The 107,927-nt window shown below is 37.1% G+C and overlaps 3 protein-coding genes across 3 annotated transcripts; 2 read left to right on the forward strand and 1 right to left on the reverse strand.

Moving 5' to 3' along the window:
- Positions 1–1,027: 1,027 nt before the first annotated feature.
- Positions 1,028–31,048, forward strand: LOC113090774 (glucocorticoid-induced transcript 1 protein-like). The gene is made up of 8 exons (XM_026256362.1): positions 1,028–1,809; positions 15,956–16,107; positions 23,844–23,933; positions 25,913–26,050; positions 26,151–26,300; positions 26,440–26,650; positions 26,803–26,923; positions 29,564–31,048. The coding sequence occupies exons 1-8, from the start codon at positions 1,410–1,412 to the stop codon at positions 29,847–29,849; spliced, it is 1,548 nt and encodes a 515-aa protein (XP_026112147.1). The 5' UTR covers positions 1,028–1,409; the 3' UTR covers positions 29,850–31,048.
- Positions 31,049–38,082: 7,034 nt separating this feature from the next.
- On the forward strand, positions 38,083–102,298 carry LOC113090796 (regulating synaptic membrane exocytosis protein 3-like). The gene is made up of 7 exons (XM_026256393.1): positions 38,083–38,445; positions 49,650–49,927; positions 93,788–93,929; positions 94,465–94,577; positions 95,371–95,472; positions 95,579–95,718; positions 98,630–102,298. The coding sequence occupies exons 2-7, from the start codon at positions 49,678–49,680 to the stop codon at positions 98,840–98,842; spliced, it is 960 nt and encodes a 319-aa protein (XP_026112178.1). The 5' UTR covers positions 38,083–38,445; positions 49,650–49,677; the 3' UTR covers positions 98,843–102,298.
- A 2,127-nt stretch (positions 102,299–104,425) lies between these two features.
- LOC113090817 (forkhead box protein H1-like) lies at positions 104,426–105,916 on the reverse strand. The gene is made up of 3 exons (XM_026256421.1): positions 105,553–105,916; positions 105,201–105,296; positions 104,426–105,122 (listed from the first exon to the last, which is right to left on the reverse strand). The coding sequence occupies exons 1-3, from the start codon at positions 105,751–105,753 to the stop codon at positions 104,898–104,900; spliced, it is 522 nt and encodes a 173-aa protein (XP_026112206.1). The 5' UTR covers positions 105,754–105,916; the 3' UTR covers positions 104,426–104,897.
- Positions 105,917–107,927: the final 2,011 nt, after the last annotated feature.

Below are 107,927 nucleotides of genomic sequence, written 5' to 3' on the forward strand. Positions count from 1 at the left end.
TCATAGTGCATGCTGCTATTTACACAATGCACTTAGGAGTTTAGCTGTGTCTCCTTTACACCCTTTGTACTTTACTTGATAGCAGATTAGTTTATTTACTTGATACCACTCAAATATCTTTTACTAGTCTTTGTTTTGATTCGTCTGTCTTTGCGACATGGTTATTTCCTCTAATCTTCCCCCTGATGTATCTTGTTCATTTACCTATACTTTTCAAAACACTGTACTGAAGTAGTCAACGTTTGCATTGTGCTGTGTTTGCTCAATAAACATGTCTGAGAAATAATTCAACGCCACTTCTTCAGGTAAAATTATGTCATCACCTCAACTCCATTGGATTCTTAATCGATTCATATCTGGAACAGAATTCATTATTGATTCTGATTCCACATGATGCTAAATTTGAGCAATATGATGATGTTTCATTAAAAACTTCTTTGCTAACATTGTTTTTCTTGCAGTTTTGTATGTTCACATGTTGTAATTATTATTTAGGCACATCTAAGGATCTATCATGGATTTCCTACAGAGTTAAATATAAAAAGCAAAAATGTAAAGGCTAACCAAATTATCAAAATCTAAATTTAAAACATTACATTTTTATCCTGACAGCTTGAGTTAGAATTGTAAGTTGACCCTTGTCTAAATATACATCAGTGTGGTTTCCGACAGCTGTATGATAAATGTTTTTAGGTTTTTGAAGCCAAGATATAAAAAACACTGATAGAGAAACACACCAATTTTTACATTATAATTTGAGATACATTTGTGACAACTAGCCCCAGGGCTCTCTCTTTTATGTTTTCTCGTTCTCTATTAATTGCTTACAGTTAATTCTGTTACACTGACCATCTGTTATCTATCTACTTATGTATGAACTTTCAGATTAGTCCATCCAATAAACCAGGCAGAATCCCAAACGTTCTAAACCGCAACAAATTCATTGGCTTTTTCCGAGTCCATCATTTTCGCCAGACCAATCATATTTTAGTTCGATGATTCGATGCACCAATCAGGGGCCGTGAGAGCGCCGGACGCTCCCGCCCACGCGTCGCTGGAGTGCCTGACTACCTGTCACTGGAGTAACACCAGAGAGGGGTGCTGAGACACACGACAGTCGGGATTACGTTTATTCAGCGTCAACTTTTTTTTAGGTTTCCAACTCGGATAAACTCCCGACACATTTTAAAAACTAGTTAGCGTCAGCGAATCATCTGCATGACTAAAAGAACAAAAAACTTTGCTACAGATTCAGCGCACTACACCAGCATTTTAACTAGCATTTTAACTGTTGACAGACTGTGCATCTCAAGAAGTTTAATTAATGACTTAGGTTTAGCTAATGAATGCCTGGGGAGGAATTAATTCGCGTATTTTGCAGTGAAACTACCACATAGTTAGGTCCAGCCATGTCAGCATCACCTGTGCACTCAGCTCGGATCAGGCGCAGCAATGACGGGTCCCCCATCAGCACCTCCTCCTCCTCCACAGCTGCAGCATCATCATCCTCCTCCGCCGGCAACACGAGCCGGTTGCAGCCCATTCGCGCCACCGTGCCCTACCAGCTCTTGCGTGGAAATCAGCAGCACAGCCCAACCCGCCCTCACTCCTCCTCCTCCATCTCAGTCGGAAGCAACACAGAACCGACAGCATCAGCCGAGCAGCGCAGCTCCAGTCCCGGCAGCCCGGCGCTCGACAGTCCGGCAGAAAGCGGCTCGCTGGACGCTCGTCTGATCCCGCGGCAGAGGCGCTCTCCACCTGAGCACAGGAGCTCACCGGAGCGGTGCCCTCATTCACCTGTCCTTAGAGGTAAACAACAGGCCCGAGCCCTTCTTCGTTTACTGTCATTCATTGAAACATCTCCAAATACGCTGCGGCTGGAGTCGCGTAATTGGGTCAGGCTGTTAACGACGCACTGTACATAACAACAACAACAACATACATTCTTCACTTAAAACCGTTGTTATAACATAAAAAAAAAACATATGCATGACAGTTTTATGTTAGATGATATATCTAGTAAAATACATGCTTTAGATCGGATTAGCTAAATCTGTTAGACGAATGCGCTCTTGTATCAAACGCGTTTAAAACGTTAATATGTAACGTTAATGTGTATAATAATGGTATCTGTGCGTCATGACCGTGACTGTGTCTTAAAACATAGCTAGGCATCTTAAATCGAGCGTTCTAACTGACACCGACGTCGTTTGGAACCCTGCGCTCCGTTCCATTCCGCGCGCGTCCTGAGCTCGCGCCCGCTGTGGGAAGCCGTCTGTGTAGTGAGCTCGCTTGGATTAGAGACACGGCCCCTGCTTCGGCTCCTGCTAAAGCTAGCGCTCGTGTAACGTGTAAACGCACGCATAACCGCTAATATTAGCATTATTTCCGTCTCTCCGGTCCTGTATGAGCTCGTTTAGGTGTCTTTTCTAGGGGTTTTAGTTAATTCGTTGTTGTTTACCGAGCAGGGATGGAAAGAATTACGTGGGTAATTAGAGGGTGTGTGTGTGTGTGAGTGTGAGTGAGTGAAGGCCACATAGGGGGCCTTAAATAAAACTTAAACCCTGAAGCTCTACTTCATAACACGTTATTATGAAACCTAAATTGAGCGCATAAAACATTTCTTAAGAATTTATATGGCCATAATTTCATTTATTTCGGATAAATGGAAGAGGATAATATATAAGAATCTGTTCAATTATTCCCATGACTGCATAATCATATTCATATTCAGGCCAAAAAAAAAAAAAAAAAAAATCATATTTACCTACTTTACGACTTGATGACTTACACCATTGTCATTAGAGAGAAATCGGTTTATGAGTGTTTAACAATAATAATAACTACAGTGGCGCCAGAAATGTGTTGCTCTAAATATCATATATGTAAAGTACAAATCAGCGATTTGGACGCATAATACACACATATTTGTTTAATAATTTTAAATGAAAAGCATTAGATTCCTTCAATACAAAATATTAAACCAAATAATTTCTACACATAATCACATTCAGACAGTGAGTCCAAATATTTTCTGAGGCTTGTGTGTATGGAAGGAAACTGTGGTTTAAGTATGCAGTCATTTGTGTCTTTATTTATGCTTGCAGTTATATTAATCTTGTGTTAGATTTATTAGACTGACATCTATTGTCATGAATCCCTGGACATTATTTTGATCTTTGGTTCTGAACAGATGTTTGTAGTAACGCAGAGAAGCAGGTGACTGGTGAATGTCCGTCTCTTGATTGCATCTTAAAGCTCTGTGAAGGTTTCTAAAGGTTAACAGGAAGTGCATCTCATCTAGAGACAGCATGTGTATGATGACGCCAGGGAACATCACATGACAGCTCAACATTAACTGGCACATGTTTCTGAGTGCAGTATGAGTAATATCATGTTTGCCTGTTTTAGGTTTTCCTGTTTATCTGTCTGTTAGTATTAGTGCGTTCTCATCACTACAGAAATATGTTTAAGAAATTCAGGAAACAGATCTAATGTTTTTTTTTTTTTTTAATGCTTGCCTTGCCTTAATTCTCCTTTGTTAACCTTAATATGCCAAAAAAAGACGTCTTTCTCTTTTGTGTTCCTTTGGTTAAGACATTTTTGTTTCTAATTTTAAAAGAGCAATTTTCCTTTTTAATTTGAGTTTCTCTCTGCATTTTACTGCAGTGTGCAAAACTATTTTATTTGCCTATGAAAGTATTTTTTAAGTAATAAAAATATTATAATATTTATTATGTAATTAATTTGCTTTTTTTTTATTAAACCAAGCAATTCATACTGCTCAAATATGTTGACATAAAATGGACATTATTATTCATTTCTAATATTCACCATCAGGAGTTTGGGTTAAAACGTGTAACATTATATATTTAGGGAAAGTTTATATCTATATTTCTTTGAAACTTCATACAATGTAGCTACAAATAAAGATTACTGGAGTATATGTTTAATAAGAAAATACTATTTCAGTCCTTCTATTTTATAGTCATTTGTGACATATCTATAGAAAATAGAAATCTCCAAAATCGACCAAATGTTATTTTTTTCAGTGTGTGTTTGATTGTTAATGCTAAAATACTTTATCGTATCCCAGCTAGCAGTGAAGTCAACGATTGGTTGATTTCTGTAAAAGCTTTAAACTCCGTTTGCATTATCAAAACATCTCCTGAAACCTTTTGAAAGTCTGGATAAAGTGTGACCCGTCCCTAATAAGGTCATAAAAACAGAATGTATAATAATTATACAAGAATTTCAAAATAATTTTAGTTCATATCGTTTAAATGAAGTATAGAGATGTCGAGCTAGAAATGGGCTTTTAATTTGCAGTAGCTTCTTGTAATTACAGATTCGGTGGCCTTCTGGAATGTTTTGCCGTGAGTTAAAGGAAGAGATCTTGTTAGAGTTGTAAGTCTTGTTTCAGTCTGTGAGCTCTCATCAGTCAGTGTTGTGTGAAGCTCTGTTCATTTGATGGACTGTGAGTGTAGTTCTGGATGAGTTCATTTCTTCAGTATTTTGTCTGTGGCTCTGTGTTGGAGTGCTGCTGAAGTGCAGCTGACCGGTGGCAGTGGTCTGACTCAGGCCTGTTATCACACACACACACACACCCGCCCAGGACCTGAGATCATCACGACAAACCGCACACACTCCTTCACTAACAAATGCTAAACTGTTCTGAAATAGATTATACAGTGCATACAAAAATATCTTCTCTATCTAGCGCGTTTCCATTTTGAGCTTTTGTTTTTATGGCAGAAAGCACGCAAATGGACTGTCTGGAAAGGCTAATAATCATGTGTTACGTATTATAAGTAGTCATACTATACTGTTTACATTTTTAATAAAGGAAAAGTGAACCCAAAAAATTACAATTAGATGAAAACTTGCTTTGTTTCTTCATGGGAACCCATTTGGAGGCATGTACTGTAGCATCACTTGCTCACCAGTGGATGCTCTGCAGTGAATGGGTGCCGTCAGAACGAGAGTCCAAACAGCTGATAAAAACATCAGAATAATCCATTCCACACTACACTCCGGTCTATCAGTTAATGTGTTGTGAGGTGAAATGCTGCATGATTGTAAGAAACCCATCTGTCATTAAGACACTTTATCTTTAAATGGTTGCTTTCGGCCAAAAAGTCCTCTATTCAAAATATTGTTTTCTCCACTGAGAAAGAAAAAAGTCTTGTTTGAGTCAAGAAAGAAGTCCGGCACAGTTTACAAGGAACGGTTTTAGAAAATGATGTGGGTGAATTTTGATGTGAGAGGATACCAGAGGTTAAACCTTTCCACTAGAGGAAGTGTTAGTATGATTTATGGACTCATATTTTGGCCAGAAGTTTCAAAGTGCCTTAATATGGATTTGTTTTCTTAGAAACACAGGAGCTTTTTTTCTTCACAAGCCATCCACTGATGGACTGGAGTGGTGAATTTCTTGTGGATTATTGTGATGTTTTAATCAGCTGTTTGGACTCTTATTCTGACGGCACCCATTCACTGCAGATTATCCACTGCTGAGCAAGTGATGGAATGCTCCATTTGTCCAAATCTGTTCTGATGAAGAAATAAACTCATCTACTTCTTGAATGGCCAGAGGGCAAGTAAAGTTTCAACAGATTTTTCAACAGAACATTTTTTTGTTGCTTAACTGGTCCTTTTAATCAAAAGAAACCCCACAGAAAAATGACAGGGATGTTTACAATTGTTTTGCTTTACAGTGAGTGTTATGGTGATGTGAAAGGTTATAATTGAACAGCGGGACTTGATTACAGTAGGTTAAAAATGTAACACCAGTGCATGGCTTTAAACGTTTCTTTGGGCTGTTTTTTTTTTTTTTTTTAAAGCTTAAAGCAGTCAAGTACTATACAATTATCTGTAAGATATAGTAATCAATATCTGATTGTTTACATTTTTAATCTGCAATATGTAGTTTCCACTACATGTTTTGGCATTTCCACATTACATTTGAGGCTGACTTGTTTCTTGCCCTGACTTCACTTCTTCTTTGCATTCTTTATTAAATAAAGCCTATTTCTGGAATATAAGTGTTTTTGCAGTGTCATCAGAAAAGACTTGCTCTCCTATGTTCAGCATGTTTACTTATAGTGCAGCTCTTTGTACCATATTGTAGAGATATGACTGATTTTATGGCATAATTTGTTTGTGATATTTGCTGTAAGCGTGTAGACCCTTAATCAAACACCCTACATTGTATTTTTATTATATGATGTTTTATTTTGAAGGCACTGCAAAGACAAATTATTTCAATTCAGGTATTTTTTATTTTTATTTTTTATATATATATATATATATATATATATATATATATATATATATATATATATATATATATATATATATATATATATATATACTTAACATCTGAACACGGAAATACATTTTCTGCAAGAGATGTTTGGAAATATAATACCAAAACACTTTTAAGTAAAATATATTCCAAAATAGAATATATACTATTTAAATGAACATTATTAAATGCCAAATATTTGTGAAAACAAAACATCATATTTTTTTTTGCTTACTTGGTATGATATTTTGTATTGATGGCAATTATATTATTAAGTGTACAATACATATTTGAGTTTTTTTTTTTTTTTTTTGGCTGCTATACATTATTCCAGGATACACAGTCAGTCAGCATATGACTTAAGCAGCTCAGATTCTTGTTCTTGTTTTTTTTTTTTTTATAAACCGTGACAGCTGTAAGCTTTGACTCCAGTTTTGCTAATGACTGTAATCTTGTTTTGCACACATTAGTTGTTCCAATGCTTTAATTGCCACCCAAACTATAAAAAAGCATTGCAAACTAAAAGCCTTGTTTATAAAAGGCCATAAACAATTTTCAGTGGGTAAATTAATACATATACAGTATGAATAACATAAACATTTACAGTACAATAAATAAAAAAGTGGTCTTGATATTGATTAGTATGATATACAATGCTCTATACAGCATTTTTTAAATACTTCTTAAATACAAATGATATTATCAGAATAACAAGTTGATTTAAGATGTCTTTTCTGTGTCCCCCTTTTACTTTAATGACCGCAGCAGTTGAGCTGTTTAAACTCCACAACAATGATGATCAGGTTTTCCACCATGATTCGTGGTGATCTAAAATACAGATGCATGAAGAATAACATCTGAAAGTCTGTACAAAGTTTAGACGTTCAGTTCCACAATCTGTGTGTTCGATTGGTGACACAGAAATCAGGCCGAATCCTGAACATGTCCTGCTGCGTTACATCATGGATCCCAGCTCTTTAATGTGATCTAAGACTTTTGGGGTCCAAAAGTGAAAGAAGATTGTCTGAATATTGTGGTGGGGGTGTTGTGGTTCAAACTGTGACCAGCGCGGGCGAGTTCGGCGGAGTGCGGCGAACCCTCGAGTGTTTGGAGGGGGAAAGTTCACATTTGCATTTCCCCCAGCCTCACGCTTCATTTTTGTTTCCTTGCGCGAAACGCTTCGCTCGGCCCAACAGCTCTCCAACTGTGCCGATGGACGTCGTACAATAGTGCCTGTGTTTTCTGCAATGCAAATCGACTCCCAACAGAGCCTGTATTTACCTCTGAAAGCCTTAAACTTCCACATATTCAGTGTTTATGATGTTTTTGGCTTGCACGTCCTTTTCTTTGGCTGTCAGACTAATGTGTTATATCCCACTGAATAAAGTTTGCTCACCCCGTTTAACCAACGGTAACCCAATCACGAGCCAATGCCAGTAGCAGCGATCATCAATTCCCATTAAATTATATTAATGCCATAAAAGAATTCCAGACATGTGAAGACATCATAACCTGCAGGCTGCAATTCTACAGCGAAGCAGTTTCTCTGGTTTATTTCCCCACCGTGCAGCAAGCAAAACCACCTGTCCCCCGTCTAATATGACCTAATTCACAGCTCCGAGCCAAACTGGCTGTATTGAGATGACGTTTGTCTAAATGTGATTGTGTGAATAACAACAGAAGGTCTTTCAGCGTTCGTCCACCCACACACGCTCTCTCTCGGTCTGCAAGCGCAGTATTTTACTGAATGTCACCACTCACACGTTTACTAACGGCTTTCACTCTGTCGCTCCGTTTATCACTCTCACAGCTTTCAGAAACAGCACGGCTGATGCATAAAACTGCAACACAACAATAAACGACACAAAAGTCTTTGTGTTCTGTGAAATTATGGCCATTTTAACCCTGTAAAACATACGAGATTATAGTCAGAAAAAAGTCAAATGAACAGTTTATTGAACCTTTAAAAATGTAATTTACAAAAAAAAAAAAAAAATCTTTTTTTGAGTATCATATTTGATACATCAGGTTTTTATTTCTCATATAATATGATATAGGAGAATATGGAGCTCATATGCAAGCAGGGAACGAAACTGAGCACAAATTATAAAATGGACTAAAAGTAAGATTACATTTTGATAGCTTGTAATGAATACATTTGATTTTGTACAAAAATATAGCAGAATACTTTATACATGGAAACGTATAAATATTAGTTGCCACTTAAATAACTGCCACTCAAAGCTCTGTTGTTTATATTATGAGAGGCAAAACATATAATGCAGTTCATTTCATATTTTAACACAATTTTTCTAAACAATATTTATGGATAATCAAGTAAACCTAAATTGCTTCAGTCCAGTAAGGGTTCATCTTGAAAAAAGTATTTACAATATAAAAGTATAAAATTCATATAGTTAGTTTATAAAAAAGGTTTCACAGCTAAAAGATTCATGTACAAGGACCTGCAGGGGAAAGTTTTTACAATTTTACTAAATAGCCATGTCATTTGCTTAAAACATATAAAACTATCAATCAGATGAGCATGCAGTAGATTGTGTTCAACAGGTTTTTCAGCCAAGTTTTGTTAAATTAGAAACCTTAGACATTTGTGTATTAAATATGAAGCAGTAGGCTTATAGGTTTAACGTTTTCTTTTATTAAAATATATAATATTTAATATAATATATTTAAATATATAATTTTTAATGGTATATATAATGTTTTTAAATGAACTTCAGTGCAGTTACTTAAAACTTTTCATCCTGATTCATTGATTAATCAAAGAAATGGTTTACAGATTCATTGATTAGAAAAATGGCTGTTAGTTGCAGCTCTAAAGCAGTCAAAAGGAAAGATGACGTGAAGATATTTCACTTTCCATCTCTCAGTCTGTCGGCCCTGTCCTGCTGTGGGGGTGTCAGTGTGCTCTCCTGAAACGCTTCTTGGCATAAACCTGCCCTGCCTCTTTCCATCTGCTCTCAGGAAACTGTAAAACAGGCCGAGAGGAAGCAGTCCAGTGAGCAAATGCATTCCACACTCACTGAGCAAAATTTGAGCCTCGGACACCTCGTGTTTAACAATCCCAACTTAACGTACGAATAAGCATAGCTAGCATGGGATAAGAATAAGCATTTGTTTCAGTGAAATAATACTGAGGGCCACACACCAATCTGACTGCTTTTGGTTTTGTAGTGTGCATTTCTAATGCATTGCACAGTTTGGTTCAGGGCTGTCAAACAATTTATCGCGATTAATCACGTCCAAAATAAAAGCTTGTTTACATAATATATGTATGTGTACTGTGTTTATGTATTATGTAATATATATATATATATATATATATATATATATATATATATATATATATATATATATATATATACATATATATATATATATATATATATAAACTTAACCTATTTTTCATAAATACAGGGCTCTAGACTAACTTTTTGCACTGGTTGCATAGTTACGTGCACCAAAATTTTCGAAGGCATCGCATTTAACACTGCAGTTTTACAAGTTCACTTTTTTTTTTTTTTTTTATTGACTTGAAGCCTAAAAGATGAACTTACAATCTGGGCAACACAAAGTTCTTTATTTGAAGTACAATTCTACAAGAAAGGTAACTTACTGAAAACTTAAAACATCTCAAGATAAATGAAATAAAAAACAAATCTAAATGAAGTGTTTTAAGGGCTTCAATGCGATTAATGGTTTGACAGCACTAGTTTGGTTTAACAATAATTACAGGTTGGAGCTATGAAATAGCAGTTAGCATACATGCTACAACATGCCACTTGTATGTACAAAGCTAATATGTAGTATGAATTAGCCTTTTTAGTTTATTGAGGGACATGCACTAATTTAAAATCTAAGGAGAAAGAAACTCATACAGGTGTGGGATGACATGAGGCTGAGCAGACTATATTTTGAAAATGATCTTGAACGTTCCTAGAAAACCATAGAAAAGTCTAATTGAAAACGAAAAAAAACAATGTTGGAAAAATGATCTTTCAGCAGATACACAAATTTCTATTCAATATGAAAATTCAGTATCTTTTAATGCAGTTTTTCTACAGTAAAGTACAGTACCAATTACTAAGAAGTCAAGTTTTTCTGCTATAAACTAAAGGCCAAAAATAACAAACCTTCATATATAGTGGGTATAGAAAACAACCAACCCCCCCCCCCCCCCCCACCACCACCTACGGTGCGACGAGAAATCGATTTGTGGATCAATGCTGCAATTTTGGAATCGCGATGCATTCGGGAAAATCAAATCGATTTATTGTCGCCCCACTACTTTGCTGCCTGATATGAAGTCAGACAGTGCAACTTATATCATCCAAGTGAGAAATATAACACCAATATGTTAGGTGTAGCTAAATAACTTCTTAAAAGCACACAAAGCCATTTGAACTGTGATCAGCTGTGCTCATTTTGATCAGCTCAGCATGAAAAGAGCTTTCCTGGAGGATTTCTGTTCTTGGTAGTGCAATTGAAGCAAACAATCTAATGGGCAGAGTGATATAGCTAAAAAAGATTTATCACGATATAATATTTCATATAATTTGGTATCGATAATTATTGAAAAATGTCTAAACTCTAAAGATCTTTTTTTTTTTACATTTAACTACTGTATTTTTTTATCCAACTTGAGACAAATTGTTTTAATCTTAATTTACAAAATGACATAAAATAATAAAAAATTAACCTGATAACTGTCACTCACGTTTTTGAAGATAGACTTGAATGTGCCTGATACAAACCTAAATTTTTATAATTCATGACTGAAAACATTTTGTAACATGATTTTGATGTGCCATTTACATGGTAATGCAATTTCTGATTTTAAAATGAGGTTTAAAGGATGAATTTTGAGATTTTATGTTTTCAAGTGATATATAGCTTCTGATGATTTCTAAAAAGTGATAGAGAAAAAGGCAACGAGGAAGTCTTTTTTTTAAACAAAGGTCAAAGCTCCTTTTGTAATGTAGATTTCTGAGGGTGCACTCTTGTCATAAATTGATCTATTACTTTTCCTACATAATTTTTCACAAAAAATATTGGTATAATATATATTTGGGAGTCAAATTCTCCTGACATGTTTTTGAGTCAAACCTCTTTTTCTCGAAATGCGAGTGCACACAGTCATAGTTGTGCGTCATAAGAACATACTGATTATGTGTTCAGTGTGAATGGCTTTTTTCGGCTTTAACCTTACCAATATCTTCTCAGCATTGAGCTTCTAGATTTCTCTAATATTTTGAGTGAAAATGCAGGAATGGCGCATCTTGCAGTTTCAACTGGATCGACCAACAAAAACAATAAAATGCAATAACAACATTTTTATATCATCAATGCATCTTGTGCGCCGCTGATAACGCTCCCTGACACACACCTAAAATTCAAATACTTAAGTTAATATTCCTTTAACCAATGGTAACCCAAAACGTCCTTTAATATACATTTAAATGAATTAATATTTGAATCCATATGAACTGCGGGTCTAAAATAATCTTATTTATGAGTTACTACTGAGAGAAGTTAATAGGCCTTAATTATAATTTTCTGAATAAATTCCTTCTTTATAGCAATGCACTTCGTAACAATTACTGGTTTTAAAGACACTAAACACATTCACAAGTCCCTTTATTTTGTAGTTCAATAGGACTTCAGAAGGAGTTAACCTACATTGTTTAGTCTTTAGTTAGGCACTTTCTAAAAAGCACACAGTGAGGTAAGGACAAAGCCTAAAAATGTTCTTCTAGAATGGACTGTAATCCATTATCTTTGCTCCGAATGACCCTGTTTATGACCATAGCAACAGGACACTCTCCATGTCCATGGTGTACATGCGGTTGTCTTTTGGTCATGATCTCATTCTGTGTATCCTGCTTAGTACCTTAGATCTAATTATTTACACCGCATATCTGAGACCTTGTGGTTTACATTTCACCCACTTGCTCTGACATTTACACTGCTTCGGGACGGGTGTGTGTTCACGGTGTGTGTGTGCAATTTGGATGGGTTAAATGCAGAGCACGAATTCTGAGTATGGGTCACCATATTTGGCTCAATGTTTCGTCACTTTCTTTCTTGTCAACTGTCATGGATTTTCTCATCTCCTTCGAGTTTCTTACTGATTCAGTTGGTTTCACTTGATGCTCATCTGATGTGGGCTTTATGCAAACACATGGCCCATGATACTATAATTGAGTGAGGTGTGAACAGCTTTTGGCAACCTGTAACTAAGTGAGATGTTGTCAGCCCTAAAACAGCCTATTGTGAGAACTGACTGTAGCTGTAAAATAAGCAGTCGCTTGGGTCACAGCGTAGCACATTTAATGTACAGAGATCTCTCTTAAATGTCAAAAGTCACTTTGTGTGTGTGGGGTGAGGTTGCACAGATGCCCATAAATGCCATGTAAAATGCTAATTAAATTGCTCTTTTAAGAGGACCAGACTGAAAGTTACTGGTTAAGTATGCAGATCTTGGATGTTGTTCTGGATTCATCCTGAATCTCCATCCTGCTCCAGATTGGTTTATGCTGGTTCATGTTAGTCAAGATGATCAGCCAAAGGCTGGCCATCTATTCATCCAAAAAATAATTTATAGGAGCAAATGAGTGTGGTTAAAATCCCAAATTGCTCTTTTGAGATGATTCACCAAGCTAGAAGTTGCTGCACTCAAAAAAAAAAAAAAAAAAAAGGCTGGGTTGTTAGCCCATATTTGGCCCAAAGTTGGGTTGAAACAACCCAACATTTTTTTTTAGAGTGGGTCAAACTGCTAGTGAAGCTGGTTGATAGGATGGCCAACTATCCAGCAGATGATGAGTGTGTTTACTAGTAGTTGGGTTGGACAGTAGCAAATGAAAATGATGAAATTAAAGCTGATTCACCAGACTAGAACTTGCTAACAGGCCAAGGAGACAAAGTTCACCATTTGGTATAGATTTATCCTAAATTTCCATGCTGGTCCAGCCTTGCTTGTGCTAGTCTAGCTGGTGGACCAGCGTAGCCATGCTGTTGACTCATCCAAACTGTACTATTTGATCTGGTCAATAGGGTAACTGACTAGTTTATCAGTTGCATAGAAGCAAAGCAATGTGATAAAATGGCAATTTGCTCTGTTGAGATGATTCACCTGGCTAGAAGTTGCTTGTATAACTGCTAGTGAAGCTGGTTGATAGGATGGACAACTATCTAACAGCCAGCTACTTGATTTGTGTGGTTAATTTGTGAGTTTACTAGTGGGGTTTGACGAAAGAGATAATACATCAGAACTTGCTAACAGGCCAAAGACACAAATTTTGTCAGGTGGTCTTGGATGTTCATGAGTCAAAATCTTGGTAGTGAATATGTTGCATGGGGTTGAGACAGGATGGTCAATTACTTATGCGACAATCAATTAATTATTTAGTGTAGTTTAGTAGACAGAACCACATAAACATGATAAAATCCAGATCTGTTCTTTTGATATCAGACTAGAGATTGCTGGTCAACAGATCAGGTACACGACATTGGTTTGGATACAAGCTTGTCCAGGCTGGAATATGCTGGTTAGTGTTGGTTTAGCTGATGGGCCAGCATGTAAAAACTATTGGTCATCAAGTTTTGATGGGATGGATGGAAATTGGTCTTTATGGACAACTAGTCATTCAACCAACTAGTAAGTTTACTTAAAAGTATTTTCAGCAGGGCTTAAAACTTTTTTTTAATTTATTTTCTTTTCCAAGTCCCTGCTTTTTGTAAAGATATGAGCGGCTTGCCTGCATCTGCCTTCAGTACACAGATACCTGAGTTTGTCTCATGAAAGCCATAAACGTGATTCATGTATATGAGATGTATTCATAGTGTCATAGAGAGGTGTAAATATTGTAATCTCTTCTGTAGGAAAGTGTCATGCTCTGACTGTCACTGATTAGATAAGTTTGCTTGCCCTTGACATAGTTCCTCCTCTTCCTCCATCTTTGTGGGCTGAGGGATGTGCATGAGTTATTTTTATTAGTTGTGTCAAGGATTGATGTTCTGCTTAAACACAAAGCGCAAACAAGTTAACCCGCATCTGTAGCATGTGTACATCAATGGTAGATGAGCTATGAGCAGAGTGGACTGATAAGGTATTGATTACATAGTGCCTTTCTAGACAACAATTTTAATCCATAATACTTGCGCTCTTGACATTTTAAGCCAATTCCAAAATGTAGGTAGTCTAATTATGCTGCTATGTAAAAGGATAGTTAAACTGAAAAGTAAAAACACCTAAACAACTTTAATTGTATTAATATTATATTACCTGCAAGTACAGTTTTGAAAAAGTATAAGGGCACATTCAATACAATTAAAGACACTTAATTGTATTAGCACTCCACGCGGGTGGCCGGCAGCGAGTTCATCCGTCCCCGGCAACTCACTCACCAGGCCATCGCCTCGAGCGTCCCCAGCACCAGACAGCTACGCCCTGCTCGATGGCACCGCGGGTTCACCACAGCGGCGAGCAGGTGTCGCTCATTTCCCAATCCCATGGCTCTAGGCCGCGCCCCACTCGTCACACCTGCCTTCTGAAACGCCTCGTTTTTTACAAAACTCAACGTTCTGAAAAGCGAGGTGTGCTCTGATTGACCAGCTATCCAGTGCTATGTGATTGGCCGAATACCTCAAGCGTGTGACGGAAATGTTACGTACCTTAACATACTGCGATGCGTGTCCCGGTCAGAACACCAGCGCCACAAGACAAAAACAATAAAATACATTACAAACGATCAATGTGTTGCATCCAGTGGGGGCATAATTACGGTTATAATGACTTATATTGTGTTTTTACATGTTGCGTTGCATCATGCCGCAATGTCTGGATTTGTAAACGTACTTACAGTCTGTAAGTCAGAAGCGTCGGAATTGTAGTCTTCTCTTCCAGGATCAGCAAACAGTCCTCCATAAAATGTGTTGCACACGAAATATTTGGGTTGAACTGATCTGGAACAATGTTGTACATACAACTTAACCACTTTTGGAAGGCCAAACTATGCATTTTCGTTTCACAACGAAACCGTGCCCTCTTTCTTTGTGTGAACATTTGGGTTGCTTCATGCAAATTTTCCCACATCATGACGTAGACGTGGGGGTGTGTTAGAATGAGCCATTTTAGGGGTTTGTGGTTGACTCTTAAACTTTTATAAAGAATATCTCTTTGGGTTTGAGAGTTTAGTCTTTGCAACTTTACAGATCTTCTTCATGCACCAACAGCTTATAACACTCTAAAGAGAAAGGAAAACTCGCATCACTTTAACACTATATTTATTTAAATTTTTTTGGAGTATTCCTTTTTGTATATTTTACTTTGTGACATTTTAAGGCAGTATCACTTATCATTTGTGCAGAAGGCAATCCCAAGATGCATTATGACAAGAACAGTGAATTAATTCATCCAAGACCATTTTGAGTTGGACATGATCTCAACAAACAGTTCAGAGTCGTTCTGAAAATCCACCAAGTAGTTGATTTTGAGTATGCGTAGTATTTATGTGTCCATCAGTAAACAGGTAGCATTTTATGGGGATATAACTTCAGGGCTGCCCCCACCCCAGTCCATATGCTCATCACCCATCTGTTTCTCTTTCTGTTTGATCCTTATGGCAGTTGAGAGGTCAAAGTCGCAACAGGTGCAGATCACAGGTGCTATCAGACGGTCTTCCTCTCTGGGTGCTATCACCGGGCCTTACCTGGTAGGGCAGTGGCCACGTGAATCCCACCGGCACAACCCCTCATGCATGAAAGACAAGTCCACACAGGTAAGCACTTTCACCCTCTATGCTCAAAATCTACCCTCTGGCTTCAAAGTCTGTGTGTTCAGGTGTGTTTGCAAACGTTAGCTTGACAGCATTTATAGATCCATCATTCTTCTGAGTTTTTGCGTGTTTGCTGTGTCACTGAGGAATTATTTTTGTGTGATTTCTGTAAGCTGATAGCAACTCAATGGGTGTAAGTGCTCACTGTGAAAATAAGAAATCCAAAAAAGTCCAAAGATCTACTGATCTACAGCCAGCTTATTTACGTAATGACCAACACAATCTACCTAGAGCAGTGCAAATTAGTAACTATTGCAGCCATGTCAAATGCAAAATAGGTTAAGACGTGCTTTTTGGCTTTAAATAATGGTGCAAATACCAGTAAACTAACGATGGCAAAACTCTGTAAATCATGGTGTATGATTTCTTGAAATACTCTTCTCTCATAAATTTAGCATTTGAAAGTGAAACTCCTACAAATGCATAATATGATTTTTTTTTTATGACAAATTAAGGTTTGTAGTGGTGCAAGCTGTACCTTAATATTTTAGTATTAATTAGTATTAATATTATATATAAAAACATTTTGAGAACATTTTGCTTTTGAAAGTTACCTAACAGCTACAGTGAAACTCCTATAAATCCTTGCAATAATGTCAGTCACAAACATAATTGTAGACATATTTTCAGCTCTAATTTTTCTGGTAAATCCGAAACAGTATTTATTTTTTATTTTTTTGTATTGGTGCAAGCTGTCCTTTAATATTTTAATGCAATACTGATAATTATAAATAAATTATCTTTCAATCTTTCATTGGTCTAAAGATGTGAGAACATTCAAAGAAGTGTAGATTTGTAAACTGTAGTTACTGTAGCTTTAGCATTTGTCATTAAAGAGATATTGGCACTAAATTAACCATTAACCACAGACTGGTAACCAACACTTTTAGAACTTACACATGGGGTCTGGTATTTGACCCACAGCTAAACTGCAGATATCACTCTGAAACCATAATACATCATCAGAGGCATTTGTGACTGTAATGGAGTTCAGTGTTCAGTGTTGAGTTGCCTTGGCCGACTTCTGAGGCAGCATCCTAACTGCCACAGAATCTCATAAGTTACTAGACAGGGAGGAACACAAAAAGCACATTAGAATTTTTGAATCAGTAGGATCACCACAATGAATATAAATTAAATCTGGATTAATCCTTATTAAAGATAAAGAAGTTATTCAGTCAAGAGCAGTGAGTGATTTTCTCTTTTGTGATTGTGTGATTGTTTTTTGTTTGATCAACATTAAGGATACAGAAAGCAGGTATATTAGGCTGCTGTCACTTTAAGACTTAATGGACAGATTTAATATAGCAATACACAATTAGTTACTTTTTATGGAAATTAATGCTTTACGTTACTTTTGCGGAAATGTCACTTGTCTACAGTAGAGGGCAATGCTCAAACCATTCGGAATTGCAGGAAGAATAGGACGCTGGAGACGAAAGTTCGAAACTCTTTAGCAATTTATAAAATAAAATAATAAATTTACATTTATCTCAAATAGTTTTTACTTATTAGAGAAAAGTTGAATTGGATCATTGAAGATCACCAGCAAATAATATAAAATGGAATTAAATGCACAAAAGATATTTGTGTTATTTAACATATTTAATTATTCTATTTATTATTCATTATTACAGGAGCTGTCAGTCAAAAAATGGGAAAACAAAGTAACTAGGGTTACTTATTTAAAAAAGTAACTTGTTTACTGGATGCAGCATTACATGACATGACATATCTTTGACAGTAAACTGCCTCGTCCTATTTATGAGGTACTGACACAGAGTTCAAATGTCCAGTGAAGACACTCGACAAACCTGTTGCGATGCGGTGTCGCGAAGGTGAAAGTATAAATCCTGCGGGTGCATTATTTCTTCGTCTGCACGCACTCTCTTTGAAATAGGAATCGTTGCCACATTTATTGTTAACATCTTTCATTTATCACCGTCTCGTTTGGATTTGGCCAGTTTGGAGAAACTAAGCCTCACCAAACCTGACCAGCCAGATGTCTGTGATCACGGGAACTTAAAGACACTTGTACAAACATGGATGGGTGACATGAATGGAGATGGCACTAGATCGGCGATGTAGCATTTGGTTTCACACCAAGGTCCATCGCCCGACACAAAATCAGTTTGCTGAATGCATAAACGCTCAAACCTGCCAATCTAAAGGAAATGCTGTGTATGGCGTTTGAGGTAATTTGTAAATTACTATAGATTTAAAGTCTATTACCGTTATTACACTTGTATACAAAACAAGTGTGCATAGAGTATGTGGCGTCACGTGCACCACTGCCAGCAGAAGCTGACCACTGTGGTGATGCGGTTGTCACGGCCACCGTCACAACCCTATGACTTGGATATTTTCTCGTAAATTAAAAAGTAATGTGTTACTTTACTAGTTACTTTAAAAAAGTAATCTGCTTACCGTATTTTTCGGACTATAAGTCGCACCTGAGTATAAGTCACATCAGTCCAAAAATACGTCATGATGAGGGAAAAAACTAATATAAGTCGCACTGGACTATAAGTCGCATTTATTCAGACCCAAGAACCAGGAGAAAACATTACCGTCTCCAGCCATGAGAGGGCGCTCTTATGTTTTCAGTGAGAGGTTACAGGAGCACTGAACAGCATAGAGCGCCCTCTCGCAGCTGTAGACGGTAATGTTTTCTATTAGTTCATTTCTCTTGGTTAATTTCTCTCAGTTCTTGTCTAATTAATTTTGATAAATAAGTCGCACCTGACTATAAGTCGCAGGACCAGCCAAACTATGAAAAAAAGTGTGACTTATAATCCGGAAAATACGGTACATAACATGCCTTACTTGTAATGCGTTTGCTTAACACACGTTTTCCTTCTTAACAGTTTATGTTCACTTAAGATAAAAATGACTGTGTTTATGAAGAATACTCACAGTTGTGGTTTAAAGTGCAAGAAAACGTAAAGGAGAACACAATTCGGTTTGAGGTGAGGTGGTTTTCAGACAAAAGAAAACATAGGATACGAGAGTCCCAAATTTAGTTCTCTTTCATGTGGCCTTGCACTTAAATGGTTTCAAATTGCTTGAATGTTCAAACTGACATGACATAAAAACACGTGCAAATGGTAACTTTGCAGCGTGGCTGATCAGGCCAGTGACCGATCCATCAACTGTCCCAAGCACCTTTCACGCCGGTCCCAAGCCACCAGCCAGTCCTTGTTGTTCACAGCTTTGAGGTCATTGTATCGCAGGTCAAGCATAATCAGTCAATTTAAGTTGTTAATTACAGAGTGAGAAGCATATTCGGTTAGTCAGTTACTATGGAAAGTCCCTACTGAGAACACTGCATACCACGCACACCTGGTCTACGGTCAGGTGCTGATTTACCATCAGATGTCAGCAGGTGTATCAGGTGGAGCACAATCACCACAATTCTACAGTTCCACCCACCATCTGCTGCTACACTGAAGGTGAGATTTGGCACCTGTGGGCGTGCAGTGTGTCTAAAGGTAATGATTTTGCCATGCCTCTTATTGTGTGCTACAGCATACAACGAGTGTCATATTAACCATTCAAAAAGATTAGATTCTGCAGGAATGTCGTTCCCCATGTTTGCCGGCCTCCACCGTAACCCCCAGGTTACCCCCACCGTAACCCGGTGGAAAATTATTAGCTAATGCTACCGTTTTTGAGGAGGTAGATTTTGAGGTTAGGGGACTGTCAAGGCAGAAGGTAGAGTGTTCCGCCGTTCTATCAATAAGCAGACCTGCCGACCTGTACGCAATTTGAGTAGCGGATACGCATTTTGACTTCAAAGTACGCTGGTGCGATTTGTCACTCTAAACTACGCAAAAACATGGTGACACCATTATGCATGCGCAGTCCTCAAATCAAGCAACAGCAAAAGAAGAAGAGTTCGATCAATCATAGTGCTAGGTTCTTCCCCCAAATAGCGAGTGGGGATGATTGACAGATGCGTAAAGCCTATCATTAAAAAGAGACTGAAAATTGACACCAATAAAGATTCCCGTTCGATCCCCCTTCCACTCCCGCCGTTTGACTGATGAACAGTGGGCTACAGTAATTGAAATATAATAATAATAATAATTAGTGATAATTTTTTACTCATGGCTGAAGTTACGTTTCTCCAGCTCTCCCCAGGTTGGCAAAAAAAGCATCTCAAAATGCATCAGATTGATGCTTTAAAATATGGAATATTAAATTTTTTCTTCAGCGGGAACATGCCCCCGGATCCCCCTAGAGGGGTAATATCCTTCTCACCTTTTTCACCCCTGACCCGTTTTCCTGGCCATTGCTGACACAGAGATACTTTAAAAATACAAATTTTTCTTCACTCTATTTCCTTGGTGTGTAATTTCATGCAACATTATTAAAAGTTCTTTATGCATGTTTTGTATAACATGTCAGTTAAATAGTGTTGGATTATTTTGTTCACTTTCCAGAACTTGGGTGTTACCAGGACAGGCCGTCTCAAGTCTCACCTTTTATTACTCAGCTGTATCAAAGAACTACAAACAACTCTCATTTTAGCTCGTGTTTAAAGTTTGATGCATGCACAAAAGCATTATAGATTAGTGCGATGGCTCTGTTGGGATTCTGATTTTTTTCCCACTCCATTATAGAGGAGTGTCTTGGATTAAACCCCTCGCCCTCTTTGTCACAGTGATTCATGCTGCTTTCCTCTGCAGTAACACAGTCAGATCAGGTGAACAGCGGTGACTTTGACCATGTCAACACTTTTTTAAAGGTATATTTCAACCAAAACAGAAAACTGCTACATTTAACTCCACTGTCATGTTTCTCCAACTCGAATGGCTTTCTTTCTATAGCAAACACACAAGAGATTTTTTACCAAAAGACCAAAAGATAGCTGCCCACTGCTCCGGGTGATTGTTCATGGTGTGTGTGTGTGTTCACAGTGTGTGTGTGTGTGCACTTTGGATGGGATAAATGCACAGCACTAATTCAGACACTAATTATGGGTCACCATACTTGGCCACATGTAACGTAACATCACTTTTCACTTTCATATATTGAGCAGGAACTGTCAAACTTCAAGAAGAACAAAAAACTCTTAGTATATCAGTGATACTAAACTAACACTGGTTTCAAAGACAGTACTCAAAGATGCATCATTTTAATTCAACTAAAATTTAAATAAAAACAACAGATCTATTTCAAAATATTTGAGAAAGCTATTTTAGTATATCAGTGATACTAGAATAACACTGGTTTCATATGAATTCATTTGAAAATACAGAAGTGTGAAATTCAAATGAAGAAATTGTGAAAAATGTGTATTAAATAAATTCAATGCACACATACTGAAGTAGTTTAAGTCTTTATTTCTTTTAATTGTGATGATTTTGGCTCACATTTAACAAAACCCCAACAATTCACAATCTCAAAAATTAGAATACTTCATAAAACCAATTAAAAAATACATATATTTTTAGTGAATTGTTGGCCTTCTGGAAAGTATGTTCATTTACTGTACATGTATTCAATATTTGGTAGAGGCCCCTTTTGCTTTAATTACTGCCTCAATTCGGCGTGGCATGGAGGTGATCAGTTTGTGGCACTGCTGAGGTGGTCTGGAAGCGCAGGTTTCTTTAACCGTGGCCTTCAGCTCATCTGCATTGTTTGGTCTCTTGTTTTTTCATTTTCCTCTTGACAATGCCCCATAGATTCTCTATGGGGTTCAGGTCTGGTGAGTTTGCTGGCCAGTCAAGCACACGAACACATTGGTCATTTAGCCAACTTTTGGCAGTGTGGGCAGGTGCCAAATCCTGCTGGAAAATGAAATCAGCATCTTCAAAAAGCTGGTCAGCAGAAGGAAGCATGAAGGGATTCCAAAAATGATTGGTAAATGGATGTAGTGACTTTGGTTTTCAAAATACACCATGAACCAACACCAGCAGATGACATTGCACCCCAAATCATCACAGACTGTGGAAACTTAACACTGGATTTGGGCTATGAGCTTCTCCACCCCAGCCTCGATCCATTCCTTGTGAAGTTCACTCAAATTCTTGAATCGATTTTGCTTGACAATCCTCATAAGGCTGCATTTCTCTCGGTTGGTTGTGCATCTTTTTCTCCCACACTTTTTTCTTCCAGTCAACTTTCTGTTAACATGCTTGGATACAGCACTCTGTGAACAGAACGTCTGGACAACTGTCAGATCAGCAGTCTTCCCCATGATTGTGTAGCCTAGTGAATTAAACTGAGAGACCATATTAAAGGCTCAGGAAACCTTTGCAGGTGTTTTGAGTTGATTAGCTGATCGGCATGTCGCCATATTCTGATTTGTTGAGATGGTGAATTGGTGGGTTTTTGTTAAATGTGAGCTAAAATCATCACAATTAAAAGAAACAAAGACTTTAAACTAATTCAGTCTGAGCATTCAACGACATTCTAATTTCAGTTTTGAACAACATAAGGGGAGTAAATAGTGTTAGGATTGTCATTGTCAGTCCTTTAAAAGAACTTAAACAAAGAAAAACATAGGATTTCAAAGACCCTGTGTTCCCGTTGGCCTTCTAGTGTCGATCTGTTTTCAAAGGCCAGACTTTGAAGTGTGATGAACGCAGGAGTCTCACAGGGCCACAGAGACGAGTTCTGCTTTAAAGATCATCATTTTCATCTTTCTGTATATTTCCTTTGTTTTTCAACATGTTTTCACATCTATCAGTCCTCACAGAGCCCTTAAAAAACCTGCAAATGTCCAGGGCCGCTCCTATACAGTACATGTGCTTTACATTATACAGTGTGTGTGCTGCATGTTGGACTGCCTAAACAAACCACATACCTGGGTGCAAACATCACATCCACATGTGTCTGCAGTCTTCACTATGGTAACTGAGTGTGTTGTTTTTGAAGGAATGTAGGTGACCGTTTATTGCAGGAACAATGCAGCCTTTGTGATCTTGGTGTGAAATAGCGGGTCAGGAGGAGGATGCATGGGAATGTGATTTATCAGTGTGTGTCAGTGTGTACTTAGCTACACTTACAGGACAAAAATCATCCCTAGAAGTTCATTAAATCTGACCAATCTTTCCTGTGGGACAGCCAAAGGTAAAAATATAGGAAGTATATAGGGTGTACAGTACTATTCAAAAGTTTGGGGTTAAAGATTTTTTTCTTTCTTTTAGATTTTTTCTATATAAATGCTTTTATTCAGTAAGGATACATTAAATAAATTGGATAGATTGATCAAAAGGGAGAGTAAAGACATTTCTAATGTTACAAAATATTTCTATTTTAAATAAATGCTGTTCTTTTTTGAACTTCAGAGAATCCTGAAAAAATCACTTTCCACAAAAAAAATTAAGCAGCACAACTGTTATTATCAACATCAATATTAATAATCAGAAATGTTTCCTGAGTAGCAAACATCATATTATACTGATTTCTGAAGGATCACGTGACACTGAAGACTGGAGTAATGATGCTGAAAATACAGCTTTGCATCACAGGAATAAATGACAAACAAAAAGTCTCTAAACATTTAAACAGTAGTATACAGTATAATATATATTAAAATTTATTTTTAAGATATCAATAGTTTTTTTTCTATTATTATTATTATTATTATTATAAAAATATGAAGTTAGTCCGTATTATTTAGAATTAGCATCATATGAAAGTCGTATAAATGTGTTTTTGTGTTTCAGACTGCTGGATGTTGGAGTGCCGAGAGTGAAGAGAAAGGGAGCACACACCAGCGCTCGGCGTCCTGGGGCAGCTCTGACCATCTTAAAGAGGTACACTTACACCCACGGCAGAAAACACACGCCCTTTTAACAGTGAAACACTATACAGAGTGTGTCTTGCGCACGCAGCTGTGTAGTTCTTCCCCTTGGGCTTGGAGAACAAGAAAGTGCAATCACACTAACAGCTATTAACAGAGCTCTCGCTGTCCTGAAAGTGATGATCTCATCGATGCAGCGGCTCATACGGGGGGAGGCGGTGAAAATGAAACCCGTTACCCAGCTCTGCGCGAGGCTAACAGTCACTGTGACCCATGCACCGCCGCTAAATATAACTTCCTGTGTGGCTTCAGACTTCCTGCGCTGTGTGGTGTGTTATTGCTAGTGCTAGCCGCAGCAGAGTTAGCCTTATCACAGGCGTTCAGTCCCACCCTGACGATTCAGGGAGCCGCGAGATAAAACTATCTCCCCCTTTAACAATCCACTTCCCCTCTCTGCAACAAGCATTATCCCTCTCAGCCCAGTTTATGTCTTCCCTATCACCTCCAGCCATTTTCGGGAGATTTTCCAAGAAAAGGCTGATCAGGCTTGCTTTCTTTCCGTGCATATGGGAAGTTTGTGTCCTCGGTTTCTACACTTTTATCCAGGTTCACATCAAGTGCTTCCACTTAGTGGCTTATAAGCCCTTGCACCTCTTAAGTGGATTTAGGTTGTGTATATTGACACACTTGGCTGGGATCTACAGGAGAGCATTTTCAGGATGAGCATATACTGTCACTTCAGATAAACACTTCTCTTTCCTCACTGAGCTTTGCAAACACAGCATTTGTTTCAGGATTGTGTTGCCTGGTTGATGTACAACAAGTCATTTGCAACTGATTTGAATGTCTTCACAGTTTCTAGATTGGCATCTGTAATGTAAACGGAGGTGTGCTGCCGCCTGTAGTTCAGTGCTCTATTACATTATCAAGACAAACATCTATATGAAGAAGCAGCAATCAGCTAATTGTATTTTCAGTAGGAACGCATGAGTCTAGACTTGCTCTGTTGTCTTACCACAGTATGTACAGAGAGTAAACGCAGATCAATCTCAAAGGTGAACATTGAGATCAAGCCAGTTGGAAAAGGCGGAGTGGGTCACGGTGAGACAGTGTTTGTTGTAAATTAAACCGAATTTGTCATGTCATTTGTTTTGGAATGAGTAATTATTGTAGTAATAGATCAGGAAATGCATTTGCCTTTTTTTAATCAGTGAGCCTTCTCACATGGCTGCCGGTTTTGTACTGACCCCTTGTGCCCATGCAGAGTTAAAGCAAGCACTCATGTCAATTCAAGGTATTTTATTGTATTTTGTTTTTTTCTGTGTTTATTTAATCTATTTATCTTTTGTTGTTTCTTCTCTTTTCTTTTCTTTCTTTATTTATTCTATTTTGTCTGCACTATATCGTCTTAGGGGCAACTCTGATATTTAAGCTGCCCCTTTTATTTGTTTATTTTTTATTTTTTTAGGTTACTTTCTTTTTTATTTTCTTTTTTTTTCTTTTCTTTTTTACTTTTTTGTTTTATTTAGTAATTTTATTTATTTATTTTTGTATGTATTTTATTTTATTTTGGCTGTGCCTTATATGATTATATTGATTATGGCATTTAACAAAACTGTGCCTTTAATTTTTATTTATTACTTTTATATGTTTTTTTAATATTATTATTATTTATTATTATTTACTTATTTAGTTTTTTTTTTTCCCAGTAATTTTTTTTTATTTGATTTTTTTTCCAGTTGTTATTATTATTATTATAATTTTTGTATTCTTATTTTGGCATGTCATAAAGCACTCTGACATTTAGCACACCTTAAGGTCCCAGCTCCAATTCTGTACCTCTCTCTCTCTCTCTCCTAGCCATTGTCTCATTTATTCAAGCATAAGTGGATTTATTTCCCTATAATAATATTTGATTTTACTTGTTTTATTTGTATCTTTGTTGTTTCCTCTTCACTTTATAATGAATCTTTCTCTGGTTTTGTCTTTCAGATTGCTAAGCTCAGGCTCCAGCTGCAGCGCAGTAAGCAGGGTGGAGGCCGTCAGTGTCAGGACAGTAAAGAGCGTCTCTCCCCCCTCCCCTGCTGCAGCAGCGCCTCCATTACTGCCACTACCATCAGCACAGCTCCGGTCCGCACCCTCACACACATTACCTCAGTGTATGCACTAAATACATCCCGCTGATTCTGTGCGGTTATAAATTATAAGTTGATGTCGTCTCCATGTTCAGTCGTCCATGTCGAAGCCAGCACAGATGCCACTGGCCAACATCACAGTGCCAAAGCCCTCCATCTCCAGGGTTCCCAGCAGCATGGAGGGCATCAACCACGAGCTGGAGAAAGTCTTCATCAAAGACAACGGAGAGAAAGAGGAGCTCAAGGTACACACACACACACTCCTAAAGACATACTGTAATCAGACTAAGTAAACAGGTTGAAATGCATGCATGTTGCTGTATTTTATTCTACTGTTGTCCATAAAGCTTGGTTGTTCAAAGTCTCTCTCTGACTGGCCCTCAGTCGCTGGAGGTTCCTGACGGGCGGCGGGCTCCGTTTCCTCCTCAGCAGCGCAGCAGCAGCAGTCGCGGTGTAGACACTCAGACGTCATCAGTGCCTGGACGCTCCAGCAGCTGCTCCAGCCTGTCGCCCTGCCTCTCGCCCGCGTGCCCACCCCGCTCACACGACGGCAGCCCGTACTCCACCGACGAGATGCTGGACGACAGAGACAAAGGTCAGACCTACACTCTGGTGGTCAAGCCTGACTGCCAGCCGAGAAGCAGTTTCAAGTTCAAATCATATGCCTATATTTTGTAGTATTATATCAAGAGAGGTGTCTGATATTAATCTAGAGATTAATTGGATATTTGTAATTCTGTCCCGCAGACAGCGGCAGCAGTTCACCCCTGCCTAAATTCGCCTCGTCCCCGAAACCCAACAACAGCTACATGTTCAAACGGGAGCCTCCAGAGGGCTGCGAGAAGATCAAAGTGTTTGAGGAAATGACGTGAGTGGAGCTGGATTTCTCTAGTGAGCCTCAGATAGCACATGTAAACATCAGAGAAGCGTAGAAGAAAATATGGCACATAAAATATGCTGTTTAAATTTAAAAAAAATTAAGGGTGGCAAATACACACACACACAGATCTTAACTTTACATTACATCATCAGGCCAGTGTTTAATTTCTTTATTTGCCCTTTATATATATATATATATATATATATATATGTACAGTACAGACCAAAAGTTTGGAAACATTACTATTTTAAAGGGCTGAAACGATTCCTCGAGTAACTCGATTACAAAAAATGATCGAGGCAAATTCCTCTGCCTCGAAGCCTCTTTTAATTTATTTTAAATCTCACGTCAGGTTCTTTCGCAATGATTTTTTTTTTAATGTAACAACGCATTTACGTCACCCACAAAGCGGAAGGAGACACAAGCGCTGCGTCAGAAAGCGTTTTGACTGTTTGATTTGAGTAAAACTAGTATCACATCACATCACAATCACCCGTCAAAATAAGAGTCCGGTTAAAGGGGGGGTGAAATGCTATTTCATGCATACTGAGTTTTTTACACTGTTAAAGAGTTGGATTCCCATGCTAAACATGGACATGGTTTCAAAAATTAAGTTGTACGTTTCCGGCTTGTCACAAGTTTCGGAAAGTTTTTCTTGAGTATGGGTCTGTGTGACGTTCGATGGAGCGGAATTTCCTTATACGGGTCCTAAGGGCACTTAGGACAACCCTGCACAGATTACCAAAAAAATAAAAATAAAACAGCATTAAGGGACCAGTGGATGTAAATCCCCTTTTGTTTACCAAAAAGTTAAGTTAATTTTCAATAATTAAAAGATAAATTAAATTAATGTTTTATGTGTTTAAGGTTTAATGTGCATCTCAGAAAATGCTTTATTTAAAACCTCAACTGAATGGCACTTAAATGCACTTAATTCATCTGTCAACTTTATTGTCATTGTTCACAGTACAAGTACAGACAGAGAAAAATGGGTAATAATTAAATGTTTATTTTTGATGTATGCATTCTATCCATTTAAAAAATAAAAATAAAAAATTTCTAAAAAAGGAAACTTAGCTGTTCATTTTAAGAGACCTAGAAGTCTTATTTTCTCTTGCATAAGTAATATTACACTTTAATTAAGCAAAAACTATTTTTATCCGATTACTCGATTAATCGATGGAATTTTTTGTAGAATACTCGATTACTAAAATATTCGATAGCTACAGCCCTACTATTTTTAATGTTTTTGAAAGATGTTTCTTCTGCTCATCAAGCCTGCATTTATTTGATCAAAAATACAGAAAAAAACAGTAATATTGTGAAATATTATTACAACTTAAAATAATAGTTTTCTATTTGAATATACCTTAAAAAAAATTATTCCTGTGATGCAAAGCTGAATTTTCAGCATCATTACTCCAGCCTTCAGTGTCACATGTAACATCCAGTCTATCACATGATCATTTAGAAATCATTCTAATATTCTGATTTATTATGAGTGTTGGAAATAGTTCTGCGGTCTAATATATTTGATCAATAAAAGGTTAAAATGAACTTCATTTATTCAAAATAAAAATAAAATCTAATAATATATATTGTAATAATATATTTTCTTTACTATCACTTTTTATCAATTTAAAACATCCTTGCTGAATAAAAGTATTGATTTTATATTAAAAAAAAAAATACTGACCCCAAATTACTGACCAGTAGTGTATATTGTTATTACAAAATATTTATATTTGAAAAACATAGCTTCTTTTTCTTTTTTTTATTCATCAAAGTATCCTAAAAAAGAGTCACATGTTCTGAAAAAATATTAAGCAGCAGAACTGTTGCTTTGATAATTAATCATCATATTAGAATGATTTCTAAAGGATCATGTGACAATGATCCTAAAAATTCAGCTTTGCTTCAGAGAAATAAATGATAATTTAAAGTATAATCAATTTAAAAACAATTATTTTAAATTTTAATAATATATCACAATAATACTGTTTTTTCTGTATTTTTGATCAAATAAATGCAGGCTTGATGAGCAGAAGAAACTTCTTTCAAAGACATTAAAAATAGCAATGTTTCCAAACTTTTGGTCTGTACTGTGTATATATATATATATATATATATATATATATATATATATGTGTGTGTGTGTGTGTGTGTGTGTGTGTGTGTATGAAGACATTAAAGAGAGTAAAGCAATGCTTTTAATTATATTCAATTACAATTATATTAACCCTCTATTGCTCCTCTGAGATTTTACTATACATGGTCAGAAATGATCACCATTGGAAATGAATAGGAAACACACACCAAAACATTGTTTTGGGGTACAATCTACAAATAAGCTAAAGTACAGAAAAAAAGCACACCGCAATCAAGGGTTAAAATACTAAAACATCAAGAGTGCAAACAGGCATCTTTTTGACCACCTAAGTGTACAAGTGTGACTTGAAAGTTAGGACCACCAGTGAATTAAATAATTCACAGCAACAGTGTTCAATAAAACACAAATATCCATATTTGGCAAGCAGTGTTTCCCCTTGAACACTGAGCTGTGGGACACGCTGTGAACATTAGTGTCCCATTTGGAACTTTCTCCTAAATCGCTTTCCTCTTTCATAGGTCCAAACAGTCAGCCACCCTCCCCCTTTTCTCCTGCCCTGACAAAAACAAGGTCAACTTCATCCCCACGGGCTCTGCGTTCTGCCCTGTCAAGCTCCCGGGATCCCTCCTCCAACCGAAAGAGGAAAGCCAGGCCGGCCCCAGCGGCTCACACCACCACCACCATCACATGGCCACTCAGGTCTCCACCAGCACGAGCACAGACGACCCTCCCGAATCTCCCTCTCAACAGCAGGAGGCGCCCTCAGAATCGGCCTCCCAGCCTCAGAACTTTGAAGTCAGCTAAACGCGGCAGAGCTGGTCTCGGTCGCGCCGCTCCGCTCCGCTCCTGTGTAGAGGACCGTCCGTTCCCCGCCCCCAAACTTCCTCTTCTCTCTCTGATGGACCCCACCTTTGTGCTGAATCCTTACTATCTGCATGGCATAGCAACTGTGGCCCGAACGAGAATCGCAAACGCAGCCGAGGGGTTCGAGTATGTGGCAATGCCATGCTTCGGTGTCTGGATGGGAACGGCGTCTGAAGGATGCGTTTTGGGAGAAGGACCTTTAGAATATGCATATCAAAAATTCAAATGGCTTCACTGTTATCTCGATAAATGAGTGAGCGTCTCACATTAAAATCATATTCATTAAATTAGCCTATCGATAAGTCCAGCCACATTCCAGAAATTCCCATTTTGATTTTTTAGTGTAAGATGTGGATGCGTTCGCAGGTAGTTTTCCATCTGATTGGATTCCGTGTTGCAACGGCACAGCTGTTTTCAAACGCAGCTTTGCTTTCCTTTGCTTAAAATTTAAGCAAAGTGGCTTTTGTATGAGCACTATAATCAGCGCAAAGCGAGGGGTCGCCTTCGAAAACACCGCCGATTTACAAGGAGAAAGACGACTGATGCTTTCAGGAAGGTCTTAATAGTGTCAGGGCATGCATTTAAAACTGATCGTATGTTTAACATTAAATGATGTGTCGTGTTCTCTTTCAACATCCACAGTACGAATAAGCTCTCTCTCTATCGATATATCTATTTATGAGAAATCTATATATAAAGAAGTAAGCTTGTATGAATTTAAAACCGTGTATTGCTGTGTTATGTACATTATGGGAAATGAGCTGCACTCCACGGGTTGACGACTGTCCAGGTTTCCTACCTTCTGACCATGATGCAGAAAGAGAAAAACACAGAAATAGTACTAAAGGTTTTGTTTTCACACCTTGAGGCACGGTGTCGGCCTGCGGCCTCGCTTCGGGTGCATCACACAAGGTTTAAACTCAGGTAAAACTCCCATTCAGATCCGTCCCATCACATTCCATGTGGAGAGGATTGGGTCGGACACACTGTGTGTTGAAAACATTAGACAACCCTCATGAGTCAGACGTGCGTCATCACTGTCACTATATGACATGCATTCAAATTTAATAAAGACAAACAACAGCCCAGATCACAGGTTCGAGGAGATGCATTTTCTAGTGGCATGTCAAAAAAAAAAACTTATTTATTAAATTAAATCCTATTTATTTACACCTATTACTTTTAAACATTTAATTTCTTCATTTTATACGTATTATTGTGACATTGCAACTTTATTCTCAAAATCTTCTCCATTTTTTTTATTTTAACATGCTACTAGGACATGCTACTGGGGATGCGTCTAAAATAAAAGGAAGAAATGTCTTACTAAAATAAAGAAAAAAAAAACATTGTTTTGTGTAATGGAATGAAGGGTATTTTTAAGGCCATTAAAATAGCCTCTTTTGTGGCATTGTGACATTTTCTTAATGAATTGTACCGTATTTTTTGGACTATAAGTCGCACCTGAGTATAAGTCGCATCAGTCCAAAAATACGTCATGATGAGGAAAAAAACATATATAAGTGGCACTGGACTATAAGTCGCATTTATTTAGAACCAAGAGAAAACATTTATTTATTTAGAACCCTCTCGCAACTGGAGACGGTAATGTTTTCTCTTGGTTCATGTCTCTTAGTTAATTTCTCTCGGTTCATGTCAAATTAATTTTGATAAGTTGCACCTGGCTATAAGTCGCAGGACCAGCCAAACTATGAAAAAAAGTGTGACTTATAGTCCGGAAAATACAGTAATTGTATTATATATGACTTTAATTCATTAAAATCATCGTAAATTAAAATAATTTTAACAAATGCACTAAATGCACAACGTATATATGATTAATAAACAAAAACGTCATACTACATAATATTTTCCACATTACGGTATTGTAAATTTGAGGATTCATGAACTTAATCATCAAAAATGTCGCAATGCAAAATATCGAACTGGCGTAAAACACTGTCAAAATGATCGCTGTGATAATTAGCTTTCACAAATTAAAATTCAACAGAATCAGTCATTTCAACTTAAGTGTAAGTGTATTGTGCTTGACTTACAACTATAAGTTGAGTTAACCAGTTATATAGATATTTGTTAATTTAATATAATAAGCTGTTAGAACTAATTGCAGCAGCGTTTTTATATAGTGAACCAATCTTTATTTTATTTGAACCTAATTTGGGAGGAAATATGAAATTGACCGCTTTTGAGATTCACCTAAAAGCATGGTTTTATACAAGCAGGACATATCTCGGTCATAAAACACCAAACCTCAAATATATAAATCAATCTGCCCAAAGAGAGTGTATCCGTTCACATTACCATACATGTTTATATGTACGTTGGCTGTTGTGGCGAAAAAAGCATGCATTTATGATTTCACTGATTATGAATAACAATAATCAACTTTTTGTCCAAATGACAGGCAAGCATGATTTGTCAAAAATATTGATTTATTCATCTCATGAGATCAACCATTGGCACCCAACATAATAATACATGATTAATATAAAAAGGCTTTAAAAGTAACAATGCTACCTTTTATACTGCACCTTATATCGAAAGACCAAGTAGTTAAGTCAAAGATGAAGCTGGTTTTGGTAAGTGAAGGGTTTGCAATAATCATACTCTTTTGTTTTAAATGCTTGAATATCTGCACCATTTCGTTTCCATTCCATGCATGTGTGATTCTGGAGCCGAATCGGCACACAGCCCTAGCCATCGACTGCTATCTAAACCAGCACTGCATTGTAAGAGCACATTGCTGGCCATCGCGGGAGATGTGTTTGAAGATCAAGTGAATATGTCAGGCTGACCTGCTGTCTGTTCACATGGCAATAAAGCATTGTGTTGTTGTGACCGTACAAACCAGATGTGTGCGTGAATGGAGGACGTCATTTGATTTGAAGGGGGAAAATATTGACGAAAGAACAAAACTGTTTTGGAAGCATATCATGCTGGGTTGCTTCAACCCAACTTTGGGTCAAATATTAAATAACCCCGCCTTTGGTTTAAACATTTCATAAAAAAAAAAATAGCCTGGGTTGGTTCATATTTGACCCAAAGTTGGATTGAAACAATCCATCATTTTTTAGAGTGTGATAACTCTTTGCCAGTTCTCACGTCAAGAAAATGATTTTTAAAACCTTGTAGCTTGAATTGTTTTTCTGTGGCACAGCCTGCTGAGTTTGCATACGGTTATAGGCACACTGTCCATGTTTGGTGACTGTATAGAAATAACAGTATCAAAAGCCACACTTTCTTCAACTTTTAGCCTCAGGCGGCTAATTGGAACCTTGTGTTTTATTTAAATAAAATAAACATTATAATTAAAATCCAGTCTCCTCACCATCTTTCCACTTACTGCTTCTAGTTTATGATTCCTAAATACTATTTCTTTATTTACTTTTAAAGCAAATTCATTTTTTTGGGACCTTTTGAAATCCCAAATGATGCCTAAAAGATGTTGTGCACCCAAGAAAAATTAACATTTTAGTTAAAGGTCACGGTCAAAAAGGTCTGTTGTCAGTGGAATAGAATGCAACAGTTGGATTCCAAAAGGAAAAACAAGAATTCATATTCTTCAAAGGGACATTCTATTCATCAAATTTGGTCAATAACTTAAAAGGGGGGACATCAGATGTCCATTTTGATTCTTTAGGGTCTTCATTAAATTTCTTAAACATAATTTGGTTAAAATTCCTCAGTGGTCGTGTAAAACAACACCCTTTTTACTTTGTCAAAAACAGCTCTGCTCACAGCGACCCGTTTCGGTGCATGTTTCTTTAAATGATAATGAGCAGCTGCTCACCCCGCCTCTCTCTTCCATTCTGTGTGTATTCAGTGGCACATTACCATCAACAACTAAACTAATCCACTGCCTCCTCGGTAGATCTGATGTCAAGAGAAATTGAAGGCTCACATTCATTCCTGAATCCAAACCTCCTGCATTGCTTACAAGACGCTGTTGTCAGCTGCTTGAGCGTGGAGCACATAGCGGACAGTAGCTGAGGGCGGAGATATGCTAATATGAGAGAGTCCGTCAGCAGTCGTGGGCGGGGCCTAAGCAGAGGCTTAATTATTGAGACCGTTTAGGTTTCTGGGAATTTAAAAAAGGAGTGAATGGATTTTTATCATTTTTATCACAATTCAGATTTCCCACACACTCTTAAGCCTTTGTCTTTTTGTCAGATTTTCAAATACTTTTAAGCTTTGAATCAAAGTTTGTAATGTTGTGATTCTGTTGGTCAACATGGAGTATTTGTATGACTAACTTGAACTCGATGCAAAATCTGAGTGAGTTAATGGGTTTAAAAATATACAATAAAAAAGGTGGTTTATATGAATCGTGTACTCTGTGCACTTAACAATAAAGGTTCCCAATGGGTTTTTGTGCAGGGATGCTATAAAAGAAACATTTTGGGTTCACCAAAGAATCTTTCAGTATACAGTTTAAAATAAAATGTTTTAGTTTAAATATTTTTAACCATCTACCCTTTTTACTATAAACCCTTTTCCACTATACAAAAAAAAGAACATTCTGTACATTAGAAATATTTAATGGATACTAAAGTTCCTTCAAAGAACCTTCATTTTTAAAAGTGTATTCCAAGTTGCTTGAAGTCACACAATAAACAGATCAAAATATAACTCATTATCGACCGAAAGATCATCAGAAGATTATAAATGTTTTCCAAATATCTTCTTTTATGTTCCTCAGAAGAACGAAAGTAAAACAGGTATGGAAAAACATGAGGTATGAGTATACACTGACAGATCTTTCATTTTTGGGCAAACTATTTCTTTAAAGAGGCGAAGTTACTGACTGTTTCTATGACTTAAAGGTAAAAGCAGGTTTGATGAAGAGGGTGGAGGAAGTTCAGCTGTCGGGGTTCAGAGTCCTGAGGGCTTTCAAAGGCATACAGCTCACTTTCTCTGCAAGACAAATTCTTCACAGCTTCTGGGTCTGTTTGACTTCAGAGGACACTTGAAGATGTAACTCTGCACGTCAGAAGCTCTTGCTGACTGTGTGAAGGGCACAGACTGTGATGAGAACAAACTGATCACACATATTGTGGGGAACCTTTTTCCATTATAGGAAGAGTTTTTTCCATTATAGGGTTTTGTAAAAGCTTTGACATTTGCATATACAGCGGACACTTTTATCCAGAGTGACTACAGCTAAGGAATACAACAAACAAGATGTACGAAAACAGACTTGAACAGTCATAGAGACTGCATTAGGAGAGTACATTTAGAGATTAAGTGCTATAAAAAAAAAAAAAAAGAAGTTCTCACATTAGAAATTTTATGCTTGACAAATGTTATAATGTTAAATTGAGCATACTAGATTAAATTATTTAGATCTGAACCCATTACATATGAAGGAACTAAACTAAATGGCAAGGTTTTTTTTTTTTTTTTTTTTTGAGTATATTGCACTCAAATCAGCAGAAGTTGATTTTCCAATAAAACATCTGACTAAAATATATTTACGTTTATTCAGAAACTATACATTATATTAACAATATATTGGCAGTAAAGACATTTAAAATAAGCAGCACTGTTTTCAGCATTGATAATAATAATAGTAATAATAATAAATGTTTCTTGAGCAGGAAATCGAAATATTAGAGTGATTCCTGAAGGATCATGTGACACTGAAGACCGGAGCAATGATGCTGAAAATACAGCTTTGATCACAGAAATAAATTACTTTGTAATATATATTTAAATAGAAAACAGTTATTTGAAATTGTAATAATATATTACTGTTTCTTTTGTATTTTTTGATCAAATAAATATAGCCTGTGTGTGTGTGTGTGTGTGTGTGTGTGTGTGTGTGTGTGCGTGCGTGCGTGCGTGCGTGCGTGTGTGTGTGTGTGTGTGTGTGTGTGTGTGTGTACAGCAGAGGGCACTGTTTCACGAAAACCAGATTAACCGCGACGAAAGCGGCGATTTGGATGTGATGAGCTCGAATGTGAAGATGCTGTGTTAGTGTATATTGAATCTGCTCCTGTCATCTTATAATTGCTGTATTGATTGTGTGTAGGAGGTAGGCTATATGTATCGTCTGGCTCAGAGGTCTCACTGTACTGCAGTTTAAGATGAACTGCTCTGAATGGGGGTGAATTTTAGCCGACCTCACGTTTATGCTGCAGATGCTAGTCATGTCTATTCATTTCAGCAACATTTACCACCAACAAACTACATACATGTAGTCATAAGTCTTACCAGCAAACACTGTGTGAGTTTGCCTATAGCACAGTCAATCATCAGTATCAAAATATGGATAATTCATTTGTTAAAGGTGCAAAATATTTTCACCTACAATCAAAATGAAGTCTGTGCAGACATTTATTTTGAATCATGTTACAATATATCCAAACAGGAAACATTTATATATCATAACACATTTTAATGCCACTCAGTTCTGGTTAGTTCTCAAAAAAAAAAAAAAAAAAAAAAAAAAAAAAAAAAAATATATATATATATATATATATATATATATATATATATATATATATATATTTAAAAAAATCAAACCAAGCAAAACAAATGCAAATCTAGGTAAGGATAAACAAAACAAAATGCTTTTGTTTACATCATGTGAAAGCAAATCAATCAATCTGATTTCTCGCAACAGATTTCTCAAAAACAAAACAAAGCAAAACAAAAGCCTTGTTGACATCATTCTGATTTCTCAAGAACAAAACAAAACCACTTCAACTCAGGCGAAGCAAAACCGAAACAATATTTACAGCACAAAAACAACACTTATGTTCAAAGCATTCTGATTTCTCAAGAGCAAAATAAAGTAAGACAAAACATTCGTTCACATCATTCAGATTTATTTAAAAAACAAACTAAAAAAAAAAAAAAAAAACTACATGTTGTTGACAGTATTCTGATTTCCAATTATCTGATTTCTCATAATCTGAAAACTCAAAACAAATTTTGTTCACAGCATTCTGATTTGTTATGATCTTTTATTTTTTTTTTAATTAAACAAACAAAACAGAATGTTTAAGAAGACAAAAACATGAAACAGTTATGAACGGTGCAAAACCACACAGCCCCACAATTATAACATGAATTTCATCATGATACAACCAGATGCCCCCCGTTAAAGAGGGTCTGCAACAAGGAAATGATCACTGTTTCCTACCTAATCCTATTTCCATAAACAGACCTAGCAACTGGTATTCTGGTAAGACCTCATCAGGGATCATTAATACAGCACACTATGCAAACATCACAAAGAAAACTATTTATAATGTTATAACTATTGTTCTTGTAGTAAACATGCAATATGTCTAGATGTCCCCATGACTGGCATTGCTGATAACAATGATAACACTAATATTTGCACTACACATGCTAATTATAACAGTATAAACTTGAGGAATTGATCAGATGTTCCTTGAACTACCACTTCCAACACACAATAAAAACCTGCATAGTCTGCTTCAGAATGCTTCTTTTCCTCAATGTTGACCTCTGTTATAGTAAAACTATCAGTAACCTAAACTATTTCTTAAATCCAGGATCATAAATATGGGTTTCCATTCCTACTCTGCAGCATTTATTACTGGAAAAGTTTATCCATCTTTATGGTATTTAGGTTTATTATTTTTCCAGACGATGCAAAAAAAAAAAAAAAAAAAAATAGAATAATACACAGTTTTTTCCAAGTATGTTTTAAGGGATGGTACAAGTCAGATTGCTGGTTTATGAGTGGGTCTGAGGTCAATGCATGTGACCCTAGCTCGCAGGATAAACATTAGGAACGTTCTCCCACTCACACAGCGATAACACTGGCTTCAGCAATGATTTCTCATGTCCAGGGGCAAAAATGGCTGTTGCTTTAATTCACTTTGGCAGGTTCGAGCCTGGACCTCCATTAATCCAATAGTACTCACTTTCCAGGTGACTATCACAGCCTTGTCAGCTCATTTAGATCCTCATAATTCATAAACCTCTTAATCCAAGTGAGGTGAGACCTTTAGGCAATCTTTATGCTTCTGAATCAGGACTATGCACGTTCCCATTTTCAGGAGAAACAAGCCTGAAGAAGACAGTGAACAAGAGCACTGTAATTGTGTGTCTGGCCAGGATCAATATGCTGATGTTGATGAGAATAAGTTCATTACGCGTCCTAATAAGCGTTCGTGGTTATGCAGTGTAATTCGCGCCACCAGGGGACTGGATGGCGATGAGACCGTTTTTATCCGGTCTCATCGCCGCTAGCACGTCTCCATGGTTACACACCTGCCCCGATAGGGCCCAATGGATCAGGTGTGTAAGCATCGAGACGCGCGCGCTGTGAGGAGGCTGGACCAGGAGCGCGCTGCTCGCTCGCTCATCCGTCAGTCGCTCCGTCGCGCTCTTCTGTGCATGCAACTCCGTCCAGACACCGGCACGCGAACATCAAAGAAACCCAAACAATGACATTATCTGTAACGACACGACAGAAACACAGCATTATCTGACCGACCGAACCGATCACGAACCTCTTTCTGCTCGCTGTTTGCCGGTAAGTGTTGTCAGCGTTTATGCATGAATCGTTTATGTTTTGTTTGAATACATTTGTTAATGCAAATTGAATTTGATGAGGCATTCTGTGCATTGCATGAATGTTGCAAAACCTCTCGTGCTGCATTTATTTTCACTCCTGCATCTGTGGTCTATTTCCATCATGCCTCTACTGTATGCCATTGCATTTTTATTTTTTTCTTCTTTTAATTTAAATGAGAACCGTTTTTTTTTTTTTTTTTTTTAATCTGATTATGGGTATGTTTCCCTCCACTGCATACTTTAAAATGCGACTTTCTAGAAGAAAAATATGGTGTCCAATACCAGTTAATAAGGAGCAATTTGTGTTAAATGGAGCATTGAAAAACCTTGCATTAACCTCCCATTCGTAATATCTTTATTCCCACCAGTAAAATACATTATTCAGTGTGTATGCTTTATAGATGTTTATGGACATTACTGTCTTTTAGTGGTTGAATGTAGATCTTCTGAATGAATTAAGATCTTAATGCAAGGTTTTCAATGCACTGTTTAACACAAACGGTTCCTTGTTCACTGATTTTGAACATATATTTTAAAGCAGACATAAAGTGTTTATGTATAGATGTTTAAAGACATCTACTCTGGAGCAGTGATCCCTGTCAGACACGTTTGAGTCGATACGTTAAATCCATAAAGTGCCTGAAGGCCGTAAGGGTGGGAAAAAACCCTTCACTGATTTAAGTACGTCGACTCGTCCATTTGAGAGAGCTATGGGACGACAGTAAAAGATCCGATTTGGAGGTCTGTTCACAGCTGCCAGACTATTTGGAGCCTACTCACTGATGTTTGTCAAAGGCCATGTTGAGTCGGGTTTAACAGGATGGCCATAGATTAGAATAGGCTTTTCCTATTCCTTCAATATATCCAACACTGTGAAGTGCCACTGGAATACCGTGGTAAAGCCAGGTACAAGCCCAGCAGGATGCAGCATGTAGGAATTGTTGTGGATCTTTTAGTGAAGTCAGAGATCTGATGTTAGTTTTTGTTGTTCTGATCCATATTTCAAGTAGCTGCACATATTTGTTATGTTTTGTTGGGCGCAGGAGGTGAAAATAACGAAACCAAGTATATAATGCATCACATACAACAGCTAGAGACAAGCATTCTGTCTTGAAGGAACACTTGGCTTTTTCTCAACCTTTAGGATCAGGTAGAGTGTAAAATGGACCATTTGTTTTCGTTTGGTGCTCCAGGGCTCAGATTCTGTGCTTCTTATATCAGGTTATACTTATTTGTGCACTGGGCTTGGATGCAAGCAGCCTCCTGATGGCAGTAAATCTGTGATTTAGCATTTTTGTTGAGCTCGGTTCAGAGATGTGCTGATTGGATTGTGTGGTACTTTCTGAAGCTGTACTTCTGTGGCGTTTAGCTGCCATCATGTGAAGTGTCTTTCTGTTCCTGTCAATGAGCTGCGAAGTTCAAATTCTGCTCGACTTCGTGAATGCACTTGTGCACTTGCAAATGCTATTGAGACATCTTACATTACATGTACAGTTTGGAAATAGACTAGTAGTTACTTAAAAATGAGTATGCTTACAGACATAATTTAATAAATAGGTTACACTTTAGATTAAGAGTTTTTCTTTAATAAACTTCTTATTGATGGTAAGTAAGGAAGTTGTTGTAGTAGCTATGTTTAGGTTTAGGGTTCAGTTAAGGGATCTAAAATTTGGTGATGGCATTAACATGTACTTTGTAAGTACTAATAAACAACCAATATGCGACCAATATGCATGCTAATAATCCATATTGTTCCCTGAGTGTTACTGTTATTAATAACATTTATAGAGATAATTGTAAAATGTAATGTAGGTCAGAACCATGCTTTACATGCACACAATCATTTTCATACGTTTGGAATAAGTACGATTTTTATGCTGATCATGTCTTCACCCGTTTGATCAAAAATATAGTAAAAAAAATAGTAATATTATGAAAAATTATTACAATTGAAAACAATTTTCAACATCATTACTTAAGTCTTCAGTGTCACATGATCCTTCAGAAATCATTCTCATATGATAATAACATGGATTGTTATAAATGATAAAAACAGTTGTGGTGTGTAGCCTAATTTTTATGGATTCTTTGATACATTATAAATGTCTTTACAGTCAATTGAATACATCCTTGCTTAATAAATTATTAATTTCTTAATAAACTTCCACAATGCTGCCACTAGGGGTGCTATAGCAGGCATTAGTGTGAACGTCATCAAAGGTCATGAGTTTAAAGAGAATCTTGCTCATACTGTAAATATATTCAGTGATAGCTACGTGAATAATAACATATTCGTTAAATGGCAAATAATATTTCAATGTAACTCTTGAACACCCCCATGAGTGCTGAGTTTGTGGTTCAAGAACACGTTAAAGTCAACCTGAAATGGTGTTGGCAACTCATTATACCTCTGTAATGTGACATATTTTTATGAAACAGGATATTGCTGAACAAGAATGTGTGGTGTCAACTGAAAGAGAGTAAACTTCATCACATGTACATGATATGTGTTGACCAAGCATTCATGCCTACATCTCATACTTGAATTAGGTATGTTTTTGTCCATAGTGTTAATGCAGTTAACCTAATGTAACCTTTGAAATTTAGTTTGTAATATGTATGCACAAGACTCTTTGAATACAAATCATGCCTTTGTTTCCTTACTGTGAAAGGTGAACATGCCCCCATCTTTCTCCAATAATTGCAGCATCATAACGCTAACACTAGATCACAACCAAAGGGGACATTAAATATTCAGATCTACTCTGCGGTCGACTGCAACCCTTATGCTGAGTGCTGCTACACATTTATTTTCTTGTCCACATCCCTCTCCAGCTCTCTATCATTTCTGGCTGGATTTAGAGGTACTTGATAATCAGTGACGTACAAGGTCTCCTATAATACAAAGAGAGTGTGAAAGTGAGAGTGTGAGAGACAGACGTGTGCAAATCAGTGTTGATCTGCTGTGTGCTAACATGAATCAATGTTCCCTGACCCTCCACACAAACTCACACTCACCTGAGAGAATACACTTCATCACCCACTGTGAAGAAAAGAGAAAATGAGATGAAGAATAGGGTGGGGGAAGAAAGTGAATACATTATTTACACACAAACAGTGTCATCTTGAAGGAGTAAAGGGAGACAATTAAAGCTATGGTTCACCTAGAAATGAAAATGTGCTGAAATTGTGCTTACCCTCAGGCAACCGAGATGAATCTGTTTCTTCATAGGAACGGATTTGGAGAAATTTAGCATTGCATCACTTGCTCACCAATGGATCCTTTGCAGTGAATGGGTGCCGTCAGAATGAGAGTCCAAACAGCTGATGAAAACATCACAATAATCCTAACCCTAATCCACAGGACTCCAGTACATCAACTAATGTCTTCTTTTCACTTCACAAAACATTAATTGGTGGACTGGAAGTGGTGTGGATTAGGGTTAGGATTATTGTGATGTTCTGACGGCACCCATTCACTGTCAAATAAAAGGAAATTAACAATGCATAATGCAAGATAAATAGAATACATGCTCATTAAGAAAAAAAAAAAAAAAACTAGGTAAGCTACTATAATAAACAGAGAACATAGAGCTGCAAAAATACAGTTTATATGCAACTCCTACCCATTCTGTCCGATATCTGTGTCAGCACCATGGTTAAATAAGAAGCAACAAGAGATTTGGAAGAGGGCTGAGAAAGGAAGCAGTGAGGGAGGAGAGCAGGAACGTAGGATGACAGGGACAAGAAAAGAAACACGGAAGGACCATTCCATTGTGCTCATTTACACACATGCTGCTACAGACAAGATTGGGTTTTCATTTGCACTAAATGTCCTGAATCTCTAGTTTTTGTTCTTTGTATTTCTGGAACTAATAGATTTAATATACGTACACGGCCTCTCTTTGCTCCCTTTTCATACTTTTCTTCCAAAACGCTGTGTCCTCAAGCGATCAAAGCTCTCTCTTTCATTGAAATCTGAGTGTTTCACCTAACCAGCCACAACTACCACAAGGGCCAACCAAGATAATGTTGGTAGTTTATTTCATGTTGCACTGGGTGGCACAGTGAAATCTCAATGGTAACAGTTACCATTCTACTTAACTTAATGAATGCTACTAAAGTTATATGTGATCAGTTCCAACTTGAAATCCAAGACTTCTAACCACAATGATGTTCAGTGACAGTCTGTTGTGTTTACAGGAATAGTTCTCCCAAAAAGTGAACATTTTATGAAAATGTCTCACCCTCAGGCCATCCAAAATGTAGATGAGTTTACTTCTTCATCAGAACAGATTTGTATAAATGTATCATTACATCACTTGCTCACCAGTGGATCCTCTGCAGTGAATGGGTGCCGCCACACCAATCCAGTCCATCAGTTAATGTCTTGTGAAGTGAAAAAAATTGGATGTTTGTAAGAAACAAATCCATAAAGATTTTTTTTTAATCTAAAATGAGTCCACTGTACATTATATTATCTCATCTGAAACAGTAGAGAAATATGCACAGATCAACCAATCAAACAGTCCAAATGATTTGAAGTTAAATTGCTTTAAAGGGATAGTTCCCCCCAAATCTGGTCATCATTTACTCACCCTCATGTTGTTCCAAACCAATAAGAGACATGAGCATTGGGGCTGTTTTGTGAAGAATGTTGGTAAACAAATAGTTGCCAGAAGCCATTGACTTCCATAGTAGGGAAAAATGCTAGGGATAAGGGAAAAGTCAACAACTACGGCCAGAATAACTTTTTTTGTGTGTTCAACAGAAGAAAGAAACTCATCCAGGTTTGGAACAACTTGAGGATGAGTAAATGATGACATAATTTTCATTTTGGGTGAACCAACCCTTTAGTAATGGATTTGTCTATTACAAACATGTAGCTGCTGGAAGTCTTTCTGAGTGGAATAAAACTCAAAATAAGAAGAACTGAATTATTGACTGTTATTCATGATTCAGATATTCTGCAAACAAAAGCGCTCAGGAACTGGGTGGTTACAAAGGTAAAGCGAGCAGTATTTGACTGGTCATGTGATTACAATATGTCACATCCATGCAACAACCCTCTCCATGGAAATTAAAACAGAATTTATTTTGTAATCACATTTTTTTAAATATAGGCCTATTAATTTATTTACTGTGTAAAACTTTATAATAAGTGACAGTTTACTTAGTGCTCAGTTAAAGCCTTAATTGACTGAAATATTTCATGTCAGCATATTCAAAATGTTCAAATGGTGATACACAATTAGCAAGCACCCGGTGTCTTCTAGTTTTTCAGTTCAAACTAGTCCTTTGATTCTCTCTCTCTCTCGCTCTCTCTCTCTCTCTCTCACACACACACACACACACACACACACACTAATACACTAATGTTGTGTTAATGAAGACAGTGTTATGGGCTGTTGTAGTCCAGGCCTTCTTTTAGCTGTGTGTATAAGTGAGCATGAGCGTGACTGTAGCATTACTCGTGCTGTGACACAGCATATCTTGTATGATGAGAGACAGACAGCATGGAGAGGAGTGCGTGTTTGAGTTTGGTGTTCACACATCTACTATCTCTCTCTTCTCTCGCCCTCAAGTGTGATGTAGAAGCGACCTGGCCTGATATCACCGGCTGAGTGGGACTTGGAACACAGAATAAAACTTCTTTTCCAAAAATACACAGACATAGAGAAAGAGACAGCAGAACAATCTTGACATTGAATGGGGTGGATGGTTTACCAAAATCTTATTCCATGCTATGATTTTATACCACGGTAACATTTTACAATACAGTTATTTTTGTCAGGAAATTCAACCCTGTGGTTTTTATAGTAAATAAACATGTGGTATTTTTGGATAATCAGATGAGTTCAGTTCTTGGTAAATTATAGCATTTTTGTTCTCCTTTGATTATTTTCCATTTTTATTTATAACTTGATGGACGTATAGCATGAATATTCAGTTGAGTCTCAGTGGAAGCACATCAAATGAATTCTGTATGAATGCAGCAAGTTGAGTCATTGCTTTCCTACCACAAATGTAAATAATATATATATATATATATATATTTTTACAATAAGTCACATTCTGTATTACGACCTCCATGTTTCTTGGTTGCTCACAAATTTCTGTCCCTTTATATTCTAAATATTTGTGGTATAAACAGTATACCAGAATACTGGTTGATACATTTCTACCATCTCATGATATTTACAGTATATTTAATACCATCTCGTGTTTTTGCAGTGATGCCATAGAAGAACACTTTCTAGGTCCTTTCAGTGAACAGTTCTTAAAAGAACCATTTTTTTAAATTATTTTAGAACCTTTTCCATTATAAAAACTTTTTAATGGAAACGTTCCATTGTTGTTGAAGGAACTGTAGACCAATGAATAAACTTTATTTTTAATGAATAGTGTGTGTATAGTGTGCGCTAATGGCAAAATATTTTTGGAGACACCTCCTTAAGCTGTCAAACCTAAAAACATATAATTAGTTTTCAATAAAATAAGCACCTTTTCATCCAGTGGACTGATTAATAACTGTAATTACATGTATCCATTGCCAAGAAACTGACGAGGCCAAAAGCAATTATGATTTCTACTCTATTAACTGTAATTTGATTAATTGGTTACTCATGTGCTCCACACTCACCCTGATGGTTCAGTGAAAAGCAGTTGGTAAGAATTCAATGACCACTTTACACTTTAACTAAAGCTTCTCAAGAAATCACGATCTTCGTTTCTCCAGTGAGGACAGAAGTTTCTTGGTTTTAAACCAAGAGGAGCTCTGATGGCTGTGATTTTTGTCAATGTCATCCCAAAGAGGTCATATGATTAATCTTATCTCTCCAGCCCATAAAAAGAAGCGTAAGGATATAATGTGTTGAGCACAGGTCCAAATTAAGAAATTTCTGTAAAGAGAAGTGGGTTAACAGGCCAGTGATGTATGGGCCAACCCGTTTTCTCCAGTGACTAATGACGACCTCTTCACTTCTCTGAGATTTGGGCTCCTTTGCTGTGGTGAGAATGATTGAGTGTGTCTGGGGAGGGTCATCTTGGTGTTTGCTTCATTGTTGAAATACTTCTTGGACCTTCTAAAAGACAGCGTTATGCTGAGGTCTACCCTTGAGCTGGTTTCGGCATTAATTTCCGAGCTGGTTTTTGACATATTAGTGTTGGTCCAGCTGCAAAATTGCATATCACTGTAGTCACTCATATAGTATTTGGTCCATTTAAATACCATTCAATTATTTCTGTGCAACTTAAAAAGTAAAATAAGATGTAATGATTATCAATTCAACCATGCAATTGGATCTCATATGGAAAACAATGACAAATATTAAGCCAGGTTATTGATTTTTTATTTTTTTTGGAATACCATTATTAATTGATTGCAATAACGGAACTATGTTGTGAATGTGTATCTTTAAGCTGACGTAAAGTTTAAACAATGAGTCAGTAAAAAGACTCAATAAATTTCATGAATCTAAAGTGTACTTCACAATCGGATGAACAATCATTTGAAGTTGATTAAGGGAGCCAGTGGAGTAATGCCCATGAATGGGTTCACAGTACAAAATCGCATGTATGTCAACTTTCCCTAGCATCCGTGCTGGTTAGATAGCTATCTAATATTGTTAATATTAGGTGTTTAATATTAATATTTGGTATATACTACAATTAAAAAATATATATATATTTTTTTATTAAAATGTTAACCAATTTACAACCTTGATAATTTATTAAACAAATACATGTAAAAATAAAATGTAAATATTTTAGAGCTTCTCTACAAAATGTATATATAGAATAGAAATGTTACAGTGTAGACTTACATATAACTTGTTTGTCTAGTATAGATATTAACATTCCACCTGTTGTGTAGGAACACATTCACTCCTCTAAAAACAGTAACGCTTAGGTTACTAAAGTAACCTTGCTTCCCTGAGATAAGGGAATGAGTGTTGCGTTAAACGCTGTATAATTTGTCTCAGAGAGCCATTCTTCAGAATCTATTGACTGTTAGCGACAGTCATTGACTCGAGTTCCCTTTCAAACAGTCTCTCCTTTTGCATTAAACACTGATTGGGAATGCATCCAAAAGTGCCTTGTTATAAGCAAGTGCCGAACGTAGCTGCTCTGCGAGCCCTGCCCCGGAGCACCCGTACTGAGGGCTCATGTAGACATGAGCTAATATGTGTCAGCAGCCACAAAGCTGGGGACTACATAACATGACCTTCTGCACTCTTAGAGAGAATAAGGTAATTTATAAAAATTATAAAATCTGGTGAAGGTGGAAGGTGGGGACCAGCCAGCGGCCGCACAGATATCAAATCGATAGAAAATCCTCAGGATCAAGCCCAGGAGGTGGCAATTCCCCTAGTGGAATGGCCCCTTACTCCTATAGGACACTGTAAGCCCACTGTGGCATAAGCCAGGTTAATAGTGTCCACTACCCAGTGTCTGCTTCGTAACTGGCAGCCTTTAGTGTTAGGTTAGCTGCTCTGAGTGACAAAACTTGCAGAGCACTCCACATACTCTCTGAGCACGGTAAATTACCGTATTTTTCAGACTATAAGTCGCACCTGAGTACAAGTTGCATCAGTCCAAAAATACGTCATGATGAGGAAAAAAAAACATATGTCGCACTGGACTATAAGTCACATTTAATTAGAACCAAGAGAAAATATTACCGTCTACAGCCGCGAGAAGGTGCTCTATGTTTTCAGTGGTAGACTACATGAGCACTGAGCAGTATAGTGCGCCCTCTCGTGGCTGTAGACGGTAATGTTTTCTCTTGGTTCATTTCTCTTGGTTCATGTCAAATTAATTTTGATAAATAAGTCGCACCTGACTTTAAGTCGCAGGACCAGCCAAACTATGAAAAAAAAATGCGACTTATAGTCCGGAAAATATGGTAGAGAGTGAAAGATGTCTTCTGAGGCAAAGAGGTCCTTTATATTGACAAACATAGAGCATCATATTCAATGTTTACATGTCCTACTACTAGTTTTTAAAACCTATTTTAAAGTCCCAGCAACTGTATAGCTGTAAAACATTAAATATTTATCAATTATAACATCTATCCAATATATTCATACATATTATTTTTTAAATAGAGTCATTTTATAATAGAATAGATTCACTCAAGCACTTTTAGTCTAGATTTCTAATGGAGTCAGTCTAGTTTTGATTTGTGATAGTGTAGTATATTATACTGACTCTCAGCCTTTGACATTCCTATTTTGAGACCAGTAGGTATAAAGAGTCATAGCTGAGACTATTTTTCTGCTTTTCTTTGTTGGCTACACATGGAACGGGGGCAAACTGGGCACTGGGTCTGGCACCAGCAGCATTGCCAGCGTGTCTGTGTAAAGTGGTATTTGTGATTGAGAGAGTACAGTGACCCACAAGTTCTTGCTCTATTAAGCCCTGTCAGGACACCGTAAATAAATTGAACTCTCTTCACTTGGTTCTAGTTGACCTCAAAAGTCAAGACTGTTTTTTCTGCGAGGCACGGGTCGACATGGGTGATGGCTTGCTGTAATACAGTCTGTGCAGTGAGACATTTGATAAAAGGTGATCTGTCTGTACTTATCAGCGGCAACAGTTTAGAACTCAAGGCACGATGGACAAAGCAGCAGAGGGCCATGGGTTGCTTTGATCGGCCATGCTGCCACATTTCAGCCCATTGTTCTCCGCTCATCTCTCCCAGCCATTCAGACCTCACATACACAAACCTAAATCAACCTGATTACTATGATAAACACTCACCCTGCTTTCTTTTCATTTCATTTTCATTTTCATTTCAAAAGAGTGTTAGTCCAGATCCAGCTCTAAATTATGATTATTATCACTCAGGGAGGCAGGCTGATTCATTTACAAGAGGGAGGACTGCCACAGACCCAGAAATGCATGAGCTGATATGAGGAAGTGCAGATCAAAGCGGCGAGTAGAGAACAGGGGGAAAGGAGAGCGAGGAATAGAATGGGAGTGCAGAAAACAAACATGCAGATGCTGTTCATGGAGAAGATAGAACACGGATTAGGCTACACTTTTTTCATTTATGGCTCAAATTCGCCAAGCAGCTGAACTTGAGCTTGCATCACATTATGGGGAATTGTGTGGCTAGAATAGAATGATATATTATATCTCTGGAGTGTTACAAGCTCTTGGTGCATAAAGAAGATCTTTAAAGGTCAAAGACTAAAGTCTCAAATCCGAAGAGATATTCTTTATGAAAGATAACACACCCTCACATATCTACATCACAATGTGGGAAGATTTGCACAATACTGCCCAAATTTTCACGCACAGAAAGAAGGCTTAACTTTTATTCTTGCTGTAGCCGCTTTGTTGTGGAGACACTGTTTCGTTGTGAAAGCGAAGCTACATTGTTTTGCCCTCCCAAAAGAGGACACAACTAGGACAGTCTGGTGCTTCTGACTCACAGTCTGTAAGTATGAAGTACCGTTTACATATTTAAAGAATTTGCCACTAATGATTCAAACAGGAGTTTTAAGCAGTGTAGAGTAGCACTTCTTGTTAGTCATTTCACCAATCACAAATGCAGACATGGTGTTGTGTGTACGTGGGGCGATACACAATGTGTAAAAAGACAGTATAAGTCATTATAATCAGTAATTCTGTCCCTACTAGATGCAACAAATGCCTCGTTTATAATGGGTTATGTTGTTTTTGTCTTGTCACACTTGGACACGGCATCACAGTATGGTAAGGCAGCGTTTCCCAATCCTAGTCCTTTTATAATGTACAGTGTTTGTTCTGTTTGTATTTTTTTTATTTATGCATTTAGCAGACTCTTTTATCCAAAGCAACTTACAGTGCATTCTGGCTGTACATTTTTACCCATCATGTGCCCGGGGAATCGAACCCCCATCCTTGCGCTTAATAGCACAATGCTCTACCAATTGAGCTACAGGAATGCTTTCTAAAGGATCATGTGACACTGAAGACCGGAGTATTGATGCTGAAAATTCATCTTGGCATCATATAAATAAATTTCAGAAAAGAGTTATTATAAACTTTATAATATTTCACAATATTACAGTTTTTTACTGTTTTTCTGATCAAATAAATGCAGCTTTTATGAGCAAAAGAGACTTCCATAAATTAATTGTTGCATCTACCTTTACACCTTCTTCCTCCTAGCCTTATTCCAGTCCAGCACCCAGCGACCATGATGCTCAGCAGCTCAGTGGATGTACCCAGCCCAGGCGGGATGAGCACGGTGGCCCCCCGGAATGTATTTCGCAGTTCCAGCATTAGTGGTGCCATGTACAACCTGGAGAAGAGCCCCAGCAGCACAGGGCCTGATGCCACAGGCCTGGCTGGAAACAAGAAGCGTCGCTCCAGCCTGGGAGCCAAGATGGTGGCTATCGTGGGTCTGTCACAGTGGAGCAAGAGCACGCTGCAGCTAAACCAGCAAGGTGGGTAACTTTGAATACTCCATCTCCCCTGCTGTTCTCTGTCAGATATGCTCATTGTTTTGTTGCCCCGTTTGCCTTTCGCTGTCACAGCCTGAACAACTTCACACCATGGTTTGTCATTTCTGGTGTGTCGTTTTTTTCTCACTTAATTTCTTTACATGTTCCTTCACCTCCGCTCAACATTCTTGTCCTTATTTGCAAATATAAAACAATAGGCTACTTGATATTGCATTAAAGGAAATAACATAAAAGTGTCTCACACAAAGTTAACAGACATTTTCCTTTTATTCAAAAGGAAACACTCCAGCCATTGCAAAAAAAAAAAAAAAAAAGACAAAAAGAAAAAGACAAAAAAATCATACTTCTTCAAATGTTAAATTTCCAGAAATCAGTAAAACTAGAGAAATATCAAAGTAGCTGAGCAGATCAGATCAGAGCTTCAAAACACACAAACAAAATAACGTATCACTGCAGAGCTGCAGTTTTAACCTAATAGACACTACCTACACAAACCATAATCTTTACATGATCAGGAGGGCAAAAAAAGAACATGGTTCCTTTTACAATTTCGACAAGTGCCTCTTTCCATCCATCATGTTCTTATACATGTTGTTAATGTAAGCTTGTTGGTCAGCATACAAATACTTGGCTAGTGCTCACTGTAGCAGTTGTGCTTCAGAAGCCCTCCACCTTCCCCAGCTCCACCTGTATAGATCTGCTAAAGAATGATTTTGTGTATATGTTAAGCAGCAGCAGCAGCAGTATTTCCTAAATGCTGACAGCAGCTTGTCTGTGGATGCATTGACAGCATCAAGTCTCAGTTCTTGTTCTGTGCAGCAAGACAGGGGCCTAGAAGATCTGTTGCCCGAAACCAAACACATTAACATCGCCATGCTTATCACCATGCTAAACTCTCCAAGAATTGTCATGACAGAAATAAAAGAACTACTTCTGACCATGTTTCACTCATTTCCATTATCTCAGGATCTTGTCTTTTTTTGAAACCCTAAGTAGAAAAGTTGTGGATAACTTTTATAATTGATCAGATTTATGATTTTCACCTAGCTGATGATAAAATAGTTCTAGAGTCAGTAAGCAGCAAGGGTTCAACAATTTGGGGAAATAAATCTAATTGCAGTTTTTATTTGCAGTTTTAAATGTGCCAGTTCTGCTGTGCTTTCTTCAGAACACCAATTTGTGTTTTAATATGTGTTGATATACAGGGGCGCCCGTTCATTAGATTTTCTTCATCTGGTCTCTGTACATGTTTATGTGTGGCCGTAGGATATTATGGCTGTGTGTTATTCAGCTGAGCATGTTCCCTGCTCTTAGAAAAGCTCTGAACAGGCTAACCTTCCCTTCACCCTGCATGACTCACGGATGACTGCATGTGTGGCTCAGTAACACAGCATAACCTTGTCTTCTCCCAGGAATAAACCTGCATCTCGTCTGCTTCTTTAGTTGGTGAAAAAAATAAGATTTATCCAACCTAGATTAGAGTCTTAGGAAGTTTCTGTTGTCCGCAGCCCACTGTTAGGCCTTTCTTTTTATACCCTCTTATTTTCCCTCTCCCCTGGCGTAATTGTGCTCCTGTAGGGTAATTACAGACTCTGTGACCAGTGGGAATTGCCATGTAACACTCTCACTCTCTATAAGGGTCAACAGCAGCCTGCAAGTGTTAACACAGTGCTGCAAGCCAGCGCTGCAGTGTGTGTTAATGTGAGCTGTCCTGCCGAACGGAGACGAACCTGTCCGAAAAAAATCCAATAGCTAGTTTATAATGACTCTTATTATGAGCACATGGGGCTAAATATATATTTTTGTTTTTGACGTCTCGTCAGTTTTGCCACATTTCAGGATTTAAGAGGTTGCTCCTTTTTTTATTCATGAGGGTGAATTTGACTGCATTAGCCATGAACCACAAGACGATGAAAGGGAATTCATATTTCAATGACAACACAGTCATTATTAGTCAGAAGTTTTGTGACAAAACATGAATTATATATTTTTATTAATTGAGCTATGTCTGTTTGTTCCTTTAAATGAATAATATGTTTTTCTCAACTGATTAGATGTATTTTTTTCTAAACTATCAAAACACTTCCTTTGACAAACAATAGAGCATTTTGGGCAAAGTTGTCATTCACTATGGGCCTATTGTTCTTGTATAATTATTAACAGCTTATTAATATACATCATATTTATTAGACATTATAATAATATAATGGGCACACTTTAGTTTGGAAACCAATTCTCATTATTATCAAACTATTAACTATAATTTAGCCTCAATAAACTGGCACAAAAACTAAAATCTAACCAATATAATTGTATTAATATAATTAAATATACAGTTTGGTATATATGGTCTGAGACTATTATTGAAAAACCTTTAATTCAAATTTTATTGTCACGTTAACAATTTGAGTGTAACGTTAAACTGAAAAATGTACATGAATTTGAGAATATCTTTATATTTGGTTTGTCCCCCTGTTGCTTTACTGAAAGCACCATTGAACTGAATGAAATCTCTGAGAACTTCACGTGAAAAAGTTTGTGAAAAACATTCCTCAGAAATTAACTTCTGTGAACAGTGTGAAGAAAACGCTGCTAGAATGGAAAAAAATTAAGAATTGAGGAATAAACTGAGACTAGGCAAAGTAGTTTCTGTTTTTAGAAATGGATTTATTTGAACATTTGGAAAAAGGTGGGAAAAAAGCTGCTCTAAACATATAGTTAACCAAGATCACCCTCTTATCTTTCCAAACCTCTATGACTTTTGTGGTATATAAAGGAAGATATTTTGAGAAATCTTTCTTTTTTTGTCCATATAATGGAAGTCAGTGGGGATCAGAAGCAAACTTTTTTTAATGTTCCGTATAAGAACACCAGTCAAATGTGTTTAGAATGGCGTGTGGCTGGTTAAATGATGACATCATTTTCATTTTTGGGTGAACTATCCCTGAAGTGCCATGTCACTATTGACAGTTGCTTAACTAGGATTGGACAGTGGGGCTTTGCAAAGAGTCAATTCTCATTCTACCTCTCTCTTTCTTTCTCTCTCAGTAGCTTATGTTGCCGTGTATGCGCGCTATATAAAGGATGACCTTTTCAGCGTGCTGTCATCTCCCAGCAGGGCTGATGAGTCTTAAGGGTCGGATGTGTTGTAGGTTTGGGGCTCCAGGGTTCACCTGTCTGGGGCATCAGGGTTAGCTCCTCAGCACCCATCTGTCCTTATCCTGGATAACTGCTTTACTTTGCTCGGTCACGTTTTCACTTTAACGCACCATGGATTCCTGCCAAGCAATTTAATCCTATACTATGGTGTGGGTCTTATTCATCTGTCAGTGATGCAATAAATGTGATTGCATAAGCAGAGGGAGTTGAAAGACGGAGGAGAAATTGAGGGGTGAAGGAAAATCGAAAAGGTGATTGACTGACAAGACTGATTATAGACCTACTGTGTAAGTACTAAATTTTTCACTTATTATTTCACTTTATACTGAGCTACAGGTCAGGATCCTGATCTTCAAATGTGGTAACAGTGTGAAAAAGTAGTACAGTATATATTTTTTTATATATAATGTAATGTTAATGAAATAAAAGGCTACTTTTGTGTACTTAAAAAGAGTTCACTTTCATGAGTGTTTAACACTATATGCACACGTAAAAAGTACACTTTATAACGATAAATAAAACTTTTGTAAAGTACATTTTAAATCATTATGTTTTAATAATATTTAGTCATGCATTAACTAAGTATACACATTTTGTCTTGTCTAACATACTAAAGCACATACTTCTTTTTATCACTCACTGTTTCGAGACTAAAGGTTGAGGATCCAAATGCAGCATTTATTAAAGGGTAATCCATAGACATAGACGTGAAAACTGATGTTTCGACACGGTGTCGAGATCTCGATGCACAGATGTTTAGAAACGCTGCTCCAAAGTATGATTTGAATCACGAATGTCACGTGTTTAAGTCAATTCAAAATACCCATGTCAGTTGTGACTTGATGTCTTTTATTAATGTTTATTTTTTCATGACCAAAATAACATATTCACAAAGAGTTCATTCAGTTGTCGCAGAGATGTTACAACACATTACAAAATGGCAATAGTTGAAAATAAGAGACAGGTGTCCAATTGTTTTGAAGCCTGGGCACATTTGCTTCAACTGTTTCAGTGTTTCAAATCAAATCAAAGTTTATTTATAGAGCACTTTTAACAACAATTGTTCACCAAACTGCTGTACAAGCAGAGTCAAAATAAAATAATTTTACACACAGCTAAACATAACAGATATTAACACTAACAAAATACATAAACCAGCTCTCATACGGAGTTAAATGGCAGAGTAATGCCAGTATAAAAATATATTTCATGGATCCTCGCTCTGCCCACCACTAAATCCAATAAACAGTCAAGAGGTCATAAACACCATTTAAACAGTCCAACACAAAATACCAGGCAGAAAACCTAGGAAAATCCAGAAAACAGACAGGGGTCAAGACTCAAAACCATGGATCAGATAAATTAAATGCTCAGAAATGCAGTAGTAACAGATACAAGACTTTGCAATATGGTGGCTTAAATATGGTGAGTAGTCAGGGTTAACAAGACACAGGTGCAAACAATGAGTGCTGAAGAGTGTGTGCAAAAGATTATCCAGCAGGTGATAGTGACACATTATAATTCATAATGTGTTATTTGATATTACATTTAAAGTTATGTATAATATAATAAGATGTACTTAAGTCCTACATAAGTCAAAAATCAATCTAACAACTAACTGCAATACATTACTATGGAGCCCCGCACATGACATGCAAAAAAAAAAAAAAAAAAATGTGCGCACGATTTACTAATTCGTTCCCTCAAGGACTAAAACGTGCGCACGATTACTATTGCATTCCCTCGATTTGCTAAATTGTGTGCATGATTTAGTACATTGAGGGAACGAATTAGTATATTGTGCGCACGATTTAGCCCACTATTTTTTCCTGCATGTCATGTGCGGGGCTCCGTACATTCAATACTATAATTATAATACATTTTCATTTAAATGCAATTAACATGCAATTCAGAGCCTGAAAACATTATATTCAGTTCACACTTAAGTATTTTCAGTATATTATTCGGGTACTCATTTTAAAATCATGCTAAAGGGCACTTTTTTCACAATGGTAGCCAGATACATGATACATCAGGGTCTCTTGGCAAAAACCAAGATTTTTAATTTTGCACAAATTTAAAAGTGTGGCTAGTTTCATAACCATGGAAGGATGATCAGGATGTTCCAAGATGAGCATGAGCAACTTGTGATTTAGCATGCTTGCTAACAGTCATTCTGTCGCTATGTTGTTCTTAGATGAAATTTTACAGTTAATATCCCAGGTTTATGTCACATTATTCTACAGATTATCTAAAAAGGCCAACCTGATAATTGAATCAAGGCTGAATACCTCTTAATAAGCTCTATATTAATCCTCATCATAGGCTTGGACGATATAAAAAATAAAAATAAGAATTCCAGCAGCTTACATAGTTTCTATCTGACATGTATTTGCAAATAATTCATTTCGACCATATGGGTAAGTCACTGTCATGGCACAACATGGCATCTTCACTTTCCAGCAGCACTGAACAGTTCTGGCAGGCAGACATCACTGGCACCCTCTCCATCTCCATGACAACAGTGAGGCAGCTTCATGCCACTCACGCAACCCTTGGTTTTTTATTAAAACACAGCTGACAGCACTCCTTTCGAAATTAGCTGTCAATCTATTTACTGTGGGGCCTTTGTACTTCGGGTCATGCTAATGAAGGGAGCGGTCCTATATTTAGATAAATCTGAACATGACAATGAAAGGTAGAAAACACACACACACACACACAGTTCCCTGTCTCCAGACTTCATTCTGTCCTAGCTAGATAAAGTATTTTGATTACATATTTTTCTCTGCATAAAGGTCAGTCTGGATGTGTACATGAAGGAACAATTAAACATTTTCACAAACTGAATTCAAGAATGACCCCTAATACCAACTAACAAACTTGATTGTGTAATCCATTGAGAAAAAGGAAGTCCTACTGAATGTGCACTTGTAGTGAACTTTGAATCTTAAAAGTATTTACCAAGTTCTGTCATGAAAGTCTAGATGGTGCAGGCCGAACTTAAACTTAGATATAATTACAGATATAATTTTAATTCCTATTAGCATCAGGAGCCAATGAGCTTGCTGCTTAACATGCAAATACTTGACTACGGCTTGCTGTAGCAGCGCGCTTCATAAACCCTCCACCTACCCCCAGCTCCACCTGTATAGATCTGCTATGGGGTTATTCCATGTATGTTATATGCATGGGTTATTTCATGTATGTTATATGCACGGGTTATTTCATGTATGTTATATGCACTGGTTATTTCATGTATGTTATTTGTTCAGCAGAAGTATTTTCTACATGCTCACAGCAGCATGTCTGTGGATGTATTGGCAGTACCAATTCTCTGCCGCAGCAGCAGCGTAGCAGATCTATTCCACCAAGTCTAAACACATTTACATTGGCATGTGTATTTCCATGCAAAACTCGAAGCAAAACTCCAAGAGTTGTACTTGCAAATAATAGTAATGAAATAAAAGGCCACTTAAGAGTCCTGTGCAAGTGTTCACTGTAATAATAATAGGTTTATTAACACATTCCATGTAATAATGTCAAGTTAAAAGATAAAAACATTTTGTGGTGCTTTAAAAAGTGAACTAATTTTAATGCGCTTTTTCATAAGGGTTGGATTACTGTGGACTTTAGGTCAGTGATGGGGTTATATTATATACAATATTATTTTAACAATATATAGATATCTAAAGTAACTTTTTGTTTGACTTTCGATGCAAGAAAAAAGTTAATTTCTCATAAATGTGTTATTTTTTCTCAGCAAATTAAATTTGCTGATCATTAGATAGATTAAATAATCAGTATCATATGAATTATCAGACAGTATAATTTTCTTCATTCATCAGTTGTTTGATATATATATCCTACAGTACATTGTCACTTTTCCTGTTTTTATCCCTGTCTTATTATTTTACACTGTTCAATAAGACGATCTAAACATAACTAAAATGTAATCTTTAGGGAATATTAAAATGAATATATTTTTTTCATGCTGTACATTATAATACGGAGCTTCTCAAAATCACTTGTTGCATTTAAAACTTGATTTGAGTTTTTTAGGGTCATTTTTGTCACTAATTTAGATAGATAGTAATAGTAATATCCATCATTTATCAGTTATCGGCCATGACCCAAAAATAATTATCAGCCTATTGTTTTGTCCAAAGTTATAATCTTAATCAATCCCTACCATAATTATTACTTTTGGCCCACCAGTCCTGAAGGTGCAGTTAACATTCTTGGTTTCTTGAGATTCACACAGTTCATTTGAATCCAAGTATATATTTTAACAGTATAAATGTATGCAGACTTTGCACCTCACGTCTTAATTATAAATCCTGATCTTTTGTTCTCATTTCCATCTCAGTCTTGTTCTATTCATAATTGCACTAATGAATTGTTCTCCATGATTCACTGCAGCAGAAGCTAGAGAACAGCTCTTTGATTCTTTATCATGTATTTTTTGTACTAAGTTATCCAGCTGAAATAAGCAAATTACATGTTTTGTTCCATTTCTGTGGCGTAAGGTGTTTGTGCAATAAACCTCCCACTTGGTTCTGCCCGGTTTCACAGCCTTCGGTCAAAATGTGTCATTAAAATCAATCTGGACTGCTGTTCCACACTCCAGATGACACGCTGATCGATATATTGATCACAAGCAGGTGTCGTTTTCTGTGTAGCGTCGTACATTTTTCTCCTGATAGACATCTCTTTCACAATGAGCACAGCAGGACAACTTCACGGGGTGTACAGCCTCCATTCCCACCAGCAGAGGTGACATTAAGAAAATGCCATTAAACAGCTCTTGGACTCATTCATTGACTTTGTAATTGTGCATGGCCTGCTTCCATTAGCATCCTGAATTGAATGTTTAGTGGCTCGTAGCTCCTTTACTCCTCTTGAAAATGGCTAAACAAGATCATCAGCTTAACACAAGTATGGAATGACATCACAAGGACACAGAAGCAAAGAATAGTTTACTTGAAAAATAAAGTTTTGCCATTATTTACTCACTATCAAGTCGTTCCAAACCCATATGACTTATTTTCTTCAGTGGAACACAAAACGAGTGCAGTAACAGGTGCATTTCCTTTTTGGAGCACACCCTTATTCACTGAAATTCTAAATAGACAATAAAAGCATCCTTTTTTGTTGCTATTTTCAGTTACATGGATCATTGCTTATTGTTTTAGTGAGTCATTACTCTCTGTTCCCTATTCTATTGACACAGAGTTCAACACTATTTAGGTGTCTAAGTGTTTGTAGTCCTAAGAGCTGAAATTCAGTCCTATTATGTGTACCATTCCCCTTGAAAGTTGGTTAGCATTCAGTGACATAGATGTCATCTTGATGAGTTGTACTCTCCTTGTCAGGCCCTTCACCGTTTTCACTGGTGACCCTTTCCATCTGGATTCTCAGAATCCCTGTGGTGATCTTGGAAGCTGTTCTGTAGCAATTATTCCTTTCCATCATCTTTAAGTTCTCCATCTTTTACTGTTCCCTTGTCGATGGGTTGTTGTGATGGGAACAATTGCATTAATATTGACTGAAGTCAATATCAATGGATTTTCACAATTCTTGCAACTATAGTTTCAACACTTAAGATCGTTTTTTTCTTTTTTTTTAAGTATCAATAACTACCGAAGTACTGGTACTTCTGAAATTTCTAGATGATACATATGAGTTCCCGACACACTTAATATCTGTGTCCGGCTCTGTCTTTTTAATATTCTCAAGGGTGATGTGGACTTTACTGCTCTTGCTTCCTGCTGCTGCCTCTGTCACTTCCTCATCTATCATTTATTTTTCATTCTTTTCTATCCCTTTGCTGTGTGCTTAGCCCTCTTTTTCCCAGAGCACAGGTCTTTCTTTTTGTGCTCTCATGTTGTAAATGTTTCATCTCTCTTCTGGCATTCTTTTCTCCTCTTGCTTTGTTTTGCCATCTATTCTTGGAAAGGCACGTGCTGTGGGCGGCAAGAACATCAGTGAGTAGATAAACCATAGAAAGTGCATTTTGAGGTGTCACTGAAACTAATATTGACCGACAGTATGGAGATGTATTATTGCACATTAATGCTGAACACACACACACACACACACACACACACACACACACACACATACATAAACACACACTTTGATCTTAAGAAGCTTTTGTTCACAATCACACAGTCCTGGAAAACATGTTGACTATGCAAGGTGTTTCTTTGATGACACCCAGTCAGATGTTATTAGATTTTACCCAATGATCCAGTGTTTTCCAAAGTAGGGTTGTGTGACATTCAAACTGATTTGAAAAAGCCTCTTAATGTCCAGTTTGAAGCTAGCAAACAAGATACAGTACTTACTTTGATTTAAAAACGGTTATTGATTTTTAAAAATAATATTTCACAGATTTACTGATTTAAAATTTACAGATTTTTTTTAAATCAAATAAATGCAGCCTTGGTGAGCAGAAGAGACTTCTTTCATTAAAACACACCGACCACAAGGTTTTAAGAGCAATGCAAATACAGTCAGTTTTGGTTTAATGTTGACCTCTAGTGAGTGTTAATGTTAAGAATCATAAAAGATGATTGCAGGCTCAGGCTGTGAGTAGAGAATGTGGCTGGTTGAGTCTGCACTCTAACACAGAGCTGAGATCTGGGAATAGACTCAAGAACAATGCCACAAACATACACAAATGTGCTCACAGGGGCTAAATATAGTGTTGCAAATGACAACGGCAAGAGATCTGCCTAACATAATGAATCACTACAAAACAGTCTGGTTGGCAGGAATGGCCCAATTTGATTGCTTATGACAACTCGAGGGCTGACTAACATAACACGATAAACATAATTTTCCTCTTTAATGATGGGAAATAGCTATGGCTGAAAAATAGTGCAATGCTGTGAACCAGAAAAAAAGCTATATATATGTATGTATATATACACTGAACAAAATTCACACCCTTTTTTCATGAGCTGAACTCAAATATATTTTTTCTATGTACACAAAAGGCCTATTATTGTCAAACATTGTTCAAAAATCTGTCTAAATCTGTGTTAGTGGGAACTTCTCCTTTGCAGAGATAACCCATCCACCTCACAGGTATAGCATATCAAGATGCTGATTAGACAGCATTATTATTGAATCTTAGGCTGGCAACCAATAAAAGGCCACTCTACAATGTGCAGTTTTATCACATAGCACAATGCCACAGATGTCGCAAGTTTTGAGGGAATGTGCAATTGACATGCTGACAGCAGAAATGGCCAGCAGAGCTGTTGCCCGTGAATTGAATTTTAATATCTCTACCATAAGCCATCTCCAAAGGTGTTTCAGAGAATTTAACAGTACATCCAACCGGCCTCACAACTGCAAACCACATGTAACCACACCAGCCCAGGACCTCCACATCCAGCATCATCACCTCCAAGATCGTTCTGTACCAGCCATCAGGACAGCTCCTGTAAAAATTGGTTTGCACAACCAAATAATTTCTGCACTAACTGTCAGAGTTTTTATTCGTCACATACACAATTATATAGAGCATATATAACCAGCAGTGAAATGTGAGGCAGGTCCGCTCCATGGACAGTGCAATTATTAAAGAATAAAACACAGATGAAAATATACATACATATAGCTATGAAAGAATTAAATAAAAGTAAACAATAAATATATAAGAATAATATATAAAAAGATTTATACTGTAGAATTAAGTATAGAATGCAAATTAATGTGCATGAAAGTAAACTAGTCTTAAATATTAAGATACACAGGAATGTACAAGAGGCAAATGTGCAAACAGGTTGATGCTGTCAGTGTGTCATTGTGAGGTAGTGAATGATGAATATCTTACTGATAAAGTGAACATTAAGGGGAGACATGAAGATGTTAAGAGGCTGGTTTTGACTTTAGGAGCCTGATGGCCTGGGGGAAGAAACTCCTCCTGAGTCTCTCGGTTTTTGCCATCATGCTACGGAAGCGCTTACCAGATGGCAGCAAAGTGAAAAGATGGTTACTTGGGTGGATGGAGTCCTTGATGATTTTAACTGCTCTGCTTTTGCAGCGTTTGAGGTTGATGTCCTGCAGAGAGGGGAAAGCAGACCCTGAGATGCGCTCAGCTAAGCGCACAACTCTCTGCAGGGCTTTGCAGTCTTGACTGAAGCTGTTTCCATACCACACTGAGATTCACTGAGTCAATACACTTTCTATAGCCCCTGAATAGAAAGTTTTCAGGATTGCTGGTGAGACCCTGAATTTCCTCAGCTGTCGCAGATGGTACAGTCTTTGCCTGGCTTTATTAACCTGTGTTTGAATGTGAGTAGTCCAAGTCAAGTCCTCGGAGATGTTTACACCAAGGTACTTGAAGCTGCTCACCCTCTCCACAGGTGTCCCACTGATCATAAGAGGTATATAGGGCTGCTGCTGTCTCTTCCTGAAGTCCACAATCACTTCTTTAGTTTTGCCTACATTCAGAGAGAGACAGTTGTCCTGGCATCATGATGTTAATTTCTCTACCTCATCCAAGTATGCGGTCTCATTATTGTTGTGAATGAGGCCCAGAACAACAGTATCATCAGCAAATTTGATTATCGATGTGGAACTGTGCGAAGACATGCAGTCATGTGTGTAGAGAGAGTACAGCAGGGGACTCAGGACACAGCCCTGTGGGGCTCCTACATTCAGGGTGATGGAGCTGGAGGTGTATTGGCCTTGTTTTACCACTTGAGGTCTTCCAGTGAGGAAATCAAGAATCCAGTTGCAGAGTGAAGAATTCAAGCCGAGGTCCATGAATTTAGAAGCTAGCTTTATTGGGACTATAGTTTTCAAAGCTGAGCTATAGTCAATAAATAGCAGCCTTACAAAATTCCCTTTATTGCTGTCAATGTGTGTGAGAGAAGAGTGCAGGATGTGAGAGATGGCATCATCAATGGATCTGTTTGGGCGATAGGCAAACTGATGAGGGTCCACAGTATCCGGGATGGAGGAGCAGATTACTTTTTTAACCAGTCCCTCGAAGACCTTCATGACTATTGATGTGAGGGCAACTGGACGATAGTCATTCAGACAAGAGGGTTTATTGTTCTTAGGCACAGGGATGATGATGATGATGATTTTTTGAAGGAGGTGGGAACCACCGATGTAACAAGAGACTCCAGAACAAACCAGCGAGCTGATCAGTACAGGGCCATTAGAACGCGGCAAGAAATCCCATAAGGTCCTGCTGCTTTCCTGACATTCACTCGCTTTAGTGCCCTCCGAACCTCATCATCCGACACGGTGATCACATGATGATCGCTGCTCTGACTGCTGCTTCGCAGACTCGCACTGCTTAGATTGTTTTAAAAGCTGCCGTAGAAAGTGTTTAGCTCGTCAGCCAGCAACAGATCTGCTCTCACCAAAATTCACATTGGTCTACCAGGAGTGGGGTTCAAACCCACAAGGACATTTGTCCATTGGATCTTAAGCCCAAAGCCTTAATGCACAGAGATACCTTGACGAGATCCTGAGGCTCATTGTTGTGCCAATCACCCACGACCATCACCTTATGTTCCAGCGTGATGATGCAAGGCCCCATGTTACAAGGATCTGTACCCAATTCCTGGAAGCTGAAAACATCCCAGTTCTTGCATGACCAGCATACTCACTGAACATGTCACCCACTGAGCATGTTTGGGATGCTCTGGATCGGCGTTTATGACAGCGTGTTCCAGTTCCTGCCAATACCAGCCATTGAAGAGGAGAGGACCAACATTCAACAGGTCACAATCAACAACCTGATCAATGGCGATTGAATGGAGTGTTGCACTGCATGTGGCAAATGGTGGTCATACCAGACACTGCCCCCCGGACCCATCAATACAATAAAACTGTACATTTTAGTGTGGCCTTTCATTGTGGCCAGCCCAAGGTGCATCTGTGCAATACTCATGCTGTCTAATCAGCATCTTGATATGCCACACCTGTGAGGTGGATGGATTATCTCGGCAAAGGAGAAGTGCTTATTAACACAGATTTAGACAGATTTGTGAACAATATTTGAGAGAAATAGGCCTTTTGTGCGCATAGAAAAAGTCTTACATCTTTGAGTTCAGCTCATGAAAAATGGGGGCAAAAACAAAAGTTCTGCGTTAATAATTGTGTTCTGTGTATGAAAGCTGAAAGACTTATCCTAGCATGCCAGCAGTCTTGCCTTTCAACTGTGTATTTTATTTGCACTGGAGGTTTTGTTTTTGTTCTTTATTGACTCCCAGTTTTCTATTTTCGTACTCTCTTGGTGTGTCCAGTAATAACAGTGCTTACCTGTTTTGCTCAGTAATCTCAGAGCTGCTGCAGTGAGGTGTTTAACTGGACTGACTGACCATAGGTGAGGCCAGAGGACGCTAATGGGGGAAAATAAGAGGCTTTGCAATCATCTTCTGCTGCTGTTGTGGCTAAACTGGCCCTTTTCCTCCACTTCAGGAGTTGTATTGAGCCTGATAACGTGGCAGGTGCCGCTGTTAGTGTTACCCAATCATCTGAACGAATGGACTATTCTACTTTACAGATCACAGACAACATACACGATTACTCTTCTCAAAACCCGACGACAGCATTTCTTTGTAAAAAAGGAGTGTATTTAATTGTACTGAATGTGCACTTGTAGTGCACTTCAGATATTAAAAGTATATTTTTTATAAAGGTTTATTTGCATTAATTCCACTTAAATAGGGTTCACTATTTCATTCACTATTTTTAACATAGTTAAGAAAACTTTTAAAAGTTATGCTTTGTAATAATGCAAATTAAAGTTTTAAAGTATAGTATGTGTTGACTAGCATGAAATCACATGTAAAATAATAGAACACTAAAGAAGATTAAAAAAAACTGATACCGTGTTTTTCGGACTATAAGTCTCACCTGAGTATAAGTCACATCAGTCCAAAAATACGTCATGACGAGGAAAAAAACATATATAAGTCACACTGGACTATAAGTCGCATTCTCGCATACGGGCGCTCTCGCAGCTGGAGACGGTAATGTTTTCTCTTGGTTCATTTCTCCTGGTTCATGTCAAATTAATTTTGATAAATAAGTCGCACCTGACTATAAGTCGCAGGACCAGCCAAACTATGAAAAAAGTGTGACTTATAGTCCGGAAAATACGGTAGTTGCATAATTTTATGTGTTATTTGATATTGCATTTTTACAATATTACTAAATTGTGATTTCATTACAAATGTAAAATTATTATGACATTGAAGTATATTTTTCTTTATTTTAAATGCTTACCAGTACATTCAACCATGCACTTTATCCATATTTCAAATACAATAGAAGTAATTATAAAACTGCATTTATAGATGTGCTTAAGTCCAACTTAAGTGAATCAAAAACACGTTAGTTTAGCTAATAGCATTTAATATATTTAAACTACAATACATTTTCATTCGATTCTTACTGACTCACATTCAATTAATTGTCTGAAAACATTACATTGTGTTGACACTTAAGTATATTCTATTAAAGTATATTATTTAGATTAAAATTCTTTTTAAATGCATGCAGAAAAAGTATACTTTTTCAGAAGGGATTTTTAAAAGAGCTAACTGGAAACTGTAAAATATTTGTAGCTTGATTTCACCAGACAATCTACATACTGTTGCTGTGGGACACTGTTAAAATACTGGATTATGAAAGCTATATTTTGTGTGTCTGTGTGTGTGTGTCACTGACCAGAGCAACACAGAAACACTAGGTCAAGCACTGGTGTCAGATTGCAGATGAGTTTAGTGCTGGCAATTTTTTTCAGCTTCTGTTGCAAAGCTGTGTTTTCAAGGTTCTTTTGAGAAGGTCCTTGAATCAGTGCTTCTTACTACAAAAGGCTCTACAACACTAAGCAACTGACTGAAGAGTACTTGTTGAGGAAGTCTTTGATGATTGTCTGACAATAAGTGATGTCAGGTCCACACAAAAAACTCACAGCATTGGGTTTCTTTTGGGTTTTGTGCAGATAGACATTAGTTTTCAGACACTTCACTGCATGTCAATTATAGACATGTTACTGGGGCGGAGACTTGGATGGCAAAACATCCATAGAACTGCAGCACAGGCCTGTTTCATGGCATGAATGTTTGAAGATCACCAAGACGTACTTGAGAGGCGAGGAGCTGGTGTCTTCACTAATGAGCTGATTAGTGTACGTAAAAATAGTGTTGCAGAAAAGTACCTAGAGGTACATATTTTTATGAGACCAGGTTGCATTTAACAGGAGCATCTGTATTACACACTAATTGTCTGGTGTTTTAAGAACAAAAATCTTGACTTACGATTATGACTGCGTACATAAAGTATGGCAAGACTTCATCAGTAAATGTATTGGCAAAACCACCAAAAAGAAACTTAATTCTCACATAATACCTCTCTCAGAATTCCTTCAGACTTTTTTCTCTTTCCCCTACAATGTAAAGTGCAAAATAAAAGATGGATTGGATTTAGGAAATAAAGAGAGTTTGTTGTGAATACACCTTCGTTGTTTATCATAAATTCATGTGGATATTTGTCGGCAGCTGTTTCATGTTTACTGGCTGCTCACACTTTGTGTAACGCAACATTTTGTCTCGATTGAAATCATATCACTGACTCAAGATCTCCATTACTCACTCACGTTAATGAATCATTCAGGCAGTCATGCAATTGCTAACAAGTATCAATTCAATGTGTTTCACATCCTGGGGGCATTGATCCATGGTCAGAATGGATTCCACAGGAGTGAGTGAGGCAATGTGATAACTCAAATACACACACTGCATATATTTTGTTTGGTCCACCTGTGTGGAAAAAAAATGCACATAATTTTGTTGAATGTCCACTTGTAACGTACTTCAAAACTTTTTGAAAAATTAAAAGTAAAAAAAAAAAAAAAAACAGTATTTGCAAATAATATATGGTAACACTTTAGTAGAGGGACCATAGCTCATTAGCATGCATATTACTAGCATACTGGCTGTTTATTAGCACTTATATAGCACATATTTTATATCCCTTAACCATACCCCATACCTAAACTTAAGAACTACCTCACTAACTATAGGTAAGCAGCAAATTAGGTGTTTAATGAGGCAAAAGGAGAAATTAATAGCTAAAAGTGAAAATTGGTCCTCAAACTAAAGTGTGACATATTTCCATACTACTGAAATAAAAGACTATTTTTTAAAAAGTGCACTTGGTAGTAATGTCAATTTAAAAGGTTTACTTTAAATTACAATTTAACATCCAAGTTAACACTAGAGGCAGTAAAACAGCAAGCACTTTTAATAATTTCCATACACAGTTTTGGACATTGCGTCGCTTAACCTGTTCCATATGTGTTGCTTTTTGGATTTAACAAGCTTACTCCTTAGCTCAGCTGGCACGGAATTGGACTTAGGATGCAGAATCCTTGGGTACAAATCTTGTGTAAAAATATGACTCACGATAAAAGAGCTCAAAAATGAAAGCTAAAACAGCATGCTTGCGATTTTTATGTCACATTCACATTTGTTCATACTTTCAAGTAGGGCTGTCACTTTTAGTTCAAAAATTCGGACCAACCAAAAAAAGTTTCGAAAATGAAAATAGGGAATCGATTTTAATCAAATATGTACACTATTAATTTTACAATTAAAACATTAAAACATATAAATGTAACAGAATTCACAAACAAGCAGTAAAATAAAATAAAGAATTCCGAAAGTGCAGTATGCCTTGCGAAAGCTAGACAGAAAATACCAGAAATTTTACACGCCTATAAGACCCAGTGACATCGAAAGCAAGCTCCTATGATGCGTTCACACCAAATGCGAATAGAGCGTTTGGCGCGAATGTTTTCAATGTTAAGTTAATGTAAAGATGCATTTACGCGCTTCTGGAGGTCTCACGGCACGGTAGACAGGAATTCGCCCCATTCACGCATCTAGTTACAGGAGATTCTGAGTTATGAAAAGGACCATTGCAAGCTGACAGCAACCGGCTTTTGTGATGGAAAATTGGCAGTAATACCCCCACCTTGTGCAGCTGTACCTGAGTGTCCCTGGGACATCAGTGCGGTCGGAGCGCGTCTTCTCAACAGCTAGACATATAGTGAATAAAAAACGCTCTGCTCTGGACCCCAAAAATGTTGATCGACTGGTTTTCCTGTCCAATAAATTTGTAATGGCCCTAGCCTTTTTGCGTATTTCATGCCTGCCTAGTGCCGCCTAGCCTAAGTGTCGGTTACGTTCAATAAAAAAACACACAAGGCCTGTTCTCAAGTCCATTTAAAGTAAAAAAAAATTTGAACAGCTGTTTTTAATTGATTGAATCATTATTTAAAATAATCTTGGAGATTTTTGAATTGCCTAAATCATAAATGCAGCCCGGTTGAAGCCTGCAGTGATGTTTTTCTTGTGTTATGGCAGCCGTCCCCTCTGCATATAAATTTTTTCGAGAATGTTGCACTCCTGTTGCTGTTTGTTATTCTGCACGAAACTTCATGCCAATAAATAAGAAATATTGCTGACTTGTGCATTTCCAGCGCTCTCTTTACGTTCGTCTATTATTTGACGTTGAAAAAGGAAAAAATAAATTTTTTTAGACATGGAAAATCGATTTTACAATCGATTCAATGAACACTGATGTCTTATAAATCGAAAATGATTTATAAGTCATTTTGACAGCACTAGTATCGGGTAGGTTTAGGTATAGTGCAGATGGTATGTTATTTAAAAACAACATGAACCATTGCAGTTATAGCGCCACTGAATAGACATTTCAAATCAGAACTGTGGTGGCACGTGCAAAAGAAACGTCATATAAAATGTACAATATGTATGTTACCGTACACTATTTAGTGCCACTCAGTAGACATTTCAAACTAAATATGTCATGAAACCTACATGGGGCTAAGTATTTCACAATTACCAAAAAGCTCCCACAGATCTCTTTTCATCATGAGACTGGGTTGAATTTAAATCATGTCTTAATAATCTTTTGTCATGTTTAAAGAAGTACGCTTAATTTAATGTGTTGACTGACATACTGTACTTAAGCACATGAAAAGTACTAATTGTACAGCAATTTTAACTTTATTGTGTTTCTTGATATTACATTTGTGTGTATGCTAATATAGTTATTGTTGTTATACTTATCATTCCAGTCATCCATGCAAAAGTGAAGCCATCGCCTTTCAATTGCCCCTAGGTGGCTGGTCCCAGTATATGTAATCTAATGGGACGTTGGACAAACTAAATAATTACATTTCATTATATATATTTTGTTTTAAAGCATGGTTTATGCCATTTGATGTAGATGTTATCACGTTATCGTCCTTTGGTGGGGATGCTAAAATAGTTTTCGTTATCATCCTTTGGTGTGGATGCTAATATAGTAATTGTTATTGTCTGTTGTTGTCGATGCTAATATAATTATCATTATCGTCCCTTGGTGTGGATGCTAATATAGTTTTCGTTATCGTCCTTTAGTGTGGATGATAATATTGTAATTGTTATTGTCTGTTGTTGTCGATGCTAATATAATTATCATTATCATCCCTTGGTGTGGATGCTAATATAGTTTTAGTTATCGTCCTTTAGTGTGGATGATAATATTGTAATTGTTATTGTCTGTTGTTGTCGATGCTAATATAATTATCACTATCGTCCCTTGGTGTGGATGCTAATATAGTTTTCGTTATCGTCCTTTAGTGTCGATGATAATATACATCCAGTAATTGTTATTGTCTGTCGTTGTCGATGTCGATGCTGATATAATTATCGTTTTCGTCCCTTGGTGTGGATGCTAACATAGTTTTTGTTATCGTCCTTTAGTGTGGACGATAATATTGTAATTGTTATTGTCTGTCGTTGTCGATGCTAATATAATTATCATTATCATCCCTTGGTGTGGATGCTAATATAGTTTTAGTTATCGTCCTTTAGTGTGGATGATAATATTGTAATTGTTATTGTCTGTTGTTGTCGATGCTAATATAATTATCACTATCGTCCCTTGGTGTGGATGCTAATATAGTTTTCGTTATCGTCCTTTAGTGTCGATGATAATATACATCCAGTAATTGTTATTGTCTGTCGTTGTCGATGTCGATGCTGATATAATTATCGTTTTCGTCCCTTGGTGTGGATGCTAACATAGTTTTTGTTATCGTCCTTTAGTGTGGACGATAATATAGTAATTGTTATTGTCTGTCGTTATCGATGCTAATATAATTATCATTATCGTCCCTTGGTGTGGATGCTAATATAGTATTCGTTATCGTCCTTTGGTGTGGATGATAATATAGTAATTGTTATTGTCTGTTGTTGTCGATGCTAATATAATTATCATTATCGTCCCTTGGTGTGGATGCTAATATAGTTTTCGTTATCTTCCTTTGGTGTGGATGCTAATATAGTTATCATTATAATCATTATCTTTTGGTGTTGAAGCTAATATAGTTGTCTTATCGTGCTTTGGTGTGGATGGTAATAAAGTTTTCGTGATCATCCTTTGGTATGGATGCTAATATAGTTATCATTATTGTCATTATCTGTTGGTGTGTATGCTAATGTAGTTTTTGTTCTATTTATCATCTGTTGGTGTGTATGCTAATATAGTTATAATTATTGTCTGTTGCTTGTGGATGCTAATATAGTTATCATCCGTTAGTGTGGATACTGATATAGTTATTGTCTGTTGGTGTGGCCACTAATACAGTTATTGTTATAGTTATTGTCCACTGGTGTGGACACTAATACAGTAATTGTTATAGTTATTGTCCATTGGTTTGGACACTAATACTGTTATAGTTATTGTTTGCTGGGGTGGACACTAATACAGTTATTGTTATATTTATTCCATTAGTGTGGATGCTGATATAGTTATATTTATCATCTCTGGGTGTGTATGCTAATATCGGAAATAAACTGATATTGTATTTGCTCTGATGGGTCATATTTCAGGGATGACAAACGACCTATACATGTGTACTGGTTGAAGCACAGGTTGCTTATTTTAAAGATATGAACAGGCACAGAGTTGGAGAAAATGTTTGTTTTATCTCCCTGGCTGACAGTACATGTAAATATGTCTGGAACTGGCTTTGACCTCATTTCAAAAATAACATCCTGTACTCAGTGTTTTTACACACAGGAGGCTGGTGACTCAGACGATGCTGAATCATTTGTGAATCATTTTCTAAAAACAGTTTCTGTAACCACATTTGGAAAAATAGCCAGTAGAATCAGCTTGGTTTACTGTCTTTAAGTTTCAGAAAATAATTTATAGTATATAAGAACAATATACACACATTTGTTCAGGACTTTCATGCTTAGGTTATTTCGGCAGTCACTTTTCATTCTGAGGAAGTACAAAATGTCACTTTAATGAACAGTCTTAATAATTATGACTTCATCTACAGAGCTTCGTTTGTGACAGATCTTTCTACTGCTAATTGTCACTATAATGCTGCATCAGCATTATGATGCTTTGCAGAAGCTTTCAGTTATAGTACTATAGTACTACTATAGTAGTGAGGAGAAAGCCAAGGATAGTATTATTCCTAAACACCATAAGAACTAAAGATAATGTGGAGGAACGTTTGTCAAATGTTGATCTCTTTCTGCCTGTGTTTGTTTGTGTGTGGTATGTGCCTATTTGCATATACTTGTTTGAGGTTTATTTTTAACAATTCCCCAATCCTTTGAAATCTGAACAGTTTCTGTGGTACATTTCAGCCCTGATTGTTTTGCGATTCTGTCATTATGTAAAGCAACTTTGCAAAGATTGAAAATGGTGGAAATGATAATACATTTTAATTCATGGAGAAAAACAAACTGAAAAAAAAATTTGACTTGAGAGAGATTGACTTGAATGTAAATGCATTATGATATAAACTAGATTTAAAACATATAGAAGACAGCAATGTTGCTTGCTGCAATAAATGTGAACAGGTTAGTTCGGATGTTAATATAGTTAAATGAAAAGCCCAACGCGCCTCTCCTCGGGAGACTGGTCTCTTCCCCGTGCATGCACACTGGTGTCCTCGTGGGTCCAGGAAGGGTGCGTTAAGGGCAACACCCGTTTACATGGCCGATGGGCCAGGATGCCGGGCCATCTATCCCCTGCATGCGCCGCGGCCAGCGAGGAGGATGAAGCCTGTTAGAAGAAGCTGCCAGTCCGCCACCCCTCGCACCCCGGGACCGAAGAGAGATGAGTGCGTGCAGTCTCTGGAATTCACCTCTTACCCGGACCCTTCCTCCATGAACGTGAAATGACCCAGAAATGACCCGCATGCGCAGAAGAGTACTCAATGGTGAACGACGTTACTCGTTTGCAGAAGTAGCTAACGTTAAACATGGATGTCAACAACAGTGTAGTCAACAGCGGAGCTCTTTTTGCAATATTTAAGTTATTTTCCCAACGGAGCCAGCACAATTACAATCTTCTCGTTTTAAGAAGAAAATTAAAAAGAAGGAGGAGAGCAAGGTTTTTGGCCATGGCGTTTTGTGGAGCAGTGTTAGCAACGTCGGTACAGAGTAACGTGTGGGTGAGGTTTTTGCAGCCAGGAGTGGTGGGACTGATGTGAGTGGCTCTTCTCGTTCCCGCCTACTTCAACGCAGAATTATGACGTTTGTAGCATATCAATGACTTACGGGTAGGATACATGTGGCCTTGTCGTTCAGACGGAGGTCGCATTTCAAGAGATCGGATACGTATCGGATTCAGGACCACATACCCAAGTGGCCTGGGTCACATTTGAAAAGATCGGATCTGTGTCGTTCAGACTGTCATGAAAAGATCAGATACAGGTCACATAGGGGCAAAAAAAATTGGAAATGGGTCGTTTCAGTTTGCAGTGTGAACGTAGCCCAACTGTTAATAAGCAGCAAATTAAGTGGCAAAATTCATACTTAATAATTAATTAATAGTGGGAATTTGACCTTAAAATAAAATGTGACCCTTTTTTTAAAATATGTTCATTCTTCCTCAAAAATACTGAAAGAGTCATTAATAAACTGGAATCGCCATGAGCTCTGGATAAACTGATGAGAGCAGCACTCAGTGCAAGGGGACGGGGACGTGGGGCTGGTATGGGTCTGGCACATACCCACACGCTCCTCACTGCAGAGGTGCAACATATACAGGTACACTCGCTAAAATGAAGCATCCTCCTGGAACATGTTCAAAACAATGAGAACAGCGGCTCACTCCCATCCCGAGACACCCTACAGCACAAATGCACACTCACGTGCTAAATCCTGGCAAATGTGTCCACAACCAGTTGACATATGTGCTGGGAGACAGCGCTGCCAAGAAGATCCATTTCACTCCAAACTCTCTCATTCCCTACTAAATCTCGTCTGAATACAACTCACTCCCTGTAACCCTACACCTTTTTTCATACATTGAGTGTATCGTGTTCAGCACGAGGTAAAACCATATGCTGAATAATTGGCTTCTACAGCAAACATCAGCATCATTAGACGTGTTGGCAGGCGATGTTGCCTGAGCATACAGTATGTCAAGATGGTGTAGCCCAGAAACATGGCTGAATGTTCAACGGCCCGCAGCAGTAATGAGTCTGACTAGCACTGTGCTTGTGGTTCCTACAACATGCACAGATGGATGTTTCGCCCTTCCTCTTCTTTAATTAACCCTGAAATAATTATCCGCTATTTCTCAGTCGTACCTTCTGAGTCCGTATCGCCACCCTTACATTATACCTCACCAGTGGTATAATGAAACGAAGTAAAAATACTTTGTTACAGTACTTGAGTATTTTTTGGGAGTATCTGTACTTTGTTTGAGTTTTATATTTCAGCCAACTTTTACTTTTGCTCCACTACATTTCTAATTAAAATGTATACTCTTACTTTGATACATTTCCCGTAATTATATTCGTTACTTACTACAAAATATTCAGAAGAACAAAGACTGCAGGAATTAAGCAGGTTTGACGAATCAGTGGTCTGGCGTTTGCAAGTCAGACTCCTAAAAAACACCTTTGCTCACGTGCAAGCAAGTGCGCGCCGCGCACAACTGCGAATGATTTATTTTCTCAATAAGTATCAATATGGCAAGAACCATTTGGCTTAAAACAATCTCTCACTGCCCTGCCGCAGTACTGTACAGTATAGAGTACTACCATAGAATAGCTGTGCTACATTAACCAGATGGACAGGAGGTGCTGAGTGGGTGGACTGGTCAGTGCCAGGATGGAGGGGCATCAAAACACAGCATTAGGTCCAGAACATACGTTCACTGGTTAAAAACAAGACAAAGTGTGAATACACGGGGTGTGTGGGTTGGAGTCAAAAAAAAAAAAACATTTGAAATGAGGGTAACACTTTAGTTTAGGGACCAATCTTACTATTATGTTGCTTGGCTGTTTATTAGTACTTATAACTCAGATACGAGCATATTCTACTTTCCTAATCCAACCCAATACCTAAACTTAATAACTACCTTACTAACTATTAATAAGAATCAAATTAGGAGTGTATTGAGGCAAAAGTAGTTAAAGTTAAAGGTTTGTTAATAGAGAGAATTGGACCTTAAAGGGGTAATGTTTTTTTTTTAAGATCATTATTTTGTGTATTTGGTGTAACAGAATATGCTGACATGCTTTAATGTTCAAAAAACACATTATTTTCACATTATTCTATGCCCGGCCTCTCTCAAGCGCGTCATGTCCTTTCTCAAGTCCCTCCTTCTGACAAGTGCAGTCTAGTTTTGCTTTCGTCCACGAACCTTTGTTATGTGACGAAAACGAGATAAGACGCAACGAAAATTCTGGGCATGTGACGATGACTACAATTAAATGTATAATGCAATATTGTTGATGAATAAAAACTAGACTAATTGTGGTTTACAAAATAAAAACTATGCTAAAATGTCTCTTCCTTTTCGTTGACTAAAATGAGACGAAACGAAATGTTATAAAGTTTTTATTCCATCTCGTTTAGTCACGTTATTATTATTTATCAGTATTTCTGTTTCCTATGTCTCACTGCGCGGACACAATTGACATCACTTCCTTAAGCCCTAATCGTGTAGTGATGGGAAGTTCGGGTCTTTTCCGAGAACTGGTTCTTTCGGACAGTTCGATTGATTCCCAGTAGTTATCTGGCTCGGCTCGGTGTTCATCTTCAGTTCTCTCTTCACAGCAGTTCAGTCAGTGTACTGTTTGAGTACTTGATTAATCCGGGATTTTTATTTTAACTCAGAGGGAGTGTCAGTAACATTAAAAAAGTTAACAACTTAAGTCATTTGTGGATTAATGCGTATTGGAGATGCAAACCGTTTCAAATGATATACGACAACAAACAAAGTTAAACAGGATTTATACTTTCGCCTGGCTCTGCTGACTGCGAGCGCTCCTTCCCAAACGGACAAGGCTTTTATACTTGTCACGTTCGCTATTGTACTATTCTTTGAAATGACAGGGGAGCAACGAGGATTAATCGTCCTCTAAATCACCGGTGAGAAGTCTTGTGATGAATGAGTTGATGAATTAATAATTTCTTTATGCACAAACTTAAAAGAACCTCAAACTATTGGCTGTATTTCGCATCAAACACAAGACAACTTTAAGCACATCATTTTTAATTAATATCTACATAAATTCTAATTCTACTTTGTAGAATAAAAATAAAACATACTTCAAATAAAAAGCCTTGGACAAACTATTATTTACAAACAAAGACTAGACTAAAACTAAAATTAAAACAGGTCGCCAAAAACAACACTAGCGCTGTCTGCTCTGATTGGCCAACTGACCCAGTGCATTGTGATTGGCCGAACACTGCAAACATTAGTTGGAAATGTAACGCCCCTTTCCATAATTGCGAGCTTCATCTTTCAAAATAAATGTAAAGACATTTAATAATCTCCTTAGTTTTACCCTCAGTTCAAGCCTAAAAGAGGCACAGAGTGGCGTGACAGACACAGTGATGAAGCTCGTGTGTGTTTGAAGTACACAAGCCAAAGACGGTTAAGACAGCTGACTCCACTGTGATGTGACAGTCTCTCTCTCTCTATCTCTCTCTCTCTCTCTATCTCTCACACAGACACACACAACGCGGAAAACTCTGCATTTGAACAGTCAATAGCAAATACTTAATAACAAATCATACTTCCAGTAGCTGATCCAGAAGCGCCAGACTGTCGTAGCAAAGTCAGAATTACCTCCTCTGGTTCACGAAACAGTCGTCCATAAAATGTGTTGCTGTTCTGTTGTAAGTAATCTTAAAGATTCCTAAATGCATCTACTTTCAGAAGGCCAAATAAAGTGCTTTTGCTTTCACCTAGAAACACAGCATCTTCCTGACATGACTGCTTCAACACTAACTGTTACTGAAACCAGAACTTCTTTCATTTTGTGAGAGCATTTGGGCGGCATTACGCAAATATTTGCACATAGTGAAGTAGACATGTGGGGTATGTTAGAACAAGCCGTTTTAGGGGGCGTGGCAGAATCTTAACTTTGATAAAGAATATCTCTTTGGATTTGAGTCTTTAGTCTTCACAGATTTTCTTTATGCACCAAGAGCTTGTAGGATTTTTATTCTTCAGAATATCTCATTAAATGTTTAACAGAAGAAAGAAAGTCATACAAGTTTGGAAGAACTTGAGGTTGAGTCCATAATAACAATTTTCATTTTTAAGTTGAATTAACCCTTTATATCACTTGCACTCTGAATAAAAATGGTTTCAAAACACCAAAACATCTTGTATGTAATGAACGACCTAAGTTATAATGTGTTTTTTTTTCCTCCTGGTGCCTTTTTAAAAAAAATAGGTGCATGTTACCTTTGAAAATGGTAACGATGTATTTTGAGTTCTTTGCATGTGACCACAAGCTCTAAACCTTCTAAAGCTAAACCTTCACTGCATCTTTATCTTTGATGATGAAAGGCTCAGTGGGGATAAATCTATACGCCGGCTAGCCATTGAACATATAAACACACATACAAACACACTCATGCACACACACACACACACACACACGTGTGCGAGCTGTAAGAGCTGCATCCCGCTCAGACCAACCGCCTCTAATTAATGATCTCTTAGAAACGACAGATGTTTTATCACTCCACCTTTCCTTGAATTAAGTCTGGGTGGGTGTTATAAAGAGATCTCCATCAACAGCTTCATGGTTACTGTTGCTATGCTTGGTGCAATGTTGCTGTTGCAGCAACAGTCAATAAGAGAGTCAGAGAGACACTGGGCTCTTAAACCAGGAATCTGTATCAAGGCTACAGAGAAGCGCTTCAGCAAATGTCAAGCTTGCCTAGTTTAATGATATTGCTGACTTGTGCTTACTCGGAATTACATATGAAACATGTGTGGAACTATATAGCTACATCTGCACTTCATATTGCAACTTTTTTGTATTTTGAACCTCTTTTGCACACAATTATTAGCAGTAATGTTTACAATGAGCAGCATAACCTGATATCATGCTATGAGTGATTTTATTTGAATTAGTACTAAAAAATCCAAAGAATATATTCATATTTTTTATATATTATGTAAATAAAGTGTATATTTATATAAATATGTCGGTGTTTAAATATTATTTATAGCCTACTATAATATATATTTTGTATTATTAATTTTTATTTAGTTTTAGTTGAAATTTTAGTAATTTGGTTGTGTTTTTATATATTTCTATTTAGCTTTCATTTTTATTTCCATTTCAGTTTTAATAATTTTTATGGAAGCCTGTACTTGCAACTTTTTTTTCTCACAATTCTGACTTTTTTTTTGTCTAAATAAACATGTAATTATGAGTGAACTGAATTATGAATTGATATCTCGCAAGTCTAAGAACTGTGTGAAAAGTCTGAATAGTGAAGGAAAAAAAACACAAATTATTTTTTTTTTCCAAATGGTGGAACATACATTATTAGACTTAAACTGACTTTATTTCAGGTAGCCAGGGCAAAATTTCCCATTTTAAGTTTTTATCTAATATTTATATTTTATTTCATCTGTATTTCAGTTAATGATTTAAATGAATGGTTTTAGTTTTATTTTAACAGTAACAATAATGAAAAATGCTAATATTAATAATATTTTTGCTGGAAATGCAATAAAAAAAATGTGACAGCCATGGGGTAATGAAAATTAAAACCTTTTTTTCTGCTATTTGAAACTAAATAGACACCAAACAAAACATGTTTGTTTATAATAAATAAAAGCAAAATAATTCATAGCAATAATTCCACCTTCGCAGATCAGTTGAATCCCTTAATGTGGCAAGTTGTGACGTAGCTCAGCAGTCATACACAATACAATTTTATATTATGCCTCACAATAACAAACGTTTGCAAAATAACATGTAATCCTGACACATCCCACTCTATATTTTCACATAAATGGAGGTTTTCTGTTGCTCCATTGAAATTCCATTCACTGAAATATATATATATTTTTCAATAAAAATACTTGATTTTAACTCATGTATAATTCCGTAACTTAATTGAATTTTCCTGATCATTTAAGAGCACACTCTTAAAGCACACACATCTGATTCCAGCGCATGCATCCGTGTTTCCAGCTCAGTGTCTGTCTGCATTCCTCTCTTTCCCCCTTTTCAGATTCTTTATTTTAAGTGGAAAGAATCAGACCTCCCATGTCTTATGTAACCAGCCAACAGCGCAGATGCCTGAAATAACTCCAGCATACATGACGTATAGATCTTTCAGAGGCAAGTGCATGCGCAGCGGCATGAATGAACGCGAATGAACACATAGACATAGACAAGTACGTGTCAACAACTTGAATATACACGCTCCCTACATCTCATTGCCCAGCCTCTCGGATGTCCTCCAGGGCTTTTATTACACAGCGGAGCATCAGGGATAGATCGCTTTAATTAAGACTCAGTAAATGGCATCCAAAAGAAACCTCTATCTCATACTGCATGGTATGGCACCTCTCTCCGTTCCCTGTTACATAATTCTGATGTTTTACCCACACAACTGCATGATTGTAATAACATGGAGTCAGTACCCCGCTGTGCGTATGCTTCAACAGAGAGGGTGTCAGCTGAGTGGTGTAGATGAGGTAGTGAAATACCATAATCATCAGCCAAAGGCAGGGCTTACAGGTCTTACCATAGTAATGCATGTTATTATTTTACATTTATTTAACACATCAATGGTGCTTTAAACACACTATTGCTCATTAGTAATTCACGATTGTTTATAATTCACTAGTTATATTGCAAAATTTATGAATGCTGTAAAGGTGTTTAGTCCTTAGGCGTTTAGGGAAGGCAATTGCATTGTGAAAAGCTCAGAGGAAACGGTTAATCCAAGATTGCTACTTAATTTGTTGTGTAAAAGATTAGGGAACACTATTCATTATTATCTTGTTGCATTAGCATGCATATTACTAACATATTGGCTGTTTATTAGTATATATAAAGCACTTCATACATGTCTCAAATCAACTCAGATAGCACACATTATGTCTGCAAGATTGCTTCATCTGGAAAGCATCTGTTTTGTACAAACATCTGATAGACATCTTTAAGATGTCAGTTTTATACATTCTAAATCATAATCATTCTCTAAATGTCTTTTTGACATCCTAATGGACACAGCTTACAGATGTATTGTAGATGAGCAAGCATTGTAAAACAATTCATCTTGCAGATGTAAATGTAGACGTCTCTGGGATGCTTGTGTGCTATCAGGGAAGGTTTTTAACCAACAAACACTCATTGTCACTCATAAAACAATGACCTAAAAACACAACAGCAGGTAGCATTATACAATTTTATTTTGTTAAATTTCTTTACAAAGCAGGAATGACACTCTCTACTTTAAAGGATTCACTGCAGTACATTACATAGTCCATGTGTACATTACAGTACACAATTATTTGTAAGTTTCATCTTTTTGGAGATGGAAGAAAATGAAATTAAAAGGCTAGCAATTGTGTAGGTGTTACATCATTCCGTTGTTATCTAATTGCTTTGATAATATTTGATTTTTCAGATTCAGAATATATTTCAAAATGGTATTAAATGCTGCAAACTGCTGTCTTGCTCAGTTTTGTATTTGTGCTAGGGTTTGAATTTAGGTTTAACTTGAAGAGAGTATGTGGACTTGCAAATTGGCTTGTGTGGTAGACAAAGTCTTGGCGGTGTTTAATCTAAGTGAGAAAAGAATTCATGTAAATTGAAAAATGCAGTCACTTTGGTGCCAAAACAATGATAAATGATCCAGTTTAGCCTACATACATAGACCACTGTTGTGCTCAATGTGTGAACAGTTTTGATAAAGTGACCTAAGTATTGAGAAACTGGTCCCAAAGAAAAAAAAATAATAATAAGAAGAATAATTGCAGATGGATATAGATACATAAATATATACTGTAGATGCATGAATAGATTGACAATGTGATTCAGAGTATAACAGAGTTCTACAGGAGTGAAGGACTCGTCAACAACTTTTCTAAACATTAAAAAAGATCCCGATGTCTTACTAGCAAGCAGAAAGATAGGTAGTTACAGAAAAAAGGCAGATTCATTGGCTGAGAGTTGTAGAATTGGAAGCAAACAAGCCGAGCGCGAGGCCAACACAATGAGATCTTGGTGCATTGCAGACAGCATTACCATGGAAACAGGGTTGGGTGGGGGGAGAGAGATAGAGAGAGAGAGAGAGAGAGGAAGAGAGCATTAGAGACTAGAGGATTAGGAAAGAAGGGATGGGGTCACTGCAGAGCTCCCAGACTTCCTGTGTGCTCAGTCGTGGGTGTGAATGGACTGAAGGTGTTGGCTTGAAGAGGAAGACAGTGGATGAAGCTAGTACATACTGGGCCACTGGAGGTTAATAAGATCAAGCTGGAGATGTGAAGAGCTTTCTGGTGGAGATCTGTGTGGATGCACCTCCACACCAGTGAGAAAATAAAGCTGCCTAACAAAATCCTGTTTAACCAAAATCCAAACAGCAGAGAAACCTATGAAACCAGCCTAAACTGGTCTTTTTTCTGATTTTAGGGAGCTTTTGGGCACTTCTAGCGATAAATACTCACATATGACACCAGCATTTAAAATCTGCTAAGACCATGCAGCTAACCTTCTTAGGCAGTGTTGGGAAAGTTCACTTTCTACATGAACTAGTTCAAAGTTCAATTCACAAATTTTAAAATGAACTAGTTCAGTTCATAGTTCAAAGTACAAAATTTTGAACTAAGTTCACACAGTTCCAAAAATGAACTAGTTCATAGTTCTTTTTTTCCATATGTTGCTGCGAGCTATTATTTTTCTAAATTATTGCCACAGCCCATATAGAATCACAGACAGCAATTATTTTATCAGTTTTAACAATGAAGTTATGCGTCAGATTTCATCTTCATATCCAATTTTGAATCCTTATCCAACCAGGGTTTACATTAGCATTGAGGGGACAGCATTTCCCCATTGTTGCTTTAATGCTTTGTTTCCCATTCTCACCGACCTTGTCATAAACATCATAAAATTATTTTAAATGATCATACGCCTTCTTGCTACATGCTGCTGTCGCCTTCATGCTTTTTTTTTTTTGATGACGCGTCACGCATGCGGCGGACGGCGGTGCGACACTGGTGGCTGGTGTTGCCAGATTGGGTGTTTTTTCCGCTACATATTAAGACCCGTTTACTGTGTGTTTTAGCCGGGTTTTCGTCTGGAAGGCTCTATAGAAATCTGGCACCCTATTGAACGAAGTTAACCTGAGAGAGCGTGCCGTTCAAAGACACCAGAATGAATGAATTGACAGTAACATTCATCGGGCATTAATACAGCACGTTCAGTTCACGTTCGCCCAAAATATGAACGCATTCAGGCACAACACTGTTCTTAGGTTGGTTTAAGCTGTTCTTTTCAGTAGGAACAGACTAAACAGTCTGAGTGGGCAGTCTGCTCTGTTGTACACTGCTAAATAGATGTGTGTTGCATCTAATAGAGGTAATTTGCTAGTACTCTCTGTGCTTTGTATATACACTGTTTGTGTTTGAAGACAAACAGAACAAGTAAGAGTGTAAATCAAGGAGTAAACTGGCGCCTGCATGTATATGTTAGCAGTGGGTCCTAGTGAAAGATGGAAGATGACGGTTTGTTCCTTCAAATCAATGGCATGTGGATTTTTACTTGTTGAGGCTGAAAAAAAAAGTAAAAGTACAAGTTCACCTCAAAATGAAAACTTGCTGAAAATGTACTAACCCTCAGGCCATCTAAAATGTAGAGGAGTTTGTTTCTTAATGGGAACAGATCTGGAGAAATGTTGCATTACATCGCTTGTAGTAATCCACACTATACTCCAGTCATTAAGATGTTTATAACTTTAAAACTGTATTTTCTCAGCCCTTTGACCAATCCCAATTTTCACGCCAGTCAGACTTTTCTTGCAAAACTTAATTTAACTGATACCACTTGACTCCCTGAAGAATGTTATTGTGCAGTAAGCCTGAGAAAAGGCCATGAACGGCTGAAGTGGTGTGATGTAGCCTGTCCGTGTCAAGATGATGACCACCTGGCCCTGAGCCTCTGGACCCACCAGCCATCTGCACAGCCTGACCTTCACCTTCACAATGAGGATGCCACAACCTTTCCCTTTCTACCTCAACCTGGACACTCTTATTCCTTTCCATGATTTATGGGAAGAAAAGTGTATTCATATATAGTTAAAGTAAGTCAAATAGTGTCTATTGTTGTTTTTGGTACTATAACTTTAAGACTTTTGTTTATGATTGGCAGAGCTCACTGCAAATTAATATGTTTTTGCGTAACACATATTTAAGATGCTTTATGAAGTTAAATGAATATTTCCCCCAAAAATGACTCAATATTTTAGCTGGAAGCAATAGTTTGATGTTAAAAATGTCTTGATGGTTTTGATTTGTACAAACATGCAGCTTATTTCTTCACAAGATGTTAACTGATGGACTGGAGTGGTGTGGATTACTGTGATCTTTTAATCAGTTGTTTGGACTCTCATTCTGATGGCACCCATTCGTTCAACAAATTTTCATTTATTGGTGAACTATTCCTTTAATATGTTAGATTGCTTGAACACAGGCGCTCAACAGATACACACTAAAAGCTTCATCTTTGTCCATTGTTTGTGCAGTTTCTAAAAGTTATGACTGAGAAAATGTCTTTATAGTCATTTAAATTGAGTTGCATGATGACATGTACATCATGCACTTTACAAATACCCTAGCGTTTACATGAACAGTGAAGTATATTTTAGGATTAATGGTTGATCAGAGACTGGGGATGATTGAAGATGAAGATGGTTATTGTGTTGGATTATTGTCTGTTGTCTGCTGCTCCACAGTTCCCCTTCTTTCGGCAAAGATATTCCTGACTACAGATATAAAAATAGAAACCCCACCCTAGCACCCCGTCTGCATATTTCTCTGTTTACTCTCTGTTTCCCTGTCCCTCACTGTCATCCACTTTATATCAGTTCCTGTCTCTCATCAATGATGCTCTTCGTCATGGAGATGTGAGGAACAGTATATAATGTGTTACGGGTGTCTCCTGCTGAGATGAGAAGTCTAGTGAGTCTCTCAGGCAGGCGTCAAGAGGCACAAAGCCAGTCGAGAAACATGTATTCGGTCCCTAATGGAAAATGTAACATATCCTGCTATAGTGTCATTAAATGGACAAATGACCATGGGTATGCTCAGAATAAAATACTAGAGCAATGCTTACTGCATACTGCCTTGCTGTTTTATAGTAGGCAAGACTTAGGATGTCATGTTGTCATTACTTTGCATGTTTAAATCAGACATCATTTCAATAATTTGGTTAAGTTTTGCGTAAAGATTTTTTATCTTTTGACTGATCTGGATAAGACATGTTTAGAGTGGAATACTAGCATAATGCATGCTGGAAATAACATGCAGCTTATTTTGTTGCAAGTAATTAGACATTTTTAAAGCATGCTACACATTCCAACTGTGCAATTTGTTGGTATTCTGTTCTGACATTTTTGTAATAATAGAATACCAAAACAATTGCTCACTGTGTACTATCTATTACTTCGTAAAACAGTATGCATTAAAGGTTTCAAATAATGGTATGTTACACTGAGAGAATACCAACATACTTTATATTACACACTATGTGTAAAAACCTTCTTGAAATGTGTAGTTTAATATTAATAAAAAAAAAAAAAATAGCACACTGTCAAACTGAGCAGTAAGCAGTTTTCTGACAGTATATCATACCGCTATATAAAAACAGTTTGTTGCTAATGCATTCTTTCATGTAGTTTACGATATACTGGGTTTCATGCTTGTTTTTCTTTTTGAAGATTTTTTTAAACTGTTTACTTAGGTGATGGAAATGCTAATTATTGATAACATTTCCAAAATGGCAACACAATCTTTACTTATTATATTGTGTTGATACTTAACATTAAAAAATACTAATAATAATAAATATTGAGGAAAAAAAGTGCTTTACACAAATGAATTTGGTTCCACATTAGATACCTGTCTCGATTGTCCCATTACGCTCTCCATTTTACCTAGATTTGCAGATATCTGGGACTCCAAAATGCACATAAAAATTCAACCATTTTTATTAGTACAAGGCCAAATAGATGGATGAAAAGGGCTGGAGACCAAAATTGTTTTATTATATTTTTTTCTGCGTATTTACATTTTCGATAACAAAACAGCGCAATAATTGAATGTACAGTAAATTTGCCTTTCCACAAAAGAATACAAACGAACTACTTACTGCGAAGTGTAAAAATAGTATGTGAACACATATGATTTTGCAATAAATGTTTTTGCTGCATGTTTCATTCAGACAGCCTCAGAAATAAATCTGTCACCATATGGTCATCAAATATCGCTATATGTATGAAACTAATTATAACTGACATATTACTGCAGTCACTCTATTTGATGTACTTAATATGACTCGGTGTTACGATCTCTAATAATTCAGCACAGCACTAGCCTTGATTATGTTGGAGAAGTCTTCTTAGGTGGGTTGACTTGTAGGCGCACTCCTGGGAAAAGAAACACAACCGGATATTCACATCATTATGACACATCTTCAGTAGTGTACCACTCAGTATAGGACACATACACCACCCCAAAAACAGCATGAGCAGTGTGACAGTATGCATTTCTGAACATCCCAAAATAGCTCAGATGAGCATATCATCACAGTAGTCTCTCAGCAGTCCACCCTGATGAAAAAGCTCCTGTCGTATTTCCTGATACATATTAGTCTGTGAATAATAAACTGTTTATTTTGTGGAAGCCCCCTAATTAGATTCTCCTTCACATCAACGGCCGCTTCACATCACAGACCGCCCACACTAAGATCTTCCTGAAATATCAGCCATTGATTAGTTGTGTCCTGTTGGGCGATAAGGCAGTATTTTTAGCTCGAGTTAATCTAAAATGTCTGTACCCCGTGATATCTGTCTGGGGAGAGGAGGCTGTTGCCACAGATACCAGACAGAAGGATGTGTCTTCGGCTCGCAGGGCACTTCTCTTTTTCATAGACGCAGCTGGCAACACACATGACAACGCTGATGCACTGTTCAGCATAGCCATGGGTGGAGACAAGTTTTGTGTGAAGGTGAAAGTAGCATGTTTGTGTCCATCTGCTCTCGTGCACTGACGTTTAACTCTGAGAAACAGGTGGAGCACTCTTCGGGCCACATGTGAGGGTTCGCTGCCGTTCTCGGGATGGTGTCACGTGGATGAATCATTTTAGCACCTCTTGCCCTTACTCCTGGTTCTAACCAACCCCATCCCTCGCTGTGTCTCTCTGAGCTGCACTGTTTAATATTTCATCAAAGTGTCCCAAAGGACAGACTCTCCTGCTGTTCTGGTATTTACTGTGGATCAGTAGCGAGAGGCTTCTGGGTGAAACAGGCAGAGTAGGTGTTTGGCTACAAGGGAACAGCCGTCAAATGACAAGGACTGAGGGGGGAAGAAATAGACAGGAGATAGATCCATATATAGAAGGATTTAAATGTGTTTTAAAAGCATCTTGGAGAAAGCTTTCACCCCTCAGTATATGTTGCTTTCCATACATGGACCATGAATAATATACGCATATAGATTTATAATAATGGTTGGTTCAGACAGAGCTGTGTTTGTGTGGTTGTCTATGGAAGAATTGTGAGACGAGGTTTAAAAGAAGAAATTAAGTCGTAAAGTTGCAACTCAAAGAAATGAAGTCACAATTATGAGAAACAATGTCACGAGGTGCACTCAGTGTGTGTCCAAATCCACTTTTGGAATGGGTTGTCCCTATTCTCTTAATGAGTAATGGGCGTAACGTTCAATACACCAATCAGAGTGTCATCACCCATTCGCTTTAAGAGTGAGATGCGCTCGCACCATGGCGGATCGCTGTTGACATGGAAGAATTTGTTGGCGGAAAGCTGAACGCTTCTCAAGCGAGGAAACCAATCTGGTTGTGCGCAAAGTTAAAGCATGCGAGCAGATCAATCTACGGAACAAGCATGAATCCACCAAAGCTCAGCGCGATGAGTCAGTTGATATATAAGTGTGTGTTTTGGCACGATTGTTCAATTAATTCGCCAATTTCATTCATCATTATAAGTAGGCTAGTAATAGGCTGAATTGCAAATAAGTAGCCTAATTCTAATACATGCAATGACTATCCATTATTACATTTTTATATGTATGTAGCCTACACAATAATATTCTTTTACACTGTAATCATTTTGTTTTTAATATTTGGCATTCTTGTGTGATGCGCATCCCTGTGTGTAATAAGCAAAGTCAATGCACACTGTGGACCCACCAAGAGGCGTTTTTTCTACCAGCGCGCTCATTAAATAACAAAAAAATATTGCACCATTGACTTTAGACTTTAGACCAGGTTTGAGTTGGTCTATGGCGCGGTCTATTTTCAGCTCCTTAAAATAGCAATGTGCCAGCAATGCGCCTGAACATACCTTTTTTTTTAGACCAGCACGCCCATGGGTGCACAAATGCTAATTAATGGCCACATTTGCTAATTAAATGACGTGGCACTGGACGGGAAAATGCGAACGGCGTCGGACTGAAACTAGCAAACACACTTGCGCTGTTCCTTGCGTCACATTGCGCCGGGTGTATGATAGGCCCCATAAAGTCACACTGTAAGATTTGAAATCATACTTTGAGATTTAAATAGCAGGTGTGAGATTTTAAGTCTCATTGTCTACGTTTATATGCAAAAATTTTGGTTCAATCAGACTGAATTCATTCTGATTGATAAATCTGATTGTAGTGTTTACATGAACTCTGTATTAAGTTGATGTGCACGTTCATATGTCACATGCTTCAAATCTGAATAAATTGTTTTGACATGCACACAGCGGAAATACTGAAAGTTAAAATATAGAGTTTCTCACTGTTTGTACATAATAACCACTCCCCTACATGGTTTCTTTATTAATATTTACCCATTTATAGATAAATATACATATAAAATGCTGTGCCGTACTGCTCATTACGGAGCCCCGCACATGGCATGCAAGAAAGAAAGTTAGCTAAAACGTTCACATGATTACTATTTTGTTCCCTCGATGTATACATTTTCCATATGATTTACTAATTGGTTCCCACGATTTGCTAAATCATGTACAAGATGTACAAGAACGAATTAGTCAGTTGTGCACACGATTGAGCAAATCGAGGGAACAAAATAGTAATCATGTGCACATTTTAGGACACTGAGGGAACGAATTAGAAAATATTTTTTCTTTAATGTCATGTGCGGGGCTCCGTATCTCCACCCCTTCAATACAATTGAGTAGAAATGCACTGGTTGACTGGCCATAAATCGGAACTGGCTGGTTTTTGGTCTTTTTTCAGCCGATTTTTCCAGAAGTGTGCCCGCGTGCACATGTAATCGTTCGCTATGTCATTTGTGTGTAAATATTTCAAAATTTGTGTGCTGGACACAGGCAGCCGTTCAGCACTGGAAGTGCAGGAAGTTCTGTTGGTGTACTGGCACACAAATAAGAGTCCCTTTCCTGCTCACTGAAGCTGCGCGAGCGTACTATATCCGGTCCACACCCTGAACACGCGTAGACCGTGAAGAGATGTTCATCTCAACTTTTTTGTAAATTAGAACTTGCATACACTTACATAGACTTAATTTAATAAAAAAAAAAATCACCTGCTGTAGCACACTGAAAAAAAGTGAAAAGTCTTTTCAATTGGATGAATGAAACAGTTTGCATATTTGTTTTATTCACACCAACATTATTTGATCTTAACATTTTGGAATAATGTATTTATATAGCATACATTTATGGTAAATACCTTTTTTTAATTTAAAACCAAATTTAGAAACTAAAACAAATACTGAATGCTGATTAACAAACATCTTATTGAATGTGTGTTGATTGTGTTCAACCCAATTTTAAAACAAAAGCTAAATGCTGATGTCTGTACCATCTGTGTTTGTATTGAATGTAGGCAGGGATGGGCAGTTTTTCAGATGCATGTATTTAAAATACGTATTTGAAATACAAAATACTATTTTGTATTTTGTATTTTGTATTTTAAAGCCTTTGGAAAAAATCAAATGTAATTTGTATTTAAAAACATTTAAGATGAGTATTTTTGTATTTTCAAAATACTCAAAATACTTTGATCCAGTCAAACATTTCTTATACTGTCTATGTCAAACACTCGTCTCGTGAGAAGTTTGTGAATAAATGGATTTCTTCACATGTAAACTGATTAGGTTGTGGGTCATTTTGACGACACATGTGAAAAAGTTTTTTAGTACACTTCTTAAACCCCAACCAAATAATCAAGTTAAAACCAGTTAACTTGAAATTGTGACTTTTGACATTAGAACAAAACATATTAATACGATAACATACAGGTCCTTCTAAAAAAAATACAGGGTAAAATACACACTAGTCGAAGTTTTTTTGTAGTTACGGACGGCATACACACAAGAGCCGACTGACTGTCCAGGAAAATTTCATCCAAAAGTGTGTATGTGCCAGGGGAAGAAAGCTGGATGAAATGCCATATAAGTTCAATGCCTTCCGTCAGACATTTTTTTTGGGGGGGGGATGTTTAGTATTGAGACAGTCAGTCTGTGTCTGTATTCATTATATAATTTAATTAAACAATATTTGTTTTTTTTTTTCTGTGACAATTTTGTCCTACTTTGTAAAAATAACACAGTTGAGAGAAATAATGTAGCAATGTGGCTTTCTGGAAAGCGGGATCACTACAGGCGGATGGCAGGAGGGTAACTTAAGGCCGGTGACACACTGGCTGCGTGCGTGACGTGACATAAAGGGAGGCTGCCGAAAAACCAGGCTCTTGTCTTCATGACAACAATATCAACTTTTTTTTTTTTTTCACACCTACTGATAGGAAACCGTCAACAGTATTGACGGCAAAATAGAGTATGTTTGACAGGTGCAATATTTGAAAATCGATCATTATTAATTTATTTTTTAAATTACATTTATAGCTGAATTTATGCCAACCTATAGACTTTCAAATATCAAAATATCATGAATTAATATTTATTTGTGTACAAAATGACATATAAACACATTTTCCTATATTTTGCCTGGAAACGCTTCCAACATGCATGCGTGTCGCGTGAAAAATAGGCGTCGGTTCTATTTCTAGCATGCACGGGTTTTCCGCGCGTCTCACGCAGGCAGTCTGCAAGATCTAACCTGTTAACATGGGAGCCGAATTAAAAACAGACACGCCACGCCCACGCAGCTGAGGCGCTTGCACCACGCATCCAGTGTGTTGCTGGCCTAAAGTCTCACGTCAAAAGAAAATCACCAGTCATTGGATGTGTCAATCATACATCAATTTAAATAAACATTAACATACAGTAATAATCATGAAATATTTTGATTGGGACTCGAGTGGACTCGGGCATAAGTCCGATTCCTAACATGTTCGAGTCCGAGTCAATACCGAGTCAAAATGCACAGGAGTCCATGACAAGACCGAGACCATTAAAATACGGTCTCGAGACCGAGTCCAAGACCGAGTCTGAGTCTCGAGTACTCAACACTGGTTACTATACTACTTGCGTAAAAAAAAAAAAAAAAGCATCAAAAGAGTTTGAAATTCAGTTTTTGCTGTGGTATCAAAACTGATGTTGATAATTGTGAAACCTTGCCATATATTGTTACTGTAAAGTAAAATTAAGATTTTGGTCATATCACCCATCGAAATTCCATCAACTAGTTCAACTGGGCGGGTTAGGTCAGCAATATTGGATGGCAAATACTTTAAGATTGTGAAACAAACAGAACTGGGCCACATTGGAACGCTAGTCGGTCACATTGGCTTTTAATGATGGTGATTAAAACATAAGAAAAGTTATTTTTTGTAGTTTTTTTTGTAGTTTTTTTTTAATTCCATACACTGCAGGGGAAGGAAAGTTTCTAAGTAGTTGCACACATCTAAATGCTTTTTGGCATTCAGAATAGGCCCAGATAGATTTCAGCCTAATAGGGATACCTGCACTGAATCTTCAATTTCACATGTATTTTGTGTATTTTCAAAATCAGAAACCTAATGAGATGAAGCTGTAAATTTAAGTCCAATATTGAGATATAAAGTAACATTGCAAAATGTAAAGTTTCACATTGAGACTTAAAATTGCAATCATGAGATATAAAATCAAACTGTGAAATTTAAAGTGTTTTTCAGTGATGAAGTCAGAATTAAGATTCACAAAGTCAGAATAATGAGATTTAAAGTGACGTGAGAAATAAAATCACAATTACAGGAAACAAAGACGCAACTGCAAGATATAAAATGTGAAGTATAAATTCAAAATTTACAAGAAACAGGAGCTATATTGTCAAAATATAAGATCTAAATGTGAGCCTACAAAAATACATTACAAGCTTAAAAGTTTAGTTGTGAGATTTATAATCACATTATACAATACAAGCTCACATTTTCCAATATAAAATCTCATTGTGAGATTTAAAGCTATAGTTATAGTTTTGGGACGTACTGGGAGATTTGAAGATTTCATAATTACCTTATTTTATTCAGCAGTGCACACTGGCTTCCATCAGTGTGTGATATATTTTTTATATTTTATATTTATATTTTAAATGACTTTGTCATTTCTGAATTTTCTTAATTTACTTAGGAGGCATAAAACAAACACATCCTGACCACCCAATCAACCAATCAATGGCGTGAGTTTGGGCCAAGACTGGTGTTTGGTCAACCAATGGCAGATGGAGAAATAATTGGGCAACCCGTAAACAATATTTTTACTGGCATACTGATAGAAATGATTGACCCAGGTCTTTAAACGAAGACTCCACAAACACAAACACACACTGTTCCGGTTCCTCATAGAATCAACATCTCTGAACTCGGCTGCCACTTTATTCCACTGCAAACACAGATTCAACACTGCCACACATACGGTCCTTCCCGAGGGCTCAACAGAGACACAGTGTCAACTAAATGCACTGTTCCCTTTGCATAACAGGCAGTCATTCTCTTTCACAGAGTATCTGTTCTGAAATGTCACATATTATATTTCGCTTGCCACAGTGTCTGTGGTGTTTTAGCATCATCTGTCTTTCCACAATCACACACAGTTCATTTTTAATTGAACACCTCAGTGAATGGTGACTGCTGTCTTGTTGCTCTGTGTTGCCGTGGCCCACACTCTGCATGTTCTCTCTGTATTTTTAGAAAGCTGTTCTCATTCTCCCCGTCTCTCGCACTCACTCTTGCAGTTATTTTCTTTTAAAGACTGTGAGCTCCATGACAGTTAGCAAGTGTCTGCTGCGAATGCAGACATTTCCACAGTTGTGGAAACCGTGATACATTTTTATCTGGATGCGTTGATGAATAGAAAATACAAAAGAGCAGCATTTATTTAAAACTGAAACATTGTAAATGTCTTTACTGTCACTTTTGATCTATTTAATACATCTTTGCTGAATAAAAGTATTCAAAATAAATCTTACTGACCCCAAACATTTGAATGGTAGTGTGTCTTTGTGTATGACTTAGTTTGCTTTCAATTTTTTTTTTTTTTTTTTTTTTTTTACAATTGGCATGTTTACTTTATCTTTTTGAGTGCATCTGCACTTGGAAGAAATGTTTGAATCTATACAAATGAACTCTTAATGAGAGATATTTTCCATTGTATGATGACAGAATTTTCATTTCGTGTGAACTATCCCTTTAAATGCCCAGAACAGTACTGTCGTTTGCTCATTGTCTTTTTGGCTCTTATCTGATCCTGGAGGTAATTATGAAGCCATCATCAGTCTCTGTTTCTCTACACCTGCCATTACCTCTGAGATGTCATCTTTGGCACAGAATGGAGCGCCATGTTTTACTCTTTATCTCTTTCTTAACGTCAGCTGATCTGCAGCCTGTTTCTCTCTCTCTCTCTCTCTCATCCACTCTCTCTCTTTATATGGTGAGGTCAGCAGCTTGGCCTTCATTGCCAGGCTCTAACAGATTGCTGAGTGCACTTATCTTGTGCATCTTCCAGGTTTGTGAGCCGCTTGCCATCATTCTACAGACTCACGGACGTCCGAAAGAATTAGAGGCATGGTTGACAGAAAAACACCCCGGAGTCTCACATGGCCAGATCTTTGACTTATGGTGCCATAATACAACATTACAACAAAGCTGAAGGCACAGCTAAAGAAAAATGTGTTTTTCACTGCTCCCTTAGTGCATTATTGCAAAAGCAATATGTTTTTATTGAACTTTGATGGAGCCACATATTCTGTGAGAAAATAAATCATAAAAAGTGGTTTGTTTTGTTTAAAAATCGTACAAATGTATAGCACTTTATACAATACTGATTGTTTCAAAGTAGCACCACACAGTAAAAAAAAAAGAAAATAATCATGAACATTTTCACATGCATAGTAAAACGTGGATGTTTAGGAAATCACTAGTATGTTTTTATGCCATTTAGTGGTTTAGAAGAGAATAAAATCAAATGTTGCAAACATGGTGCAACTTTAGCCTCATTGTACCTTACATGCTGACCAAAAACTGCAGAGTTTGACATGTGAACTTGCTCCTAATTGCCTCAAAAAAAAATAAAAAACTTTGAATGTGAAGATGTGAAACCAAGAATCTATAACATAGCACTCATAATATCAACCCAGTACTCTGTAAACGGAGCTTGCGGTTTCCGGGTTTTGTGTGCAGTATGCATCAGATGGTCAGTACTTTTGCTTGCTTTTTCTTGTCGCTTTTGGAGCTCAGCTGCATGGGGATCACCCTAGTGTGCACTTGATAATAGATAACTCCCGGGTAACTTTCTGGAAACGTGAAATATGAGGGTTTTTAGTTTGAAAGTTAAATTTAGCATTGTTTATTAACACCTACTGTGTTCTTGATAAGCCCTTTTTTAAATTCAGCCACCGTTTTCATGATGTTTCTCTCTTCTGATTTCTATATTTGGTGCTTGAGGAAAAAAGCATTTGAATGATCATCATGCTCTTCTGCTCTGTCTGGATTGATTGATTGTTTGGAAGGAAAGTATGTCAGAAGCTGAAGTCACACCGAGTATGGGTACACATGAGTTTACATTAGTCCCCAAGTAAATGACTGCTGGTATGAAATATGACCAGACTATATAAGCTCAGCTGTCTTTTTCATAAACACTTGAGCTGTTCATGCAGTGCGGTTTTAAATGACATAACATTGTAGGAGTGTCGATTTCCATTACACGTCAATGTCTGCGACTTTTTTTTTTAAAGTATTTAAGGCACAAAGGACTAGACCTTCCTGACTATATTGTAGTCATATAATGTTATCATTTTGATGTAATTGATTGAAATTGTATTTAATTGCATAAAAAAATTGAACTCATTTAAATTAACAAGTGTGATTTTTGTGTCCCACATATTGCACGCAACCGAATAACGCTATTATTTAACATCATTTACACCCTTTCTAGGGCATCAAACTAATATTGCCACAAGTTCTTCTAATATTTACACATTTTAGTGTTGATTGCATTCATAAAGCATAGCCATTCAACTATTTTACCATGTAACAATATTATGTTATAATAATGTAGGATACCAAGATAATATTATCATTTTTATTCATAAATGTTTTCATTTGTAATTTTAGGCAAAGTTTTAGTAATTATGTTTTGTGTTTTTGTAATTTTATAAAATTTGTAAACGTATGGCATTTTTATTCATTTTTACTTACATTTTAGTTTAGTTATCTTAGTATATATAATTTGGTTAAAATAAATGAAAATTAGAAATGTTTTTTTTATGTATTTTATTTATGTTCAAAAGGCCCCTTTTAAGCAACAGCTTGTTTTAGGCCAAACATGCACTAATAATATTCTCCAAACCGTTCACTCATTATGGTGTTTTTTTCCCCTTAGTAATATATTAATTATATATACAGGTGTATCTTATAACCTGGCCAGTGAGTGTACATATTTTTAAGGATATTCAAGCCCAATAGTTTGGTTCTCTTTTCATGGAGAATGACCAGTGTTGCATATGTGTATTTTTGTGGGGTGGGGACACTTTTCCCTTTTAAATAGCTTGCAAAAGCAGCGTTCACATTTTACTTTCACTTTCAAATAGTGACAATTCGGTGGAAAGCAATTGTTCGTTTTGAGTTTGTTTGAATTTTTCCCTCTTTTTGTGTATTTTTGTGTAGACGGTGGAACAAAGAAGCTGCGCAGCACCATCCGGCGGAGCACAGAGACGGGTATCGCGGTGGAGATGAGGAACCGTGTCACACGGCAGGGCAGTAAGGACTCGACAGATGGCAGCACTAACAGCAACAGCTCTGATGGGACGTGAGTGTAACCCACCACCTCACACAGTTAATCACTGCATCATTAGATCTGACCCGATCTCACAAAAACATGTCGAAAAATAGAAAGTCTTCATAAAATAAGCAGAAACCTGTTTTTAGGACCACAGCTGTTAAGTTTTATTTAGAACATAAATTAAAGGTAGTGTAACGGTATTTTACACTTTTAACAATATGATATGATCATAAAATAATTTGATAAAAACATTTATTTCACATTACAGCAGGAGGAAGTAATATTAAACAAAGTTATAATATATATAAAAAAGGAATAAGATGATTACTTTTTTCTTCATCTGAGTAATTGATTTAATTAAATAAATAATCCAGAGATTCATTGCTTATCAAAATAATAGCTTGTTGCAGCCATAAATATGGTCAAAACTTGATCTGTGTATAATGTGAGGCAAGTATATGATAAAGTAGCACTGTATATCACACTGTTAGAAACAAACCTGCTTTGTATTGATGAGTGTGATTGATCACAGATTTCACACATCTCACCGGGTTTATTTCAGCTTCATCTTCCCCACCACTCGCCTCGGCCCTGAGAGCCAGTTCAGTGACTTCCTGGACGGTCTTGGTCCTGCTCAGATAGTGGGGCGGCAGACGTTAGCCACACCGCCAATGGGTAAGACATCTGCACGCTGGACAGTGTGCACTCAATATAACAACTGCCATCATGTTCATAAAAAAGGGCGTTTTTAAAATTGTATTTTAATTTCATATAAAAATGCATTTATTACTACATTTAATAAATGTATATATTTAAGTATATTTAATCATATGTTTATCATAAATGCTTGTCAGTACATTCAGCGGTATTTCAAAGTAATTTTGACCCGACTTAAATGGGTCAAGAGAAGCACTTTAACGTTCAGATAAATGCATTTCATTTAAGTATAATGCATTTCCATTTAATTGCAAATAAGTACAGAAAACATTCAGTTAATAATTAGAAGTACTCTTTTAATAATCTGTAAAAATAGGAAACAGTGTACTGTATGAATTGTCCAAATTGTTTTGTTTTTTTTAGGTGTTTTACCTGTATTTTGCACTGCATTGAGTTGTGTTTTAGGATTAATAGAAATGTCCAAAAAAATGAATGGCTAATGTCCTTTTTTTTAACAGTGTAAGTCATGCAGGTGTTTGTGTGTACAGTACATATGCATACTGAGCATGGTATATAAACTGTAGAAAAAAATATGGTGCATGGTAAATGTCAACCTTTTCATGAGCTCAAGTTGACTAAACTAGAGACACTGACTTGTTAGACATAATATGTGTCTTACTCTCACTTTTATCATCAAATATCAAGGTAGAAACCCTCACGAGTGGAGGTTATAGTTTGTTGTTTGTCTCCACCTGCTGTTGATTGATCTCATTGTAAGCAGGTTTTATAGCGTATGGTGTCCTCTGTGTAGGTGATGTTTACGTTGGTGTGGTGGATAGAGGGGGTCAGTTAGAGGTCGAAATCACGCAGGCCCGAGGTCTGACCCCTAAACCAGGCTCAAAGAACATTCAAGGTAACCCACCGTTAAACATGACTGAGTTGTTTCATTTTATCTACACCACCTGTTAGGCAAGAGCACAGAACACTGTTTCATGATTGCGTGTTTCCTTCTCTGTCAGCAACTTATGTAAAGGTTTATGTCCTGGAGAATGGAATGTGTCTCGCTAAGAAGAAAACCAAAGTGGTGAAGAAAACCCTGGATCCAACCTTCCAGCAATCGCTGATGTTTGACGAAAGCCCACAGGGGAAAGTGCTACAGGTACTACAAGTCAACATCACTCCAGCTGTCCTTCACAAACACACTCTTCAGAAAACAGCATACTAACATCTATATATATATATATATATATATATGCAAAGGTCCCAAAAAGTACTCAAGGCCATACAGTGTTTTGACAATCTTGCCCAGTCTTAAATATTTTGAGAGTTAGATATTACGGTTACCTTTCAGTCGTTCACTTCGACGTTGTGTCAAAGTAACAACACTAGAGCTTGCACTAATGAGCCCAGACAGCTCTGACATCATTGGGAAGAGGCCACACCCCGGATATCCAGGTGTAAATATGTCAGTAAATCGACGTATGCAACACCGATAATACCGGTATTACCGTTGGGGTGGGGGCACTTTTCGCTTTTAAATAGCTTGTAAAGGCAGCATTCGCATTTTACTTTCACTTTCAAATAGCGACAATTCGGTGGAAAGCAATTGTTCGTTTTGAGTTTGTTTGAATTTTCCCTCTTTCCCTCGATTTCCTTCATTTTTAAATAGCTTAATAGCACTGTGCACAATTATCGGCAGTTCAGCGTCAATTGCTTGAATGCAACAATATAATACAACGTCAGACTCACTTTAGCCTATATATAAAACACAGAACTTTTATTAACACAACAAATAAAAATACACCATACTAAAGGGCAGGCAATGCTTAGTATAAAACATCTTACAAGAAGTTTAAATAGGTATACAAAACTGGAAATAGGCTAAGTAAATGTACAATAGAACCAAATCTAAATTCAGTCTGATCTGTGATGCGTCTGTCGTTCAGCACGCTGCATTGAGCAGTCATGTTCAGTTTTTAATTGTAGTGTCTGTACTTTTACCGAACTCAATTATTTTTATTACTATTAAAAAAAAAAACGACAGTGCCGTGGTGAGCAAGTGACGTAACCAATGTTGCAGCTTAACACCAGTATCACCGTCAGCACGTCTATCTTCAAGCCTATTCTAGGCAGCACACCTTGTGGAGGTCTGTACTCTAATGGTGCAGAGATGCTTGGGGGTCCCAAGCATGCAATAGCGGTTCAGAAAGCTCTTGAGGTATGGCATCCTTGGCCGTGTCATGCCACCAGAAGATGTTTATAAGAATGCTTTAGCATTGCCTGTATGACCGAGTTCTGAGATGAGCATGGCACCTTGTGGCTTTCACATGAGCTGATGTCCCATTCCAGTCATTGGAAGGACCTCTGTTTCTACAGGTGGGTGAGACTCTAGATCTGTGTCCAAAAGCACCATTATAACATTGGAGGCATCCAGGATAGATTGAGGTGCTTCATGCAACAACCATGCAGTCTTAGGGAGCTGTTTGTGTCCTGTCTGCACGAGCATTCGATTGCCCAAAAGTTGTCGGCAGTGTTTTTGTCTTGGGTCTCGTTTGTTGATCCAAGTACGTGCTAGTCTGGACAGAGAGCCCAGTAACACCAGCCACTAGGGCAGTAGCCGTTCCCGTCGTATGCCACAACTTGCCCGTTATCTCCTCCTGGAGTCAGCAGGAACTTATGTTTCTGCAAAGCATTCACATTCTGGGTGACAGGTCTCTCTCCGAGATGATTGTGGGCTCCATCCCAAGACGGTCCAGCTGATTGGAGTCATTTAGTCAGACACAGACACATCTGTTGCCTCACGAGATTCCTTCCTTCGCCCATTGTGGTTCCCTGTCTGAGGCCTCCCTCGGCACGGACGTACGTGCACACAGCAGCATTCAGTGCACAGACATGATTTGGCACACATGTTCGGGTCTCTGGAATCCCCATACTCGGTCCCTCAATGGGACGAGGAGGGATTAGATGTCTTGCAGCTACAGTGGTGAACACTGTCACTCAGGCTAGAGCCCACTCACAAGGTATTTATATGACCTGAAGTGGTGCATTTGCATAAAAAGTACTAGTTCAATATGTACTATAACTCAGACATTTTACCGTTTACACAATTAATATTCTGTACATCAATTGTAGTGCAAGAGAGATTGTATTATAATTAATTATTATTTATAGGCTAAAATTAAACCCTTTTAAGTAATCTTAAAATGTTTTACATGAACAAAGAAAAAACAGAGCCCATATCTAATTGCACAGAATGTTGTGTATTTTATGTGGTGTTAAAACCATTCTATTTAAAATTATAATTGATTTAATAATAATGATATTTCATATTAATAAATATAATACGTTATTATTTAAGAAATATTATTTTTGTCTTTTGATTGTTTACAAAATGCATCTTAAATAATTTCTAGCATTTGCAGTTAAATGCTTTAAATATTTTACATTTGGAATTTATTTAAAAAACATTAACAATTTCGATTTGTTCATTTTTATTTTTTACGATTTACTTTATGCTCACCAGGACTGCATTTATTTGATTAAATATAAAGTCAAAACAGTAATATAGTGTAAATTTCTCTGTTTTAATATATTCAGTAGTGTTTCATTCAAAGTTGAAAGCTGGATTTTCAGCATAGTTATTCCAGTCTGCTCAAGAAAAAAATCTGATTACTATCATTGTTAAAAACAGTTGTGCTGTTTCATATTTTTGTGACATGTTTTCAAGATTTTTGGATGAATAGAATGAGCAGCATTTATTTGTATCTGTCATTTTTTGACATATCAGCTATTCATAATCTAATCTTTCTTACCCCAAATTTATAAACAGCAGTGATTATTAACTCTTTTCTAGTTTTTTGTATTGTTTTTTAATCATCAACTCTGAAACAAAGTACACTGGAATTTTTTTAAATGTGACTAAAATTTAAGACACACCTAAAAATGTGTGAATGTCATTGCAATACATTAGAAACTTTAATCAAACCAAGTGCAAATGCTATATTTGTGGCCACTGTATATTAAACCTGTCCACGTGCTGATTCTTCATTTGTAACCTTTAACCTGCCCAGGTGATCGTGTGGGGCGATTACGGTCGCATGGACAGCAAGTCTTTCATGGGAATGGCTCAGATCCTCCTGGATGATCTAGACCTGACATCGATGGTGGGCGGCTGGTACAAGCTCTTCCCCACCTCCTCTCTAGCGGACCCCAGCATCGGCCCCCTGACACGCCAACTCTCCCAGTCCTCGCTCGAGAGCGCCGCCAGCCCCTCGTGCACCTAGACACATCCAGACCCCGTTTTAAATAAGCCCCATTCTAAATCTCTGTGTGTGTATGTTTGTTGAATATACCCCGCCATGACCCCAAACGCATGAACACACAATCTGATAGATCCAGCCAACTCGCCCGGAGCTGGAACGCTCTTCTTTACTGATACAGATATTAAGAGTTGGATACAAATCAGGTGTGACACATATAACACACACACCCTCCCAGATGGATATGGGTGTAACCAGCAACATGCGGTTGTAGGGTAGTCAAGAATCAGTCGTGGCTAGTTACATGCAGATCCATTTTCCAGAGGTCGACCAGTTGTGGCATATGATAAATCTGCCGAGAAATGTTCTTGACAATGTAGCATTCGTGTTGACGTCACGTCACACAGGAAGCAGAATGGGTTCTCCAAGACTAGTAGTTTCCGAACCCTCAAGGGTCAGTCATTTCTCTATGCCAAACCCAATCAAAGTTTTATTTTTTAAAAACCAAAGCAATTCTTATTATCTGTAGTGTTATGTTATTGAGTATGGATATGTAGCAGAGTCAGTGACTTAGACAAGATGCAAAAAAACAAATACATATTAGAAAAAAAAGGTGCGGTCACATTAGCGAAATTTAGGCGAAATTACGTTGGCAAAGAAATCCATTTTCCATTGTCTAAAGTGTTGCGATATATGAAGTCACTTTCAAACCAAGCAACTTTTCGCGCAGCAATTGCGCCTGACCAACTTGAAGATGAACGAAATCTGCTTTGGGACTTTAACGCAAAACTCCAAATCGCACGGATTCCTATAGAAATGACTGGAATTCACCTGTAAGATTTCGCCGACCAACATTAAATGTGATCGCACCTCTAGACTACATACACAATTCAACTTTTAAAGGGCAGGGCTTTACTCCACATGTCAGGTTATTTATTAGAAATGCACATGATTCCTATCGCATAAAGTAGCATTTTTTCTTTTTTTTTTCTTTTCAGAGAAGTGAATAATTAAATATATAGATCGATATTTGTGTTCATGTATTTATCGACTGCATTCTGCACGTTAACTCGCAACTCTTGTTGAGCAAAATATGTAAAGTGCTATTTTAAGCTTGCCTTTAAAATTACTTCGACTTATAGATGGTAGGTTATTTATTTTGCTAATGTTTCACTCTCACTTTTTGTCTGAACAACACAATCTGCACCGAGCTGCAGACGTAGTCCGAGGGACTCGGACCCTCCGAAGGAGAACCAACTGTCCTGATAAACCAGCAACCCTCATACACAGCTGCATTGTGGGATACGCCAAATGGTGTCCGCTGGCAAGCAAGAGAACTTTTCTTGTAGCAAGTACCGAAGATTTCTGGGAAGTTGGAGCCGCATTAGACTTTACCGCCTCAAGTAGTTTTGGGTTTTATTTCTACCAGCATTTGGAAGTGTTAAAGGCCTTTCCCATTACCTGGTACTCTCAGGAGGTCACGCTGAACTGCAAAACACACACACGTAACAACATGAGGACTGGTGATGGGGTCGCTCTCTCAACAGGGTCTTGAAGCCCAGAACAAATTATATTCTGTAAACTTTTTTTTTTTCGTCTTTGAACTTCTGTCCAATCAGCAGTCTCCTTTAGCTTCGTCTCTGAAGATGAGTGGCTCTAGAAGGTTTCTTCATTCGATCTTTGGTGTTATTTCGACTTGTGGATGGAAAGCAGCACTGTAGGTAAAAATCTAAGTATTCATCCCACTCCTGTCAGCCTTTGAATATCTCAGAGCAGAAGAAGGTACCTTACACATCACAATATCTCTGTAGCAGCTCATTTTATTCATGTTAGATTAGTCTGCAGATGTGATGGCAACACATATAATATGATTCATATTTAATAGTTAAAGTACAAACCAGAAAATTATTCATTTCTACATTCCCATATAAATGACAAATCATGAAAGACATTTGTATGCTTCAAACTTTCTTTGATGGACGCGCACAATCTCTAAATATTGTTTGATTCTCTGGTTTACATCATGATGGTGTAGAAACTTTTAAAAGCAGATTATAAGACGATCAGCAAACCATTTAATCTGATTTATCATTTTGTATCACATCAACGTTTGAAATATTTAACTATTGTTTTTTTTCATGCTTTTTTTTCTATCTGCCAATCTCACCCCCCCAATAATGGGACTTTACACTTTCTTATTAATCATCTGAAATGGTAAATTACTGTATTTCACCCAATCATCAGAATTTTGACATATTTAGAATATTTTACTTTCCATCCCATCAAAATTAGTCTCTGTTATCTTTCACATACACGTCTTGCTTCTTTCGTATTTGCACAGGTTTGATTGTGTTGCACCTTTCTCTTTTCCACCAACAGACAAATGTCTGTACATAAAATTAGGAACAACATTTTTCTTAATTCTTACTTAAGATAAAATTGTATTACTGTACTGAAAACAAATTGTATTTGCAGTTGAATGTTTGTCCTTGGTAAACACATGTATGAAATGACTATTAGACATTGATATTTTTTTTTTTTATGTGATTTTACGTACTTGGGACTTTGGGATAATATAAGTGTCCCTCTATTGTACAATGAAGTGGCTACAAAATCTAACTGGTCTTGCATTTTTGCAAAATGAAAAGAGTCTGAATGCATGAATATTATTGCTGTACTGCTCTATTTTTTCAGGTGTAGTGGGTGGATGTAGTTTGTTGCAGTCCATAGCTAAACCAAATGCAACATTGACAAAAAATTAACTAAAAAAATCTAGATTTGCCGCTCCAAGATTTCTGTGGTTTGGATGCGTTTTGATATTTTAACATGGAATGAGAACGATCAGATCGATTTTGTTTTGACAGTAATCAGATAAAGCTGTCAAATGCTTGTGTGATGTGCTGATAATCTGTACAAATCTTTGAGTATAATGATGTAACTTCTGAATAAGATACCAGAAAAAGTGGCTGGCATCTAGTTCATTTAAATGTTCGTACTTCATGCTTTTATATGCGAGACCACTTCATGCATTTTAATTTATACATCAGTCAGAAGTCAGGTTTTTTGGGCAGTTTTATGGCATGCACAGTTTGTGTGTGAGTGTAAGGTGACACCAGTCTGACTGGAGAATTATCTTAAGACACTGAATACAGATTATTATCAGTGTGATGTTATGATGTAAGGCTCAGAGCGTTTCTGTGTGGAAACAGTTGGAAGTGGTCAACCTGGTATTCATGCTTACTTTTTATTTGCATTCAGAAATGGACAGTAGATTGTAAAACTGAGAATGATGCGTGAATTTGATCATTCATTTTATGAGATCTCGCTTCATCAGGTACTTTATGATATTGAGAGATTGCTTTAATTTCAAATAATAAGATAATACTTTTACATCTGTTTTTGGGCCATTTAAAGGAATAGTTCACCCAACATGAAAATGTACTCAGCCCAGACCATTCAAGATGTAGATTAGTTTGTTTTTTCATGTGAACAGGTTTTGAGAATTTTTGCATTACATCACTTGCTCACCTGTGGATGCTCTGCAGTGAATGGGTGCCGTCAGAATGAGAGTCCAAACAGCTGATAAAAACACCACAATAATCTACAAGCAATCCACACCACTCCAGTCCATCAGTTAACATCTTGTAAAGTGCTGTGTGTTATTAGAAAGAAATGTATCATTAAGACTTAAGATTAACGTTAAATCGTTCCCAAAATGTGAGTCTAAAATCCATAACGTTTCCTCCAGTAAAAAGGTGCATCTTCTGTTGTCTTCACACATTACAGTCCACCCATGTAAAATTATTTAAAGCTATTCTGGACTGTTTTCACTGGAAAACTGTGCTTAATATGTGCATATTTCTCTCCTGATTCAGACGAAAGTCCAAAGAGGACTCATATTTTAGCCAAAGTAATGGTTTGAAGTTAAAAACATTATAATGATGGATTTGTTTCTTACAAACATGCAACTTTCAGCTTCACAAGACATTAACTGATGGACCGGAGTGGTGTGGATTACTTGTGGGTTGTCATGATGTTTTTAACAGCTGTTTGGACTCTCATTCTGACGGCACCCATTCACTGCAGACGATCCACTGGTGAGCAAGTGATGCAATGCTACATTTATCTAAATTTGATGAAGAAACAAGCTCATCGACAACTTGGATGGCTTAAAGGTAAGTACATTTTCAGCAAATGTTCATTCCTGGAACTGTTCCTTTAAACCCTTGTGAAGTCTTTTTATGAACCCCTAATACTGTTTTTTGTTACGTTTGTGAACAAATATAAAGACTAACGAGGATATATTGAGCGTTTATCTTATTTTTGTAAAATGAATTATCTTACAGAGCGATTTGTTGGATGTTTATTGCCTTGCTTGAGAGATTATCATCAGGCTTAGATGTGTCACCGAAAGCCTTGAGTGTTTTGTTTTGATATTATTAGTGATACTAAAGTATCTCTAACTTGAATGTACGTATTAAATATTTCATCTGGTTGTATTATAAAAGACATTTGTTTAACAGTGTTAGAGTGACACAATAACAACTTTACCCAGGGGCAATGTTTAAAGGCTTACAAGAGCACAACATCCCTGGAATCTAGATCAGGCTGTTTTCAATCGCTATTGATTTTGAGCATTCATTCAGTTTTGCTGAGAAACTAAGATTAATATCAGATATCAGTTGTGCCTATAAGTCAAATGTAACATTCAGTGCATGCCTGTTTAAGTCATTTACTTCACTGAGATTTGTAAAATGAAGAAAGTAAGCATTGTTTTTTCTTTGCAACATGTCTGTTTTTTTCTTTTCAAAAAGCCACGTGGTTAAGGCTCTAATTTTTTGTGATCACACTTAACTAAGAAATGTCTATCTTTATTTTATGTATAGGATTGCAAACTTGAAATTATTGTGCTTCTGGTTTGGATTTAAAAGACTGTCACTGGCCATTAGTTTATTTCACATATGTAAAGACGGTCATTTGTGGTCTGTTTTCTCATCCATGTAGCAAAGCTGTAAGCAGCTCTTCTGTTGTTGCCATAAATCAGCCATTCATATTATTCATGACATTGTGAACAGCACAGGACACTGCTGGAACATGCTCACCTTCCCACACAGTTTTCAACTTTCACGTGAGATGTAGCTACTTTGAAAACGATGCCCAGTTGCATCCCCTACATGTAACCCGATCAAGTCTTGCACTTTGAGAGAGCACGATCAAAGATTCATCAGAGTAAGAGTGGCCCCCAAAACTTTTAGAAAGATGATTTGAGCTGTTTAGGAATAACAGAATGGTAAAGAGCTGTACGGGGAAGCTGTAATTTTATACTTGTGCTTTGTAAATGTTTTCTATGTGCAGTATTTGATAATGTAAAACGTATTTTTGTGGTTTGTACGCTGCAGAACTAATTATTTAAGGTGCACGCCGTTTTGTAAGAAAAGGTTGGGAAACCTGGAAATCTAAAAAAAACCTTTTGACTGAAGCCTGTATCTGCATGCAAATTGACTGCTGGAAGCTGGAGGTCAATAAATCTTATTTGAATCATCTCGTCTTTGTGTCTGAATGGAATAAATTATTGGGTTTGAAAACAACAACAACAACAACATGTAATCCGCTCACCCACAGCATGCTTCAATTTAGATTTATTTGGCAAATATTCAGATATTTTCAACAATGCAACTTAAATCAGTAAGATGTATACGTAAACTAAGAAAAGTATGTTTATGTTACAGTAAATGCCGTTTTACATGTAGGCCCTGCTTGAACTGCCTAATGCTCTCAGGTACTGTACAGTAACTTACAGGACAGTTCAGAGACTGAGCGCATTCTCTTAAGGGTCCACCGGAGAGACTACATCTATCATTCATTTGGACTAAACTGTAAATAGGGTAAGAACAGTGTGAGAATGATCTACTGAAACAGGCGTACGCAGTGTAATTAGACCAGTCCCATGTTTTCCAGTTGCACGCTAAACCGCGGTCTCCATTTGCGAGGCCCACAGACGTGTTTTCCGGGCTCCTTGTTGCACAAAGTACCGGTGTGTGCCTCGCGGTGGCGCTGCTTTCCCGCTGCAGAAGTGACTCTATGGAAAACGGGCTGGTGAACTTCTCTTCTCCCTCGGGGTGTTTGCCGGTCGCCCTGTTTTCCGTCGCAATCTCAAGTGATGGACTTTCCACGGTTTCACAAGCGTCTGGGAAGACGTCGCGCAAACCGCTGAAGTGTCGCCGCAGTATCTTTGGGGTGATTTTACTGTCATCCACTTTCCAGAAGTTGCGTTTCCATTTGGACACTCTGGATTTACAGGCACCTGTAAATATCAAGGCGATACATTATTATACAAGTAGGCTATACCAACATGAAGATGGGGAAGAATTGGCCTACGTACCTTTACAAAACAACTGTTTGATGATAAACAGATTTTGATATTATTTTCGATGCCTTTTCTGTCGCCATCCACAAATGTCTTCACCGCATTCATTAACTGATGAAGAAACAAAGTTACAGTCAAACCCAAAATATTGTAAAAGACTAGCCTACATGTTTCTGAAATAGCATTATTTTAATTATTTTGAAAGACATCAATGTTAAATAAATGTTGACATCAAATTAGAAAATACAGGAAACTATATCTGCTAAATACTGTATATAAATATAATAGCATAAACTACGCCCTACATTAACCGACAGAGACCTGTTTGTAAAGCAGCGTTGCAAAGTATAATTAAATGTAAACTTACCTCGTGAAACGTTAATTTCTTCTGATGGGCATTTTGAATGACGCACGCGATCAGACCCAGGTAGGTCATCTTCTGTTTGGAGTATCTCTTGTATTTTCTCCTGACCAGCAGCATGTCTGTCTCTCTCTGCATCTCTGAAGGACAGCTGTGTGATGATGAGGGTCTGTGTGCAGTCTGTGGTCTATATATGATGAAGCACATCAGCTATAGAAGATGTATGGCCCTTCCTCATTAATGTCTCTTTTACATCATTGATGGAGGTGTTAACATGTGAGCGGACATGCCTGGACCACTACAAGCGATTGCCTATAGGCTAAATGTTTTTTAAATTGTAACATGCACAAGCCTGGAATAAAGATATATGAATTAAATTATGTAAAATTAAATATTTATATATTATATATTTCTTATATACATTGTCTGATTTGCTTTATTTAATAATGCAACTCAAGAAGGTGTGTTAAGTATTTTAGAAATATGTATTATTTTCTTAAACGTTTGATTAAATATTGACATTATAATTGTTTAGTTTTAAATAAACAAATAGCTGGTAAACCTATTCATAAATGGTATTTGATGCTTTTAGTGTAATTTCTATTATATTCTTTGAGTTTATAGGTTTTCTCTACCTGTATGTTTTCACACAGTCCCTTTTTCTTGTTCCAAAACGTACACATAAAACTCGAGGTGTTTTTATAAGCAGAAATAATCATGTAAACCAAAAGTTGCTTTGTGGCTTAATCACAGAGCAATACAAGAAGCTTTTTCAATAGTTAACAGAGAAATAAACCAATTGATTCAATCTGGTTCAAAACTGTGAGTTTCCAACATGCCAGTGTTTATAGTCATTAGACAAGAGTTCACACGTGCATTCATGTGTATATAAAACACTTCATACAGTAAGTGCTAACGAGTCAGTTTAACACTTCACAACCTAGTTAACTGATCATCACATTTCACCAGTTTATACAGGCAGAACAAATCAACCGATAACACAGTAAATATGTGCTGTTATTAGAGCTAGTATTTGCTTAATATGGAAGAAGAAGATTTTGATATTTAAATTGATAAACTTTACATCTTTGGGTTTTGGGCGTATTTCATATAACCATATCAGTGGCAGCATGGATCCCAACTGTTAAAGGTCTTTCCTGATACAGTCTATCCTTGGCTTATAATTGGACTCCTCAAACATGTGCATAAAACAATGTTCATCATAAACAGAAAACAACTTGAGCATGTGTACACAGATCCATTTGGTGTTTAAATTGTCTTGTTCTAATCAACAATCTGTTATACATATTTCATTTTTTTTTTAAGTGATAGATGAATTTGCTTTAAAAACAACATTCACCACAACATTGACAACTGAATATTTCTCAAAAGATGCCCACGAGAGACACGAGAGAAACACACTGCATCACTTTATTTGGCAAAAAAAAAAAAAAAAAGAAAAAAGGTAAAGATTTGACAGTTTAAACTACTAAGATTTGTATACTCTTAAAATGTGTCTTAACAAAATGGTCTTGATTATATATTTCATATTGTAACATTTACAAGTTTGATATGCTATAAGTTTGAAGATAAATATGCTAATACAATCAAAATAAATATACCGTTTATTAAAAAAATTATTAATCATATTTAAATATACCATTAAATACATATTTTATGAAATAATTGTGTATATATGTAATATTTTCTTATATTTTAATAAATAAGCAAGAGGTCCATAGATGAGTAAAATCATTTTTTCTAAGCTCATGACTTAAATAAAAAAAGTTCTTAGCAAATAGAACAGACCAGTTTGATTACATCTGGATCAAAACTGGGAATTCCCAGCATTCCAGTGGTTTTAGTCATGAGACATGACTTCACATGCAGAGTAAACATGCAAATGCATTACTTAAGTGCTAAAGGGTCCCTTTAACAAGATTGTCAACTGCTTAGTTTGTTATGACCTTTAGTTCAAGTTATGCTTTGCTTAATTTTAACAGTAAGGCTATTTTAATTAATGCTGCAATCTAAAGCAACTGTAGCCTTTTTCAGCCATATTCACAAATCACAATAATTTTCTTGTGTGGTCAATTCATCTTCCTCAGATAGGTCCTTTTTATTCTTGTTTACAAAATGTGGTAGCGTTATTTCTTGTCATTTTGATGATTTGATACCTCTAAATCATTCAGGATTTTTAGATAAAGCAAATCACAAGCAGTATATACAATAAATGCATATTAAGAAACGTCAAACAGTGATTCCTGTGATTTGAACCCCCGCTTTAGATTTTACCCTGGCCCTGTTTGGCCCGAGTTAGGACGCAGAATGAGAATGTGGGAGGGGCTACTGTTGCTTCTCCCACAATCTCACTGCGTCAT

Source organism: Carassius auratus, unplaced genomic scaffold, assembly GCF_003368295.1.
Source record: "Carassius auratus strain Wakin unplaced genomic scaffold, ASM336829v1 scaf_tig00214021, whole genome shotgun sequence".
NCBI classification, from domain to species: domain Eukaryota; kingdom Metazoa; phylum Chordata; class Actinopteri; order Cypriniformes; family Cyprinidae; genus Carassius; species Carassius auratus.

What these genes read in the sequence shown, in the direction of transcription:
- LOC113090774 (XM_026256362.1), top strand. Translation starts at nt 1,410, where the DNA reads ATGTCAGCATCACCTGTGCACTCAGCTCGGATCAGGCGCAGCAATGAC. An exon ending in TGAAAGACAAGTCCACACAG is followed by an intron (nt 16,108 to 23,843) that starts GTAAGCACTTTC and finishes TTTGTGTTTCAG; the next exon opens with ACTGCTGGATGTTGGAGTGC. An exon ending in AAAGTGTTTGAGGAAATGAC is followed by an intron (nt 26,924 to 29,563) that starts GTGAGTGGAGCT and finishes CCTCTTTCATAG; the next exon opens with GTCCAAACAGTCAGCCACCC.
- LOC113090796 (XM_026256393.1), top strand. Translation starts at nt 49,678, where the DNA reads ATGATGCTCAGCAGCTCAGTGGATGTACCCAGCCCAGGCGGGATGAGC. An exon ending in GCTGCAGCTAAACCAGCAAG is followed by an intron (nt 49,928 to 93,787) that starts GTGGGTAACTTT and finishes ATTTTTGTGTAG; the next exon opens with ACGGTGGAACAAAGAAGCTG. An exon ending in GTTAGCCACACCGCCAATGG is followed by an intron (nt 94,578 to 95,370) that starts GTAAGACATCTG and finishes TCCTCTGTGTAG; the next exon opens with GTGATGTTTACGTTGGTGTG.
- LOC113090817 (XM_026256421.1), bottom strand. Translation starts at nt 105,753, where the DNA reads ATGTGCTTCATCATATATAGACCACAGACTGCACACAGACCCTCATCA. An exon ending in AGAAATTAACGTTTCACGAG is followed by an intron (nt 105,297 to 105,552) that starts GTAAGTTTACAT and finishes TTTCTTCATCAG; the next exon opens with TTAATGAATGCGGTGAAGAC. An exon ending in CAAACAGTTGTTTTGTAAAG is followed by an intron (nt 105,123 to 105,200) that starts GTACGTAGGCCA and finishes TGATATTTACAG; the next exon opens with GTGCCTGTAAATCCAGAGTG.